Raw genomic sequence first — 135,163 nt, forward strand, 5'->3', positions numbered from 1 at the left:
AATAAACTCAGAACTATGATAAGTAAGGTCCCAGGGCAAGTGAGCCTAACGAGAAAAGGAGTGCAAGATGGGTGGGAGTATTTAAAAAACGAAATTTTAAAGGCACAGTTACAAACAATTCCAACAAGGAGAAAAGATAGAAGACAACAGAAGAAACCAATGTGGCTCCACAAAAAGCTTAGAGATGACCTGAAAACAAAAAAGGATACATATAGGAAGTGGAAGGAAGGCCAGGCTACAAAAGAAGAGTACAGACAAGTGGCGCAGAAGTGCCGAAATGGCGTCAGGAAGGCTAAAGCTGGAGCGTGTTCAGAGTGTTTCTTCCGCCACCCCTGACGCCTGGAACGCACTTCCAGAACATTTGAGAACTACAAGTTCAATCGCAGCTTTTAAAGCTCAGCTAAAAACTTTTCTTTTATCTAAAGCTTTTAAAACTTGATTTTGTTCTGACTTTTATACTGTTAGTTTTACTCTACCCTGTGCCTGTTTGGTGCATTCTCTTCCCCTTCTTATTGTTTTATTATGATTTTATTAGAATGTAAGCCTATGCGGCAAGGTTTTGCTATTTTATTGTTTTACTCTGTACAGCACCATGTACATTGATGGTGCTATATAAATAAATAATAATAATATTAATCAGGTTGATCAGGAGTCTGGAAACAAAGCCCTATGAAGAGAGACTGAAAGAACTGGGCATGTTTAGACTGGAGAAGAGAAGATTGAGGGGAGACATGATAGCACTCTTCAAATACTTAAAAGGTTGTCACACAGAGGAGGGCCAGGATCTCTTCTCGATCCTCCCAGAGTGCAGGACTTGGAATAATGGGCTCAAGTTAAAGGAAGCCAGATTCCGGCTGGACATCAGGAAAAACTTCCTGACTGTTAGAGCAGTACGACAATGGAATCAGTTACCTAGGGAGGTTGTGGGCTCTCCCACACTAGAGGCCTTCAAGAGGCAGCTGGACAACCATCTGTCAAGGATGCTTTAGGGTGTATTCCTGCATTGAGCAGGGGGTTGGACTCGATGGCCTTGTAGGCCCCTTCCAACTCTACTATTCTATGATTCTAATGAGCTGAGATTAGCGAGGGATGCTAAAACCAATAGAAAGGCCTTCTTGAGATACATGAGTAGTAAAAGACAGAGGAAAGAAATGGTGGTTCAACTGCTTAATGAGGTTGGCAAATTGATAACAGATGACAAAGAAAAGGCTGAAGTGCTCAATTCCTACTTTGGCTCAGTCTTCTCCCAAAAGCGGTTTTATGACCTCCCTGGAAAAAATGAAGCACAAGTTGAGGGGCAGGATTGCAGTTTGAGATTGATAATTAAATGGTCAAGGTACACCTACTTTCTTTGAATGAGTTCAAATCTCCAGGGCCCAATGAACTGCATCCTAGAGTAATGAAGGAGCTAGCGGAAGAGCTCTAAGGACCGCTGTCAATTATCTTTGCAAAATCATGGAAGACGGGTGAGGTGCCAGACGACCGGAGGAGCGCTAACGTCCCTATCTTCAAGAAGGGCAAAAAGGAACCTGGGAACTACAGACCAGTCAGTCTGACATCCATCCCTGGGAAAAGTTTGGAGCAGATCATAAAGTAGTCAATCTGTAAGCACCTTGAAAACAATGCAGTGATTAGAATCACAGAATCATAGAACAGCAGAGTTGGAAGGGGCCTGTAAGGCCATCAAGTCCAACCCCCTGCTCAATGCAGGAATCCACCCTAAAGCATCCCTGACAGATGGTTGTCCAGCTGCCTCTTGAAGGCCTCTAGTGTGGGAGACCCCGCAACCTCCCTAGGTAACTGATTCCATTGTTGTACTGCTCTAACAGTCAGGAAGTTTTTCCTGATGTCCAACCGGAATCTGGCTTCCTATAACTTGAGCCCGTTATTCCATGTGCTGCACTCTGGGAGGATCGAGAAGAGATCCTGGCCCTCCTCTGTTCTATGATTCTATGATACATGGTTCTGTACATAATAAACAATATAACAGCAACACCCTGCTATATAGACTTTCATTCTACATCTGTTGGTCTGGGGTGTCCTTGCTCCCCGGCCCCCATTTGTGCAGTCTCTGACAGCCCCAGTTTGACATGCATGGATATGTGCAGCTGTCTGCCATCTTGTGGGAGGGGGCTCCAGATGGGTTACTCCTCGGTGGGGTTTGGTCTAGCATTTTGGAAGAAAAAGTGAGAGGACTTGAGCGGCGAATGTCCACCCTCCAAAGAATAAGAGAAGTCGAGGAGTTCTTAGACAGAACGGTGGAACTGCAATAGCAACAAGAAGCACACGAGATTGAAGAGCAACAGCCAGCTGAAGCAGAAGTGGAGTATGCTGAGGGGAGGAAAGACAATGAAAAGGAAACTCTCTGGAAAAGAGTGACAGTTAGGAGCAGAACAACTAGAAGGCATTCTGCACCGGTGGAACCATTAGAGTTAAGCAACCGCTTTCAGCTTCTGGAGGATGAGTCTGGAGGACAGTTTGCAGAGGAAGAAGTACAGGAGACACCGTGCAACAATGAACAAGAGGCAGAAGGTAGGTCAACCAAGAAGAAGAGAAGAGTAGTCATTGTGGGAGACTCCCTGCTGCGTGGTATTGAAACCCAAGTATGTCGTGAAGACCCATGGACTCGCCAGGTGTGCTGTCTCCCTGGAGCACAGATTAGAGATGTGACTGAAGGGTTACCGAAACACATAAAGTCCACGGACACATACCCCTTTCTTCTCATCCATGTGGGAACAAATGATGTCGCCAAGCAGAGCTATGAAGAAATCATTTCAGACTATGAAGCTCTGGGAAGGAAACTGAAGAACTTTGGGGCCCAGGTAGTTTTCTCATCCATCCTCCCGGTTCTTGGAAGAGGATTAGAAAGGGAAAGAAAAATACTCCGGATGAACGACTGGCTACGAAGGTGGTGCCGACGTGAGAATTTTGGATTCTGGGACCACGGGCTACGCTACTTGGAACATGGACTGCTGGCAAGGGATAGGTTGCACCTCACAAGGGCTGGAAAGAATGAGTTCGGCCACAGCATGAAGAACTTGATCAGGAGGGCTTTAAACTGAATCTTACGGGGGCGGGAGACGTAAACCTCGACGCAACAATGGATGAAGGCCAAGGCACCACAGTACAGCTCCAATAGTGCCCCAAAATAGCGTCCGCAACAATGTAGGAACAAAGCCAGTCTATAAAACACATGGTCTTCGATGTCTATACACTAATGCCCAGAGCATGGGAAACAAACAGAATGAACTTGAACTCCTTTTACATGAAGGCAAATATGACTTGATAGGTATAACTGAAACTTGGTGGGATGACTCCCATGACTGGAATATAGCAATTGAAGAATATAACTTGTTCAAAAAGAACAGAAGAAATAGAAAGGGAGGTGGAGTTGCACTATATGTTAAAAATACCTATCCCTGCACAGAAATACAGGCGGATCAGACTGGGAGTCCCGTCGAGAGCGCCTGGATTAAAATAAATGGGGCAAGGAATAAAAAGAACATGATAATCGGAGTCTACTATCGACCACCCAATCAAGGAGAAGAAGAGGACGAAACTTTTGAGAAACAAATTGCCAGTGTTTCGAGGAAGTGTGATGTAGTAGTGATGGGGGACTTCAATCACCCTGATATCTGTTGGGAGACAAATACTGCCAAAAGCAGCCCTTCCAAGAAATTCCTGACATGTGTGGATGATAATTTTCTCTTACAGTAATTGGAGGAAGGAACTAGAGGATCGGCAATCCTTGACTTGATATTGACCAATAGGGATGACTTAGTGGATAAAGGGGCAGTTACGGGAACTCTGGGGGAAAGTGACCACGTCATACTGGAATTCTTGATTATGAAGGAGGCAAAAGTTGAGCGTAGCAATACACGTACTCTGGATTTTAGGAAAGCTGATTTTAATAAACTCAGAACTATGATAAGTAAGGTCCCGTGGCAAGTGAGCCTAATGAGAAAAGGAGTGCAGGATGGGTGGGAGTATCTAAAAAATGAAATTTTAAAGGCACAGTTACAAACAATTCCAACCAGGAGAAAAGATAGAAGACAACAGAGGAATCAATGTGGCTCCACAAAAAGCTTAGAAGTGACCTGAAAACAAAAAGGCATACATATAGGAAGTGGAAGGAAGGCCAGGCTACAAAAGAAGATTACAGACAGGTGGCGCAGAAGTGCCAAAATGGCGTCAGGAAGGCTAAAGCTGAGAATGAGCTGAGGTTAGCGAGGGATGCCAGAGGGTGACCCACTTCAAACCACCACAGGCTCTCACGTTGAGCAGAAGAAGCAGGCCTAACGCAGGAATCCACCCTAAAGCATCCCCGACAGATGCTTGTCCAGCTGCCTCTTGAAGGCCTCTAGTGTGGGAGAGCCCACAACCTCCCTAGGTAACTGGTTCCATTGTTGTACTGCTCTAACAGTCAGGAAGTTTTTCCTGATGTCCAGCTGGAATCTGGCTTCCTGGCTTCCCATTATTCCATGTCCTGCACTCTGGGATGATTGAGAAGAGATCCTGGCCCACCTCTGTGTGACAACCTTTTAAGTATTTGAAGAGTGCTCTCATGTCTCCCCTCAGTCTTCTCCAGACTAAACATGCCCAGTTCTTTCAGTCTCTCTTCATGGGGCTTTGGTTCCAGACCCCTGATCATCCTGGTTGCCCTCCTCTGATCACGCTCCAGCTTGTCTGCGTCCTTCTTGAAGTGTGATGCCCAGAACTGGACACAATACTTGAAATGTGGCCTAACCTCATTTGAATACAGGAGAATCAGCACCTCACACAATTTGGAAGCTATACTTATTTATTTATTTATTTATTTAAGGATTTCTATGCCGCCACTCAGCCAAAAAAGGCTCTCACGGCGGCTTACAAAAGTATTTCTTGATACTTCTATTAATGGAGCCCAAAATATCATTTGCCTCTTTTTGCAGTCACATCGCACTGTTGGCTCATGTTCAGCTTGTGATCTACAACAACTCCACGATCCTTCTCGCTTGTAGTATTGCTGAGCCAGCCAAGTAGCCTCCATCTTGTAACTGTTCACAGTACAGTTATTAATTATTTTATTTGTTTATTTCTTTTTCCTTTCCTTTCCTTTCTTTCTTTTGTCTTGTTTCCCCCCTCCTAAAAATGTATTAACCAAGTTTTCTGTAACAGCTGTTTAAACTCCAAATGTTAGGGGACTGTTCTATTTTCTGATATATATACATATATTCTCCCCAGGTTTGATGTTGTTCCTGGGTGTGCGAGCGGGCAGCTGCTTAAAGGCACCAATTGAAGCAGAGGAGGGAAAAGCATGTAATTCCCCCTCGCCCCCCACATTCCTCACTGCTCCACTCTTTCCCCTTTAAGGGCCCTGATTGGAGCAGTGGGGGTGGGAGGTGGGGAGTCTGCTTCCTCGACATTATAGAAAATGCCCCCTGATACCCAGGTTAGAACAAAATCCTGGATAAATCCGGGGAATTCCTGACAGTGGTTCACCCTGCCATCTTCATTGCCTAAGACTGTCCCTCTAGACAGTCTTAGGCAATGCTTCTGGACCTTGTGGTCCAGAGGCATTCATGGGAAAAGAGGACAGTCCCCCATCCCAAATGCCAATAAGAATTGTTATTTAACAGAAGTAGTAGGGCAGGTAGGGCCCCTTGGCTGGCAGCAAGAAAGGTCTCTGAGGGCACACTGGTGCTCACGTTGCCTCCCCTTTTATTGGGTCTCAGTAAATCCCTATTCATTCTCATCTCATCCTTAAAAGTGGCCCCATATTGCCTCTTGCCATAGATCTACATCTCATTGCCAGTTCATTCAGTAGCACCTAAAACACAATGCAGCTGCTCCCCCACAGATGAGGCGAGGCCACGGCAGGAAAGAAGGAGTGGCTGCTGCCCATGCAGCAGCCCTCACCTGTGAATTGCTCATTGCCTTGGAAACTACGCTGCATCCCTGACTGGGAGCAATTGAAGAGGCACAGTCAGCCAGCACAGTTAACCTCACTGTGGGGGACTTGCATCCAGAAGGTCTCTTACGGGGTGGAATCAACTCTAACCACTCTCATTGATGAAGGTTTTGTCTTAGCCTTGCAAAACTCAAGGTTCATCGAGCACAGGAAGATGGGCCTGAAATTTATACAGCTGCTTTATCCAAGTTGCAATCTGTGAGCAAGGAACCACAAGATGGCCACAGACCAGAGCTGTGGCCACTTGCCCAGTCAGGCACCTCTGGGAGCACCTGCTCTTGCTCATCAAAACCCGGGAGCAATGGAGAAATTAGGGCTTTGAGGTCTGCTGCAGGACTCACGGGACACAGACCAGCACTGAGATGTTAAGGAATGGATTTGGGTCCTGTTTCTGTGATTAATTCAAGAGTGCCTGCTACTTCTGGAAGGTGGCCCTTTTTCTTTGCTGGTATATCAGTGGCCTTAATGAAAAATTAAATGTTTGCAGCTCCCTGACCCAGTAAACCAGTTTGGAAAAGAAAAAGGGATGTTATCCCTACCGCTGCTTGCCAGCTGGTGAGCTTATCTGGGAAGTGGGGTGGGGGGAACATTAGGGTGGCATGGGGGGGGCAGTAGAGAGCATCTTGCCCAGGACCCCCTCAAATAAGGCACATAGGCGAGAAACCAACCCCCAGCGCAGAAGAAAGTAACAGGAAGCACCCATTGCTTGGACAGCAGGAGTCCTGGGAAGACAGCCACCCAGCCATAAAGATTAGGAAAGAGGAGCTTCACCTCCCCCCCCCCCCATGCTGTTGCATAGATTGAACACCCCCTTGCAATAAAATCTGATATTTGATTATGGGAGAAAACATAAAGTTACAGTATTATATATTTCCCTTCAAGGGTGAGGGCTGATTGAAGAAATGCCGTGGGGAAAAGACGAGCCCCACCCCTCTTCTTCAGTGGGTATGGGTGCCCAAAAAGCACCCAAAGCAACCCATAGCCCTGGCGTTGATTGCTGCCATGGGTGCTTTTTGGCAGGTCCCACACTCTCTTGCCTAGTGCCTCATGCTTGTGCGCCTTGGCCCGCCGGGGGTGCCTGCGAAAGTGAGGCCCTGGAGGTGACCCCTGCCTTCACTGCCCTTCCTTGTGGCTTTTAAACTGGGCTTCAAAGTGCACGAAGGAAGCGCTCCCTTCAGCCACAAGGTGGTGCTGGTGCACTGCGACAAGCAGAATGCTGCTCTTGGCTGGGCCAGCTGAAGAGTGCAGAGAACAAGCAGAGAACAAAGCGGTGGAGGTGGGCTGTCAGTCAAGCTCCCAAGCAAGTCCAGGATCAACTGGTGAAACCCACCCGTATTCTTAAGGAATAAAAGTAAGTAATATAGAATGTCCTTCTGAAGAGGTACAGAATGTGTTCTTCTCATCACTGTACAGCCACAGCCTCCCAACACACTCAGAATTAGGAAGCAGAGGTTACAAACAGTGGTGCATCTTCCACACAGCTTTACATTCAAGAAAAAAGAAGAAGAAATCTTTAGAAGCTCTCTGGGCGGTTCACAAAAATTAAAACCATGAAAAGCATAATAAAACAACCAACAATTTAAAAACACAAATACAAAATACAATATAAAAAGCACGACCAGGATAAAACCACACAGCAAAAATTGATATAGGTTAAAATATGAGATTAAAACAGCAGAGTTTAAATTTAAGTTAAATTAGGTGTTAAAATACTGAGAAAATAAAAGGGTCTTTAGCTGGCGGCGAAAGGAAAACAATGTAGGCGCCAAGCGAACCTCTCTGGGGAGCGTCACACTTCATTCTGTTGTTCTTCACATTCCACATTTTTCTCCTCCCTTCCTTCCAGAGATTCTTCCCCACGAAGTGTTCTTGCTCATCTTTTTCATGTTACTTACTTTTCTCAGCAAGCCCTCCACCCTCCTGCACAGCCGCAGAGTCAATCTGGACAAAGACGCACCAGGACTCCAAGGATAGGAGTCACTTTTTGGTCCCAAGAAAAACTACAATCACATCCCACCTGGTTCTCTTTGCTGCAAAGCCACTTGAATGGCAAATGTTGTTAACAGTAGTTGACACATTAAGAGCTCCATCACACCAGCGGTTTAACGCACTCTCGCCATCTCTGGTATCTGGTATTTCAGCGTGGGACTCGCATGACGTTGACCCTGTCCTGCACACATCTCACCTCTTTTCCTCCGTTTTACATATTATTTTGGCGTGGGGAAAGTCTAGATTATTTTCCACAAGCTGAAAAGCAGGCTAAGTCAAGGAGGATAAAGCCACCTTGAATAGCATGTTCTGAAGTGCAGGGAAGGAGAGGAAGAGAAGAGGCTGGCCTGGAGAGAGGCTATGACTGGGCAGTCTCTTCTGGGAAGCTCTCCTGTGCATCTCAGGTTGAAGATGGCGCCCACCCATGCTTTTGCATAGGTCCTACATTTCAGTGGGGCTTATGTAGGAGAACTTCCCCATGGCACGTGCGTTTTTAGATCGTTTAGCTGTAGACTTCATGCAGCACAATCCAATAACAAGTCTTTTCAGCATAGCACCTATCCCTGATCACATTCACTTCTTGTCTGCACCAGCTCTTCCGGTGATGAGGGACAGGATGTTCCAAGCATGTATGGACCCTGTTGAAATCCTGAAGCATGTTGTAACTTTTGTTGTTTGCTGCCAATTCCATTCAATCTCAGTTGTACATTCTCCATAGGCATCTCTACCACATGGCTGGAAAATAAGTTTTTATCATGATTAGTAAAAAGGCCCAAAACGGGCTTTTTTGAGAGGACCACAGTCCTCATCCAAATAGACCCATAGCATTATTTACATAATACTATGTAATTTCCCATGCATTCCATGTGTCTACTCTGTTGGTTTGTGTTTTAATATTACATGAAGTAACTTTTGTAATTTCAAGCCAATATCAGCCAAACTTAGCTGATCAGTTCTCAGCAGGCTTCTTTTGACAGAAATGCAATCCTCATCCGAATGGACCCATAGCATCATTTACATTGAAATTATTCATCATGGCCTCGTTTTCCATGCATTTCCATGGGTCTACTCTGAGTAGGACTCAGTTTGTGTTTCATTATGACATGAAGTAATTTTTCTAATTTCCACCAATATCAGCCAAACTTAGCTGTACAGTTCCCAGTGGGCCTCTCTACTGTCATGCCGGAAAATGTGTCTTTATCATAATTGGTGAAATGCCCAACACAGTCTTTTTTGAGAGAAATGAAATCCATGTCCCTCCTCATCCGAATAGACCCATAGCATCATTTATATTGAAATGATTCAATTTGGTCTGGTTTCCCATGCATTTCCATGGGTCTACCCTGATCTGTACAGCACCATGTACATCTCTGTACAGCACCATGTACATTGATGGTGCTATATAAATAAATAATAATAATAAGGAGTCAGCTTGTGTTTCATGATTACATGAAGTAACTTTTGTAATTTTTAGCCAATATGAACCAAATTTCAGTTCCCAAAGGCCAATCTTCTTTTCCCATGCATTTCCATAGGTGTACTCTGAGTAGGACTCGGGTTGTGTTTCATTGTGACATGATTTAACTTTTGTTGTTTGCTGCCAATTCCATTCAAGCTCAGTTGTACAGTTTCCTGTAGGCCTCTCTACTGTCCTGCCTGAAAAATAAGGTTTTTTATCATGACTTAAAACTGCCCAGAACTTAGGGTGACCATATGAAAAGGAGGACAGGGCTCCTGTATCTTTAACAGTTGTAGAGAAAAGGGAATTTCAGCAGGTGTCATTTGTATGCATGCAGCACCAGGTGAAATTCCCTCTTCATCACAACAGTTCAAGCTGCAGGAGCCCTGCCCTCTTTTGTATCTGGTCACTCTAGTATAGCTCCTGCAAATAAGCGTGTTACAACTGCACAAAACAGCTGTTTCATAGCATCATTTACATTGAAATTATTCATCATGGCCTGGTTTCCCATGCATTTCCATGGGTCTACCCTGAGTAGGACTCGGTTTGTGTTTCGGGCAGTTTTAATAGTCATGATAAAAACACTTATTTTCCATGGAGGATAGTAGAGTGGCCTCTATCGGGATGCGCACAGCTAAGTTTGGATGTGATTGGCTGCAAACTACAACTGTTACATTATGTCATAAGGAAAAACATGCCCAGTGGCAGGGAACTGTATGGGCAACCAGGCCGTGATGAATCCTTACAGTGTAACTGACGCTATGGGTCTACTCAGAGGAGGATCGACATTGCATTTTTCTCCAAACCATCCATTGCGTGCAGTTTTACCAGTCCTGATAAAAAGGCTTATTTGACATGCATATCGTAGAGATGCCTATGGAGCCCTGCATAGGTAAGTTTGAGTAGAATTGGCTGCAAAAGTTACACCATGTCATTATGAATGACATGCCAAAACCTACTTAGAGAAGACCCATGGAAATGAATGGGAAATTAGGCTGTGAATGTAAATGATGCTATGGGTCTACTTGGAGGAGGATGGACATGGATTGTGTTTTTTTCAAAAGCACTTTGGGAAATTTTAACAGTCATGACAATAACATTTATTTCCCAGATGTATGGTAGAGAGAGGGAGAGATTTATGGGCGAGTTCCATTTAGTGGCCCTGGGCAGAGGGAGGCATCCACACTCATCCATCTAGTTCCTTCGTTATGTGGTTCCCAGCGCGATGAAACCCTGGCTGACATCAGCAGCATTGAGGACAAGGAGTGGGACCTCCCCCCCCCCCCCCGCCCGATGCAGCCAGGTAGCCTGTCCTCTGTGGAAGGGCGATTGAAGCGGTGGAGGGATGGGAGCACCTTCCCCCAAGGGTTCGGGAATCCAGGGGCGGAAGGAGAACACTTCGGAGGGGATTTGGTTCACCCTTCCAATGCTGCAACTGGAGGCCACCCAGAGGAGCTGACTGAGCGTAGCTTCAGCACAGTACAAAAGGAGTCTGTCTTCACACAACAATTGGCCTACCTGTGGAACTCACTGCCACAAGACAGGATGGCCATTAGCTTTAAAATGGAATAAGGTGCATCCATGGTAGGAATGAGAGAGCCATCTTAACTGGGGAATCTCCGCCCCTCTCCATACCAAGCAGGTGTTGGGGAAAACCCAGGGGGTGGGGTAGCCGTGGGATGTTGTCTCTGCTCCTTCCTTGTGGGCTTCTCAGTTCTCAGAGGCAGCCAGAAGGCCACTGTAAAAAACAGAACACTGGACTAGATAGATCTCGGGTTCCATCCTGCCCGGCTCTTTGCTCTTTGCAAAAAAGGAGGAGCCTGGGAACTACAGACCAGTCAGTCTGACATCCATCCCTGGGAAAATTCTGGAGCAGATTATAAAGAAGTCAATCTGTAAGCACCTTGAAAACAATGCAGTGATTACTAGAAGCCAACATGGATTTGTCAGGAACAAATCCTGTCAGACTAATTTGATCTCATTTTTTGATCGGGTAGCCTCCCTTGTGGACCGTGGGAATGCTGTGGACGTAATATTCTTGACTTCAGCAAAGCTTTTGACAAAGTGCCCCATGATATTCTGATTAACAAACTAGCTGAAAGTGGGCTAGATGGAACAGCTATTAGGTGGATTCACAGTTGGCTACAGAATCGGACTCAAAGAGTGCTTATCAACGGTACCTTCTCAAACTGGGGGGAGGTAACGAGTGGGGTACCGCAGGGCTCAGTCCTGGGCTCAGTGCTCTTCAACATTTTTATTAATGATTTGGATGAGGAGGTGCAGGGAAAGCTTATCAGATTTGCAGATGACACAAAATTTGGTGGGATAACTAATACCCTGGAAGACAGAAACAAACTTCAAAGTAGGGCTGTGCACGGACACACACAACCCAATCCGCTTCTCTTCCAGATTTGCAACTTCCGGATTGGGTCCGTTCTGCTCTGCTCCGCCTATGGTCCGCTCCGCTTTGCTGCGGAGCTCCGGATCCGGATCGGAGCTCCGCTTTCCCCCCCCCCCCCATAGACTTGCATTGAAATCCAAAAACGCCTACAACTTTTTTTCTGTTAATGTTAGAAACCTCAAATTAGGCACCATGACAGCTGATCCATGTATACACATACATGCCAAGCCTCAAGCAAATCCAAGCATCCCCTGATTTTGGGGGGATTTTTGAAAATCTGACACCCCAGTATCTCAGGGATTTTTAAAGCTGCAGACAGCTCAATGGGCTTTCTTTATTTATGGCCTTTTCAAAGGAAATCCCAACATGCCATGAATTGGGGAGTAGATAAACCTAGTAAATATGAATCTTCTTCCACACTTGAAAAATTTATTTGGAACGTCAAAAAGTCTAAGTGAGCGCAGGAAGGACTTATCCCCTGAGTCAAAGCAAGACACACACAAACCATCCCTGCAAGGCGGGCACAGAGGAGGACAGGCAGCACTGGGAGCAAGCATGCCAGAGGCTTGTGGAGTTGAACCACAAAGCCCATCATGTAGTACAGCTCCCAGGCACCAGGCGGGCAGAGAGGCAGGCAGAGATATGCCACAGATCTATGGGGAAGTCAGTCCCAGCAGATACCCCAAAACAACAGCACCCAGGCCGAGGCAGGAAGGCAGGCATGGAACAGACATTTTTGGGGGCACAACGAAGTGAGCCAAGGATTGTTTCAAAGCCAGTAATGCAAACCATCCCTGTGAGGCAGGAACAGCACAGAGCGATGCCTTTTCTTTTGCATCCCATAACTAGGAGGCTAGGAGGATAAGAGTAAAGCTTTGTGATCCTCGCTTTAGAGTTGATTGACTGCATTGTGATCACAGCCATTATTAAACAACAACAAAATAATAACATTAGTAATAGCAGTACTAATTAATATTAATGGCAATAACAACAACAACAACAACGAGTTGAACCACAATGCAAGCCTGCCTGACTTCACTGAAAAGGAAAAGCCAGGAGAGCTTGGGCTATGGGGTGTATAAAATGTAATAAACAAAGTAATATAAAATAATATATAAATGTAATAAATAAAATAAATAAACAAAGGAGGGGTGGAATTAAAAGCAGCAGTATTGCTGAATAAACAACAAGAAGATTTTTTTAAAAAAGGCTATGTCTGTCTTTTACCAGTAAGAGGAAAGTGGGCGTGCCCAGGGGGAGGAGAACTGTGCCAATTTGACTGGCCCTAAGTACCAGTCTTTAAGAAGCTACCTGACACTTCAACTCATGACAGGCATAGCTTTCCATTGGTTAATCTTTGGAGGGTTCTGATGACCCTCCAAGGACAGGAGTGTGTGCACTGGGCACGTCCACATGCCCTAGGGGATCTCATCCCCTTGTACCACATCTATTCAGTTGTTCACCAAGGTTAGGGTGGGTAGCAATGCTGTGTTTCCTATCTGTTATTTATTTGCTTAGTATATGATTTCAGGTTGTGTTTGTGCGTTTGGTGGGGCTACTGTTTAAAAAAACACTGAGAAAAGTCCGTTCAGAGACTAAGAAAGAAAAGTTTCCCAGTATCCCAAGTTACTAAGTATCCCATTTTCCTTATTCCCCCCCTCCAACTTTGGGATTGGAGGATGCTTCATCAGGTGATCATGACTGGGACTTGAATCTGCCTCTCAGCACTTCAAAAAGGTACCTCTCCCGCTTTTTTTACCCTATTTTTAAAAAAAATATAGCAAGCAAACCGCAGCACGCAAAGTGCTGAAAATAGGCTCAAAATGACCCCCATCCACAACTATCTAAGCACAGCGAGTTTCAAATAGATAGCTTGAAAAACAAAAAAGTTATCCACTAATCTTTTCTGCAATGCAATCCTATGGGCAAAAAAATCCAAAATGGTGGGAGGAGTGCTTCGCGAAAAGAGGAGCGCTCCGTTTATGGTTGCTTCTCTTTGCCATGCTTCTCCAGCCCCCCGATCCGCTTCTCCTCCGCCTGTAGCAGAGGTGGATCACCCCGATCCGCTTCTGCTTCTCCGATCAGAGGAGAAGCGGATCACACCCCTACTTCAAAGTGATCTTGATAGGCTGGATTGCTGGGCTGAAAACAACAGAATGAAATTTAATAGGGATAAATGCCAAGTTCTACTTCTAGGGAATAGAAACCAAATGCACAGTTACAAGATGGGGGATACTTGGCTCAGCAATACTACAAATGAGAAGGATCTTGGAATTGTTGTAGATCACAAACTGAATATGAGCCAACAGTGCGATATGGCTGCAAGAAAGGCAAATACTATTTTGGGCTGCATTAATAGAAGTATAGCTTCCAAATCACACAAGGTACTGGTTTCCCTCTATTCGGCCCTGGTTAGGCCTCATCTAGAGTATTGCGTCCAGTTCTGGGCTCCACAATTCAAGAAGGACGCAGACAAGCTGGAGCGTGTTCAGAAGAGGGCAACCAGGATGATCAGAGGTCTAGAAACAAAGCCCTATGAAGAGAGACTGAAAGAACTGGGCATGTTTAGCCTGGAGAAGAGAAGATTGAGGGGAGACAGGATAGCACTCTTCAGATACTTGAAAGGTTGTCACACAGAGGAGGGCCAGGATCTCTTCTCGATCCTCCCAGAGTGCAGGACACGGAATAACGGGCTCAAGTTAAAGGAAACTAGATTCCGACTGGACATTAAGAAAAACTTCCTGATTATTAGAGCAGTATGACAATAGAATCAGTTACCTAGGGAGGTTGTGGGCTCTCCCACACTAGAGGCCTTCAAGAGGCAGCTGGATAACCATCTGTCAGGGATGCTTTAGGGTGGATTCCTGCATTGAGCAGGGGGTTGGACTCGATGGCCTTGTAGGCCCCTTCCAACTCTGCTATTCTATGATTCTAAAAAGGGGACACCCTGTCTCTTTTGAAACCAGCAAACCTTTTAACACCCCTCGTGGATGGAAGAGCAAACTACAGCCACCCTCAAATTAAAGTTGTCCATTATTAAACCAGCCAAAGTTATATTTGTCCAGCTGAAAGCAATAGCAGCATATCAGCTTAATCTTCCCCTGTGAGTGTAAGTCAGATAGTAGAAAGTTTAATTGTATGGAAGGTTTTAAACTGGAACACTTCAGGCTATTTATTTTCATTTGATTCAATATAGCATGTCAATTTCTTGACAAGGATGCATAGGAAACAGGCATTCTGACATTCTAAATTGCAAATTGCACAGAATGACTATATTTAAAATCATAATTTTCAGTCAGTTCCAATGTATGAATTTGGTTGATTTCGCCATTTTGGAAATTGGCGCTCCAAGGCTCTGAGTAGAAGGAGTAGCAAACAAGCAACAAACTCAATTAGAAACTGTCTCTGCAGATCTGGCCAGACGGGGCTATTTCCCAAAAGAGTTGGTTGCTGATTTGGTTCACTTGGAAGATGCCATTCTGGGCAATTTGTAGAATATGGACTGTGGCCTGGAATGGATATTAGAACGTGGTTTTGGTGAAATATTTAGAGCTTATTATATCAGGCTCACCTAGTAATGTGTGTCTGGTGAGTTTGGTAGACTTACAACATTTGGAAGCTGTCGTTCCGGCCATTTTGTGCAATATGGACTTTGGCCCGGAATGGGTATTGTAACGTGGTTTCAGTGCTATGTTTGGAGCTTATTATATCAGGCTCACCTAGTAATGTGTGAGTGGTGAGTTTGGTTGATATCACTCGTTCAGAAGTGGCTGTTCTGGCCATCCCATTCTGTTCCGGATGTTGTTTTGGGAGTTCTGGGGTTAATAGTGATATACACTGTCCCAAAAATACAGGAGACAACATAAAAGGCTTTTTAGCAAAACGGCTCTCTTCCCTGGTCCCGGACTTCCCAATTGCACCAGATGATTTGAAAGGATTGCATTGCTGCTAGCTTGTTTACTTATTCCTTTGACTTTGCTATGGTATTTTAAATTCTTATATTCTAGACTTAATTTTATTGTCTGTCTTTCATGGTCTTGTATTCAGCGGTTTTCATCATTGTGAACCGCCCAGAGAGCTTAGGCTCTCGGGCCTTATAGGAATGTGTGAGTGCTATGAAGCGTCCTCAGGATCAGCGAGACGAAATAATGACAAGCTACATCCCATGCGATGCAAGTGGACTTCCGCCCGTGCAAAGCCGAACCTGCTCCAGAGGGTGCGCCAGCCCTCTCTGGCAGACTTGGGGGGGGGTGTCCACGTGGGGGACCACCGGGGAAGAGGGAACCCACTCCACCACCGGTTTCCGTCCTGCTGGTGAATGGACAGCATTGGCCCCAATCCATAATGCTTTGTGGGCTGCCGCTTAGTTTCCCCCTGGGTTCGGGTCCTGTCGTGAAGCCCCACGTGCTCCAGGTGTCATGCTTTGGGGATGGGGGGGGGGGGGGCAGCGGCCTGCCAGGCGGGAGCAGACCAGGACGGGTCTTCATTGGCTCTTGACTAACCAGAGGGTCAAAGAGGAAGCAAGAGAGACCTGGGCTCTACTTTCTCTGTTCCTCCAGTGTACCTCTCAACTCTGGATTCCTGCAGACATGCTACAGTGGCTGGGGGCCGCTGCAGGGACACTTTAGCCGTGGGATCGTTCAGGGACATTATATGCACAGCCCCCACTGTGAACACAGCACTCTGGAAGAAGGCAAGGAACTGCAGCGGCCCTGAAAAAAGGAAAGGGATCATTTCAAAAGGCGTTCAAGGGCACTATTCTCCGTGCCTAGAAACACACATGCTCATGCACACCAGTAGGCCCCAAAGCCGCCTTTCAGTTTCACAATAATCAGATAGTCATGTACTTTGGTATGCATTTTTAATTTGTGAGTTTCTTTGAAATATATAATAGCTCAATATTTTATTATATATTTCGGAAGCAGTTTTTAAGAAATAAATGGATTTTTATCCATTTATGGTGGAGACACAGATAAATGATTGGCAGGGGAGGGTGTGCATATGCTTAACCCTTTCCCTGCTGATGGATCTTCTCATGTTAATCACCCCTCGGCTGCTTTCCCTCTGAAGTAGATGCTTCTTTTGCCTGTGGTGAGAAAAGCAGGTGGAGGGCTGTTTGCATGGAGAAAATGGCCCACAGGGAAGGGGCAGTTTCTTTAGAGGCCTTTTCCCGTCTGTAAATGGGGCATTCATGACAGCGGCCTACTTCATAGAGGCACCCAGTGAGCCTTCTGGAGATGAGACACTGCTGTTACCTGCCACAGGTCTTAGTGATGGGGCAGCTTCAAATATCCAGAGTTTAAAAAAGGGACAGGGAAGCCGGGCAGACATGCACAGGTTGGAGGAAATATCTGTCCTGCGTGTTTCAGTTCTGTAGTTAAAAGCATCTAAAGTCACTCTAGCATTTGCAAACCATACAAACTTTGTGTATAAAAGAAGATCTGGAAGGAGACAGTCGGTTTTGAAAGACTGAATTATCATAGAAGCATAGAAAAGTTGGAAGGAGCCTGTCAGGCCATCGAGTCCAACCCCCTGCTCAATGCAGGAATCCACCCTAAAGCACCCCTGACAGAGGGTTGTCCAGCTGCCTCTTGAAGGCCTCTAGGGTGGGAGAGCCCACCACGTCCCTAGGTCACTGGTTCCATTGCCGTAGTGCTCTAACAGGAAGTTTAGTTCTTGTAATCTAATAATGTTTAGAGAGGCAGCAATGCCTGTCTTTGAAGGACTTGTGAGCTATTGTCCACTTTTGGCTGCAAAATGGGGCCAGACCAGGCTTGAACAGGGCGGAGGCTCCAATAGCTGGAAGAGCCACGGAGGCTGCAATCCTGCACTCGCTTACAGGAGAGTAACTTCCATGGGACCCAATGAGGCTACTTATGAATCAAAATGAAGAGGATTGCATTGCATATGATTGAGTGGGTATTTAAAAATACAACTTTTATATTTGTAGATGTTTGAAAAACAAAATCTCACATTTGCCAGTGCTTTAATAGAGTAACTTACAATGAAGTTGTTATCTTTATTTGAAGTGCTCCCCAACATTGAAATATTTTTTGAGAAGAGATCCATTTCATACTATCAAAAGTTATAACTGGCGCAGTTCAGCAAATAATGGTTCATACATGATCCCATCTCAGGCTGGATACCTCCTTATGCAACAAAATATTGATATTTTTGAGTAACTAAATTCAAAATAGACACAATGGCATGTCCATCAATGCATGCAAGATTAGCCCAGGTCCTAAAAAATCCAATATAATAGATTGTATGTGAACCACAGGCTGGTTAGGGACACAAACACAGTGGTGCGGTGGGATGTGTGGAAGTGCAGGTGCTCCTTGTGACACTCCCTGTAGCCCCACCCCCAAAGAGAGTCCAAACATTCAGGCTGCTGCATTGATCCATGTCAACCAACCCAGTCTAGCAGTTTTCATCCTACCAGCAGCACATCTTTTATACAGGGATCCTCCTAGAATACTTTGCATGTTGCTGGGGAAATTCATTTCTCTCCAGCTACGGTGAGGGATGAAGCTAAGCTCAGAGGGAACAGGAGAGTCTAGGGGTGAAGGTGGCTGATCTCATCAGGGTCCCTGCTCATACAGAAGTGCCAGCACTGTGTCTCCATGAGCCCTGCCTCCACTGCGCTACTGCATAGGAACAGAAGAAGCTACCATCCATTGCCATCCACCTGGCCAGGATTATCAGCACGGACTGGCAGTGTGGCTCCAGGGTTGCAGGCGGGAGTTTTTCCAGCCCTACCTGGTGATGTCAGTGGTTGGAAGTCTATGGTTAAGAGAAAGGAATGACAACAGAAAGGGGGGACTTTATTAACCTCCGTCCATTCGTAACTACCTAATGCTCGGTTTGATATCTTTGTCCTCTGCTTCATCATCACTGTCATCCACTTGCTGGATTACCAAATCAGTAGAACCGTCCTCCACGATTTCCACATCGGATCTGTTGTCCTCACCATAATTCCAACTGGAATCCTTGTCCTCTTCAAGCGGGAATTCAGGCGGTGGCTCAGTGTCCAAATCGATGCGGATGCTGTCTATGCCAGCTTCGGAGAGACATTCGTTGCAAAGTCTGTAACGCCGTGTCCCTTCTTGGACCACCTGCCCTGTCATTTCAGTCACGTGACGCTTGCATTTCCTGCAGATGGGCTTGCAAGCTTGGTGAATCTGGGAAGGTGGAGAGGAAGGGAGATTGCTCAAAAGGAAAACAGCAAAGCCCATGTTTGTTTCCAGCTCCCTTCTCAATACTGAGACTTTAATGACTTTAAAATTCAACTCTGTTCATCTAGTTCAGCTCACCCATAGCATCAGAATGGGGCTCCCACCTTAAATTCCAACGAGTGTAAGTAGCAATACGATCACAGTCATTGTTTCACAGATCCTGCCTGCTCTTTTACAACTGAGGCTCTATGTACCCGTACTCTGCCTTGGATTTCCGGCCCAGTCGTCGTCTTCTGCAAATTGGGAGCAACTCGAGCACAGTGACATAGATGTGCAGAAAGAGCCTCCCCCAAACAACAGAGGGAGAATTGGGGTTGAAAGCTGTAAGGAAAGCATGGGACATACTAAAATGTTTTGCATGATCTAAGCCCCAAATTTAAAGTAGGTTGTGGGTGGGCGGATCAAAAGATCTTCATTTTATGAGCAGAATGTTCAGGCTTGACTATGAGGATGCAGAACTCAGGTCACAGGGCCACGTCTGGCCCTCCTGGGGTCCCATCCTAATCTCCTGGCCCGACCCCCTTTCCCCTGACTGGTGGCTTCCCAGCTTTCATACAGTTTTTCCCCCATTCTAAAAGCTTACAATGCCTTTAAGTTATTAATGTTCTGTTATTGGAAGTAAGAGATTTGAGCTAAAAGAGGTGGGGCCTTTAGGGCATTTTGGCCTTGCCCCTTTTGCCTTTGGCTACACTCGCCACTGGAATGCGAGTGTAGCTCCCAAAGCTCCCCTGAACAGAATTTAGCCCTCGGGGTGAAAGAGGTTCTGCAAGACTGCTTTACAGGAAGAGAATATGGGGAAAAATCAGTATGGTGGTAAATTATGGAGCCACTCCCAAGCTCCTGAACTGGAGATCAGAGTGCCCAAGCTGGCGAGAGGCTATTTTGACATGAACAGTGGCATCATGCCTCAGAGCAGGCCTATTTAGGACAGAGTTTGGGTGCAAGAAAGCAGCGAGCTCAACTAATATAATGCAACGGCACAGCGACGGTGCAGGGTTCTGAAAAGCACTTGTGGACTAATGCGTACTGATCATTTTCAGATATGGGAGCATGGGATATTGCACATGTGCACACATTCATAGCCAGTTGATGAATGTCACATAGTGACAGCCATATAACAGAAGAGGATATGAATACAGTTCATAAAGTCATTAAAAACTTATGGATAATGCACCTGCAAACATCTGATATGTCTATGCGTGGCATACATAATCCCACTTTTCACAACAGCTGATCACTTCTTCGTAAAAGCACTGGATGAAACCATATGTAGACTAATTTATCTATCATTATCCTTTTCAGATATGGACTAGATGAACTTTGGTCTAATCCAGCAGGGCGCCCATTTTCCTATGTTCTTAACAATTTCCACCACAAAGGATATATAGAAAATGCAGAATCCTAAACATTGGATTGTTTGGGCAAATACACTGAGGTATGCCAGACTGACCTGCCCAAAACTTGCCAGGCAGCAGGGTCCTGGTTGCATCTACCAGGTACAGATGTCCACAGTCCAGGTCTACTTGGATTGTATACATAAAACTGAGGTTAATGAACACAAGTTGTGTTTGACCTACTATGTTTCATACACATTGCTGCTCCCCCTGTCATTACTGCTGCTTCCTCTTCTCTGGGATGGCTGGGCTGGAGCCATCTGGATCCTTTGTCCCACTACACAGGTTGGATAAATATGGCTTTATACCAATTTGCAAGAGAACTTAGAATGGCTTTTGAAAAACTAGATGGGCAGGAGGGAGTAAGGACAAAGAATCGAGACCCGTAGGTTGGAGCTCATTTGATTGATTAGATTGTCAATGCCATTCTAAAACCATTTCTATGGCTTTGATGTTTGACTGATTGTTTCCTTAGGTTATTTCCCAACTAATACAAATCTGTACGATTATCTTCTATATGAAGATCACCTTATTTTCAGCCAATGTATATCAATGAACTAATTGATTTGTTTTGATTACAATCTTGTGTGGTCTTTGACATTGGTCAGGCTTTTGCTCTCTCCCACTGGGGTGTAAAGGTGCACATCTGGACTTGCATTAGATCACTGAATTAACAGGCCAAATACCTGGAGGCCACCAGGTTGGGGAATGCCACTAGAGCACAGGAAAAGCATTGGATTTCTCAGGCCCAAGGCAGGGGATACTGAATGAGCATCCAGGCCATGGGGACATTTCCCTGATCAAAAAGCCAAGCATAGATCACCACCATCTTATAGGGAACACCACCACATCATTGTCAACAGGGTGTTATAATGACTATGTTATCTGGAGATGGAGAAAATAAGACAAGGCCAATTCAGTGCATTCACTAAGAAATTAATGACCACAGAAAGTTGCAAGAAACTAACAATATTTGGCACCTCTGTGCCCAAGGGGTCAAGAAAAGGAAAACAGCTCACCAGAATGAAATCACAGCTCTTTTGGCTACTTCCTATTGACTGCCAGAAATCAGGTGAGAATCTCAGTTCCTTCCAGCATGAAGATCCGGCATGTTCTCCTTCGATGTCTGACTGAAGTCCTTCTAGTTTCCTTATTATATGTACAGTGTTTACAACATGTTGCTTCACACCCTTTCAAGGGTTTGCTCTTGCTATACCTTGTGAGAGTCTGCTATATTGCAGTCCCACATAACATATCAGCTTGGTATATTTCAAGTCGCCCAGAGACATATGGCATGGGCACATGTGTACAATATTACAAGCCTCACTATCTGAAGATGACTATGTATTAATGCACACGTGGTGGAAATCTGCTTTTATGAAAAAGCTATTAACTGTTACGAAAATTGGAACTATGCGGAGTGGCTAACAGACATATAGCAAATGTTTTTGCTTATAATGCGTAATAGGTCCAACAAATCTAAATACTAGATCCCACGTAATAGGTCCCACACTAGAGGCCTTCAAGAGGCAGCTGGACAAGCATCTGTCGGGGATGCTTTAGGGTGGATTCCTGCATTGAGCAGGGGGTTGGACTCGATGGCCTTGTAGGCCCCTTCCAACTCTGCTATTCTATGATTCTATGAAATATTTTGTCCACAGCCATCCTAGTGTTCTTAATGATTTTATGAACTGTGTTCATACCATCTAGTAACAAATGTAAGTCACTGTGGGTTCCATCATGCTGCAATATCACATATTCCAGAAATGGTCACTTTAGGGTGTGCATTTGGTGTGTGTTTTTATGAAAAAGTGCATGATTGTTATGAAAAGCTGAGCTATGCCATAATAATAATAATAATAATAATAATAATAATAATAATAATAATAATAATAATTTTATTTATTTCTTACCCGCCTCTCCCTTTGGATCGCCATTGCACTAATAGAACTCATACCCTTTGAAAACATTTTTATAGTTTATTATCCGTGTCATTCTACATACAGAAATTGTGCAGTTTTAAATTGCACAGATTAGTGAATCACTTACACCACAGTGGGATAAACTGAAAGGAAATCATCAGAAACTTTAATGCTTATTGATTTATAATGATGATATTGTCTGTGTGTTTACTAGGCATTTTACTTCTAGGTTTTTCTCCAATTGGGGATGATCTGACGTTAAGGCCCAGGATGAGGAACAGCTAAAGTTAATCACTTTGTTGTTCCACTTATTCCAGTGGGAAATATTTAAGCATGTGTTTAATGCTTCCACTATAATAAAAAGGATTTAAAAGTGCTTCATTGGGGCTGGATAATAACCATATTTTATTAACATTTATTATGTAGTTTCAATCCCATCCCCTGGGCTTTAGCGTTAACATTTTAGATGCATGAGAAATAGACTGTCTTAGGAAATTAAGTTGAAAACAAACCTGCTGCCAGGGTTGAGGAATTTCCCTGAAAATGGACTACTGCAAGACAGAACACATCGGTACATCCTAAGGTGTTACAAAGGCAGTACAGTTTAATAGTAAAACCTGTTTGTTTAAAAATACGTACCGTGCGGAAATGGCTGCTCAAGTGATCAAGCCTGCTGAACCTCTTCCCACAAGCTTCACACGGATACGGCCGTTCTCCCGTATGGCAGCGGAGGTGGCGCTTCAGGTCTGCTTTCCGTTTCACCACGTGGGTACAAAACGGGCACTTGAATCTCATTCTCGGCAGATCATCTGTGAGTATGAAGCAATCTTTTTAACATGCTGCCATAACTGTAACACTTCTAGCAACGTCAATAGAAAATAACTGACTATCAAGGCTGTGAACATTGCACTTCTTTTTAAAAAACAGTTTTGCAATCCATATAAATTATACAGAATAAGTAAATCTGCATGTATTTAATTTGCCTACTACTGCTGCCTCAAGTTACAGAGAACTATAATAAATTCTGCAAGATACTGAGGCTTGCCTGCACCCTGACCATAGGGAAACCTAGCCAGGAGAAGCACCCCCACCCCCACCCTACACACCTTAAAAACTGGATTCTGAAGCTTACACACTGTCAAGACCATCTGCAGCTATAGAGATATTAAGTGCAGAATCCTATGCATGTTTACACAGAAAAAAAGCCCTACAACTGCCAACTTTTTCCAGCCAGGGCTTTTTTCTTTCTAAACTTGCATAGGATTGCAATCTACTTTGTTTTGAAGGGGGCTGTTTCCTGAGTAAAACAGGGATTGATATCTGAATAGTGTAGCAAGAATTTTTAAAGCCATCTTCCCAGTCCTCAGGTATGTGCAGAAGATACGGGAGAAGGGCAAAAACTTGTTTCACCTCCTGCAGCATTTTGGAGAAGGCCAAAATAATCAGAGTCCTTCTCACAGCTTCCTCCTTTCAGGCATTGAGAAAGGGAGAAGAGACACACGTTGTTTCTACCTTAAAACATATTCCTGTACCCACTAGAATCATTCTCCTCAAGTGAGAAATTATGAACCGGGAGGTTCTATATCTTCTTGTTTAGTTCATCACTGCTAATAGGTGGTCATGGTTAAATAGTTAAAATAATCAACTTCTGGGCAGCAAAGAGTCAACAGCAGATTGAACTATACGCTAAACAAATGCCCTTACCATCAGCCCAGCTCCCCATGATGCCCAAGACTGAGGGCATGCTAGTGTACGGCTCGTCCGCTTTGGAAGATTTTGACTTGCCAGCAGAATGTGGGGAGTCGTGCTCTTGCTGCGACACAGCCAAGCCTCTGGGGATCGTGTCGGGTCCCTGGCCGTACTGGTAACCAGCATGGCCAGAATCCCCTTCAGAGTCAATCTGGACCTCCTCTTCCGACGGAGGAGCGTGGCTGGCAGGCTCAGAAGCTCGGTCTTCCAGTTTGCTTGATTTATAGTGTGGGATGTCGGGGGGCTGCGGCAGCCCTATGTGCCTGCTGGTCTTCTTCATGGACTCTGGCCTTTGGTCGTGCTTGGACAGCGGCTGGGCATTTCTTTGCGTGGCTGGGTAATAATTGAAATTGGCCCAGGAGTTTCCACTCACTATACATGTCCCTTGGTCTGGGCTTAAGTGCGAGTGGGGCGGGCTGCATTCCGCCCTCCATCCGGCGCCATACAGACACAAATGCTCCACCCCGTTCGAGTTGACTTCCTTGTCCGAGAGACTAAAATAGCGATCTTTCTCCTTCTCACTGATGTCCAGGGAAGATTTAATGAAGGTCTTGCAAACGCTAATCACGTCCGTCATCTGTAGATAGCTGGCGGCTGACATGACCTCAATCACATTCTGGCCAGTGAGAGAAAGTTTGCCTGAATACACAAAATCCAGAATCACGGAAAATGTTTCCGGAGAAAAGGCCTGGAAGGTGGCGGTCGTGGGCTGGCTGGGTTCCTTCGAGCACTGGGAAAGAAGCATTTTGAAGTAGCCGCTACTGGCAAAGAGCACATTGCGATGGGCTTTGAAGACCTTCCCCTCTACCAAAATGCTGCAGTCACAGAACAAGTCTTGCCTGCGCTGCTCATTTAACTGTTGCAGAAGATGGAACTGGTGGGAAGAAATCTCCATCCTAAGACTGCGTTGCGTCACTCTGCAAAAGAGAACAAATAATCTATTTTCTCCATACAAATCCTAATTGTGATTTTTTTTTTTAGGAACAACTTGTACAAAGGGTGTGGGTAAAGCCCTTGTGCACCCACAGATTGTCCAAGACAGGCTGCAATCTTCCATGAAAGTAAGGGCTGAATCATATGCGATGCAGATGACATGTGAATGGAGGGGCTCCACCGCTGAGCTGTGGGCCTTCCTCTAAAAACAACTTAAGGTTCCAGTCTTCATGGTTCTAAATAAAGGAGTGATTTAAATAAAAGCATAGCAACTCCGGCAATTACCCACCCAGCTCAGCCTTGTCTATACCAGCTTCCCCCACCTGCTGCCCCCCAAATGTTTGGGAGGGCAACTCCCAGCATGCCTAGCCACTGGCGATGCTCGCTCAGGCCAGTGGAGGTTGGTGGCTCTGAGGTCAGTTTCTTTAGAGTTCTGACTGGTTCCAACTGAAACTGCCCCATTGACACCGGAGTCCCCCTCCCCCGCTGCAACCTGTTGCCCTCCAGAAATATTGGACAGCTGGGAGATGTCGCCCAAGGCATCTGGAAGGCACCAGATTGGGAAAAGATGTCGCAGACACACATCTGACCACTTTAAGCCACGTAGCCATAAACTCAGAAGATTTAAATATGGAGGTGTTTGCAGCTGTGGAAAGAAGGAATTCCCATGTTGACCCCCTACACAAATCGTGAAGACTGCTAATGCACACATCTGAGTCACTGCTTGCCGGTTCACAAATCATTTGAAGCTGGCATTATTTGGGGAGCGTCTTCCCAGTGACAGCAAGTTCAACCCATGAGAGTGGAGCAAAAGCAGCTTTTTCCACACAACCAAAGTGTAACATGGAGGCTACTCACCTCCCTGTCACTTGGGCCCTAACTTCACAGCTTGCCTTCGAGTTTGGCACTTCACGGTTATGGCTGTTCGTCAGACAGTATTACCAACTCAGGCGTATTTAACCAGCCAATTTTTTTGTTGGTGGTTGCCTTTTTGGCTGCTACTTTTTATTTATTACATTTACACTCTGTCTTTTCTCCTAGGAGCTTAAAGTGTTGTGCAAAGTCTCTCCTCCTCTGAGCAACCCTGTGAGGTAAGTTAGGCTAATTGTTGGTAACGTAGGGCAAGGAGAGCAAGGTCACCTGGGAGCTTTGTGGCCGACTGTGGATTTGAACCCAAGGCTCCCTGGTCTCATGGCTCCAACTATGATCCTTTCTCACCCGTTTCCCGCATGATTCTGCAGCTGCACCGTGCCTAAATCCGGGCCCCTGGGAATGGCAACTGACTCGCCTTCCTAGCCTGAAGGCGAAGTGGGCATCTGGGCAATAGCGCTTGCTGACAGGCAAACACGTGGGGGGGGGGGCCCGAAGCGCGGCGGTGGCTAGTGCTGGTCGTGGGAATCCGCTCCCCCCTGCGACTCTCGACTGGGCGCTGACAAAGGAGGCGCCTGAGCTGTTCCCACGACCAACTCCGGCCCCAGCTTCGCAAGCAGCCCAAGGCAGCACGTCGAGCGGGCGCGCTGCTAGTTGCAGGGCTGCAGTCTTACGAGCCGCCTCACGCCCCCCAGCCGCCGCCGCCGCCGCCGCGAGTACTTGCCTGGCGAGTTGCTGCGCCGCCGCCCATCCATCCACCCACCCATCCTTCCCTCTCCGCCCAGCCCGGCCCAGCCGGGCTGGCCGCGCAGCAAAAGGTGCCCCGCGCACATTGGCAGAGGGCGCCGTCATATGCGCGGCCGCCGGCAGGCAGGGACGCCCGACGCCGCTGGAGGCGCGCCCGTCAAGCCAGCAGGACCAGTCCCGGCAGACCGGCAGGCTCGGCTGGGCGCGCACGCCGCCCCCGCCGGGCGCCTGGCGAGGGGGACAGCCCTGCGCGCGCGCGCGCGCCCCCGTCTTTCCTCGGGGGGCGCTGCGGCATTCCCAGCCCTGCTCTTCGCCGGGGCCTGGGCGCCGCCCCGCCCCGGTTCCGCGGGGCTCACCCCTGAAGCTGCCAGGCGTGCTCGCAGCGCCACACGCGGGCCCGGGACGCGCCCATCCCTCCCCACCAGCCCTTTGTTGCAGCCGAGCGCCGCGCCCGGGGCGGCGGCGGCAAATGGCGCCTGTCCGCCGGGCGCTGCCCGACTGGGGAGACGGCGGCGGCGGCGCGTGGCCCGGCGCCCTTCCTCCGTCAGCGGGAAAAGCAGCCGCTCTCCGGCCGGCCGCCCTGCTGCGGCCCGTCTCAGCCCGGAGGGCGCCCCGCACGGCCTGCTCCGCTGCTGCGAAGGCGCCGCGGACTTACCGCTCGGCGGAGGCGCGGGCGGGCTGCAGCTCCGGGCAGGCGGTCGGTCGGGCGAGGGCTCCGCGGCGGCAGAGCTGCCCAAGCACCGCTCGCTAGGGGCTGGCGGGGCGGGGCGCGGATCGTCGCTGGGCTCCGCGGCCCCAAAGCAGGCGAAAGCCCGACCGGGAGAGAAACAAAAGGTAGTTGCTGACGTGGGCGTTGGAGAGAGACGCCCGAGGGCTGGGGACACAATTAAAGGGGCAACGCACCGAGCGCGGCAGGAGCCAGGCGCGCACGTCGCGCTCCGCCTGGCCGCGCCCGACAGACCCACACCGCCCGCCCCTCCGCACCACCCCCGGGAGCCCCGGCAGGGGACCCGCCGGGCGCCCGCAGCCCCCTTCTGCCCGGCAGCGAGGCACCCGCCAGCCACCCACCCCCGGGCGTTGGTTCTCCTCGATGCCCTCTCCAAACGCAGGCAGGATGCCGCCTCCTTCGTCTCCTGGAGCAGGCGCTTCCTTTGGCCCCTCGAGCCTCCCTGCATGGCGCTCGCTTCACCCGCCGACTCTGTTCAGCACAAAGGGTTAATGGTTCCCTCTCAAGCCCCCCCCCCCCCGCCCCCGGCGCGCTCGTTTTGTTGCGCCCAGCAGCCTTGCCTGCCGCCTGCCTACATAGATGATCATGAAGATTTGTTCCAAGACCGGTCGCTGAGAATACTCGATTGGGGCTTACGCCAGAGCAAGGGACCTGCTTTTTTCCTAAGGAAGCCAATGCAAAAACGGGCCAAAGCTGGTGGTGGCTCTGGGCAAAAAAATCCAAGGAGACACACACACCTGGTAGAAAGGCAATAGTTAACCAAACACATGACAACGTGCTGCCCTTGAATAGTTAAGCCCTCTTTGGTTAACCAAGATGCTGTATATCAAGACTGTCCTTGAATGGTGCCCCTAAACCTGCCTCCTCATGCAGCCCAATGGTAGAGCCGGCCCTGGACCAGTTGCATGCACCTGGTGGCCTGAAGAGACCCAGATTTACAGCAGAGATATGCAAGTGCCTTAATGAGTGAAAACATTCCAGGCCAAAAAAACCCTGCAAGGCTCTTTGAAACTCATTTGCTTAACTCTTCAATCTATTTCAGCTCTGTCATAATAACCACTATTGTGTTTTTTTGTGAAGGGATTTGCCCGCAGCTAAAATACTGCAGCCACAGAATAAGTGCTGACTCCAATGACTGCAATGGCACCCAGACTCAGTTTACCTTGGCAGGGCAGACCCACAAGCCTCCATTTTAAACAAATGGTTCTAATCCAGCTCTAGTTGTGGGCAGCTAGCTGTGCATAGCAACTCCCACACATGCACACATATGTACTATAATCAAGGCTGCACATTCACATCCAGCCAGGTCACTGGTCTAGATGAGTATCACCAGGCCGACGCTGATCGACCAAGTCAGATGTGCAGCCCCAATGGCTATGCACAGCAAGCCTGTTATGAGGTCACATACTTAGGCCAAGGTTCAGCAACACAACCGAATCAGCCACACTAAAATGTAGTGTCTTACATTGGATTAGGGCACATTAATCCAGAGTTAGGTATGAAGACAAACAAGGTGTTGCATAGCTACTGATCGGTTCTTTGACCAGACAGAGATCCCCACCCTTAAGTGTAGCAACGCCGGAGAAACCCAAGTCTGATGGTATTCATTTTGACCAGAGACCATTTTCCTTTTGTTTAAATGCTGTCAACACCCAGCGTTTGAGTGCTCCTGGCCTCCTTAAAGATCTTGGCACCAATTGTTCCTGGCTTGTGGCAAGCTTGCCGTTCCTGGCTGCTCTTGTTGGCTTCTATCTCTCATTGCTGAAATCACTGCTAAGTAAACCATGGAACCTGGGGCTCTGCCAGAGACCTTTGCCAACCCTTTCCCTCGCGTTCCACGCTTGAGCAAGTAAAGACCTGAAATGTGGCATCCAAGAGCCTTGTCTAAAGCTTCTCCGATCACCACAGGAGTCTCTCTGCACCCTAGAATCAACCTGAGGGATGATCCAGTAGGTACCCCAATTTGCCTAGCCCCGAATTCGATAGCTCCCTAGGAACCGTAACTCAGCCCATTTAAGTCCAGGCCCATTACACAAGTTTGCTAAGCAGAGCGACCCTCAGCCTTGATACCGAGTTGCATGTTAAGTTAATCTCCCCATCTTTTAAGCTGGTACATGGAATGGTATAGCATCCACTTCAGCCGGTTGCCTGATGTGCTCAATATGCATAGAATTGCCCCTTGAGCTAATTATTCCCTACTGAAATTTGTATAAATTTGATGCTTACATGTGTACAGCAAGCTAGGTACTTCCCAAAGTGATCAGTGTGTACATTTTATGCTTGTGTAATAAACAAACAACCCCCCTTTGGCGCAGACGTGTGCGCACGCACAAACATCGTTGGGACAGATCTGCCAAGATATGTTGTTGCCAGCATTCAAAGGTCCCCATATACATTAGTATCCTGGAGCATGTATAAAAAATACAAGTGTCTGGAGAAGACACTTGTTAACAATGCTCTGCGAGGCAGGTTAGGGTTAGGGTGCACCCAGAGACATTCATAATTGACAGGAATTTGAACCTGAGTTCCCCCCAGTCCTAGTCCAGCACTGTACCACAGTGGCTCTGGGCAAATGTCCAACATCTGGTCCAAAGATAGGTGCCACGTGAAGAGAACACTATACTGGTATTTCCCCCTCCTTTTAAAACAAATGTTAACTGTGCACACAAAATAATCTACAGTTTATATAGTTGTCTATATAAGTACACACACAAGATCAAGCCATGATTTCACTGTTACCTTGATATTTATTTGCTTTGCTTTTCACATTTTCAGCTATAAAAGTACTAGACTACAACAATATAAACGTGTATGGTACATATACAAACATACAAGACTTGATAATGCACCACTGTAGAGACAAGATTACAAAAACACTTCATATATGTTCCCCCATTCCGGGGTGGGTGAGGAGAACAAAATGGCGGCTGTGTTGCTGGCCCTTGCAAGATTCTCAGCTTTGGTTTATTTCCAATCCTTCCACAGCCTGACAAGCATCCGGAGGATGCACTGGAAATTAGGCACCAAGGATGGCCCTTTAGCACTACTTTCCCTTTAGTGACCCACGGAAAGTGCCCTAGAGGACTTAAGTCTCTGGAGGTCTTACTGCTCAGTGACAGTTTTGCTTCCATATTTCCTTCCATTACTTGCATTGATCTTTTGTTCTAATATTTGCCTTTGAGGTAAGTGGGAAGGCAAAACTTCACATCTAAAAATTAATATGTTCAGAAGATAAAATAATTAGGTCATTTTTTTTCTTACAAAACTAATGTTTCTTGTACACTGACAGGGCTATATCAATAATGTTTGTCCACTGAAAACACATCCAAATTGTGATACTGGTTGCACTCTTACATCAGAAATTCGGACACCGTTCCTTGTTGCATGGGTCTCATTGATGTCAGAGGGCTGACCCAAAATAGGATGCAGTTGTTGCAGCTGACAAGGGGTGGTCGTGTGCAGCCCGTGAAAACACTAAGCTGAAAAGTAGCCAGTACCCTTTCAACTGTTTCCTGACAGTCGTTTGTATCTGCTTCTATTTAGTTTGTAGAGGTGGATTAAAACTTTTGTAATTAAAAGATTCACCCTCCCCATCATTATTTTATAATATAGGTCTATATTCTTAAATGAGACCAATCATAACATTTCATTTGTTAAAAAATAGCCTAATAGTATCCAGCTATAAAGTTATCAGTCATTGCAAACCAAATTAAGTATCTGAATTTCAAGCTGCAAACCTAAGTAAACTTAAAAGCAATTTCTACAAGAATCAATGAGATTTAGTTCTAAGCAAACATGTTTAGGGCCAGAGTGAGATTATAAGCAAGCAACCATTCTTCCAAATAGTACAATGTGCCTTTAATATCCCAAATGCATACTCAAGTGAAAAAGCAGGGAAATTAAATCAAGGGAAAAAAAGAGGCTGAGCCTCTTCATAATGGGTAATGCCAAGCTCAAGTTGCTTCTTGGTCTTTTAGAAATTGTAGGAGGTCAAACAAGTTAGAAATTAGTCTGTTTCCTTTTTAAGCACCGCTTGAATGTTTCTTAGAATTGCAGCACCATATTACCAAAACTTTGTTTAGACATTTATAATGGAGAGTTCCAAGGAAATGTCATACAACTAGGCAAGAATCACAGTATTTACAGATTGACAAGAACATCTTCCACAGACAAGCGAGTAAAGTGCATCCTTTTCATAATGAAGCACGAAGTGACAGACAAGAGCCACTTGACAGAAGAACCAAAAAAATATGAATTTTGGCAGTTTCAGAATGGGAATGAGATTGGAATCTCTCCCTTACCCCGACCCCCATGGCCTAAAAATATAAACAGATCCATTCTCTATTCACAAGATACATATGGAAACCTCCACGTCTAACATAACCCCCATCTCTTAAATATAGAAGGGCCTTGCATTTCCTCCTAGCTCTGTTAATACGCCTCAGTATCCCACTACGTAATGCGTGAAAACACAGGTCTCTGGGAAAATTTGTTTTAGTACACAAGCAAATGTCCCCACTGGATATTAATTACAACTCTTAAGTACTCATAGAAAAGTGACAAGCCATAGGAATGAGGACAGAGATGAGAATCCCAAATGCTCAAAGGGTTAGGATTACTAGTAATATTTTTACCAAAAATGTCAATGGACAAATCAATTCCTAAAGGTGCAAGGAATTTATGTTCATCTAAGAGCCCCCTAGCAAGCCTAAATTGCTTTGTAAACCCAGCTTACTTGGTTGTAAACCTGGCTCTTTGGAAAGCCATTGCTAACTTTCTGGGCTGGATCTTTCACATTTTTACTTGAGAGCAATTTTATGAATGATCCAATTACTGGAGAGATTTTTCAAATGGAAAATACACACACACCTCAACATGTTTTCTCAGTAACTATACAAGTCTCACCCATTAAGAAATACACTCCACAAAATGGTCACAGGACGTAGCATTTAAGAAGCTAGATTCTTTTAAGGAAAACAAGGGAGAGCTGATTATAAAATTTCACTTTTTTGCTACATAGTTACAATTTTTAAAAAATGATTATTGCTTCTTCTCTTTCCCTGTTTTCATCCTACATAATCTTGTGATGACATAAAAATGTTACATTTATACCATCATAATCCCTTCTACAGTACTGTTTTGTGAAAGCACATCAGAACTGACCACTTCATTTCAAAAAGGAGGAGGTGGGAAAACCTGGATGGTAAAGCAGTATAGAATCCACACATCTTCACCACCTTCTATAGAATGTGGTTGGCAAAATGTTTCCAGTGTATAACAGCAACCACATCACTAGACTGATCAGGGCTTTGGCGTGCCTAGAAACCTTTGTGTTTTTTGTTTTGTTTTGCTCTTTTCATGAACTCCTCTCTGTAATTTTATATTTATCCCTCTCATATTTCTCTTCATTTTGAGGGGCTTCCTGCTGTTGTCATTCATGCCTGTTCGCCTTGTGCTTAGAAATAAGAGCAGGTGTAATTTGCAGCTCCATGCAAGACAGGCAGGCTGGTTTTTGTTTGGTTTTGCTCTTTAAAGATTTTTCTACATGAGGTATTTATCGCGCGCTGGTCATTAGCTTCTCACAGTTGTTTATAGGTTCTTTAGACAATGTTGTGACCCTCTAATTTTGCTTCTGTGTTTAACTAGCACCCTCGTCGGGTTTTTAGAGCAAGGGAAATGTGGAATTTATTTGTAAAAGTGAAAGATGCCACTTTTTCACTTGTGCATTTGGCTATTCTGCTATACCACAGTGCGACCTATAGCTTATGTAGCAGAAAAGCAGAAAAGGAAACACTCCTCATCTAATGCTTGGATCTTAATTCTGTGACAAAACTGAAAGTGGATAGAGTGGGTTAACAGCCTCATGTAGAAAAGCTCTAAATGGCACATCTTCGTGAATTGTTTACATAATTGGGCATTAGAGACTATGTGCCAGAACTGGCTCCAGCTAGATCTGTAACCAAAGATCATAGCTTTCATTTTTATGAATGTATTAAGCCCCCTTTAAAGCCATCCAAGTTGGTGGTCATCACTACATCTTGTGGTATCGATTTCCACAGTTTCACTGTGAAGAAGTCCTCCTTTTGATCTGTCCTGAATCTCCCATCAATCAGCTTCATGTGATGACCCCCTTGGGTTCTAGAATTATGAGATAAGGAGAAAAAAATCTCCCCCTCTCCACACCATGCATAATTTTGTGCGCCTCTATCATGTCTCCTCTTACTTGCCTTTTTTTGAAGATAAATAATCCCAGCTATTGTAACCTTCCCCAGAGGGGAGTTGTTCCAGTCCCAACTCTACAATGCTCTTTTTTAGGTGCTGTGACTGAAACTGTCTACAGTATTCCAAGTGTGATTGCACCATAGATAATATAAAGACAGTATATTGGTAGTTTTTGATTCCTAATTATGCCCAAGTTGGAATCTGCCTTTTTCACAGCAGCTGCACCCTGAGTTGACATTTTAGTGTTATCTGAGGAAACAATTTATCTGCATCTTGACTGGATCCATTATTCACAAGATTCTTGAGGGTGATCAGAAGTGTCAAATTTTTACTCTTGTTAAATAAAGTGCACAGAAAAATATCAGAAAATTGAAGCCATTTCTTCATTGGTTTTGTATATGCCACTATTCCTTACTGGCTATATTTCTGTTGGTAGTGGAGCCTTCACCTTGCTCGTGTTGCTCAAGCCTTAGTCTACATTCCCAAGTTTGGAATGAAAGGTCAGGATATCCTAGTAGAAAGAAGAGGGCCGCAGCTCTATACAGAAGTTCAGATCCACACCTCTTCCAAAGGAGGTGGTGGTGTTGCCAGGGAAACCAACGAGAAAGGCAATGGGGAGGCTGCAATGGGGGAAGAGACATCCATGTCAAGTGAATGTGGAAGAGGACAGGCTGAAAATGGTACGCCCGGCCTCATGGCCAAAGGATAGCAGGAGGATGCAGAAGGTGCAGCCTCTGCTCACCCTGGACACAAAATTCCTGTTAATGTGTAGCGCACAGCACAAACAAGTTAAAAAGACATTTCAGGATTTTAATAGTCCAACTGTTCCTATCTTTTTTGAGAAAATGGAATATATTCATATTTAAAAAACACTTCACAACTCTGGATAAATACACAGTGTCCAGCTGTAAAATGACAATGGGGGGAAAGGGATTTACCTCTCCCCACCCAACTTCTGCCGCTACATAAGTGCTTCTCCTCGATGGAAGTCTTGCTTATCATCAGGATCAGGGTCAGCGTCATCATCTTCCGGCGGATCGTTTTCATCGCCGGATTCTACATAGATGGGCCAATCATTGTCTGGATCGCTCTTCTCCTGGCCTTCTGATGAAGGTTCCATCAGGCTGAGGTTAATGGGCATTGAATCCTCATGCGTAGTCGTGACACACGTACAGCTGTCGCACAGTCCAAAACGGCGTAAGCCTTGGGACAGGCTGCTTGTAAACGTTCTTCTGCAACCCTTGCAGATAATTGGCTTGTTTGACCGATGGACCTGGAATATGAAACAGAACAGGAGGGTCAGGGCTTGGCCAATCCCTTGGAGTTGTGGTCCCCAGACTGGAACAGGCATGTGGCCTACATACCCATGCATGCCAATGGAGGTCATATCAACAGACTGGGGGAGGACAGTGAAGGCTGGTAACTCTCATGTCAGTGTGCTGTGATTCCAAGCCCTCCCAACAAGATGTGAGAAAATAAAGAGGTCTGCTGTACAATGCACAAAACCTTTATTCAGTAAATAGACACCTCTTCCCTCCTGAAGGATGTGTGAATGCTAGGAGCTATCCTCTAAGCTTAATTAGCCCAATGAAGCAAGGCAGTTGCCTACCAACTTCATGGACAGTTTCCTGCCATGCTTGAAAGGCTTTTACTGGATGCCTCCTTCAGGGAGGGTCTTCAAGCTGCAACCTCTGCTGTGTGGCTAATATGTGGACTGCCTCCCACCTTCTCTCAACTCCTGCTTTACTCTGTGGCAGACTCTGGGATCTGTCAATTCTGATGCTCCCTTCCTCTCCCTTCAAAGACAGAGTTCCCAGGGTGGGGGAGAAGGGAGATAACGCTCTCTGAGCCCAGGCCTCCTGTCTGATAAGCTCCTGGAAAGGTTCCTCTTTGACTCCAAGAGAGTCTTGGGGCGCTTCCTGTCTTGGCCGGTCTTCCCTTCCTTCAGCCTCTGAGTCCGATTTGGAAACCACACCAGGGAGACCGGGCCTCATCCTGACACAGTGGAGCATTGAATCCGCTCAGAATTTCAGTGCAGAGCGCCTTGGAGAGCTCCCTGAGTTCTGACTGGTTCTGATTCAAGCCTGGAACAGATTCACCACATCAACTGACATCAGAATCACCAGCCTCCACTGGGGGGGGGGGGGGAGAGATTTGCCCTCCCTCCTGCACTTTTCATCCAGTTCACATAAAGTTCCCTGCCTTGGAATTATTATTCACCACAAGCAAATGACCATTTACAAGCATTTTTTAAAAAAACCAATGCTCGCTCAAGGCCACCTCTTCACAGTCCACCCGAGGGCCCAGCCTCCATTTTATCCTGCCTCTCGCAGATCTCTGACTTACACTCAAGGCATGACTGCGAAGGTGCTCCTGCCGTGTAAAGCGCTTGCCGCATATCTCGCAGGGATACGGTCTCTCGCCCGTGTGTGAGCGGATGTGCCGCTTCAGGATTCCTTTCTGCTTGGCTGTGTATGGGCAGAATGGACATTTGTGCAGCTTGATCGGCACGACGAGCACATCACCTTTGAAAACAAAATAATCTCAGAGCATGCAACCTGCTGCTTTTGAAGTGGGCTCAGGACGTTAAAATAATGGTAATTATAAACCTGCGTTCAGTTTGGGTATTGGTGGGAGGAAGAGAAGATAGTGGTGCCACTGGACTCTAGCCAAGTCAGACTCATTCTGCACATCACTAATGGTTGCGTTTGTTGCAGGGGTGGGAGGGCAGCTGGGGAATCCTCTCGGCAAATGATCTAGCACAACCTGAAGGCTGAGAAAATGCAATTTCCTTGCAACAGAATTGCTTTCCTTGAGGAAAGACATCTGAATCCCATAAGGTAACAGAGCACTAAAAATATGGCCTGGAAAAGTTCACAGAGGCCATCTCTGGGAAGGAAAAAGGCTAGTTCTGAGCCAAGCCCTGGCTGACGCATGCAGTAGCAGCAGCAGCAGCAGCATGAGGTGGTAGGAGGCACTGCTCTGCTTCAGGCTGAATGAGTGAGAATACCATTTCTGAATGCTACACGCACATGAAAGTCTCCCGCATGTAGAAAATGAAATATTGGGAAGAAAGATCCTAGCCCTGCCTGCTACTTGTTGCGGTAGTTTTCTGTTTGCAGGGAGTTGCATTCCAAAATGTGATTTCCCCCTGACACCCCCCACCCTGCCCCCCACACCTGCAGGCTAAATTGTTTCAGCCTGGTTTACTACTGCACCATTCTTCTAACTCATTCTGCTCCATGTGTAAGCCAAACTTTATCTGCAGAACTGACACCTAGACAATACCTGCTGCAGAATGAAATGGCAGAGTGGACTCTGAGAAGTGGACAACAGAGAAGCTGCCTTCTGCTGAGTCAGCCCCTTGGTCTGTCTTGCCCAGCATTTTTGACACTGACTGGCAGCAGCAGCTCTCCATGGTTTCAGGCAGGATTATTTCCGAGCTTTGAACCTGAGACCCTCTGCATACACAGCATGGGCTCCGTGGCTGAGCTACGGCCCACACCAGTTCAGTCTACAGCCTGGTGTGGGGGGAGAGAATCATATTTATGAACGTTACTCTCTGTAAATAGAAAACAACAGGCAGGACTAGAAGAACAGGTTGCTTACCTGTAACTGTGGTTCTTCGAGTGGTCATCTGTGCAGTCACGCATATGGGCTCTGCGCCTGCGCGGAGTCTGCCTCGGAAAGAACTTCTATAGCTAAGAATCTTGGCGGGAACCCCTCCCCCGCTGCTATGTGCGCATGTCTGAGGGGTTCCCGCCCAAACCCTCAGTTCGAATGAGACCCCCTTGCGGCCTCAGTACCGAGGGATACTGTTTTCAACTTGTCTGTATGAGATCCTTCGTACTTCCACCTAGAGGGGTAGGTGGGTGGGTTGTGTGACTGCACAGATGACCACTCGAAGAACCACAGTTACAGGTAAGCAACCTGTTCTTCTTCATCGTGGTCTCTGTGCATCACACATATGGGCAATTAGCGAGCTAAACTTACCGGAGGTGGGTAGGTGGTTCTTTTAGTTGCAGATGGATGATAGCACTGCCCTGCCGAAAGTGCAGTCCGCACGTGCTCTGATGTCCAACTTGTAATGTTTCACAAAGGTGGTTGGTCTTGCCCATGTCGCTGTTCTACAAATTTCTGGAATTGAAATCCCTCTTAGAAAAGCAGATGATGTCGCCATTGCTCTTGTTGAATGGCCTTTTACTGCTGTTGGAGGTTCCAATTTTGCCAATCTGTACGCTAGTTGAATTGTCTGTACTAGCCATGACGATAGTCTCTGTGCTGATACTGGCATGCCCTTTTTGCTTTGGCCATAGCATACAAAAAGGCGGTTTGACTTGCGGAATTGTTCTGTCCTCTCCTTGTAGAAGGCTAGGGAGCGCCTTACGTCAAGCACATGTAGTGTCTTTTCTAGTTGTGACTCTGGGGATGGAAAAAAGGTAGGTAACACTATGTCTTGGTTTAGGTGAAAAGTCGATACTACCTTTGGAAGGAAGTGAGTGTCTGGTTTAAGTACGACTTTGTCTCTGTGGAAGATGAGAAATGGTTCGTCTATGCGGAGTGCGCATAATTCACTGGCTCTTCTGGCTGATGTGATAGCTACTAAGAAAACTACCTTCCATGTTAGTAGCTGTAGGTTAGTTGTAGCAAGTGGTTCGAATGGTTTTTGTGTTAATTGGTGAGGTACCACCGAGAGGCTCCACGACGGGCATGGAGCTCGGATGGGTGGGATAAGATTTTGCAGGCCTTTTAGGAATTGCTTTACCCTGGGGTGTGAGAAAACGGTGTATCCTTCAATTTGATCATGGAATGCCGAAATGGCTGCTAAGTAGACCTTAACTGAAGCAAACTGCAACCCTCCTTCCTTTAAATGTATTAAAAAGGATAGGAGATGCTGAATTGAGCAGCTTGATGGGTTGAATCCTCTTTTTTCTGCAAATTGAGTAAAGGAATGCCACTTTCTATTGTATGATAATCGAGTTGATTGTTTTCTGGATGCGTTTAAGATGTCTTGAATCTTTCTTGTAGTATCGGCATCTACTGGGGAAATATCCTCCAAACTGTGAGGTGTAGCGATTCGATGTCTGGGTGCTGGATCTTGCCCTGGTTCTGGCTGAGTAGGTCTGATCTCACCGGGAGGTGATAGAAATTGTGCTGAGACCTGTGTAGAAGCGTTGTGAACCAGTTTTGTCTGGGCCACCACGGTGCTAATAGGATGCAATTTGTGTTGTCCTCTGCTATCTTGGCTAGGACTCTGGTGATTAATGGGACTGGGGGGGAAATGAAATATAGGTGGTAGGTCCAATTTTTCATGAAAGCGTCTCCCATTGACCTCCACCCTTTCCCCCCTCTGCTGCAGAATTTGTTGCAGACCTTGTTGCTCTGTGTGGCAAACAGGTCGATGTCCGGTTGACCCCAGATAGCTATGATGTCTGCTAGGATTGTGGGGTGTATTTCCCATTCGTGTGCCGTGCTTGTCTGTCTGCTCAGCCGGTCCGCTATATCATTGTCGTGACCTGGGATGTGTACCGCTGTTAGCGATATCTTGCGGCGTATACACCATTCCCATATTAATAGGGTTAGTTTCGTCAGTGGGAGTGATCTGGTTCCGCCTTGTTTGTTGATATAGTACATTACGGTTGTATTGTCGGATGCGACCTGTATGTGGTGACCTCGAAGGTTTGAGTCGAGTGCTCTCAATGTCTTTTGAACTGCCTTGAGTTCTAGAAGATTGATATGGGCTTTTCTCTCCCTGGCTGTCCATATTCCTTGAACTTTTAAGGGTCCACAGTGTCCTCCCCATCCTGATTTGGACGCGTCTGTCATTATGATCTTTGTTGGTGTGGAGATCCCGAAAGGAATTCCCTTCGATAGGTTTTGTTGACGGGTCCACCACTTGAGAGATCTCTTGACTCCGTGTGGCAGCTTTAGTTTGAGTGTCCTTGTGTCGTGCCACAGTTTTAGGATTCTTGTGAACCAGAGTTGAAGGCGTCTCATTTTTAGACGTGCGAATGGAATAATTAAGACTGTTGATGACATGAAACCTAACAGTCTTTGAAGGTCGTAGGCGTAAGTTTCTGTCTGCTGTAGAACTTCTTGCGTTAGAGTGATAATGTTCTCTGCTTTTTCTCTTGGCAGGAAGACTCGTCCAGATGGGGAGTGGAGTAGTGCTCCTATGAAGAGGATCGATCTCGTTGGATTTAGATTGGATTTTTCCTTGTTTATTTGGAGACCTAACTTGTGGAGCAGATGTGTCACTTGGTCTATGTCGTGGAATAGACTTTCTCTTGAGTGCCCAAACAGCAGCCAGTCATCCAGATATGGGTGTACGTGGATGCCTTGCTTTCTTAGATGCGCGCACACTACCGCCATTCATTTTGTAAAAACGCGTGGAGCGGATGAAAGTCCAAAAGGGAGGACTGTGAATTGAAATGCCTTTGTTCCAATTGCGAAACGAAGGAATTGCTGGCTGTGCTGGTGTATGTCGATGTGAAAATATGCATCTGTTAAGTCCACTGAGGCAAACCATGCATTCTTGGTTAGGAGAGGGAGGATTGAATTTAACGATATCATTCTGAATTTCTTTCTTGTCAAGAATAAATTTATGTCTCGGAGGTCCAAAATAGGACGAAGCGTTCTGTCATTTTTGGGGATGGTAAAATAGCGCGAGTAAAACCCTTGGTTTCTTTGTGCTTTTGGAACTGGTCTTATTGCCCCTTTTTGAAGCAAGGACTTGACTTCTGCTTTTAGGGTGAGGGAGGGGGGCGTTATCCTCACTGCACCTGTTGGAGGCATGGAGGTGAACTGCAGGCGATAGCCCTTTTCTACAATGGCTAATACCCAGCTGTCCGTGGTTATTTCCTTCCATGCATGTTTGTTTGCAGTGAGTCTGCCTCCAAAAGGTGTGGTGGTAAAGTCATAGAATCATAGAATCATAGAATAGCAGAGTTGGAAGGGGCCTACAAGGCCATCTAGTCCAACCCCCTGCTCAATGCAGGAATCCACCCTAAAGCATCCCTGACAGATGCTTGTCCAGCTGCCTCTTGAAGGCCTCTAGTGTGGGAGAGCCCACAACCTCCCTAGGTAGCTGATTCCATTGTCGCACTGCTCCAACAGTCAGGACGTTTTTCCTGATGTCCAGCCGGAATCTGGCTTCCTGTAACTTGAGCCCGTTATTCCGTGTCCTGCACTCTGGGAGGATCGAGAAGAGATCCTGGCCCTCCTCTGTGTGACAACCTTTTAAGTATTTGAAGACTGCTATCATGTCTCCCCTCAATCTTCTCTTCTCCAGGCTAAACATGCCCAGTTCTTTCAGTCTCTCTTCATAGGGCTTTGTTTCTAGACCTCTGATCATCCTGGTTGCCCTCTTCTGAACACGCTCCAGCTTGTCTGCATCCTTCTTGAATTGTGGAGCCCAGAACTGGACGCAATACTCTAGATGAGGCCTAACCAGGGCCGAATAGAGAGGAACCAGTACCTCACGTGATTTGGAAGCTATACTTCTATTAATGCAGCCCAAAATAGCATTTGCCTTTCTTGCAGCCATATCGCACTGTTGGCTCATATTCAGCTTGTGATCTACAACAATTCCAAGATCTTTCTCGTTTGTAGTATTGCTGAGCCAAGTGTCCCCCATCTTGTAACTGTGCATTTGGTTTCTAAATGTAGAACTTGGCATTTATCCCTATTAAATTTCATTCTGTTGTTTTCAGCCCAGCACTCCAGCCTATCAAGATCACTTTGAAGTTTGTTTCTGTCTTCCAGGGTATTAGCTATCCCACCCAATTTTGTGTCATCTGCAAATTTGATCAGCGTTCCCTGCACCTCCTCGTCCAAATCATTAATAAAAATGTTGAAGAGCACTGGGCCCAGGACTGAGCCCTGCGGCACCCCACTCGTTGCCTCTCCCCAGTTTGAGAAGGTTCCATTGATAAGTACTCTTTGAGTCCGATTCTGTAGCCAACTGTGGATCCACCTAATAGTTGTTCCATCTAGCCCACTTTTACCTAGTTTGTTAATCAGAATGTCATGTGGTACTTTGTCAAAAGCTTTGCTGAAGTCAAGATATATGACGTCCACAGCATTCCCACAGTCCACAAGGGAGGTTATCCTATCAAAAAATGAGATCAAATTAGTCTGACAGGATTTGTTCCTGACAAATCCATGTTGGCTTCTAGTAATCTGTTGGCTTCTAGTAAACCATCTGTCAGGGATGCTTTAGGGTGGATTCCTGCATTGAGCAGGGGGTTGGACTCGATGGCCTTGTAGGCCCCTTCCAACTCTGCTATTCTATGATTCTATGATTCTTAATCACTGCATTGATTTCAAGGTGTTTACAGATTGACTTCTTTATAATCTGCTCCAGAATTTTCCCAGGGATGGATGTCAGACTGACTGGTCTGTAGTTCCCAGGTTCCTCCTTTTTGCCCTTTTTGAAGATAGGGACAATGTTAGCCCTCCTCCAGTCATCCAGCACCTCACCCGTCTTCCATGATTTTGCAAAGATAATAGACAAAGGTTCTGAGAGTTCTTCCGCTAGCTCCTTCATTACTCTTGGATGCAGTTCATCGGGCCCTGGAGATTTGAACTCATTCAAGGAAATTAGGTGTTCTTTGACCATTTGTTTTTCAATCTCAAACTGCAATCCTGCCCCCTCAACTTCTGCTTCACTTTTTCCAGGGGGTCATAGACCCGCTTTTGGGAGAAGACCGAGGCAAAGTAGGAATTGAGCACTTCAGCCTTTTCTTTGTCATCTGTTATCAATTTGCCATCCTCATTAAGCAGTTGAACCACCATTTCTTTCCTCTGTCTTTTACTACTCACGTATCTGAAGAAAGCCTTTTTATTGCTTTTAGCATCCCTCGCTAATCTCAGCTCATTCACAGCTTTAGCCTTCCTGACGCCATTTCGGCACTTCTGCGCCACTTGTCTGTACTCTTCTTTTGTAGCCTGGCCTTCCTTCCACTTCCTATATGTATCCCTTTTTGTTTTCAGTTCATCAATAAGCTTTTTGTGGAGCCACATTGGTTTCCTCTGTTGTCTTCTATCTTTTCTCCTTGTTGGAATTGTTTGTAACTGTGCCTTTAAAATTTCATTTTTTAGATACTCCCACCCATCCTGCACTCCTTTTCTCTTTAGGCTCCCTTGCCACGGGGCCTTACTTATTATAGTTCTGAGTTTATTAAAATCAGCTTTCCTAAAATCCAGAGTACGTGTATGGCTACGCTCGACTTTTGTCTCCTTCATAATCAAGAATTCAAGTATGACGTGGTCACTTTCCCCCAGAGTTCCCGTAACTGCCACTTTATCCACTAAGTCATCCCTATTGGTCAATAACAAGTCAAGGATTGCCGACCCTCTAGTTCCTTCCACCACTTTCTGTAGGAGAAAGTTATCACCCATACATGTCAGGAATTTCTTGGAAGGGCCGCTTTTGGCAGTAATGGTCTCCCAACAGATATCAGGGTAATTGAAGTCCCCCATCACTACTACATCACACTTCCTTGAAACACTGGTAATTTGTTTCTCAAAAGTTTCGTCCTCGTCTTCTCCTTGATTGGGTGGTCAGTAGTAGACTCCGATTATCATATTCTTTTTATTCCTAGTCCTGTTGATCTGCGCTGTTGGTTGGCCGCGAGTCAAAGGCGCCGCTTGTCGCCATCAAATCTTTTACGTTGATAGCGCGGTCTTGTCTGTCCTGTGAAGTGGCGTCTATTTGGCTGTGTGGGCTGTTGCTGCTGCTGTTGCTGTTGCTGTGATCTGAAGTTTTGTCTGTTTGGCTGGTATCTGTTTTGCTGGAAAGACTGTTGTCGGTACCAATGTCTTGGTCTTGGTTGTTGTGGGAGCCCAATGCCCATCTTTCTTGCCGTGGTTTTGGCTGTTTGGACTGTGTCCATGGCTTCATCCGTGCTGGCGTTGAACAGACCTATGCCATCAAATGGAAGGTCCTCAATACGGGACCTCGACTCCTGTGATAGACCCGCTGATCGTAACCAAGCATGCCTCCTCAAGGCGATTGCTCCAACCATTGCCTTGGTACCGCAGTCTGTTTGGTGTCGAGCTGTCTGTATCTGCTGTCTAGCTAATTTGGTGGCCTCAGTCTGAAATACATGTGCCAGCTCCTTGTATTCGTTTGGTAAATGGTCACATAGTTTGCCCATCTTTTCCCAGAGGAAAAGCTGGTAGCGACTCATTGTCGCTTGGTAGTTTGAAATTTTTAAACTAAGCGCTCTGCGTCCCATTTGATCTAACTTGCGCCCTTCCCTGTCTACAGGTGCTGCGTGTATTCTTCGTGTGCGACTCTGGGTCGCTTCAACAATAATAGAATTTTGGGGTGGATGGGTGAATAGAAATTCCACATCCTTTTCTAGGACTCTGTACATGTTATTTAGGCGTTTTGAAATTGGTGCCATCGATGCTGGATTTTTCCATGTTTGTTGGATTGTTTGAAGCAGCGTTGGTGCGAAAGGAATTGACACTGGAGCTGTGTACTCGGTGTGGATGACATCAAACACCGGGTCCGTCAGTCTTTGGGCTTGCTGGTGTGTTTCCATGCCTAGGGATTCAGCCATCCTCTGCATGTGGTCTGCGAAATGGCCCAGGTCTTCTGATGGCAAGATTAGTTTATTGGGTCCTCGAGTTGTGCCCTGTGAGGCTGTCGATGCGCAAGACGTGGTGTCTGAACGGTAACCATCTGTATCTGAGCCTGTTGATGTTGGTTGATGTAGTCTTTGGGCTTCTGTACCTTCTTGAATGGCTGCAGGAGGTACAGGCTGCCAAGCTTGCGAATGAGTCACTCTGGGTGGGGGTGGAGGTCGATCTGGTGCCTGCCTCAGTGTCGAGGAGGCTCTGATTCTTGATGTCGATGTCTGTCGTGCGATCGCATGATCTTGCATCTGGCCGCCAGTAGATGTCGCTGTTGGTCTGCGCTCCCTGTGATAATTATGGTGATACTGGTCTCCTTGCCATTCCTTGTAATATTGTGAAGGTCTTAATGGGAGGTATTGTTGTTGCTGATCGTCCCATTCATATTCTGAAGCGTGAGGTCGGTCTCGATGGTAGGGATAGTGATAATCCTGTCCCTGAGGATACTGACTGGCCGAGGAGCGTATGGATTCTGGTGGGCTATGTTGTCCTGGCTGGATGTGTTCTGCAGACTGTAGTCTGGGGGTCCTCGGTGAGCCCCTGATAGACATACTTGGTTGTCTCCCGCTCTGCCCTTGCATGGGTGGGGAGTCTCTAATTTCCCCCTCTGATGTTGAGGGTCCGTTTATGGTGTCTCTTCTAGGTGTCGATGTCGACGCCGATGGTCGGGCTACGCCATCGACCCTAGGCGTCGATGCCGGTGAGGCTAATTGGGGTTGAGCTATTGACGCTAATGGTGGCGTCTTTGATGTCGGAGCTCCAGTATGCGTCTTTGTTCTCTTTTCCCCCTGCTCTCGCTGTCCGGAGCGTTTTCTCTTCCTCTTTTTGGTCTCAGTTGCCTTTGGCTGTTTTGTCTTTTTTGACGGTCTCTTAGCCAAGGCTGCTGTTTGCGCTCTCCCTGGGGTCGGAGGGTTAGTTAGTTGAACTATCCCTGACCTTGTTGGTGAGGTGGGAGATGGGCTTTGAAATGCCTCTCGCGCTAGAGCTGTAGTCGGAGTTGCCATACTTGGGGTCTCGACTGCTCTTAATGCCTTATTCCAGAGCTCTGCTCGGAGTTTGTCGGCACGATGCTTGCGCGTTTGTCTCGAAAACGCTTGGCAAGCTCCACAAGTTTCCACATTGTGGCTTTCTCCTAGGCAATTGAGGCACAAACTGTGTCCATCTGCGGTTGGGAGTTTGCTCCCGCAGCGTGTGCACTTCTTGAATGGGGCCCGGAGGGCCATGCGCCTGAAGGCGGTGATTAAGGATCGCAATTCTGAAGAGATGTTCTCTACTAATCCTTCTATTGTTATTATAAAGTTTTAAAACTTAGCTGTCTTCTCTTTCTATCTCTAAGGTAACACGAAGTTGTTCCCGACGATGCAGCCGCTATGGCGGTCGAATAAGAACTGAGGGTTTGGGCGGGAACCCCTCAGACATGCGCACATAGCAGTGGGGGAGGGGTTCCCGCCAAGATTCTTAGCTATAGAAGTTCTTTCCGAGGCAGACTCCGCGCAGGCGCAGAGCCCATATGTGTGATGCACAGAGACCACGATGAAGAACCTGATGTTCTCGCTTTCTGCTTGCAGGGAGATTCTTTCCCGCCTCCCTCTGCTCTACGTGTCACTCAGGTCTAAGTCTACAAATGTTTCCAGCCTTTTTACTATCTTGTCTACCTGCCAACACAGACTAATGCAAGTCACTTGTAGCACATCAAATTGCTTACAATTTTCAAGAATTTCTGAGGTTCTCTTGCTTGCCCAGGCAAGCGGCAGTTTCAAGCCTTCTACAAGTGCTGATTATTTCTACCCAAAGGCTACAGTCAAGCAACCCACTGCCTTTCAGAGGCCTTCCTGTGAGGTTTTGCATACACACACGCATCAGCATTAAAATGTTTTCTAATTTTAATGTTTTTAGTATGCATAACATTACGACTACTGAAGGCCTCATTTCTGAAAGCACCTGCATCTGCCTATAATCCAGCCGATTCGGTTATGGTTTGAGTATCTGAAATGAAATAGGAGCTCATCTGTAGAAGCAGGAGTTCAAGACAGTACAAAAATGCAAGAGGTACAGTCTGAGACAAGTTGTCAGGTATAGGTACAAGGCCGGCCTTGTACCTAGTGGGTAGGTTTATTAGGAAATGGTTTGAGAATGCCAGATGTCTCTGCAAGCTTCTCTCTCTAAGAAGTCTCCCATGGGAGTAGCTGGTTCGCTCCTTTGTCTCGGCCTTGCTGGTTCTCTGGGAACTTCAGAGTGTTTTGGAAAAGGTGGGGGCCGCTCTTCGAAGTGGGTTGTAACATCCCGCCCTCTTGGCACGTGGGCATAGTTTACAGGTCAGAGGACCTGTCTGTCAAGTGGCTTTGATTAGGCCTTAAATGCTGGTGCAAAGTTGAAAAAGCTCGGCTAGGTTTCCTCTCTCGCCTAATCTCCCTCCTGCTTTGGATTCCATCTCCGCTTTGGACTTTGAAAGCACTCTGCACATGGACGCTTTGCTATTTGGACTTTGGATATCTAAGAAAAGTAGTGAGGCTTTTCATAGACTTGGACTTGCATATGCTGTGGATTCTGTGTTCGTGCCCAGACTCAGGTGACAAGGAGTTCCCGGTCCTTAGCAGAAGGATGGGACTCCTGGGCCTGAGGCTTAATCTTTCCTGAAGTTGTGCTAACAGGGTCAGCTCAGTAGTGGTAGGCTGAGATTGACAAGTGTGTGACAGATCTCTCTGCCCAGCTCTGGTGGTTCAGAGCAGCCTTTCCTGGGACTTTGTTTTAGGAGATTGGCCATGTTCCTTTGAGGTGCCAGCATACGTGGTGTCTGGAGAAGCTCAAAGTGGTTAGTGGCATACCCTATTTACCCACCCCCCTCTGAGTGTTTGCCTTAAGGATTGTTTTAGAAAAAAGAGCCTAAAGCTTTCTAACCATCGTTCAGCTTTAAGCATGTTTTGGACACTCTGTAACCATTAAGCTTGTCTACCGTGCGATTTCCTCAATAAAGAAGTCTCACTGATGTGAGTGTCTCATGTCAGCTTGCCAACATGTGTGAATGCCAGAGGGAACAAGCATGAACACGACACAAGTCTCTGAAGAAGATATAGCATAGTGGCTAAGAAAGTAAGCTCTAGATCAAGAAATCCCTGGTTTGAAACTTGCCTCTGCTGTAAGCTCTCTAGGCGACCTTAGACAAGCCACCTTCTCTCCAGTATGGGGCAGGGCGGGAGGCAGGAAGTTAATAATAGTGACTTGCCTTTTAAGGTTGTTGTAAGGATTACAGACAGGTAATGCACATGAAGGGCTTTGGACATTTGAAAGCTTTTGACACATATTATTATCAAACACCATTACAGTGCCATGCGTTAAGCTTCTTCTCTATCACACATGCAGCCAGCCCAGTTGGTAAAGATCAAATCCCAAACCAGTATCAACATGAATACTTGTTCAAACCTACCTAATTCACATAACATTTTAACCCTCTTCCTTTTCCAACATATTTGCTCTCCTTCTGGTAATTAAAACAATTGCAGTCCATTTGGGAAAAATACAAAAGTAGGGCAAGAATTTTTTACTAAGACTAACCAAACTGTCACAAAGCCATGAGCAAGATTTTAAGAGCTGCAGAACTCCCTAGGCTAGCTCATAAATAGGTATATAGATGCTGTCTTCAAACGGATACTTATTTGGATAAATGGTCCACTGTGGTTGAGCCCTATGTATAATTGCTAGAAAGTTCTATTTTCATATAAATGCAGTTCATATGTATTTATTGCTATGAATATATAGAAATTTATGTATGTCAATTTTAAAAACTCAAAAAGAAAAAAAGACAAGATCAGCACTAAAACAGGTCACAAATCCTTTACAAAAGCATGTACTGCATTTTATTTCACTCGGTAAAATTCAGCACAATTTCATGTTGAATCCAATAAAACTAATGTTTAAAAAGCACTATAATAATAATAATTAAAAAAAAAAACAGATTCAGACTTTGAGACAGGAAATAAGCCATGTTCTGAGTTTGCTTCCATGAGATGGCAATTTAACATTGGGTGCCAACTATTTCAGTGGCTGTGGATCCATTTCTGCAGCATATCTCTCTCTCTTGTTCATCAGGGCCTGCTTGCTACAGAGAAACAAACAGCAAACCCAGGTTTAGCTCACACTGAGCAGACTTCCTAAGGGTTTCAATAAAATTGAAAATAAATGTTCATTGATAGTCCTTTCTAGGAAAACCCAAATTATCTCCCTGATGATTATAAAAAAGTCTTTTCACACAACAACTGAGTGGCCTGCATTAGCATTTTTAAAGATAAATGTCCCACCGCCTGTCTGAAATGACATCACTGATGAATTTGAATGCCCATTTAAATCCAAGACTAATCATGACATAAAATATTTTAAGTCAGTTTTATCTTACGGAGTCATCCTTCTTTCCACCTTTATTATAAGTATCCTCAACAATTTGGAGAGGGGGGTGGATAATGCTTTCAGACACCTTTCCCAAGGCTGAATATCCCCAAATTAAGGCCACTTTCTTTTGAAATCCAGATATTTTGGCTTTTATAATGACAATATCTTGTATACTAAACAAGAATGAGAACAAGTGTGCATATTGTACAGAAAACTATCTGTTGTGGTAGAGAAATAATATCAAGTTTCAAGAGCTCTCCTCTCACCTGTATCCTCTCCATACCAGTCACTGTGAATATCCATCATGGAACTCATGGGCACTCCTGCATCTTCTGGCCTACCCTCAAAGCCACGGACAAAGTGATGGACCACATCATCCTTCCTCTGGGTTGCGCTGTTGCGGAGCAAGGCTTCTAGGAACTGCTTCATGTGGTAGTTGTTGCATGCAAGATCCATAGCCTGGCCACTGTGAAGTCCCTCCTCTATCTGTTCAATCGTCAAAGGAGTTGGGTATTGCTGCAGCCGCTCACCAACTTCTACTTCCACTTCATCTGCATCAAATTCTACTTTGGGTTCTATCACTTTGGGCAGTGAAGAATTTGTGTTGTCTGGACAGTCACTGCCTACAGGGTCCCTCAACACAAGCTCACCGGAGTGGCAGCTGCTACATTCCCCACAGGGAGGGTCGCGCTGACAATCCGGAATCCTTTCTTTCTCTTGGAGAGACGAAACTGATGCTGAGCACTGACTCTTTGCGCCATATGATGTGCCCTCTCTAGCAGAATTGGAGCTCCCACTGTCAGCCTGATAAAAGGCCGCTTCTCGCTCTATTTTCCTGCAGATATCCAGCGACGACCGAATGTACGTCTTGCAGAAGTTGACAACATCGGTCATCTGCAGATAACTAGCTGCAGACATGACCTCAATCACGTTTTCCCCACAAAGATCCAGCTTACCTGAATAAAGGAAGTCCAGGATAATTGAGAAGGCCTCTGAAGTAACAATGTCCAAGGATGCAGTGCTGTGCCGGCCGCTGTCTTGGATGTAGTGGATCAATAAAGCTCGGAAGTAGCCACTGTTGGCAAAAAGAATGTTCTTGTGGGCTTTGAAAATCCTCCCTTCCACAATGATACTACAGTCGCAAAAGAAGTCCCTTTTCCGTTGCTCGTTGAGCTCTCCCAAGAGTTTGGTGTAGTAAGATTGCATCTCCATTGCTCCTGCAGCAAGGAACTACTGCTTGACTCTGCAAGGAAAAGCAGGAAGATATCATCAGAGCAGAAGTACCTTCCTGTTGTGTACACAGATAGAAGCCCTCCCATCTGCAGTGCACACAGAACTGAACTTTGAGAACCTGACTATATCAGGACCAGAGAAATATTCCAGCACAGATGAATGAACCTTGAAAGAAAGAAAGAAAATACCCAGAACCTGAACATCCCATTTACAACGGACTGTAATAGACACATCACTTCAACCAAAAGCTGAGTACTTTTCAGGAGTGAACTTTTACTTAAGGTGTATCACAAAAGAGAGGTTCTACCATTATAAGCCTCAAAATCCTATTGCTTATTAAAATGACACCTGTTTAGCTAATAATGTGATATTAGGCATCCATGATCTACCCAATGAGGACTACAGTTGTGCAAAATGTCAAAGTGATCTAGTAATAATTGCCAGAGATACAGCAAGTTTGAGAGACTTCCGGTGAGGTGCTATGGCGGATTGAATGCGGAAATACAAAGCGGCTTGAAACGGATGGGGGGGGGGGGCTTCCCCCAACCGAAGAAACCATCCTAAATCAAAGGAAAAGGTCAGGAGATAACCAGAATTTACCTCTTATGCCAATCTGTGTAGCTATTATGATGGGGCGAAGGTCCTGTCATCAAGGCAACAGGGGGAGGCTCGGGGTTTTGGATAAACAACTCTCACAGCTGCTTTGAAATTCTTGGAAGTCTTTACAAGAAATTAGATCCATCAGCACTCATTTCTAAGAACAATTTATTGGCTAATGACTACAACATAGATGTTCACTACAGCAAAAACAAAACTTCTTACGTCAGTTTTGGGAGTAACGCCTCTTTCTGGAATACAAAGAATAAGGGGGAATATAGAAGCGATTGGAAGGAATCACAGATTTGATAACTTTGGGCAAAAAGATATATAATTTTGAAGAAAAAGGTTTGTTAAGTGGTGTATTTTTTATTTTATTTTTTTGATGAAAGTGTGTCTGAAAGAAAATTACTAGGTAAAACCAGCCAGCCATGGGAAAAGTTAATTTTTCTTTCCTTTTCTCTCTGCCTGGAACTTAACAAGTACCATAACAACTGATAAGCAAAGAACTGGATTGCAGCCATGGTTACCATGGGGATGTGAAGGAATGGAAAAATACCTAATACCAGGAATACAAAGGAACTTAGAAAAGGCTCATTAGCCACTTCCACAGGAAATATGGCTGCTTTTGACCAGATGCAGAAGGTGCTAGACCAGTTAAGTAATAAAATGGATGACCTTGGAAATAAGATGGAATCTTTCAGGGGGAAATGGATATAAATTTTTTGGAAACATATGAGGAGATAAAAAAAAAGGATAATTCCATAAAACAAATAGCTACAGAGGTCGACGTTGTTACTGATAAGGTAGAAATTTTGGAAAATAAAACTGCAGTTATGTATATAGCACTGGAGAGGGAGTTAGAAAATTTGGCTTTAATGGAATTAAGGGAGAAGGAATACTGCTTGAGATTCAGGGCTATTCCAGAATCAGAGGGAGATATTAGAGAAGAAATTATCAAAAGATTGGCAGCATTGCTGGATCTTGAAGAGGATTATTTAGTGACTGAAATTGATAGGGTTTATAGAATAAACTCTACATACACCAGGATGAAGGGTGTGGCAAGAGATGTAGTGGTGCAGTTTGTTAGAAAGAAGACAAGAGACCAGATTCTCCAACAACATTATTCTACCAAAATGAAAATGAAAGACAAAGAGATAATTATTTTGAAGGAGATACCCAACAGAATATTATGTAAGAGAAAGGACTACACATTTTTGACTGCAATTTTAAAACAAAAAAAAGATTGTTTTTTTATGGGACATCCCAGAAGGTGTGATTTTTATCTTGAAAGACCAGAGTTTCAAGTTGAATTCAGTGGGGGGCGGAGCTTGGCGGCCATGGAGCTGGTAAGAGTTTCTTGAAGTTCTAACCGGCCACGCCGGAAAAGTCAATTATCTCTTTTATAAGGGCATAAATCACAAAGGAATATGATGGAAAAGGACTATGAATACTAACTGTCGGTGTTGTTAATATTTGTGAAACTTGAAATGATATAAGGAGTGGGGAAATCGACGTAGTTACAGCTGGCAAAGCAGCGTTTCGGAGTGAGAGTGAGTTTGTTATGATTAGAAGCTCTTACAGCGAACGCTGACTTGATTTATGGTGAATTTCACTCCTTATGGGAGAAGAAAGAGTTGTTTCACCGGGAACTACAGAGAGATAAAAATAGCCCGGTGGCGAAGGAGAGACGGTGTTGATTAATCCGGGACATTAAGAAAGAGATTTGTAAGGAGTGGGGAAGTTTAAAGCAGCATTTGGAGTGGAGAGTAAGACTAAAAATCAACTGTTTGCTACTGTTGTCTCTACCAGCAAATGTTGACTTGATTTATGGTGAATCTCACTCCTTACTGAAGAAGAAAGAGTTGTTAATTACCGGGACTTACAGAGATAAAAGCAGCCCGGGCAAAGAAGGAGAGATTGCTATGATCAATCCGGGACATTAAGAAAGAGATTTATGCCCTATGTCGAACATTAAAAAAAAACAAAAAACAGAATTTGCAAAAGTTACCTGGTCAAGGAAAAGACCTTGAGAAGTTGGCTTCGGAAGAAGTTCAGGGAGAGACGGAGATAGCGGCGGCAGACCCTAAAATGGCGGAAGGTGGCAAGGCACCAGTTGACAAGGAGCCAGCCACCATGGCTGAAATCAAAAGCTTCATAGTAGAAAATAATGAAAATATTTCAAATATTTTTTGAAATATTTTCAAAAAAATCAATCAACAGGCTGAGAGATAAGGTAAACGAATGGCAGTGTTGGCTGATAAGATTGCTCAGAATGTTAAGATCATAAAAAATTTGGAGGCAGGAGCAAATCTGCTGCAGAAAAGACAGGATGTTTTTGAAAAAAGCTCTAATGTCCAATTCCAGGACCATGAATTAAGGCTGATACAATTAGAAGATTACAATCGTCGTTCATCAATTTGTATTAAACATCTGATTCAAGCACCAGAAGAAGATTTGAGAGACATAATTCTGCAATGGTGCAAAGATATGATGCCTGATTTGGAAATAGAGGATTGTGATTTGGATAGAATTCATAGAGTGGGGGGGGACAAAACTACAAGGGAGCCACTAGAGACATTTTGGTAAAATTTGGCAATTACTACAAGAAAGAGCAAGTTATGAAGAAATTGAGACCCATGGCCCTGCTACAATATAAAGGCAAAACAGTGCAAATTTACAACGATCTTTGTCAGCATACACTTAATTGGAGACGTAGTGTTAAGCTGATAACGGAAATATTAGTGAAAAAAGCAATAAAATACGCTTGGGGTTATCCTGTATTCTTAAGATTTACATATGGTGAAAGGCAGCACAGAGTAACCTCTTTGGATCAGGGCAAGGAGCTGCTGAAGAGCTTGGATCTGTATGATGATACTAGTTTGACTGAAACAGGCGGGGAGGGAAGTGAGGCTGGGGCATCTGGGATGTAATAGAATTGATAAATGCATTATGAGATAATTGTAGATAGAATTGTTAAAATATAGAGACCTTGCCAGCCAGGCGAAGCACTGCCTCCCCCCCTCCCCCTTAAAGTAGATGGCCGGAGTGATAGACTTACGGGGATTTGGGGGGGGGGGGAAGGAATGGGTTGGAGTAAGGGATTTGAGGTTTTTTTTATGGTGTTTGTGTTTTTATGTATGTGAATTTGAGTTACAGAGCACAAGGGATCGGAAGAGATACCAAAAGGGTGACTATGGATAAAAAAATAAAAGTATCAACACTCAATGTTAAAGGTTTGGGGGCAGTCATGAAAAGGAGGAGAATTGAACAAATGTTAAATAAAGAAGGATCTGACATTATTATGTTGCAAGAAACACATCAGGGGTTCGAGAGTGCAAATCAGATAAGGACAAAGTGGTCAGTTTATTATGAAAAGTCATTGGGGACTTCAAAAAAAATGGAGTGGCTACTTTGATTTTTTTAAAAAGTGGATTTATATTAGAAACTATAAAGAAGGATGATAGTGGTAGATACCTTATGATAAAAGGCCAAATTGAAGGAAAAGTATATACTCTAGTTAATGTTTATGCCCCAAATGAGAGACATAGAGAGTTTTTTATAAAATTATTTAAAGAAATAGAAGAATTTAAAGAGGGGTATGTTATCTTAGCTGGGGACTTTAATATGGTTATGGATAATAGATGGGACAGGTCAAACCCCACTAATGTTGAAAAGAGAAATAATATTACTATAATGAATAAATTAGTAAAAGAAAATGATTATGTGGATTGTTGGCGTTTACTTAATGGGGCAAAGTCTGGGTTCTCATATTATTCCCCAGTTCATCATACATACTCTAGAATAGACTATATATTTGTCTCGAAAGAGTTTGCAACTAAGGTTTGTAAAATGGAAATGGGGGTAATAAAGGTAACAGATCACACATTGTTAAGTTTAGAGTTTACAGTTAAGAAGAATTACAAAGAAGCGTATAGGTGGAAAATGAATACAAAAATATTGAAATATAATAAAGTGGTAGAAAAAATTCAAAGGGAATTGTCAGAGTCCTGGGAAATTAATGAAAAGGGAGGAACGGAAGGGTCGGTGGTTTGGGACACCATGAAGGCTGTAGCAAGAGGAATTTGTATTAGAGAAATGTGTAATTTAAAAAGAAAACAGTATGCAGAGCAGGAGAAGTTAGAGAAAGAGATTAGGAGTTTGGAGGAAGAATATTGGCAGGGTAAAAATAAATATAAATTAATAGAAATACAAGCTAAGAAAAAGGAGTTAGAGAATATAAATATAGAACAGGTTCAGAAAAACATAATTTATATGAAAACGGAGTATTTTGAAAACAGTAATAGAAATTCTAGATTGCTTGCCAGACTCACACAAAAGGAAAAAGCGAGAAATGGGATAGGAGCATTGAAGGATAAACAAGGGAATTATTGTCATACAATGAAGGATAAAATAAAAAAAAATTCAGGAATTTTATCAAGAACTATATAAGGGAAAAGATATCCAAAAAAAGAAGTTGGAGTATTACATAGAAAGGTATATAAAGAAGAGAATAAAAATAGAACATAAAGAGCTAATGGAGAAGGTAATAACTCAAAGAGAAGTTGAAGAAGTAATAGATAATTTGAAAGTGGATAAATCACCGGGAGCAGATGGTCTAGGATCAGAATATTATAAGGTCTTCATAGGGAACTGAAATTATTGAAACTTTATAACGCTATATTGCAAGGAGAGAAGATACCAGAATCATGGGAACATTCATTGATAATATTAATTCCAAAACCAGATAAAGATTTGACTGTCCCTGATTCATATAGACCTATTTCACTAATATATCAAGATGCTAAATATTTTTCATCTATTTTGGCAAAACGGTTAAATAAATTTATATCGGAATATATAGGAGAAGACCAATGTGGATTTGTGGCGGGTAGACAGATGCACAATTTAGTGGGAAGAGTTTTAAATGCAATACATGAAATAAAAAAATCTAAGATTAAGGCAGGAATTTTGGCACTGGATATCTTTAAGGCTTTTGATTGTGTGAGCTGGCAGGCACTAAAGATTATTTTAGATAAAATGGGATTTGGAAATGAATTTAAAATGATAATAGAACAGTTATATTCCCAAAATACAGCCGTAGTGGTGGTAAACGACGGACTCACCGATAAGATACGACTAGCCAGAGGCACAAGACAAGGATGTCCGCTCTCACCGGTCCTGTTTGTAATGGTTATGGAAGTACTGGCGAATGCATTAAGAGATGATGGAGAGATAGAAGGAATTGGTGTTGTAAAAAAAATAAAATTGAATATGTTTGCGGATAATACCCTATTAACTATCAAGAATCCAATATAGAATTAAACAACAATTGAGAGAATTTGAAGAAGCTACTGGATTAAGAATAAACTGGTCCAAATCAGAGATGATTTTGTTTAATTATACTAAAAAGGAAGAAAAGGAATGGGAATGGAAGGGAATAGAAATGAGAGTTAAGGAACAGATTAGTTATTTGGGAATCAAAATTACAAAAAAAATAGATAATTTAGAGAAGGAAAATTTAATTAAGTTAAAAAAAGAGGTTTTAGTAAAATTGGAAAAATATAAAAGATTAAATTTATCCTGGTTTGGAAGAATAGCATTAATAAAAATGAAGATTTTAGCAAAGATTAATTTTGTGTTTAGGATGTTACCAATAAAAATTTCAGAATTAGAGATAAAAAGTTGGCAAAATATTATAAACAATTACTGTAATGGAGATAAGAAAGCAAGGGTAAATAAGAATAATTGGTATTTAAGTCAAAAGAAGGGTGGAATGGGTCTCCCAAATATAAAATTATATTACGTAGCAAACAGATTAAGGCATATTGTAGAAGCAATTATAGGAGTAGGAGATTTAGATTGGATGGAGGATAAAACCACAAGTAATGTAGAGATGAGATTGGAAAATGTTTTTTTTAGGGAAGGAGGGAGAAAATGGGTTGAAAGTATAGGTAATCCGCTCCTGAGGTCTCACTGGGAAACCTGGAGTAAATTTAAAGGGGAGCTGCTTCCGAGCAGCTCCCCTTTGTCACCGGTAATAATGTTAAAGAATTTCCCAGAGGAACTGAAGGGCAGATTAAGTAAAATATTAATAGAGAAAAATAAAATGAAGTTAAAGAATTGGTTGAGAGAAATAAAAACAAGAGAAGATATGGAAGAGGTTTTAAAAGAGAAAAAATTAACTTGGTTAGATTATAGGCAATTAGAACAGTGGAATAAAAAGTGGATTAGAGAAAATAGAGATTGTAGAGAAATGACGAAGTTTGAGGAATTAATAGTTAAAAGGGGAAAATGTAAGGAAAAAAATAAGGGAGGAAGTTCAGTATTAAAAGGGTTAATGAGTGAAATATATAAAATATTGCTGGAGAAAGGGCTGGTGGATAGCTCAGGAAAATTGGTATGGGAGACAGACTTGAAGGTACAAATAGGACGACAGAGCTGGGAGGGACTCTGGAAACAAAGAGTGTTGAGAAGTATGTCAGTGAGAATAAAAGAAAACTATTTTAAAATTTTGTGGAGGTGGTACCTAACCCCAATTAGATTGAATAAGATTAATAGTCAGCATTCAGCAAACTGTTGGAGAGGTTGTGGGGAAAAAGGAACGTATTTACACATGTGGTGGGAATGCAAATATGTACAAAGATTATGGAAGATGGTGTTTTTGGAAATTGAAGAAATAGTGGGACTGAAGATAGAACAAACACCAAAAATTGCATTACTGTCACTATTTGAAGATTTAAAATGTGGGAAAGAAATTAAAGAATTGATATCGAGTTTGCTGACTGCAGCACGATTGATGGTAGCTAGGAACTGGAAGATTCAAGGGGAATACACTATTGAAGAATGGTATAAAGAAGTTTGGAATATAGCTATTAATGATAAATTGACTTGTAATATCAAGTGGAGGAAAGGTATAACTAAAATAAATGAGTGTGAAGGAATTTGGAAACAGTTCCTAATATTTGTGTTTTCTAAGGGAAGTGGGAAACCGCCAGCAGAAGAATGAGATTTTGGAATCAGGAATAGATCCCGAGGTGGGGGGTGCACTTATATGTTAAGAATGATTATGATTATGTTATGGTATGATATTTTATAGTTACTATCTACTCAATATATATGTATTCAACATTTACTCAACATGTATGTAGTATGTTGTTGTTGTTGTTTTCTTTTATTGTAATGATGTATGTTTAATTAATGTGGAAAAGCAATAAAAAAACAAGTTGAATTCAGTACAAAAAGCGAGAGACTTTGTGGTAAAATTCAGAAAGGATTTGGATTAGATGTAACGGGGAGAAAAAGATACTTTTGGTGCCACGGGTAGGGACTGAGTGGTGTTTAACCTAATTTTTTAAATATCAATCAGAATATGGATTACAAATACTTAACATGGAATATTAATGGAGTGAATACACCCCAAAAGAGAAAAAATATATTTCACTATTTGAGAAAACTAAAACAAGATATTATTTGCCTACAAGAAACTCATATTAGGAAAAAAGATATAAAATACCTGATTAACAAAAATCTGGGTGAAGAATTTATTTCAGCAAATACAAAAAAGAAAAATTGAGTTGTCTTGTATATTAAATCATATTTGAAGCCGGAATTAGTATTGTCTGATGAACAAGGCCGATTTGTAGGAGTAAAAATCAACTTAAATGGAGTTACAACTATGGTGTTGGGAGTTTATGCTGCTAATGACTTTAAAGCTGAATTTTATAAAAGGTTAATGGAAAGTATAACAGCTGGTGTTATGACAGCTGGTGTTTGATGGGAGACTGGAATGGAGTGATTTTACCTCAAATGGATAGAACCTCGGGGGGAAATAGTAGAAGCAATCAAGGCAAACTCCCAATAAGTTTTTTTGATTTGATGGAGAATCTGGGACTGGTGGATGCATGGAGGGGGGGGGGGGAAGCAACTCAAAGGAATATACTTATTTCTCGGAGAGGCATAAATCTTTTCCAAGAATAGATATGATTTTGGCAACTAGAGCATTTGTCACAAGGGTGTATAAAATAGAGATTTTACTGAAGTCTTTTTCAATTCATAATCCTTTACTTACGGTCTACAAAAGAAAAGTAAATACTTTCAGATAGAGTTTAAATTAAGCTTTACTACAGAATGAATCTATCATGGAAGACTGTAAAAGGAAATTACAAGAATTTTTTGAGATGAACCTAAATAAGGATACAAATCTGAAAATGGTTTGGGACGCAAGTAAAGACTTTATTAGAGGATACTGTATGAAACAAAACAATCAGCTTAAGAGAAAAATGCAAGAAAAACCACAAAATACTCTGAAAAAGATTTTTCTAAAAGAGAAGAACTAAAGAAGTCTCCTGGAAAGACAACTACTCTCCAACAAATTAAAATATTACAACAATTATCTATGTTAACAGTGACAAATAGAAACAAAGTTAAATAACGTGAAACAAAGGAATTTTGAATTTGCAAGTAAACCAGAAAGATGGTTGGCGTATAAATTGTGAAAAGAAAGAGAAAAGAAAATGATAGTTAAAATACAAGAGGGTGACACTGAACTAATATAGTATGGCGATACAAAGAATTTTTCATCAATACTATACAAATTTATATAAAAGACATGTTTTATCAGAAAGAATGGATGAATATATTGAAAAACAAAAATTACCTAAAATTACGGAGGAACAGAAACAGATTATCAATGGACCTATAACATCAAGAGAAATGGTAGAGGCAATAAGAAAAATTAAACCAGGGAAAACACTGGGACCAGATGGGCTTTCAGGTTCTTATTATAAGAATTTTGAGAAGGAGCTTTTACAAACTTTACAAAATATAATGAACTCTATCCTGAATAATCGGACTATACTTGAGACATGGAAGACGGCATATATAACTCTAAAACCTAAAGAGGGACAGGATTTGACTTTGACAAAAAATTATAGACCAATATCATTACTGAATAATGATTACAAGTTGTTTACAATGATATTGGCGGAAAGACTTTAAAAATTTCTGCAAGAAATTATTCATGAGGATCAAAGTGGCTTTTTACCTAAAAGACAGATGAGAGACAATGTTTGAAAAACACCCAGAAAAGCAAGCTGCAGTGATTTTCCTGGATGCAGAGAAGGCATTCGATAATCTTAATTGGAATTTCTTATTTAAGATCTTGGAGGAAATGAGTTTGGGAGTAAATTTTATAAAAAGGGTTAAATCAATTTATACCTCACAAAATGCACAAATAATTATTAATGGAGATCTGTCAAAACAATGTGAAATACAAAGAGGAACAAGACAAGGCCTGCCCATTGTCACCTTTGTTGTTTATTCTGGTGTTGGGAGTATTGAACAGAGTTATAAGGCAAGATGAAAGAATTGGAGGAGTAAAGATCAAAAAAGAGTCATACAAGTAGAGAGCCTTTGCAGATGACTTAGTATTTACCTTGGAAGACCCTTTAAAGGGAATTGAAATTTTGATGAACAAATTGAAGGAATTCGGCGCAGTAGCAGGTTTTAGGGTGAATAAACAGAAGACAAAGATGTTAACAAAAAATATGAAATCCCAAGAGCAAATAACACTGACAGAAAAAACAGGTTTTAAGATAGAAAAGAGAGTAAAATACTTGGGTATTACCCTAATAAATATGAATTGTATGCTGTTTCATAACTATGTTAAGGTGTGGAATGAAATTAAAAATGATTTACCGTATTTCTTCAATTCGAAGTCACACTTTTTTCCCATATAAACATTTCTAAAAACAGGGTGCATCTTAGAATTGCTGGTGTGATTATTATTCTTAGAATCAAAGCTTTTTTTCTGTTGACGGTACTGAAATTAGTGTGCATCTTACAATTGATGGTGTCTTACAATTGAAGAAATACGGTAGTAAGGTGGCATATGGATAAGGTTCAACTGTCACTTTTGGGGAGAATTGCTCCAATTAAGATAATGTTTTTACCAAGAATGCTGTTCTTGGTAAAACAGTTCAAACATTATTTAGGGTTTTTTGCCCCATGAAAGCTTACAGCAGCAGCTGCTGGCAAAGCTTTGCTCCATTTCTCTTTGAAAGTAGAATGCTGCCAGTACTCCATTATTTTAAGAGGCATTCCAGTGTTCCTGTCAGCATTCTGACTGTGAGGGAGGGGTTGCAGCAAACTGAGACAAGAGTGAGGTCATTCTGAAGGCCGAGAGAGACATTCTCAACACTTCATAGAGGGGATAGGAGGGGAAAGGGTATTGCTGGAATCCGGGGCAGGCCTTTCCAGAACCAACCCTTTCTGAACATACAGGGACGTATCTATACATTTGTACACATCTAGTCAGTTAATGACTTGTGTTAGAGTGTGTTTTTAGTTTATATTTTTGTTTTTTCAGAGCACTAATAATAACTTTCCTTTTTAAAAACTTGGGAAATGCAATGATTAAAATACCTGCTTGCTTAAGACCAGAGTTAAAGCTATCTCACGTTGGCTCAAGCCCCACAAAGTCAGGAAACCAGAAGCTAAAGACGATGATGCCTTAACACATGTACAATCAGCTACACTATTGTGCAATGTCACGCTGGCACAATTGTTAAAATACACTAGTGCAATTCTACAGTGGCAGATCTACACTTCCAGGTAACTCCACCAGGAGAGCAGCCAAACAGGGCAGAGACGTGGTTGTGACAGGGAATGGGCCTACATCAAACCCTAAATTCTCTTGAACCCTGACCCCACTGCTGGTGCTGGCATAACATTCTGCTGACTTCAGAACTCAACAGAGGGATGTCATTGATTTTGGGGAGTGCAGCTCCTCAAACTCAGCCCCCTCCCCCAAATATTCAACCCAATAGGCCAGGTGTGTGGAATCTCAGCACTGGGGTCCCAATCTGGCCTTCTGGGGTTGCCCTTATGGCCATGCCCTCTTCCCATGGCCCCACCTCTCCCCCCACCACCAATCGTTTGGTGATTTTCTAGCTTTTGTGCAGTTTTTTCTCCATTCTAAAAGCCTCTCCTAATGCTTAATTACTGGCAGGAGCTAAACTTTGAGCTAAACTATGCTGGTGTTATTTGTGGGGGGGGGGAACCCTTTTGCCCTGCACCCCCTGCAAGGTGGCCCCCAAGAGCTTCTCCATGATTGAAATCTTCCCTTCTGCTGAAAGAGGTTCCAAACCTTGGCAATAGGTGGAAGCTTATTCAAGTGAGAAAGAAAGCAATGTTTTCTTACCCCCAGTTGACTTCCCTGGGAAGCCACGGTCATTATACAAGCAAAGAGAGTTTCTCCCTCCTGGGGAGATTAGAAAAGAGTTCCTTTTCTTGATCCCAGGGTGGACAAAAGTAGCGTCAACTGACCAAAAGCCAAAGGTGAGTAGGTGGAACAGGTGAGAATCCTATAGCAGGGGCTCCAGTGCAGAAGGTCCCCAGGGTGCATCCTGCAAGGTGAGAAGCATAAAGTGGGGGAGCAAGTCCCAGTTCCTCTTTGCTAGCCCCTGCACTGCCCATGGCCACTCAGACCACCCCCAGCCATTGTACTCGGAGGAGAAAGGCCAGCAGCATTCTAAACAGATGCCAGAAGACTCCAAGGGAATATGAAGGAAGCAATAAAGGGCTGTGCCAATGCAGAGGAAAGAAAGGTAAGTAAGGGGGAAATGGGGTGAAAAGCAGAGCAGCCAGGAGGAGAGGACTGAAGTTAGAAACCAAACCAAACCATACCATGCTGTAGCTGTGAACGGAGAAATGGCAGCAAGAAAACCCTATAGAGCAGCCATCAAGGGGAGCAAGCAGCCATGAGGAGAGAGAAACGGGGTTGCTAATTGGACAGGAATTGTTTGGGGGCAGATACTGGGTTTGGGGGAAATTGTTTTGTGGGTGATCATTGATTTAGAACAAACAACATTTAGAGAAATTTAAGTGAACAACATTAAGAGAAATCAATTGGCTTACTTTCTATGAAATGGGTGTTTTGTTGGAGCAGAAAATCATGGGTTCAAAGTGCTGGTTCTGTTTTTTTGGGCTCAGACCTAACCTCTGCATTATACTGAGGTTCCTTCAGCCTCACTAGTATTTCTTCTGTGAATGTGCAGTTTCTTGCAGCAGTAAGTTTTGTGATTGGCCACACCTCTAAGGCACCCATTTTGTAACAGCGCCCATGAAACTTTCTTCACAGCCCAAACGGGCCCTTGGGTTGAAAAAGACTGAGAGCTCTGTTAAGGACGTCTGCCAATAATCCTTGGTCAGATCCAGGGTTTTAAGTTACTTGGCATGGCTAACTATTCTAATTAATTATCTATTCAGAGCACAGAATCAGCGTCAAACTCAGAAACAGCATTGATATGCTGGAAATCAATACAGAAACAGATGCTTCCATTATCTTTGGGCACTAGCACTGGTTAGCTGCCCCAAGGGCTGCAGGACTCCTCAATAACCCCTAACTTAAGTGTGGTGCAAGGTTCCCTTTTAATGGTCTTAGCCAAACATTGGTGCCAAGGGTGAGATGAAATTCGAACTGCTTTATTTGGCAATGTGTCTATATTGTTGCTGATCAATTTTGTATGCTTGGTAATGCAGAAAAGTTGTCTGCAAAAAGTCTGTCTGGAACCCTTACCTGTCATTCCTGGGCCAGGTTAACTGAATGTTCAACCTCAATTGCTCCTCTGGGGCCTCCAGGCAGGTCTCTGGTCCAGAGGAATAATCTTCCTTCTCCTCAGCATACAATGCTTCCCTTTCCCGCCATTGCTTTAGGAGATTCACATGATCAATTTTGACAAGTTTTCCTTTTATCCGTTAGTCACATCTTGTAATCCATGAGACCAGCCCACCTCAGCACCTTGTGGGGCCTTTGCCAATGAGTGACCAATTTAGAGTTGAACAACAGCGGAAGCAAGAGGACCCTCTGTCCAGGCTGGAACTCATGGGAGCATAAGGAGAGATCTTAGTACCTTTTCTGTTACTGGCATGCATGGGACAAATTTCCTTAGGTGAACAGCAACAATGGCATCGATTGTGGTTGTTGTCACTCCAACATATACTCAGAGATGAACAGGGCTACAAAAGTCTTCCTCCCAGCTCTCTTATGATTTGGGGTTGCTGGCCCCAAATAAACTCAAAAAGCAAAAGGCTTGTAGAAGCCTGCAGGACTTTGCAAACTGCAGCTAGTACAGAAGTCACTGGCGGAGTTGCATAGTGACAAACTTCTTTAACACATTTCAGGACCTGAGTAAATCTTTCCACCAACCCATCTGTTTGTGACTGGGATACAGAATGTCTCAGTTGCTTTATTTTTAGTAATACAAAAGTTTACTCACTGAATTGGTTCCTTGGTCTGCAAGAACTTCTTCTGGAAATCCTAGCTGGGAATAAAACCCTGGCAATTCTTGGCTAGGGTGGTGACATTCATTCTCACCAGAATGTGGGTATGTCCTTGGGCTGGCCTTCCTATTCTATCTGAACCCCTTGTGCAAATGGGGATCCAACTATATGGAGCAGCCCCAGGGGCCTTCCTGGTGTCCCTTTCCCTGTGTCTTCTGACACATGGGGCAGGAAGCATAGTATCATGGGGTCTGCACTTGGCCGTCAGGCTAGTATAACCATCTAAGTAGGCTATCTCTCTTCATAGGGCTTTGTTTCCAGACCCCTGATCATCCTGGTTGCCCACCTCTGGAGCGTGTTCAGAGGAGGGCAACCAGGATGATCAGGGGTCTGGAAACAAAGCCCTATGAAGAGAGACTGAAAGAACTGGGCATGTTTAGCCTGGAGAAGAGAAGATTGAGGGGAGACATGATAGCACTCTTCAAATACTTAAAAGGTTGTCACACAGAGGAGGGCCAGGATCTCTTCTCGATCCTCCCAGAGTGCAGGACACGGAATAACGGGCTCAAGTTAAAGGAAGCCAGATTCCAGCTGGACATCAGGAAAAACTTCCTGACTGTTAGAGCAGTACGACAATGGAATCAGTTGCCTGGTGAGGTTGTGGGCTCTCCCACACTAGAGGCATTCAAGAGGCAGCTGAAGAACCATCTGTCAGGGATGCTTTAGGGTGGATTCCTGCATTGAGCAGGGGGTTGGACTTGATGGCCTTGTAGGCCCCTTCCAACTCTGTGATTCTATGATTCTATGATTGTATCTATCCCAGGTCCTTTCACAGGCCAAATGCCCAGAACCTGGGACATAATGGGTAGAGGTGAGGGGAGTACCAACTGCTGTATTCTTTCCTCCTGAGCTGCAGCTGGGGGCAGCCTGACTAACAGACCATCTCTTAACACAACATGTGGACCTTGGCTTGGGGAGAGGCAATGCTGAGTTTTCAGGTTGGGTCTGGGCCAAGGTATGAACCAATGTATCATTTTACTAGAAAGTGCTGACCTTGCCCCAGCCAATGCATCAGGGAGAGACATCTGCCTCGAGGGCTGAGATTAAGAATATACCTGTAGTCCTTTATACTTGCTAGGTTAATTAAGCAAAACTCAGCCAATCTCTTCCCCAAACCATCCCCTCGACTTTCCTTTGTACATTTTTTTGCCCAAATGATAGCATGGGGCTTTACATCCCCCTAGGCAAGACTTCCAACTGTAGAGATGATGTAATTACAACCAATTGTTGTAATCATAAAAATATGACAGTCCTTAAAAATCATAAAAATATGACAGTCCATAAAAACATGACATAATCATAAAAATACGACAGTCCATAAAAATATGACAGTTATAATCATAAAAATATGACAGCTAAACAGTCCTTCCCAAAGATGCTCGGCCCTTCTAGCCAAAATGCTCCACAGGTTGGGCGGATCCCAACTAAATGCCACTAATCTTGTGGTGACTCAAGTAGCCTGCCTTTCAGTGGAGGCTGGTGGCTCTGATGTCAGTGGGGTGGGGAATCTGTTCCGGGTTTTAGTGAACACTCTAAAGGTGCTATCCAAGGTGCTACGTACCTTGGGTAGCTCCTTTAAAACTCTGACTGGTTCTGACTGAAATCTGGAGCGGATTTACTGCCCCACTGACATCAGAGCCACCAACCTCCACTACTGTCTCTGTACTGGGACTATATTGCTTTTCCCATATATTAGTTCTTAAAATCTCTGAGTGAAATTGGGAAATATATTTAAAGGACAGGTGAAGAATCTAGGCTTCTTAACAGGAGACCCAACTGTCAGGATTTCAGAATACTTCCAGAGAAAAAGAAAGCAGGAACTTCATAAGAATCCCACTTTTCCCTCTGCCGTCCTCCTGCGAGAATCCAGAACTAATGCAAGGTGACCCTATTGAGCAGAGGGCATTAGGACCCAAGTAGAATCCCTTCTCCCTCTCAGCCATGTGGTTTGCAGAGCATAACCCTCCAGGGGGGAAGCCAGCCAGTCCTAGGAACAAAGAATTTTCAGCACAGCCAGCAGGGAAAACACACACACACACACACACACACACACACTCTATATATACATATATTATAAATACGTGTGTGTGTGTGTGTGTGTGTGTGTGTGTGCGTGCACCCACCCATCAAAAACTAGAGCATCCAGGTGGCTCATCTTTTTCTCTTCTCCAATCCTTACATGATTTTCTCAAATTCTGAGCCACCTTTTTCACCGCATCCCCTCATTCTCTTCATCTCTCCTTACTTCATCTGTTCCATCAGTCTCACTTCCCACTTTCCTTTTATTTTATTTATTTACTTTTTTGCCAAACTATTCCACTTAAAACCTATTTTGTCTGCTTTTCTTTTTGCAAAATGGAGGGGGAAAGTCCTTCTCACATTAGTTAAGAATACACGGCAGAACTGGCTCTTCAATAGCCAACACAATACAGTGGGGAGGCTTCTTTCTTTGTTCTTTTCCATACAAAAGCAACCGCAGTTGTACCATTACGCCCATTTTGGGGGCAACACAACTGAGGCACATAGGAATAAATTCCTTTTTAAGGCCATAGCAGAGTTTTATTCCACAAAACACTGTATTATTATTGTGATAGTACACATATCATTGTTCTCTCTTAAGTTTGAATGCATGCAGGATAAACTACACCTGGTTTAAATTGGGAACTTTGTTGGTGAGAATGCAGCCCTGATAATCCAGTGTATCAAATACCTCAAACTTGCTAATATTTCACCCCCTCATTGTGATGAGAAAACAGCAGGATGGGACTCCTTCACAAAAATACAAATCTGTCCACAGACAGGAGACAAAAACATAATGATAAACATACATCTTACAGTTAAAAAGCAAGAGCTCAGCAGAGGTAAAACAAGAGTACCCCTAAGCCTGTGCAGAGTGCATTTCCTTTACCAACAAGTAACACCAAGCTGCTCACTTATCTATATATTAATACAGAGTATGATTTTTTCTTCACTCCATTTCAGTTCCTAAATATTACCCAATTGTATTTGAATAACTCCTTTAGAGTTCTGCCCGAAACCCGGAGCGGATTCACTGCCCCATTCACTTCAGAGCCACCACCCTGTGTCCTACCCTGCTGCTGCTCCCCAGCAAATGGTCTTGAGATAAGTGACATCTGGAAGGTCCATGTAGCTGCCAATACCTACATTTGCAGAAAAAACAATCGCACCCCTGAAAATAAATTCAAACTTCGGAATTGTTAATGTTTACAATAATATATATCCCTGAGCTGAATGGGTATGCAATACATAATTGCATCCATTCGCTATTGAAAAACTGTCCTGGGTACTCAGGACTGCATACATCCAGGATGGAGAATCTCAGGCCCAGGGCCAAATCCAGCTCACTTGGGGTACCAATTTGGCCCTTCAGAGTTCTGCAGGTGGGGTTGGAGGCCTTTTTCCTGCTAAGAACCATGTTACCTCAGTCAAAATCTGTCTGTGAGTCCCCCCCCCACAATTTCCAGCAGTGGGTGGGGCCAAAGCCAAAAGTAGGTGGAGCTACAGAAGAGACTCTTAATTTTGTCCAGTTGCAAGGGGAGGGGGGGAGGAAGATATTTGCATCCAGGCATTTTCCTTCCCAAATGTGCGTGAGTCATTGGCAGCAATCAATAATTACAGTTGGAGTAAATAATACTGGTGACCTGGATTGGGGCCAATGAAGGGGTGTGGCCTTGGAAGTCCCTGGAGGTCTGGAATGGGATGGCCTGGAGGTGCGCATTTGGCCCACAGAGCAGAGGTTCTGCGGTTCTTTTTCTTTTGAAAAAAGTGTTCAAAACTGAACAACATTCTTGCTTATTGTGCCAGTCTGTCCCTAACAGTTTTAATACAAATTTAATACGAAGTTGTGAAATCTCAAAAGTGGGTAAAACAGCTGATTAACAAAGTTACTAAATTGTAAGTTATGCACACGTTCTCGCAAAATGTTTCTTGAGGGATACAGCTAGTTTGTGTTAGAGGCACATTTTCATTCTTGAAATTAAGTGATGGAGAATTCCCTCCCTGGACATCATATAATCACAGAACAACTCCCCCAGTTTGAGGGAGGGCTTTTACCATGTAAAAGTAGGTCCGTCCCTTTTCCCCTTCCAGTGATTTGAATTGTTCCACTGCCACTAAGTAATAGGGCCAGTGCCCCTGCACTAGTGCAGAGTGCCTTTCTCCATAATCCGCCTAAACATATCTGGGCTGAGGAGTAGGGTCTTCCAGCTTGTAACATGCATGATTGCTTCAAAGACTCCAACGCTGGCACCTCTCCTTTGAGGCACGAAGTCCCACAGCCTCGCACAACCACTGCCTTAAGGGTCTTTCAACGCTCAGCTCAGACATCAGCTTCCAATGCCAGTGCAAATCCTTAGAACACAGAACATAATAGCCAAAGGCTTCTTGAGCAGGTGCAGAGTGCATTTCCCCAAGGAACTGCAGGGACAAGGGTGGATGATGCAATTTCCAGAGAAAATTGGCCCCAGCACCTTTCTAACAGACAACTTTTTTCTTTTCTTTTTTTAAAGCTAAACCCTGCCTCGGGTGCCAATTAACAGCACCTTTCTCTGCACACACACAAAGGTTTTATCCCCATGCCATGAAAGCTTTGGCTTACTACTGAGTGTAGATCAAGCTGAAATATTAAAGGTGCAGGAGCAAGTCAGGCGAGGGCGGTTTGGTCAGTTGGCAACCTTGCCAGTGCTGCCCAATCTCTCCGCCCCACCCCACCCCCGTCACCTTAACAGGCTTAATGGGTGGGGGGAGGGAGAGCAGAGCATAGCGGCTGATCCCACCCTGCTCTAGCAGCCTCCAGAGGCGCGAGGGCAGAGAGGCAGACCCGCCCCGGCCCTGGCTGGCAGTGCACCCCGCTGCCCTTGCATGCCCACGCCCGGCGAGCACAGCCTTGGCCCTTGTTCTCCATACCAAGGCGCCGCATCCACCACCCCTCTCCCCTTGCTCACCTTTTAACCGGTCCCTTGCCTTGCACGCCTCTACCTAGCCTGACACACACACACGCTTCACAGGAGCCGCCCAACTACCCCGGCTGGCGGCAGCCACCAATCCCAGCCTCAGCCACGACCAAAAGAGGAGGTGGGCCCATTCCAGCATGTTCAGATGCGCCTGAGAGTGTTCCCCCCTCCCACAGAGCATGCGCTGTTCCCACTGCCTGCTGGGAGTTGTAGTTTCCTCAGCTTAACCTGGAGGGAGGGGGAGTAGTCAGTGTGAAGTCAGACGCCTATCACAACACGTGCCCAAAAGGAGAGGCAATGATTTTGTGCGTGATTGTCATGACCCATGCTAGTCTATGATTTTGTGATTCTAATCACTGCATTGTTTTCAAGGTGCTTACAGATTGACTACTTTATGATCTGCTCCAAAATTTTCCCAGGGATGGATGTCAGACTGACTAGTCTGTAGTTCCCAGGTTCCTCCTTTTTGCCCTTTTTGACGATAGGGACAATGTTAGCCCTCCTCCAGTCGTCCGGCACCTCACCCGTCTTCCGTGATTTTGCAAAGATAATAGACAAAGGTTCTGAGAGTTCTTCCGCTAGCTCCTTCATTACTTTAGGATGCAGTTCATCGGGCCCTGGAGATTTGAACTCATTCAAGGAAATTAGATGTTCTTTGACCATTTTTTAAAATCAATCTCAAACTGCAATCCTGCCCCCTCAACTTCTGCTTCACTTTTTCTGCTTTTGGGAGAAGACTGAGGCAAAGTAGGAATTGAGCACTTCAGCCTTTTCTTTGTCATCTGTTATCAATTTGCCATCCTCATTAAGCAGTTGAACCACCATTTCTTTCCTCTGTCCTTTACTACTCACGTATCTGAAGAAAGCCTTTTTATTGCTTTTAGCTCATTCACAGCTTTAGCCTTCCTGACGTCATTTCGGCACTTCTGTGCCACCTGTCTGTACTCTTCTTTTGTAGCCTTGCCTTCCTTCCACTTCCTATATATATCCTTTTTTGTTTTCAGGTCATCTCTAAGCTTTTTGTGGAGCCACATTGGTTTCCTCTGTTGTCTTCTATCTTTTCTCCTTATTGGAATTGTTTGTAACTGTGCTTTTAACATTTCCTTTTTTAAATACCCCCACCCAGGTTGGCGCCTGCCTGACCTCCAGAGGCAGGGAATTCCACAGGTGAGGCGCCACCACGCTGAAGGCTCTTCCCCTGGTGGATTCCAATCGGAGGATGGATCTATGTGGAACCACCAGGAGCAGGCCCTCGGATGACCTCAGTGACCTGGCAGGTTGGTAAGGGAGAAGGCGCTCTCTCAGGTATCCTGGTCCCAAGTTGTTTAGAGCTTTGTACACAAGTACAAGAACCCTAAACCTGGCCCGGTAGCGAATAGGCAGCCAGTGCAGTTCCTTCAGCAGAGGAGTTACATGCTGGAAAGAGGCAACTCCAGACAACAGCCGAGCTGCAGTATTCTGCACTAGCTCCAGCTTCCGGAGCAGCTTCAAGGGCAGCCCCACATAGAGCGAATTGCAGTAATCCAATCTTGAGGTTACCAATGCCTGTACCACCATGGCCAAGCTATCCCTGTCCAGGAGTGGCCGTAGTTGGCGAACCAACTGAAGATGGTAAAAGGCACTCAGTTGGCACATCCCACAGTGCCTTAAGGGCTAATTCACCCACAGTGGCCTGTCATGATGCGTGAACTGGCCCAGTGACCAGCACAAAGTCACCCAGCATGCTTCATGGCCAAGTAGGATCCCTAGTCCTAACCGAAGTTTCAACCCCAGCTTTCCTGGTAGCATGGCCCCTGAAGCACGCCAAAAGAAAGAATGCATTCTGAGACCTTAACAGTGCAATCCTCTCTATGTCTACTCATAAGTAAGGCCCATCAAGTTCAATGGGGCTTACTAAGTAACTGGATATAGAATTGCAGCCTAGGAAAACAATGTGTGTTGGAAGAATATTAAGTGTAGTCTATTACAATATACTGTCCTTGGGCGGGTTTGCCCTGGGGTGGCTTCGCAGTAGCAGCATGTCATCTACATGATGCAGCCGCCATTGCGAAGCCATCCAGGGTCAAACCTTGGAAACTCTGGTCCAAAAAAGTCGGGCACTTATCCCAACTTTTTTGGCAGTGGAGTCCATGCCGCCCCTGATTGGTCACCATGGGTGGCCCCACGCCTCTAGAAAAGTTTAAAAATAAACGGGGGGGGGGAGGAGAGGAATGGGGCTGTTCCTCCCCCTTTTTTAAATTTTATAATCTCTATCTGCAGACCTCCGCAGATACATATAATAAAAATAAATGGGGGTGGGTGGGGAGGAATGGGCAGCTAGAGGGAGGATACGTGGGTGGCTCACCCAGTCCCTCTTGCATCCTCCTCTGGCTGCCTTGCTCCTTCCCCCCATTTTTATTTGTAATTATATGTATCTGCAGAGCTCCACAGATAGAGATTATAAAATTTTAAAAAGGGGGGAGGATCGACCCCGTTCCTTTCCTTCCCACACCTGGTTTTTTGTGTGTGTGTTTTTTTACTTTTTCAGAGTACTTTTTCAACTCCAGCCTTGGATTCGTCAAGCCCAGCACGTCGCATGATGTGTTCTGCATACAAGTTGAATAGGTAAGGTGAGAGTATACAGCCCTGCCGTACTCCTTTCCCAATCTTAAACCAGTCCGTTGTTCCGTGGTCTGTTCTTACTGTTGCTACTTGTTCGTTATACAGATTCCTCTGGTCTTTGGCATGTGTTAAATTTTCACCTATGACTACCTTAGCAAAGCCCGTCTAATGGCTTGTGCTATTTCTAGAGAAGGATGCATATTCCTGGTTCTCTCTTCCTTTCTCATCTCTCTAGCCCTGCTCCAGAGGGAATTTCCAGAGGAAATACACTTGGCTGATAAAATAGCTGATGAATTCACACCATCTGCTTTGAATCAGCGGCTGTCTGAGCGGCAGCTTCACGTGAGTTGGTGGGTCCAATTATTCTAGCATGCAAGTACATTGGCTCCATGTACAAGAAACAGTGCTTAATACAGCCCTCTGCTCCGCCCCCCGAATTTACTAGCGATTGCATCCTCCCTCCAAGTTGAAGCTGCAGGAGATGGGCCTGCAGAGCACGCATGCCAGGGATTGTGGCTGTGAGGATGCTGCACCCTGAGCTCTCCTCCTCCTCCTCCGCCTTACATCCAGGTGTAGCCATCTGTGCTTTTTATCTCGCCAGGTATCTTGATAACAAAACCATTTTATTTCACTGTATTCTTTAGCAGAGCCTCTTTGTTCCAAGCTGCGCCGTCTCAAAGCACATACCTCTGCCCGCCCCGCCCAATGTAGAGTCTTTCTGGGGCAGCAGCCAAGGAACACGGCGGACCCAGGTGGGATCCAAGGGGCAGGATACACAGGGGGGCTTCTCAGCCCTCCGTTCCAGCTGCCACCTTTGGCCATTGTTTTTCAGCCAGCCTCGCTGAACGGATTATGCAGCCAACGCTCACATAATAATGACAACAAGAGCGACGCTGAGTTATCGTAGTGCTTTCGCCGCCCTTCCGACTGAGCCGAAGAGAAGCATAGAGGTTTAAATTTTTAAAAAAGGCAAGGCCTCCACTTCCGGCTTTCGTTCGAATGCCTGCCGGGTGAAAGACAGGCAGGAAGAGAATAACAAAAACATAGACACGCTAAAAATAAGCTTTTCTACCTTGATTTGCAAAAATAGGGAAGCCGCTCTACAAACAACTCTATTGTGCCCTATAAGCCTATATATTGGCTGCGTTCAATAGGAAACCGGAAGTCTCTATGGTTACAGTGAGGCTGTGATCTAGCCCCTTGAGGGACAGTGGGGAAACCACCGGAAGTGGTGGCGGATATCGCCTCTACGGGGCGGGGCTCATGAAGGGGGTCAAAGGTCAGTAAATATTGGTGACATCAGACGGCCAAGATGGCGGAAGGGTGAGCACAACACGGAGCGCTGGGGGCGGTGCTATTGCGAGATGCGGGCGGTGGGGCTGAGGCGAGGCGAGGCGAGGCGGCAGGGGCTGGAGCCCGAGCCCGAGCCCGAGCCCCCGCTTCGCCTCGGGGTTTATGAACCAGCCAGGCAGGAACGAGTTTCCCTGAGCAAGCGAAGAGCGCCTTTTCCTCGTCGTTGGCAGATAGCCCCCTCCCCTTCTTGAATCCTGGTACTCTTGTTATTAAAATGAACCTCTGGCTTCGGTGAGGAAACAGCCACATAGAATGCGGGCTTCTCGGGGACGGGGGAGGCTCCTGGGGAAGGGGCAGATCGCGCGGGTGAGAGGGAAGGTTGTGGAATTGTGAAGGGGAGAGGGAGCCCAAAATATTAGAGAGGAGAGCCAGATCGTATTGTTTGGGGCTGGGTCAGAGAGCTGGGTCTTTGGGGAGGAGATCGGGCATTAGGGGCTGAGGGTTCCGAATGGTTAAGATGGTGCATATCTGGAGGAAATCGGGGAAGAGGGCCCTAAAAAGCTGTATTACAGCCCCTCAAATTGTGTTTTGAGATGTTTGTTTGGGACTTTGGTTCAGACTTTTTGGCAGCCTTAAGTGACTCATAGTGTTGGTGTCCGACACACCTCACAAACTCACAAGCAAGACCAATTATTATCAATCACTGAGTGCTTTCTCAATGTGCCCATTTTACAGATCGTGGGGGACACAGACTGAAATATAGCAGCTTGCTGCCCAGTGTAATGGAATGATTTGAACCCAAGTTTCCTTGGCCAAACCCTGGTGTGCTCCTGGACTATTTGTAAATCCTTAGTATACAGGAAAGCAATAAATAAACAGGAAGAATCTAGGAAGGCTTTGGTTTAAGAAATACTATGTATGGGGATGGGGGAGTAGGAATCCATTTAACCCACATTGTTTTGCTGTTACCCAAGCTAAATTACCTAAGTTAAATATGGGGCACAGGCATCTCTAATTGTCTTGTATGCCTCTGAGGCTTTGTGCTATTAGAAATCAGACTGGTTCTTTTGTTCTTAGGCGTTGTTTTGTTTTGTTGGCAAATGTATTGTAAATTGAACAGGAGGTTGGGTTTATAGATTAGTTTTTTAGCATCACTCACAGTAAATATTTTGGTACAGCCTGGCTGTGCTTAACTCATGTTATGACATGTAGGCAATGCTGTCATCTTCCTAATGGATATTTGTGTTCTCAACAAATCCTTGCACATTGTAGCCATGTAGCTTTTCAATTTTGTAATTACGGCATAGCCCATTTCTAAGTATATTTACTCAGAAACAAGTCCCCATTGAATTCAGTGAATTTACTCTCTTGTAAATCAATATAGAATTGTTGCCTTAGTCACAGTAACTTACGTTCACAGCAAAACAACCTTAGATTCGACTCATTCAGTGCTTGCTAAATGCAACCCCAAAACCAAAAGGAAAGCTACATAGAGTTCTGCTAAGTTATTGAAGTAGTTTCTATCTTGTTTTAAATGGTTATTTGGGAAGAGAATTGAGAGAAGGGCAAGCGAGAGGAAGGGGATTAAAACAGCAAAAAATCTTGAGAGAAAGAAGGTCCCTGTACTGTAATGGTGCCTGTAGATGTAACACAAGTTCTGAAAAATGTGGTCCTGGTGCCTAGGAATTTAATTTATTCTGCTATCCCTGACAGAAGGAGATGTAAGGACATAGATGTAATTATGATTCCAAGACCTTCCTGCATTTGCTGTTGAAAAAGGAGTCCTGGGATTGAAGTAGGGAAAAGATTCTGTTAATGTTTTACAGGAGAAAAGGTGGTTGTTGTCAGGCTTGCTGCATACCTTGTCGATTTTTCCTGTATAATATTGCCAGGATTCGATCATTTTTGTCTGTCTCTTCTGCCAAGACGCTTGTTCATGCACTGGTTATTTCACGGTTGGACTACTGCAACCTTCTTCTCTCTGGCCTTCCTTCTTCTCACATCAGTCCGTTGGTTTCTGTTCACCACTCTGCCGCTAAGATCATCTTCTTGGCTCGCCGCTCTGACCATGTTACTCCACTTCTGAAATCTCTTCATTGGCTTCCAATTCACTTCAGAATCCAATATAAACTTCTCCTGTTGACCTACAAAGCTTTTCACGGTCTAGCTCCTTCCTATCTCTCCTCTCTCATCTCACACTATTGCCCCGCTTGTGCCCTTCGCTCCTCTGATGCCATGTTTCTCGCCTGCCCAAGGGCCTCTACTTCCCTTGCTCGGCTCCGTCAATTTTCTTCTGCTGCCCCTTACGCCTGGAACGCTTTTCCAGAACATTTGAGAACTACAAGTTCAATCGCAGCTTTTAAAGCTCAACTAAAAACTTTTCTTTTTCCTAAAGCTTTTAAAACTTGATGTTGTGCAGACTTTATACTGTTAGTTTTACCCTACCCTGTGCCTGCTTACCCTACCCTGTGCCTGTTTGCCTTCTCTTCCCCTCCTTATTGTTTCATTATGATTTTATTAGAATGTAAGCCTATGCGGCAGGGTCTTGCTATTTACTGTTTTACTCTGTACAGCACCATGTACATTGATGGTGCTATATAAATAAATAATAATAATAATAATAATAATACCTGGATGTTCATAAGGAATTCCTTGGCTCTAGTTTATAATGCAAAATTCCCACTTTCAGCTTCATATGTTTGTCCTGTAACAGGGAAGATGGAGGCTGGTGGAGGAGCTGGCTTCAGCAAAGCCTTCAAACCGTCAAAGAGAAGGTGGGTAGATCTGCTTCTTATCAAGTCGTAAGCTAGACTAGGTGGGGAACTTCTTTCACTCTGAAGGCCAGCTTCAGTTTCAGGGAAGCTCTCAAGCTGCATTCCAGTGGTGGATGAGGCCAAAAATACGCAAAAAAAGCCCAAACCCCAGCATGTTGTAGCTTATAGCTCTTATTACAATTAAAATTGTAAATCATTGTGTCACACTAACAGTGTAATCATGTGTGTGTTTACTTGGAAGTAATTCCCACTGTGTCCAGCAAGGCTTAATAAATGCTTTGGATTGTGGCATAAAGTTGCTACCCTCACTACTCATGAAGTCTTAATGGTCAGATGGTCTTATCTGCAATTTACTACCTGCATAATAATTTATGGCAAGTGTGTGCTGAGAGTCAATGGGATAATAGCTAACAGTTAAATTCAAATTTGAAGTGTTTGTACAGAATTAATAGTCGTTATTAAAAGCTCCCTGTGTCAGTCAAGTACAGTTGGAAAATGTGCCCAGAATTCCCTCCTTTTGCAGTTCAAGCTTTTAAACTTTTAAACAGGCAGTACAAATTTCATCCTTTGGAGAGGGAGCATGGCCATGCATGCCAGCTCTGTCCCTGACATCCTGGTATGTGCTAGCTCCATCCAGACCTTCCTCTATTTAGTGGGAAAGTCTGGAGGGGGATTCTAAGCACATTCAGCCAGAAACATGAAGAACCCTGCTTCAAACTTCCCTGCTCAATGGTGATAGGTTGGGGGTTGATCCAATGGAGACGCTGGGGACGGGGTGTCTTGAAAATTTGTAACCCTTCTATCATTCCCATTTCACAGCTATGTTTCTTAGTTCTATCACTGGAGTTAAATTACATCACCATACATATTTAAAAGACATTGCTGGAGACGCAAATGTGCTCTTGGCATCATTTGTGAATATGCCCCAAAAGCACATGCTGAAACTTTCAGAGGATCAAGAGCCATCAGATGCTCGTCTGGTTGTAGGATGTAAGCATTCTGTTGCGTCCTTTTGATGGCTGCAGCTTCAGATCCATTAGAGGTTTCTGGTTCCAGTATTGTCTGTTCCCCCACCTCAGACTAACACTCATCTGAGATACCACAGTATGCAACAGTAACCATGAGTATATTCTCCTCTCACTCTGCTGCAGTCCACAGAGGCCTTGGAATTCATGAAACGTGACCTGACAGAGTTCACCCAGGTGGTCCAGCATGACACAGCCTGCACCATCGCTGTCACCGCTAGTGTGGTCAAGGAGAAGCTGGCTGTGAGTAGGCATTGAGAGCTAAAATGGAGGGGGACTGGAGTGGGATGGAAAGTATAGGTGCTGGGGTGGGATGGAAAGTATAGGAGCTTGCAGGTTTTCATTTATTTTTTACCATAATGTTTCCCCTTCCCAATAAATATTTTCAATCTCAGTTTCACTTTGGTGTACCAAGCCCACAGCATGGTAGATTTCCTAGGATGTTGCCAGTTCTGCTTCTTCTGGCATATATTTTTTTCCCTTTGGGTCTTTCGTTGTTTTTGTGAAGGCTGAGAGTTCTTCAGGTGCAACAGAGAAAGTGAGGAAAGGGCTCTCCAACTTCCTGGGCGTCATCTCAGACACATTTGCACCTTCGCCAGATAAGACCATTGACTGTGATGTCATAACGCTGATGGCGACCCCTTCTGGGACCACAGAGTTGTATGACAGCGCCAAGGTACTTCCACAGCCCTCCTGTTCTGTCTCCCCACCCCAAAACCTTTGCTGCTGCCCTTGCGGTGAACTTATCATGCTCATCTGCTTCTCACTGTCCCTTTCTTCCAGGCACGGCTATATAGCCTTCAGTCTGACCCAGCCACCTATTGCAATGAACCTGATGGTAAGTTGAGGGCTGACTGGATGTGAGAAAGCTGGGGCAGAGGAATTAGGCCCTTCTGGGAAGCAGGGAAGCTGTCTATGGTGCGACATGGCTGCAAAAAAAAACAAATGCTATTTTGGGCTGCATTAATAGAAGTATAGCTTCCAAATCGCGTGATGTACTGGTTCCCCTCTATTCGGCCCTGGTTAGGCCTCATCTTGAGTACTGCGTCCAGTTCTGGGCTCCACAATTGAAGAAGGATGCAGACAAGCTGGAGTGTGTTCAGAGGAGGGCATTGAGGATGATCAGGGGGTCTGGCAACAAAGCCCTATGTGGAGAGACTGAAAGAACTGGGCATGTTTAGCCTGGAGAAGAGAAGGTGGAGGGGAGACATGAGAGCACTCTTCAAATACTTGAAAGGTTGTCACACAGAGGAGGGCCAGGCTCTCTTCTCGATCCTCCCAGAGTGCAGGACACGGAATAATGGGCTCAAGTTACAGGAAGCCAGATTCCAGCCGGACATCAGGAAAAACTTCCTGACTGTTAGAGCAGTACGACAATGGAACCAGTTACCTAGGGAGGTTGTGGGCTCTCCCACACTAGAGGCCTTCAAGAGGCAGCTGGATAGCCATCTGTCAGGAATGCTTTAGGGTGGATTCCTGCACTGAGCGGGGGGTTGGACTCGATGGCCTTGTAGGCCCCTTCCAACTCTGCTATTCTATGATACCTCTTGGGGACTGCAGGCAACATGCTATTTGCTGTCACAAAGCAAAATGGGGTGGGGTGGCTTAATTTTTGAAATGGGTATCTTGCCACAAGTGAAATTAATCTCCTGGCTTTTGGGACGGCATTGGAAAGGTTTAAACCAGAGGGGCAACAGATAGGGATTTGTGGTGCAGTGGGAAGAGTGTTACATTGGGCATCATCACTATTTATTTGTATGTATTATATTTTATTTAGTGTTGTTCCCCGCCTCGATCTAGAGGGAGAGGCGGGTAATTAATAATAATAATAATAATAATAATAATAAACGTTTCCATGCAGAAGAAAGCTTAAGTTGTTAACATCATACAGAGTACAATAGTATTAAATAAAATATCAAAAGACAACGATATGAACAATTACCTAACAATAAAAGTACCACAATAAATCTCTAAGCAAACTTTCCGTTTGGAACTGAAATATCAAACCAGTTAATAAATACAAAATTCATAAATATATTGAACAAAGGGAATAATGAAATTCAACTCCTATTTTAACCAAAAATATGCACTCTTATACTTCATTCCAGTTGTTAATCTAATAACCTGTTTGGACATCCCTTTAAAAGAGACAAATCCCACCCTCCCTGCCCTCTGGAACCAGCAGGAAAAAACTGGGCACAGTTAATATAGGAAGGGTGCAATCTTATTAGATTCATCCTGGGTACTCAGAAGCCTCCAAACCCGGAGGCTGCCAAGTTTCCATTGCAGGGCAGGAAGAGAGCAATGGCTTCACGCTCAAGCTGCCCTGCATTTCTGCTGGACAGCCGATTTTGCCCATCTAGCAGCTACATCTCAGAGGGGGAGGGAAGGCGGTTGGGGTGGCGATAGAAAATGGCATAAGGCAGCTGTCCTGGTCTCCCCTCTCCTGAGAATGATCCATTTCCTCACCTCTGCGCTCCGTTTTGTGAGCATGGAGAGGCAGCCAGCGCAGTTCTTTTCATGCCGACTACAAGGGGCAGGGGAGTGCAGTTTCCTGTTTCCGAGCCATTCTATGGCCCTTTTCTTAGATGCTGCCTAGTTGGACATAGGGTTGCTCTCTAATTGTACAAAGTACAAAGAATCGCCATACCCTGAGACCGTCTCATGTCAAATCTGCCCTCTTGCTGCAGGTTCATACAGAGGGAGAAAAAGGGCAAGCAGGCAGCACTCTTCTCATGGCAAACACAGCAGGGAGGGGCGTCATAGTCCAGCCCAGAACATGCTCAGGACGGTTGCTTTTATACTCTTTTTATTTGTAACACAACAGTAAGAACCACCACCACCACCACCAGTGGATTCATATCATAAAGCATAGTACTATACAAGGATTCGTTTTCCTTTGTATGAGGCAAGGACGGGATAAAAAGAACGCAAAGGGTGGGGGGGGGGAAGATACAGCACTTCCGTTTCAGGTATATACGTGAATGTAAGCATTCCATGTAGCTAAATGAGCGTGCATATGACTTTGAGATACACTCACATGTAGCAAGAGCGGTAAGAACTTCAGTCGATCGCATGGTATGTGGTGGGTCTTTTTCCTTCCAAGCTTCTTGCCCAAGTCTCTTTGCAACTGAAAGGGCTCTCAGTATCCACTGTCACTAGCATGCTCAGAAGGTGCTAATGAAGCTTCTTCCAGGTTAGAAAGAAGTATGGCTGGGGCACACTGGGAGGTGCAGGTCTTTCTTTCTTTTTTATGTCTGAGCTCGTATAGGATTGTGCCTTTAATTGGAAAACTGTGAGAGGGTTGTAAAGCAGTTGCCTCACATGCGCTAGCCTCTTTCTCCTACCCTGCTGCTGCTTCTTTCTCTCTGGCACATGCACGCACCTCTGGGGAGTATATTGCAGGGCTCTCCAGGCTTCCTCTCCCAGCCCTTTCGAGCCTGGGAGAGGGAACCAGGATCATCCCGCACTCCATGTTCCAGTCATTGCTGGCTGCATGCACCTGCTGCTCTTTCAGGACAGACAAGACAGTGCATAGCCTGTCGCTGTTCCAGGGCCAGGATGATGTCAGGGTTGCAGGTGTGTGGGAGGAAACAGTGGGAGCTTGAGCCAAAGAACAGGGCAACCCAACAACTGGATCGTTCCCTTCTGCGGAATATCTTAATGCAGGGCAGCGACTGTGTGGGAAGACTCCTGCTTGCTAAACCTGTTCCCGGCCGCTGGAGCTGGGAGGCTAAGCCTGGAGGCGGTGTGTGAGTGGGGCGGAATTTATGGATGTGAGGGCGGCCTGGGCGGAGCTAATCAAATGACTGTCCTCTCCTCGTACCTTCCTGCTTCACCACCCCCACCCCCTTGGATTAGAGTAACGTCCATAAGGCCGCCTTGAGGCCCAGTATTGGGCAAAAGGCGGGATACAAATAAATATAATAATAATAATAATAATAATAATAATAATAATAATAATAGGAAAAGTTAAAGAATTTTATGAGTTTCTTTTGTCTCCCTCTCATAATATTAGAATTCAGGGTAATCCTGAAAGGGGCAACTAAAATGATGAAGGGGCTGGAGCATCTCCCCTGTGAGGGAAGGTTACAACAGCTAGGATTGTTTAGCTTGGAAAAATGGAGGCCAAGGGGAGACGTGATAGAGATGTACAACATATTTATTTATTTATTTAGAATATTTATGTACCGCTCCCCATTGAAAAATTTCGGAACGGTGTACAAGATAAAATGAAAATAAAAACAGAATAAAACAGTTAAAACAAAATTTAAAAGAAGCAAAAACAGAAATCCAAGGCTTCATGTTAAAGAAAGGAATAAAGATGTTTTCAGGAGGCGCCGAAAGGAGTACAAGGTTGGCGCCTGCCTGACCTCCAGAGGCAGGGAGTTCCACAGGAGGGGCGCCCCCACGCTGAAGGCTCTTCCCCTGGTGGATTCCAATGGGAGGATGGATCTGGGTGGAACCACCAGGAGCAGGCCCTCGGATGACCTCAGTGACCGGGCAGGTTGGTAAGGGAGAAGGCGCTCTCTCAGGTATCCTGGTCCCAAGTTGTTTAGGGCTTATGCATGGTATGGAAAATGTGGATAGGGAGACATTCCTGCCCCCCTCTTAGACCAGAACTCAAAGAAGTCATCCCATGAAGCTGATTGGTGGAAGATTCAAGACAGATAATAGGAAGCACTTTTTCACACAACACACAGTTAAACTATGGAATTCAATACCACAAGATGTCGCGATGACCACCAATTTGGATGGCTTTAAAAGGGGGTTGGATAAATTCAAGGAAGAGAAGGCTATCAATGGCTTCTAGTCCTGATGGCTATGTGCAACTTCCAGTATCAGAAGCAGTAAGCCTGTATACACCAGTTTCTGGGGAACATGGGTGGCAGGCTACTGTTGCACTCCTGTCCTGCTTGTGATTCCTGGTCGACGGCTGGTTGGCCACTGTGTGAGCAGAGTGTTAGGTTAGATGGACCTTTGGTCTGATCCGGCAGGGCTCTTCTTATGTTCTTCTGTAATTAGATTTACAGTAGATGCAGGAGAGGCAAAAGGAATTTGCTATTGTGAAGGCCCCCTATTCAGAGTCACTTGACAGACAGGTCCTCTGACCTGTAAACCATGCCAAGAGGGCAGGATGTTGCAACCCACTTTGAAGCGTGTCTCCCACCTTTTCCAAAACACTGTGAAGTTCCCAGAGAACCAGCAGCTTCAAGGCTGAAGCAAAGGAGTGAACCAGCTACTCCATGGGAAGTGCTTGCAGGGAACATCTGACATTCTCAAAGCATTTCTTAATAAATCTAACTACTAAGTACAAGGCCTATACCTGACAGTATCCATTGGTCATTTGTACCAAGTCTGCTGTAGTTCAGTGGTCTTATTTCCCTCCCCCCTGCAGGACCCACTGAGCTCTTTGAGACCTGGCTTTCACGCTTCAACCTAGAGGAGAAGAAAGGGGAGGTTTCAGAGCTGCTGGTCAACAGCCCTTCCATCCGCTCCCTCTACTCCAAGATGGTAAGATGGCGCAGCAGTTCCTCGATCCCCAGAATCGTGTTCTCAAATCAGTTACTTGCACATTATCCATGGGAAGATGCTGTTCTCTCTTCAGAAATAGAAGGCAGGACTGCTCACTTAATGTGCAGATTGAAACGGACTCCACTGCTAGCCCTGTGTAATGTTTTTGCCAACAGGAATCCAGCAGCAGATCTAGAGGTTTCTGCTCTTAGAGTTGTTGGAGCAGGTGATACTGGAGAAATCATCTTTGACAGGGCAGGGGAGGAGCAGGGCTGCACGCACTCCCTTCACATGCTCACTACATAAGGGGCATCCTAGGCCAGTTAGGATCTCTCTTCAGGTGTGGAAGCTCTGCACACAAACCTCTGTACGTATGTAGGAGCCCCTTCATATGGCTGGCAGGGTGTGTGGCCAGTGCATGCATCAATAGGGCTGGAGCAATAAAGCAACACTTGAATGTTGAGTGAACCTCTGAGGGGGGAGGTCATGTGTGCCCCCCCTAATGTGATCCTGCTTTGAGACAAGCTGAGCCCCCCACGGCCCCCTGCTCATTCTGCTGTTTCCTTTCCATGACCCCAGGTGCCGGTGGCTGTGTCCCACTCCGAGTTCTGGCAACGCTACTTCTATAAAGTCCATCATCTGGAGCAGGTAAGTCTGCAGAGGCCTTATGAGGGTGAGAATGATGTGCGGGTGGATTTGCTCCACAGGAAGGATGCAGTAGGAGGGTGTGACAGAAACATCACAAAGCTGTTTGAAGGAGGGTACAGCAGCTCCTTTGCCAGACTCGTCTTCGCAGTCACCTTTCCAGCGTCAGGCACCAAGTTCTACGGAGCATGCCTATGGGCCTGTGCGTCTTTCTTGCACGCATACCAATCACTGCTTCATCTTGGAACCCATTTCATTGGCTGAGCTGTCAAGCCCTCCTCTCTCGGCTTCTGAACGTCATCACTGCGGCTGAGTGTCTCTCACTCAGCATTCACTGGCACAGCAGGATGGTGGCCCTGGAAAGGGAGTGGTCCCAGGCCATCTGAAAGAGGTGGCAGTGAGACCACTCCTGAAGAAAACTTCCCTGGACCAGGAAAATTTTAGTAACTACAAGTGTTCCATTCCTGGGCAAGGTCCTTGAGCGGGGTGGTTGTGGGGCAGCTCCAGACACTCTTGGATGACACTGATAATCTGGATCCATTTCAGTTGGGTTTCAGGCCTGGTTTTGGCATGGAAACAGCCTTGGTCACCCTGCATGATGACCTCTGTCGGGAGAAAGACATGGAGAGTGTGACTCTCTTTATTTATTTATTTACGTTTCTATACCACCCAATAGCCGGAGCGCTCTGGGCGGTTCACAAAAATTAAAAACATTCAAAGTATAAAACAACAGTATAAAACCATAATATAAAATACAATATAAAAGCTCAACCAGATAAAAACAGCAGCAATGCAAAATTACAAATTTGATTCTCCTTGATCTCTCAGCAGCTTTTGATACCATCAACTATGCTATCCTTCTGGGACGACTGGCTGAGTTGAGAGTAGGAGGCACTGCATTGCAGTGGTTCCGCTCCTACTTGGCTGGTCGGCTCCAGAAGGTGGTGCTTGGGGAACACTGCTTGGCTCCGTGGATTCTCCAGTATGGGGTTCCGCAGGGGTCAGTCTTGTCCCCCATGCTGGTCAACATCTACATGAAACCGTTGAGTGCGCTCATCCAGAGTTTTGGAGCGCATTGTCATCAGTACACTGATGACACGCAGCTCTACTTCTTCTCATCTTCATCAGGTGAGGGTGTGGATATGCTGAACCGGTGCCTGGCTGTGACAGTTGCCTGGATAAAGGCTAATAAACTGAAACAATCCAGACAAGACTGAGATGCTGTTAGTGAGTGGTTCTTCTGTGGGTGTTCAACCTGTTCTGGATGGGGTTGCACTCCCTCTGAAGGAGCAGGTTCGTAGCTTGAGGGTTCTAGAACCATCGCTGTCCCTTGAGGCTCAGGTGGCCTCAGTGGCACAGAGTACCTTCTGCCAGCTTCGGTTGGTGGCCCAGCTACGCCCCTATCTGGACAGGGATAACCTGGCTTCAGTTGTCTACGCACTGGTAACCTCCAAGTTAGATTACTGCAATGCGCTCTACGTAGGGCTGCCTTTGAAGACGGTTTGGAAGCTGCAGCTTGTGCAAAATGCAGTGGCCAGATTGATAACCAGAACCAGAAGGTTTGAACATATAAGACCATTTCTGGCCCGCCTGCATTGGCTGCCTATACATTTCCAAGCCCAATTCAGGGTGTTGTTTTTAACCTTTAAAGCCTTACACGTCCTGGGACCATAATACCTGACGGAATGCCTCTCCCGACATGAACCTGCCCATACACTATGCTCAACATCTAAGGTCCTCTTCCGGGTGCCTACTCTGAGGGATGCTCAGAGGATGGCAACAAGGGAGAGGGCCTTTTCAGTGGTGGCCCCCCAATTATGGAATGATCTCCCTGACGAGGCTCACCTTGATCCAACATTGTTATCTTTTCAGCGCCAGCATAAGAGTTTTCTCTCCTCCAAGGCAGTTAACAACATGTGCTGAGTTTGTTTGTTTCTAACTGACCCCAGAACAGCTGTTTTTATAAGGATACTGTTTTTATGCTTTTTATGTTTTTAAACTTTGTGTATATTTTTTTAATGTTTACTATTTTTAACTTTTGGAAACCGCCCAGAGAGCTTCAGCTATGGGGCAGTATATAAATGCAATAAATAAATAAAGGTAGTGGGCTTCAGGAAGCCTCGTAGGCTTTTCCTGACCTCTTTGGGCGTTCTGTGTCAGACTACAGGGGTTGTGCTATGTTGTAAATGGGATGAAACAGCTGGAAGAATCAAGCTTGCTAGAGACGTGTCAGGTGGCTCCAAAATCAGGCTACAACATGGAGCTTAATTAAGAAGTGTGTTAAGAGCTTGGGCTAGGGGTCATTTGGCAGCCTGCAGGGCATTGCCTGGCCCTGGCAGCATGTCTTGAGCCAAGACTCTGTTGACCAAAGAGCTTGCCTGTCAGGCCCATGAGCAAAGAACCCCACCGGATCACCCTGCAGACCAGGACTCAGGCCTGCCACTGGGGCTGCCACAGAGCTGGCTCTATTCAGAGGCTCAGGCCAGAGCTTTCCATGGCATCTTCCAAGAGATCAAGGTGGTACCTGGGTGTTTGTTGTCTTTCCTTCCGAGACAGAAAAATGTTTCAGAACCAAAATGTATTTGCACAGTGGAAGGAGTGTGGTTTCCTGTCTGTCTTGGCCTGTTGCCCTCGTTTTCCCTTCTCTCCCTTCCTGGAGTCCTCCTTGTTCTATGGTTCCTGGTGATTCATCTTGAATCCTGCCTCAACTGTGGCTCTGCCCCACTCCTGGTCATGCCCCTAGGCCATAGCCCTATAGGTGTTTCCTCTATTCCCTTTATTTGCTATCTGGTTTCTCAGTGGCAACTGCCAGGGAGCCCCCTGATCTAGGAGAATCAGCCCTTGGGTCTCATGCCAAGAACACCCACGGCGAAAGGCTTGCTAGGAAGCCGTGTGCTCTCTCCCCAGTCTGCAGAGGAGCCATTGAGAGCAGCATCTGATGGCCAAGTGAATTCCTTTGTTTACTCCAGGAGGAGGTCCGGAGGGAGGCTCTGAAGCAGCGGGCAGAGCAAAGTGTTCACTCCGAGGAGCCAGGCTGGGAAGAGGAAGAAGGTCAGTGAAGCACAACCACTTCCATCGAGTGGCAAGTCACTGGAGTGGCCTCCTGGTCCTTTCATTTGAGCTCTTCTGTGGTTTACACTCCACTTATTTCTTGAAAAGATCTATGCCCCACCTTTCTACTAGTGGTCCTCAAGGCAGGTTCCATACCAGATGTAGACCAGTCGAAGATTAAACACAAAAGAAAAACTAAATGCAACAGCAGAAGGGTATCTGCCTTGAGAACAGATGACATTGACCCTGCTCAGATGACACGCTAAGCCACGGTGTTTAAGCATTTTGAGCTAAACATGATAGCTTAGCGTGTTATATGAATCATGACTTAGCGTGTCGTATGAACCATTCTTAACCATGGTGGCTATATAACCACAGTTTAAATACACTCACCAGTCATTTGCTGAAAAAGGCTTGGTGGCCCAGCGGTGGCTTAGCGTGTTATCTGAACAGGCGCAATCATGAGCAGTGTAGGGACAGTACCTTGCCAGAATCTTGGGGAATAGAAAATGAATATAAGGCCTCCAGGCCAGCACGGTTGGGGAGAGCCTCTTGCCGTTGGTATGCCATGATAAAGCTCTTGTCCTCAGTAGCCACCTGTGTGATGTTTGAAATTGGAAGTTCCCGGCCTGGGGAGAAACTGGAAGCCAGTGGGTCTTGACTGGGACGACTGTTGCCATGTCAGCAGATGCACACGCGCACACACCATTCTAGATCAGCGCAAGACTGGAGGGTGCAGGATAGAGAAGCCCTTGTTCTTGTAGAAAAACAATTGGAGTAATTAGTATTCAGATACATGCAAAGAAAATGTCCTGCTCTCTTTTCCCTTCCAGCGTCAAAGGGCAAAAGGAGAACATTTTTTCTCAAAACATTTTGTTTAGTGTGTGTACGTTTTTACTTGCTTGATTTTTATTTTTACTGCTTATGAATGTCCTTAGTGAACCCCCTTCTGCCTCTCCTGCCACAGAGGAATTTCTTGGGTCATCGCCCCCCCACATTCATGTCCATTTGCAGACCTCTCAAGAGGTGAAGCCAGCTTCCCCCATTTCCGCAGCTGCAGCTACTCCGGCCCTGGAGGCATCCGTGGAAAGCTGGGCTGTGCTGAGCCCCACCCCGGCGGAGGCAAGCCCCTCTGAAAGTAGCGAGAGCGTCTCCTTGGTGACTCAGATTGCAAACTTCCCCGCCCTCCCTGCAGCACCCGTACAGACTGGAGCCTGGCTTTCTGGAGCAGGGGACTTCTCCCGGAGGCTGCAGGAAGCGAGCACAGAAGAGCAGGCCTTATTGCCAAAGCCAGCGGAGCCTGCACAGCCTCGCCCAGCTCCTCCACAGGCAAAGTCTCCTCCAGAGCAGCCAAACGAGCAAGTGGAGAGCAAGCCAGCAAGCAGGATAGAGACTCTGCGAGAGGACGGGCCGATGGATCTGCGGCTCTTTGAGCTCAACTCAGACAGTGGGAAGTCAACGCCCTCCAACAACGGGAAGAAAGGTGGGTAGCCTGGAAGTTGCAGGCTGGGCGCCACCCTGACTTCTCTAAGTGTGCCCATGCCAAACATTCCCTGTGTGATCATTCCGTTTGCAAACCAGTGTGGGGTAGTGGCTAAAGGGTTGGATTGGGAGGCGGGAGTTCCGGGTTCTAGTCCCCACTCGGCCATGGAAGCTCACTGAGTGACTTAGGGCCAGACTCACTGACTCTCAGCCCAGCCTAGCTCACAAGAGGTGTGGTGGTGGTGGTGAGGATAGAAATGGAGAAGAGGATTACGTCTGCCGCCTTGAGTTCCTTGGAGGAAAAAAGGTGGGATATAAATGCAATCAGTCAATCAAGACCCTCTTAACTCGTGATAACTCTGGAAAACTACCCATTCCACTTGCATGTAGGCTAGTTGTGAACCTGTGGCATTCGCAAAGCCCTCTATGTATTTGTGTCTTGTGTTTTAGTATTTCTAAGGCTCAGTGGCTCTTCCTGCACAGTCCATGGTAGAGCCTCAAAAGCCTTCAGAAAGGAACGGCTGTGTTTTTGTTCCTTGTTGTTTCAGGCTCGAGCACAGATATTAGTGAGGACTGGGAAAAGGACTTTGACCTGGACATGACTGAAGAAGAAGTGCAGCTGGCGCTCTCCAAGGTGGATGTCTCTGGGGACGTGAGTACATTTCATCTTGGCTGAAGAAGGGCCTCCCTTGGTTTCTTGTGTCGGTGGTGGTGAACACTTTTTAAAATAAAGACAGTCAGTGTCTTGTAATCTTTTCTTGCTTGATCAGTGTTGTTCCCATTTTAGCGAGATGGGACTAAAGCTGAGAGTGCCACCATTGCCCAGAGCCACCAAATAACCCTCTCATTGGGTCGTGTGAACTTACTGTATTTCTTCGATTCTTAGACACACTTTTTCCCCCATATAAACATCTCTAAAAACGGGGTGCGTCTTAGAATCGCGGGTGCGTTTATTATTTCTTAGAATCAAAGCTTTTTTTCTGTTGGTGGTACTGAAATTAGTGTGCGTCTTACCATCAATGGCATCTTAGAATCGAAGAAATACGGTACATCCTAGTGTTGCCTGTTGACTTAGGCCTCAGCCCACTGTGCTCAAAGGGGCGGTCTCCCAGGATTGATTGATTGAATAGCTGAAGCTGTCTGGGCAGTTTACGAAAATTAAAACCATGGAAACCATTCAAAATATAAAACAAACAGTATAAAAACATAATATAAAATACAATGTAAAAACAGCTTTAAGAGGGTTTTCCGAAGAAACATTGAGGTTTCTTTTTCTCTTGCCCACATATTTATGATGCTGTGGTCACATGACTGTTCTCAAGTACATAAGAAAATCTGCCTCCTGTTTCATCGCGGAAGAATGCTTTTGTGCTCCGCCAAAAATGGCAACCCGGAGCTGATAATGTTCCCCTTTAAAACCACATAGATTCAGAGTTCTATGAAAAGGTGCATCTATCCAATTATCCAAATTACTTAACCAAATTTCTCTTTCTTTCATTATGTTGGGGGGATGGGGGAGAACTGGAGGAGGGATTAATTCAGTTTGCATCTTTATGCGAACTTAAGAAATCAATGCTACCTGAGCCTGTGTATGAACCAGGACATAGTTGAATATTGACGTTTGCACTTTTCTGAAATTTGCGATCAGTTCCTAAATCAAAACAGTGCATACAAATGTACATAGTATAAAAAAACTGTGCACAAAAGTGTTCGATCCAAGGGGAATTGCCTGGAAAAAAGGCATATCATTTGAAAAATGCATATGAAATGCATACATTTTGAGAAATGTGCTTGAAAATATGTAGGAATTTATCGTGGTAATGAAGATAATATCTTAGCAGTAAGAAGCCTTACAACATGGACTTCTTAAATACACTTTTCTCGTTGGCCCAATTAACCAATAGTCTCTTCATCATGTACTCCTCGTACCGCACGTAGGCCAGGGAAGAATCTGCTTCATACTGGACTTCTCCTGGCAGAGACAATCTGGCCAAGGACATCTTTTTAACTCTTTAGAGTCCTTTTCCTTCTGTGGGTAAAAACCTAACCCCAACACCCTTTCATTTTTAACTACAGAAAAAATACAATTTACATTTCATTACATTTCACCTGTAAGAAATCAACTTTACATGTTTACAACAATCCCAACATTGTAATCTTTCTCTGTGTTTTACATTTCCCAGAGACTTATTTATATGTAAGCTTTTCTTTTCTTCTTCTTCCAAGCACTGTTGAAAAAATTGGTGCTTTGGGGCGTTGAACTACTTTGCAATCTTCCAACTTGCAATCTTTCAGCAATTTTAAAACTTTCTGCTTCTGGCTTTTTTAGGTAATTTCCATTGGAAACTTTTTCTACCTCTACACCAAGGTAGCACCTAACTTCCCCCAGAGACTTCAGTTTCAACTTTTCCTGCAGCTTTGGGCTGAGTTTTCTTGAATGTGGTCTTGGGAACTCCCTGCCACCAGTAGACGAACCACTAGCACCACAATCATGTACTCTTTTGCTGGCCCCTTTGCATACAGACACGTGTATTTGAAAACACCCCCTTTCAGTTTTCGCTGCCTGAAAACACTTTTCTTGCTCTTGTTCAGACAATTTCAACACACCACTGTAACTCTCGGGTTCAGACTTTACATAACGCACACTGAATTCATCTGAAAACTTTAAAGGTGGAATTCCTTTGTTTTCCCTCTGTGAACGGCGAGGTACACTGGGAATTTCTTCCTCCCTTTCATTTCCCTCCTCCCTTCTGCTTTTGGGAGTGGAAACACTTTTCTCAGAGATGTGAGGGCTCTGAGAAGTTAACCCCTGAGTTACTGTTTTTTCTTGGTTGTTCACGGTTTCTAACAGAACGTGGGAACCTTGAATCCTGTCCCAACCTGCCTCCTGAAAAGTAGCAGACCTAGAAACAACCACCTTCCCATGACTTAGGGAAAAACGCCAAGACTTGGATTGCATGCCAGTGTAACCCACAAAACGTAATTTCACAGACTTGGCTTCACCTTTGGACCTTTTGGACTTTGGGATATGCACGTATGCCCAAGACCCCCATGTTCTCAAGTGAGATAAATCTGGCTTTGAACCAAAAAGTAAACAGTAAGGCGAACTGCCTGTAACCCTGCTCCAGGTTCTATTACACAGATAGTTTGCAGTTAAAAATGCTTCTCCCCACAAATCTTGCTCAGCGTTTGCATCAGCCATGAGAGAATCTTTCTTCATTTGAAGTACTCCAATTCTTCTCTCAACTGACCCATTTTGAAAAGGAGTTTGAGGATCTATCAACCTGTGCGTGATTCCTGTTTTCTTGAACCATTTACAGAACTCTCGTGAAAGAAACTCACCCCCACGGTCCGACTGCACCGAAACAATAGGCTTGTTAAAAAACTTTTCTGCCCAAGTTTTCCAATCCTTAAATGTTTCAAAAGCTTCTGATTTTCGCTTCAGTAAATAACACCAACTGAAGCGTGTGTAATCATCCAGAATTACAAGCACGTAACTGGATCCCCCTTGTGTAGGCGTGAATGGCTCTACCAAGTCGATAAACACCAATTCAAAAGGCTTTTGTGACACCCTGTCACTTTTTCTGCAGATGTTCTGCACCCGGGATTTGGTCTGATGACAGATTGAACAATCCAAAAATTTTTTACAGTTTTGCAAGCTTAACCCTGTACACACTTGAGGCATGTGACTTAACACTTTAAAGCTTGCATGACCTAAACTCCTGTGCAACTCATGAACACAATTTTTATGGTCTGGCACGTTACCAGTTTGTGCCACCCTTTCTTTACCTGCACCCATGTAGAACAGTCCATTTTTAACATGTCCCAGTGCCACTTTTTGTCCATCCTTAATCACTTGGCACTCATCCTTCTGAAACGTAACAACGTATCCTTCAGACGTTAGAGCACTGACAGAAAGGAGACAAAAATCTAAATCTGGAACATACAGAACCTGTTCACACTCCTTCTGCAGACATGGAACGTAACCACAGCCAATTCCTTCCACACTCGACGTTCGTCCATCTGCAAGCGTGACTGACTTCACCTTGCTTGGTTCCAACTTCCGAAATGCCTCTGGATTATTAGAAATTGTTCTGGACGACGCAGAATCAATCAGCCAAACCTCTTGGGCCTCGTTACACCTCACTGTGGCTGAGACAAATGCATTCGAGCATTCCTTCACTTCTTCTCGAGCCTGTGTAACTCCTTTCTTCTTTTTACAGAAACGTTTGATATGCCCCGGCTGCTTACAAAGGAAACACTTTTTCACAGCAACAGCGACTCTCACCACTCCGTCGCCTTGGAAACTCTTATCTTTCTGCATTCTTTCTCCGCTGCCAAGGGCTGACTGCTTAACCCTTTCCTGGCAGTTTTCCTCCTTCCTGGAAAGACGCCGTTTCTCTTCTTGGAGCAAACGACCCGTCAAATAATGAAGAGTGAGTTCATCAGTCTTCATACTTTCCAGACTGGTTGTCAGAACGTCCCAGCTTTGAGGCAATGACCCCAAAATCAGGTAGCACTTATGCTCTTCCGTAAAAACGATTCCAACCTCCTGCAACTGGACAAATAGAGATCTCACCTGTTGGAGATGATTTGCCAAACTTCCAGCCTCCTCCAACTTTAAACGGTACAGCTCTCTGGTGAGGCTCAGCCGTGTGCTTGCCGACGCACGCACATAAATCTGTCTCAGCGCATTCCAGCTGTCTCTTGCCGTCTCATCTCTGGTGATATGGACAATTTGCGAGTCCTCCATACTCAAGACAATGTTTGCTTTGGCCCTTTCATTCTGCTCTTCCCACACTTGTGCTTCTTGAGCAGTCTGACCAGCCGGCCTCGGGACACTCACGACGTTCCAACATCTGTCCCGCTTCAAAAACATTTCCATCTTGAATGACCACGTCAAGTAATTTCTCTCATTCAGCCGTTCCACCGGAATACTGGATGCCACCTGAACCTGGGCCATCCTCACCGGCTGGGCTGGAGCGCGGCTCACACTGGATACAGACCCGTCTGAGCTCGATGAACTGCCTGAGCTAGACTCCGTCTTTCCCTCCAGCGTTCCTTTGCTCTCAAGCTTTCCAGCAACCAAAAATTATGCCTTCCAGATCCCTGGGCCCATAACCTATCGTGGTAATGAAGATAATATCTTAGCAGTAAGAAGCCTTACAACATGGACTTCTTAAATACACTTTTCTCCTTGGCCCAATTAACCAATAGTCTCTTCATCATGTACTTCTCGTACCGCACGTAGGCCAGGGAAGAATCTGCTTCATACTGGACTTCTCCTGGCAGAGACAATCTGGCCAAGGACATCTTTTTAACTCTTTAGAGTCCTTTTCCTTCTGTGGGTAAAAACCTAACCCCAACATGCAAACTGATGCAGGAATGGGACAGAGCGAACTGTACTTTGGGAAAGCAAGCAAAATTGAGCTCTAGAGATTTGTCCATTGCTGGCCTCAACTCAATTTAAAAAACAAACCAAGCAGGGAGGGAAACCATGAACACCCTTGGGTGCCCATTTGTAAGAGTGCTCTCAGGCATTGGCTGCGGGCAATATTGTCCTTGCCCTGGTGGAGAGAGATGGGTTGTGAGGCACAAAACCCCACGACACAGGAAGAGAAGGTCCTTCCTCAAGACAGCTACCAAGAAATGTGTGTGTGTATGCTTGAGGCCGCTTGATTCTGCCCTTATTTTGAGGTTTCCTATCTAAATCTACTACTAGATAGGGGTTTGTAAGCTTTGGATCAATTCAGTTAGCAGAAGAAGAAACTGAAGCTTCAAGTTGCTTTGCCAAGCAGGGCAAAATATGAGTGATGAGCTTGAACATTTAGTTAAGAGTTCCCTAGCTTGTCTTGGGGAGCTGTTCAGCACCAGGACAATAAACTGTTCTGACTTGTATAGTGGGAAATGAAAGATCATCTTTATGTCTTCTAACAATGAGTTGTTCCTTTTTCACAATTATATTGTAACTTCTTTTGCCTTTTTCAAATAGGCTTGCGTACCAAACTTTTGGTGGCAGCAAATTTATTTAAATTCAGTTGAGTGGTTAATAGGCTGATAGTCAAGTTTTTTAAAAAAACGTCCTTCAATATTTCAAAGCAGATGCCGTCGACATGGGGCCCCGTGAATATTCTGGAGGAGGGGAAGGGAGAGGCTGTTGAAGCTGAATGACTGAGGATCACGCTAGAGCCTTGGATGGGAAACCATATCGTAGAAGTAGGGTGTGAATGATGTATTTTCCCCCACATGCATCTGGACTCAGGCTTTAATAATGACGTGAACGTCTGTGAATTGAATTGGCTGACAAATGATAGACCGGCACAGCTGACTGTGGGAATGCTCGGGGTTGTAGGACTTTTGCCTGTTTAAACATGCCGAGGGTTGGCTGCTGTGGGTCCAGCCCCCTCCCTCCTGCTGCTCCTGCCTAAAGCTCTGGCCTTCTTGCCTTCTCTCTTTGCTCCTGCAGGTGGAGGATGAAGAATGGGAGGACTGGGAATAGCAAGGGCCGCTGCTTCCCCTGCAGTTACATCCTGGGCTCTTTCCCTGCCTCCATCTGCACCATCCAATGTGAATTAAACCACAGAGCCATTGGTTCCTTTTCCCTGTGTTCCGGGCTGGCTGCATCTCATCTCTGCTGAAATCCCGTCGGGGACCTTGGACCACGACCCATGCTCGGATCCTGATGGTGCCTGACACTGCACAGGGGTGCTGGAGAGACATGTGTGGAGGGGAGGGGGCACAGTGCCAGAGGCAGCTTCCCAGTAGGGCCCCCGGACTAATAATTCTCTAGGCGCTGCCCCAGTGTGGATTTGTTTTCCTTATTCTTTTTCTTTTATTACTTTTGGCTTGAGGTGGATGTCAGTTGATAGTGGCTTTGGATAGGGGTGGGGGATGTTGTCCCTGGTTTATCTAGACCCTAGACAGTAGCTAGGATTGTTCTTCCTGTCCCTCTCCAGGCTGGCAGCTTCCCAGCTAGGCCTCCTCCTATGTGGCTGTTTCCTGAAACCCAGAAAGCTTTTAGGAATTTGCAGGGGGCAAATCCCTTGTTGCTTAGCACCACAAACTCCAGTCCTAGAAGGAGAACCTCTCTAGCATGGCATTTGGCTGCTGTTACTGTTCCCCCATGATTGGAGCCCAGCCTCCCAGGACCTTGAACAGCCTCCCGCCCACTCATCCTACCTAAACTGCCCCACCACTGCTGTCCTGGGACTTGAAGCACTTTTGAAACATAGAATTCTTGTGCTGAATCCTTTCTCGGGGGCATGTAACCCCAGTGGGAGCATCGCCTGCACAAGTTCAAATTAAATGGATGGGAGGTGTGCAGGAGATGTTCCTGCTGGGTTGTGCCAGTAATCTTCAGAGAGGCCTCTTGGCTGGGTGTCGGTAGCAGTTGCCTTGGGGCTGCTGCGCTACAGCACAAGTCCAGTGCTGCTGTCGGCTCCCTTACTAGTCTTGGTACTCCTTGAAGGATCAGCATTTGCCAAAGCCTCGTGCTCCTCAACATCCCCCTTCATGTGGATGCTGTCTGTTTTAGGCATTTGTCTCTGGAAGCTCTTCCTCCTTGCGACAGGTCTTGCCTTTTCTCCAGCCTTGCCAAGAGCGGTCAGGTTAACTGTTCACATCTGGTTAAAACTGCCTCAGAAGTCTGGTGGGCCTATATCAAGCGTCATCCCTTTCTGTGGGGGAAGAGTGCATTCCCCCCCTCCCCGGCTTCTGAATTGCCACAGGTTTGGTCCAATCCACACATCGCAGTTGAGCCAAAGAGGCTAGAACTACATGAACATCCCTGGCCTCAGAACCGATGAGCCATATTGATGCGTTTCAAAAATGGCTCCAGAATGGAGATGATATTCTCCTTGGGACTCCGTCCACCCAGACGTTCTCCTGCTCAAACCCATTGAAGTGAATGGCACCAGTGCACGGAACTGCAGCATCTCCCTGATCCCTGTAGCTATGGAAGGAAACACACTAGTGATACAAGGTTGCTTTTCCTGGGATGGGGGCAGTTCACACCACAGCCTGTGATTGAGGCTTCATGTGGCCCGAAGGATCTGGGTAGCAGGAGCAGCTCCAGCCGGGCTGCTACAGCCACTTACAGACAGCTGGCTTCCTGCCTTCTCAGTGTTCCTGCTCATTCATTCATGTGGCCCGGCTGAAGTGCCAGAGAGGCTACTTTTCTCATTCCTTTCCTGCTGCAAGAAGCGACCATGCACTCCCGGAGCGAGAAGCGAGCGCATAGCACTCTGCAATGGCTCGAAGGAAGCTCTCCATGGGTGGCTGTAGTAGCTGTCAGAAACAGAGACTTGTTCATAGGCTCCTGTATTAACCAGCCCCCCAAATACTAATCCCCACTTTGGGAAAGGTGATGTAGGAATCAGCCCTCAAAGTGGATTCCTTTAAGGGAAGCTCCCAGGTTCCCAAGCAGTTTGGACCACAGCGTGCTGAACAGGGTTCCTTCATGGCTGAGTCCTTGGTCCATACGACTCCTGGCTCCTGGAATGGTGATCGTAGAGCACGTGCTCTGCCTGCAGCCGCTCCCAGGTTTGGTCCCTGCCATCTCCAGGTGAACGGATGGGTAGCAGGGGGTCTGGGACCCTGCGCCTGGGACCCTGATGAGCTTCTGCCGGGCAAGAGCGGGCCAAATTCTGGAGTAGACGGACAATTAGTCTGACCTGGTAGAAGTCTGAAACTGGCCACTGGGGGAGGGCGCATGCAGTGTGCGCAAGTGGCCCGTGCGGCTGGCAGAGCTGGCGTGCTTGCAAAATGAAGGGCAGGCCTGCATCTTGGAAGTATGAGCTCTGCCGTTGGGCTGAGTTAGCTGCTGTTTGGATGTGTCTTAATGATCTATGGGAGCACCTGGCTAGGCCACAAAACTGACTGGGTCAGGCAGGTACAAAGATTACGCAGTGAGTGAGATCCTGGGACATCCCCCCGCCCGCTTGGAGGCCAGGCCTAAGCGGTCCTGCGGAACGTCTTGGTGTTGAGGGCAGAAACTTCTATAGGCCCGTCTGTACCAGGCCTCGGAAGCAGAGCTTTGTGATGCACCATCTCCCGAGTGAACCGTCTGGGGGCTGCAGCTCAGCTTGCTTCTAGATGTGTGTGGTGATGGGGCGGAGCAGGGTAGTGGAGGGCCACATTCTGTTCCAAGGAGGTGTTTCCTGAGGAAGGGACTGGAGAAAGCATCGGGGCTCTGATTTCATCATAAATCTCCTTAGTTAATTTTTTTCTTCTCTTGGTTGTGCAATATTTTCTCATTTTTAAATTATACTGAATCTCCCTGGACTGTTTTCTAGCTGGGGTGAACAAGTGACTCTAACAGCTGTTAGTTTTGTAATTATGACTTTTCCTGAACCTTTTACAGACTTGCCATTAACAGCAATTAAAGGAGTTCTACAGAAACATCCTGCTCGTGTTGGTCTCTTGACTTTTTTCACCCACCAGAGCCTGTCGAGGAACTATGCTTAGTAGCCCTAGTTTTGAAGCTGGTTCTCTGTTACCTTCCTTCAGAGACTCCACCGACATACTGCTGTCTTAGAGGGGATAGTGGGTGAGGCTGACTGCATATATTATTTATTTATTATTTATTTATTACATTTATATCCCACCTTTTTTCCTCCAAGGAACCCAAAGTGGCTTACATAATCCTCCTCTCGATTTTATTCTCACAACAACAACCCTGTGAGGTAGGTTGGGCTGAGAGTCTGTGACTGGCCCAAAGTCACCCAGTGAGTTTCCATGGCCAAGGGAGGGACTAGAACCCAGATCTCCTGACTCCCAGTCCAACACCTTAGCCACTACACCACACTGGCTCTCTCTTGCATTGCCAAGGTATGGGTGAGTCAGTCCCCTCTTCTGGAGGATTTGGTGGGTGGGGTGGTTGAAAGCTTTGTTTCACCCAGCTAGGAAGGGAGGAGGTGGTGGTGGCCATGGGGACCCACCTGGCTGCTCTAGGCATTGACTAGAAGGACAGGAAGAGAGCTTTCTCCAGCTGCGGCATGTAAAAGTTTCTACTTGAGGTCTCAACGAATGAGGAAGGAAGGGAGAGCAGCTCATACGTGGGAACATGTGATTCTCAGCCATTGCTTGTCTGCTGGCTATAATGGATCTGGGCTCTAGGGTGACTCTGTCCCATGAATTGCATAGATCTGCACCTTCCCTGCTAGTAGAGATGACAGAAACTCATGAGATGGAGCTGTCAGCTAGGAAGATCAGGGCCGTCACTTGAGGGAGCCTCTTTTTCCTGCCCGAGGCCTCATTTCAGCCTCGGGCATCTCCAGTCAAAAGGTTTCTAGCTTGCAGGGCTGGGGCAGACCGTTGCTTGAGAGCCCAAAAACTTCAGATAGATGGTCCTGGCCTAGACAGGCCATCAGTCTGACTTGGTGTAAGGGAGATGCTTATGACCCTAATTTTTGTGAACTGCCCAGAGAGCTTCAGCTATTGGGTGATATAAAAATGTAATAAAATAAAATAAATGCCCCTGATTGGAAACCTAAGGGAAGACAAACCTCCAGTGTTAACACCTATTACATTCTGGGAAGGATAGACCAGAAACTGAGCATAACGTTAAAATATATGTGAGCATTTTGGAAACAGCCAGTCCCCTTTTATTTGGGGAGAGTTTTGACATGGTCCTCTTCTCAGAAGTTTGCTAGCCATGGGTGCCAACTCACTTCTTCGATGGAGGGTCTCAGGATCATGTCCGGTTCCAACAGGCTTTTGAGGAGGTCCTGGCATTCCTCAGAAATCCCCAAGTGGCCCGGAATGGAGACTCCTTTCTGCTGGTGGCAGAGCATCTTGGGGATGTCCGTGTCGTCAAAGGGCAGGTTTGCGCAGAGCATGACGTAGAGAACCACGCCCATGCTCCAAATGTCACCTTTCCTGCTGTCGTGGGGCACGCCCTGCAGCACCTCAGGCGCGGCGTAGGCTGTGCTGCCGCAGAATGTCTGGCTCAGCTCCTTCCGGTTCTTGGGGAGCAGCTTGGCAAATCCAAAGTCGGTCAGTTTCAGGTTGAAGCCCTGCAGGAGGGCGTTCTCGCACTTCAGGTCCCGGTGCGCCACGCCACAGCTGTGGCAGTAGCGGATTGCCTCCACCAGCTGGTGGAAGAGCGCTTTGGCCCGGCTCTCAGGCAAGGGCCCCCTTTGCAGGACACAGTCGAAGACGTCGCCGTCCTCTGCCAGCTCCATCACCAGGTAGATCTTCCCATCTGTTGATTCCAGCATCTCAAACACCCGGATGATGTTCTTGTGGTCCAAGCGTTTGACAATCTGGAGTTCCCTAGGCAGGAATCTCTCAATAAACTCTGAGACAGGAAACAACAGAGTTGGTCAAGACGTAGAAAGGATTGGTAAAATCAGCTGGGTAGAGAAAGTTACATGCCTGGCACACGTAATCATGCTTTCTTCCAAAGAAAGGATGAGTTTTCTCTGAAGACCTTGGATGGTATTGGGAAAATTCATGCTGCTTTAAGTAGAGCCAACTAGCTCTAGTCACAGCTTTCTCTAGCACAGCCATCCCCAACCTGATGACTTTCAGATGTTTTGGACTTCAGCTCCCATCAGCCCTTGCCAGCATGGCCAATAATCACAAATGCTGGGAGGAGATGGAATCCAAAACACCTGGAGGGCACTAGATTGGGAAAGGCTGTGCTAGTACAGTGGGGAAGGAAGATCATGCCTTCTGTTGTGTCTGTGGTTCTCCCAGAATTCTAAAGGGATAAATGTACCAGGTACTAGCATAGCAATGTTCAGTTTGAGGCCATTGTGTGTGCCATGAATTGTCGGCAGTCCTACACCCTGCTGCACATAATGGCTGCTGATGCGCAACTCTTATCGATATGGTGAAGAAAGGAGGCACGTGGGTCTGTGTTCCTAAAATGCAAAGGAAAATAGCCAAATCCCAGTTGAGATTGCTGGCTGTCGTCAACCCAGGAGCACTGCAACTAAGGGCACAATCCTATGCCCAATCAGACAGAAAAAAGGCCTACAACTCACGACATGCTGGGAATTCTAGGACTTTTTTCTGTCTAAATGAGCATAGGATTGTACCCTAAGAGATTTTTCTACTTAGTGAATCTAACTACCCACTGAAATTAACCACCATGCACTTACAAAGACTATCAAACGTGCATTTTATAAATTTGGGCTGGAATGTCTAGTTGGATAATTGGTTAGATCAATTTAAAATGTGCTCCTGATTAATTGGGCAGTTTTTTTTTTAAAAAAATAGTGTTTTTAATAGAGGGGCATGAATTGTATTGCATGAAATGAAGAGGTATTCTCTCTCACAAGACACATAGGAAGTAATGCCTCTTCTAAAATTATATTTGCTGTGACGTGTTCATCCTCAAAAAACCCAGAAATTCTGGTTCTTGCTGTAGAAATATTTTAGCCATATGCACATTTTATTGATATTGGATTAAAATTTCTTCAGCAGGTCTGCTACAGGTAAGTCACTGTTTCAAGCAAAGGGCTTAGCTTGTGAGGCATAGAAAATTAATTGCAACCAATAGTCTTAATATGTTATTGAGTATTTGTATTTATATTTTTGCAACAGAGGGAGCAAACCTGTGACCTCTAGACATTGTCTGAGGGGGCGTAGAATGCTGAGGGTTCCTCTGAACTGGGAGGCAGTGCTCTGGCCCTCACAGCTGGCCTGGAAAGAACCACACCAGCTGCTCTCTGAGGTTGGGAAGCCAGTGTTCCAGTGGGCAGGGAGGAGAAGAGAGGCCAGGCCAGGAGTTCTCCCAAGTGCCTGCTAGCCTCCTTCCCTCCCACTCTGAAGCGCCATTGCTAAAAAGCCCATCTGGCAAAATATGCAGGATGGGAAGACAGGGAGATTGCCTCTACCGATCCTCCTGCCCTCTATTGGATGATTGGAAGCCTGCATTTGAGGGGTTTGATCATCAAGGGTGCAATCCTATGCATGTTTAGAACGAAAAAAAGTCCTAGCTGAGGAATGCTGGGAGACAGAGGACTTTAAATAAATAAAATAAACATACAATGATTGCACCCTAAATCTCAAATATATTTCAGAGAGGTTCTTTGAACCAGGCTAACAGTCTTATCACCAACACTAGAACTGGGGAGAGCAACCTCATCCTAAGCAGCAGGAGAGTTGCATTAGGAGCCATGGCCACTCTGGTGTTTGGCTAAAGGGGTCCCTTAAACATCCATAAGACTGGGCCAGCTGCCCATTCCTGGCAGAGCCGGCCCTCGGCATGTCTGGGATAGATGAGCTGAAGGGGCAGGACCCAAATAGTTAACTGCAGCCCCACTATGGCATCTCATATATTATTTATTTCACATTCCATCCTCCAATATAACTTTTTCCAGGATGGGCTTAAACAATAAGACCCACATACAACTATGGGAGTAGCCCCTAAAAGATAAAATAGCAGATTTAAAAAGAGGGGTGCTTCCAGATGCAGGACTCCTAGGGCTACACCTTGGAAAGCCAGGTGCGGCAGCATTGTCTTTTCCCCCCATTATGGATTTTCTGGGAAAAGAAAAAAGATGGATGGAAAATGCAGGAGAGTTATCAGTGTAAGGCAACCATGTCTGGACCGCCTGAAAAACTCTGTTTATGGTGCGGTAAGGCCTAAAAGCTTGGCAAAAAGAAAAGGTATTTGTTTGCCTGGTGTGTAAAAGACATCTGCGTGGGTGGCAATTGAGTCACCTTGAGTGGCAGTTGAGTGGGTGGCAGCTGAGTCACCAATGAAGATGACCACAGGTAGCAGGAGACGTGCCTTCAGGCACCAGCAGCTAAGCTGGCCTCCCCCAACTTGCCGCCCCCCCAGACGTATTGGACTATATCTCGCAGCACCTCAGCCAGCTCACCCAATGATTGATCTGGCGGGGAATGATGGAAATTGCAGTCCATCACATCTGGAGGGCACCAGGTTGGGGAAAGCTATCTTAAGCTAGGTAGGGCACTAAAGTGAAGCGCCAGCACTTGAAATTCTGCTTGGCAACAGACTGGGAGCCATTGACATTCTCTAAGTGCTGGTGATATACGTTTCCTGACACCTGGCCCCAGTTAGCAGTCTCAGAGTTTGGAACAAAATGGCCCCATTCAGAAGGCAGCTTTAACCACAGCGAATAAGACTTTTTGCCTTCATCACTGTGGTTAAAGCCATGGTTTAAGGTGTCTTCTGAACAGGGCCAATGTAATTTTCAAGAACTCATCAAAGGCAAACCCTCTCCTGCCATGCAACACATTGCAATAGTCTATAATCTGGATGGTACCAGACCATGGATCACCACAGGTCATTGTTGGCCATTTTAACATTGCTGCTACTCATGAGCCACTCATATAAAAGCAATTCCCACTGAGCTAGGTCAGTGTATTAAGGGCCCTTGAATTTCCAAACAGTGGATCATGTTGCCCCTGGTTGTTCTAGGGTTCTTTGTTCTATACTTCATTGCTCCTGGTGAAATGGCTGCAGAAGGGACAACTCCTGCAAAGTAATAAGCACTTTGATATACGGTGTGGTACATTCTTCCTAACCTGGTGTCCTCCAGTTGTTTTGGACTTCAGCTTCCATCAGCCCCAGCTAACATGGCCAATGGTTGAGAAAGCTGGGAGTGGTAGTCCAAAACATCTGGAGGGCATCAGATTGGGGAAGGCTGAACAAGTAGAATCCAGTTAACTCATCTGCAGAGGCAATCCACCCTCTGTTTAGAGGAGGGGCAATTTTCTTGCCTCACGAGTATCTACATTTGCCCAAGAAACTTATCCATTGCAATGGCAGAATTTATCCTGAAAAACTGGTTCCTGAAAACATGCATTGAACATTCTTTCCTAGATTGGTGTGTGATTGTGCTGAGCGTCCTCTGCCTTACCCTTAACACTTGCCTCCAGTCCTTACCTTCTGGTCCTCCCATTTTGTCTATAATTTTCACGGCCACTTTTCGTTGGTGTTTTTTCGAAAAAGCTTCTTTGACCTTTGAATATGTCCCTTCTCCAATGGTTTTCCCCATCTGGTAACCATGGGAGAGAAGAAACTCCTCCATTGTGTTTTTAACGTGCACATCTGTCATTCTCAGGACATCATGTCATCACAAAGTCTATACATTGCCGTCCTTTTCCTCCCTGACCAGGGTCTGCATGGGGTGCAGCCCAGGATGCTAGATCATTTTTCCTGCGCAGACAAGGTCCTTTGATGAGGGGTGAAACTAAGGTTGGACATCTTGAAACTTTGAGCCTCCATTGTGATGCAACCTTGTGTTACCTGAGGACCACATGGTTGTGTTACCTGAGGATGGTGGCTTTGCACCAATGGCAGGAGGGCAGACAGTACTCCCCAGGAGGGCAAGTATGGCTCCAGTCCTCAGCTAGCTGCAGTGCCCTCCAGGGGGGTGATGGGTTAACCTGCCAAGAGGCCTGCAGCTGTTGGGCCTTGGGTAAGAGATTATCATAGGTCCATACTATAGTGTAGGTAGGCCTACTAGTTATTAGGGTTGGACATGGATGGTTAAGTTAGGTGGTTTTCCCCACCATGGAAGTCTGCTGGTTTGAGGCGACTTGGCAGGGTTTGGGTCTAGCTTCGTCAGGCAAGCCTGAAGAGTAAGTATTCCAAATCCCTCAGCCCCTTCCTTATTTCGTGAGATAATTCCTTCTGGAGTTAAACCTGTGGGAGATGCTAGGGGTAGGAGTAGTCTCTCCCCAAAACCAACAACAACCCACCTGTAATTGTATTTTCTTGTTTTGTCATGTTATAAGCTGCCTTGTGAGGGCAGAATGCTCTTGAAAGGTGGGTTAAAAAATTTCAAATAGAGTGGATCACTAAACTGTTCTAAGATGTGCAACTGGAATAGTCAGCAGAGAGATCCAATGTGGCATGGTGGCTAGAGGGCTGGGTTTAGGGTCTGAACTTCAGACAAGGTGAAATCCAGCTTCAGACCCCTGTTCATCTATGATGCTCAGAGAATGGTGTGGACGCGCCGCCCACCTTTTATTGTGAGCTACCACACAGGTTTGCTGTACGCTCCCTAGAGCTAGGATGGGGCTATAAATCAATCCACAGTAGAAACCATGGTGTTTGCCTCAGCCATGGGCTTTTGTTTTTTTCAGGGTTACCAAGGAAACAGTAATTAACCAGAACCAAGGTTTGCTTACAGGGAGACAGTTTTACTGGAATAAATTACAGCACATCAGACGTATCCCAGTACAGGTTGACCAGACTTCGAAAGCTCCTGCACAGAACCGTTCTGCCAGTCTGGACCCTCACTCCCGGGGCAAAAAAGCAATTATAGCATAACTGAATTTGGCACTGCTGCCAAGTTAAGCAAGTGATTGATTACTAGGTTTACTAACAAGGTATACATTCTCAGCATAGAAAAGCATTAGTAATAATGAGCACTACTGATAGTGCAGCACTTCTTGGCACAGGTAATCTCACTAATTGCGGTTCCATGGGTGTTATGGCCATAGCTTTTTGACTGAACCACTTTGGAATGTAAGCTTGTTAGTATGCTCCATGAGAACCATGCTTTGACCTATCTTCCCATGGACAGAGGGATGTTGCAGACTAGTACAGAAAAATAACAATTTGCTAGCTTAAAAGCAGCAATTCACCCATAAACCTTTGCGGGTAGCCATGGTTTTACAGGCCTGTAGGCCATACACATGGCTAGGATTGCACATGGCTCCTCTGATTTCAACTGATGCAGGCTTCCAAATCTCAACTCCCCTTAGCCAGCATGGCCGATATAGTCAGGAATGCTGGGAACTGTAGTTCAAAACAACTGGAGGGCACCAAGGTGGGGAAGGCTGGTCTGATGGATCAGGTTTCAAGAGTGACAGGGCACATTTTCAAAAGAGATGAATGCAAGAACTCTTATGAAGGGTTGGGCTTGTAGGCCATCCAACTCAACATGGTGTCTTCCAAAGGGCCAGTCGGAAGCATCCGTGTGATTCAGAAGCAAGGCATGATGGGGCATATCCATCCACTGTTGCACTTGTTAGACCCCAGGGATCTATTATCTGTGGACAAAGAGGATAGTCTTCCATCTATCATGGCTAGTAGATACTCAAAGTATGTTTTTGGGGTATTTAACCTCCAATCCCTTTAAAAAGCCTTAATGTTCGTTTTGTTGCTGTATCTGTATTAATTTCACAAGCTGGGCGAAGTATAGGCTGGCCTTTGAAAACACTACATCATTCATGATTTTTATAAACCCAAGTCCTCCCTCTGTCACTGCCTTTTGTTAGCTAAAAAGGCCCCAGCAATGGAAGCCTATCTATATATGCAAGATTATCATCAGTTCTTAAACTTTAAGACAAAGGAGCAATGAAGAATTAATAATTTTGTTTTATGGCCTTTTGTTTATTGGCTGGTCTATTGACTTTAACTGGGAGCTAAAGGTGTTAAACATCTTAACTGAGTTCGGACAGTTGTGTTGGGGGAAGAACCCACCGTGGGTCCGCCCTGCACCTCACCGTCATTTGCATCAATCTCCGTGGTGCAGCACAAGTTTGTGTGTCGTCCCAACACAGCATGCAGTGCAGCAGTTGTGGCTTCATAACCCACAACTTACAGTAGGGCATTGTGGAATTGGTACAAAGCCACCCCTCTGCTCTGTGCATTGGATTTGGGAATAATGCAAATGGCAGCGGTGCACATGGTACACGCCGGGGCAGGAAGAGAAGCCAGAATCGCTTCTTTCCCCAGTGTGATTTCTGAACCCTTCCCTTTAACTCAAGACCTGAAGGACGGAGATGACCAAACTTGGCATCACACTAACATGCCATTTAAGCGTTTCTCACAAGAAATCTCCGAGCCCCTTGCGTTACAGTTAGAAATGCAGAAATGGAAGCAGACCTGATTCATCATAGCCTGATTAATTTTTGTGAACCGCCCAGAGAGCTTCAGCTATTGGGTGGTATAGAAATGCAATAAATACATAAATAACCGCTCTGTTTTGCACATTCACCTGAACCCATCCTTTAGGGGAGGCCTGAGGTTTATTTTCCTAAACAATCACACAATGCTTAAGTCTGCAACTTCTGCTTGTCATCTTTAAAGCCCTGTGCATTAAAGACAATCCCCACCAGGCTTTAATAATAGTAATAATAATAAATTTATTTCTCACCCGCCTCTCCATTTGGATTGAGGTGGGGAACAACAATAAGTATAAAATACATAAAACTGAATTAAAAACGTAGTACACATTATTGAAAACATCCTAAAATTCTACTGGATAGGCCTGCCGGAATAGATCAGTCTTTATAGCTTTGTAGCATTGGAACTTTGTTGTCCACAATGACCAGCACTCCACATTCCCAGAGAAGCAGGGGGGATTTGTTGTGGGGAAAATGCTACGTATGAATAAGCAAGTCTTACCTGTGTCTGTTATAAGGCATCGGTGTTTGTCTAGGAAAATTTGTCCTTCTTGCTGATCAAACACTCTTATGGGGACAAAATGTAAGTCCTTGTTGGTTTAGGCATAAGTGAGTGTGTTCTCTTGTTCTCTTGAGTGTGTTCTCTTGTGTTTGCACACCAGTCAAATCTGGGTGCCTGTTGAGGCTCTAATTGTGGAAATTCAGGAAGCATCCCTGTATGGGAGGGGTGAGGAAGGTGCCAAAAGCAGCCATGGCACTTCCATAAAGGGAGAGGCAACACTGGAATTCCTTTTCAAGTGACTCAACAGGGTGAGCTGGGTTGACTTGGCAGGAGGTCCCCGACTGAGCTTCCCCAGTCCTAAGCAGAGAGAAGGCCAGGGATCATTGTGATGCAAGCACAGCCCTTCCAGGTCACAATGCAGCAGAGTCGCTGCCTCCCTCTGGGCGTCTGCCCAGACTGCCCTTTGCAATAGGCTCTTCAAGCTGCCCGGTTGACTCTAGGGAGACTCCTCCGTCTTCGATAGGTAAGGCTGGACCTGAAGGGCAGGAAGCAAGAAGCCCCAAAGGAGGAAGAAAGGTCCTGCCTGGGATGCCGTGTGCCTGACATCTCATGGTGGGGTGGGCGTGGGCGTGGGCGTGGGCCCCTCCAGGGTTCAGCCCTGTTTTGAGGCCTGGTGGGAGGAACTTGTCTCCCTTCCAGAAAAAGGCCCTTCTGCTACATTTCTGTGTTAGGATGCTGTTAAAGGCATATGGCCAGCTAATAATAATGATTACATGTTACAGCCATACTGGAATGAGAAGGGCATCTTCCAGATTGGTGGGGGAGAGTGGGGAGGACTTCCTGGAAGCTGAAGCCTGGTTGACTTGAGTGTAGTCCCACCGAGGGCTGGTTCACATGTGGTCTGAAATGTTGAGTGTTTGATGGTGTGCATATGCACGGGGTCCACTTCCCACTATGTGCACACTTTATAGCTGCATTTCCAACCATGTGCACTGGACTTTCTCTCCCTCCCTCCCCCACTCATTAATCTATGTATTTTATTCCCTAAAAGGAATAAAATACAAAAATCTCCAGCCAACTTCCCCAGTGGAGGCAATCCCTAGAAACAGGCATTTGTGCAGTAGGGTTAATGAGCAGCTCAGGGTGGTGGCCAACAGAAGCTGCACTGTCAGAAATTTCTTTGGCCAATTTCTGGTGCTCCTGCTGCCGTCCATCTGGCTGCCATTTTGCTTTCTCTTTTTATTCTACTGCAGCCTTCCCAACTTCAAGCCCTCCAGATATTTGGGGCCATAACTCCCATCAACCCGAAGGTCATGGATGCTGGGATCTATAATCCAACATAGCTGGTGGTCACCAAGTTGGGAAAGTTGACCCAGTGGCCGAGGCCTTCTGTCCCTTGCTGGCTCAGCCGCTCACTGATGCCCACCCCGTGTTCTGTGCTAGAGCACGACTTCTATTGGGGCTGCTACCGTGGGTCTGGTGCAGGGGCTCCACGGGGGACAGGACGGCTCTGGCCCACTCAACCTTCTCCTCTTCATCAGACAGGTCTGGGGCTCGGACATGAGCTCCCAAGAGACCCCACAAGCTCGGAGATTTCCAATAGAGGCAGGAGATTCTCCCAGCCTGGCAACTGCCCCCGAGACACAGGAGCCCGTTGTCCCTGAGCATCCTGCAACCAGGTAAGGGACGGTTTCGTAGCGGGACAAATGGAACAAGAGCGGTGCCCCCCCTCTCTTTCTGCAGAGGTGTCCAGCTTTCCCCAACCTAGTGCCCTCTCGATGGGTTGGACGACGACTCCCAGCACTCCCAGCCAGCATGTGCCTGGGAATGAGTCGTCGTCCAGCCCATCGGGAGGGCGCTAGGTTGGGGAAAGGCTGAGGTAGTGACTGCCTCCTTTCCCTTTACGCTGAGTAAGGGAGCGTGGGGGAAGCCACCTTTGGGATGCCCCAGGAGACAGGCGGCATTATGTGCTGCTCTCCACCCACCCACTTCCCTTTCAAGCATCCTGCAGCAGTAGGAGCAAATCCAGCAGCAAACCAGGGCACGCGGGCAGCGGAGGGAGCTGGCGCTTGGAAAGCACAGGAGAGGGTGCGGCGGGACGTCAGCAGGCATGAATGCAAAAGAAATAGAAGCAGTTGAGGTTAAGAAATGGTTGCGTGGAGGAGGGGAAGGTATTATTTCACGTATTTTTCAGGAAGGGGAAAAATAATGCTAGTGATATATGTCTAAGGAAAGTGTGGTGCTTATACCTGTAATGAATAGCTTCACATTTTGTGTGTAGCATTATAATTTTAGTGGCTTATTGCATCAGGCATTGGCACTACTCTGGCTGAGTCTGTGCTCTATCGATCATCCAGGGTAGTGAGAAATATGTTGAAGCAGTAGAGGCTGGTGGCTCCGATGTCAGTGGGGTGGTAAATCCGCTCTGGGTTTTAGGCAGGAACAGTCAGAACCCTAAAAGACCATGGATAAAGTTCTGATTGAAACCGGAGCAGATACTCACCGCCCCACTGACATCAGAGCTACCAGCCTCCACTGTTCCTGAGGTATATAGTGTGGTACTCCAAGGACTAGCAGAGGCTGCCTTTTCTCTTGGGTGCCTTCCATGTGTTTACTGGGATGTGTTAGAACCGTTCCTGAAGGGTTTGTGCCTTTGCACACGTCAGCCTTCCCCAACCTGGTGAAGTTGTGTTGGACTCCAGATGTGTTGGACTGAGGGGGAGGCTGAGAGTTGTCCAATACCCCTGGAAGGCACCAGGTTGGGGAAGGCTGGACTATGTGCTGGTTGTGGATGATGGGAGTTTGAATACAACACCTGCAGGGTACCAGCTTGGGAAAGGCTAGTTTAATAATAATTTGGGCAGAAACTAATTTATGCCCAAAATGGAACCTGGGGTTTTTTTAGTCTGAAATTATGGGACATTCTGCTTTGCAGAATGTGTGTAAAGGCACAGATCCTCTCTCTATAAGCCTATATACATTAGTTGCTGGGAAACATGGGTGAGAGAGTGCTGTTGCACCCATGTCCTGCTTGTGGGTCCCTGGTCGTCAACCGGTTGGCCACTGTGAACAGAGTGCTGGATTAGATGGCCCCTTGGTCTGATCCAGCATCAGGGCTCTTCTTAGGTTCTTATGTTCTCTCTCTCACCTCTATCTTCTGGGCAGGCAGCTGCGAAGATGTCCAGGCTGCCACTGCCTGACTTTGCCCAACGTCCCCATTGACGTCTACATTGCCATGGGTGGGAGCCACAGGCCACGAACCACCTGAAGGCTCCCCTTGGTCAGGCTCGAATGCTGAGGCCCCGGCGGCTGTCCCAGGAAACACACTGACAGCTGTACAACAGCAAAGCAAGCCACACAGAACAGTGACGCACATTTTAATAAAAGGACACCTTAAAAAGTTTCTGTGGCTGTCCTTCCTGAGTTCTAATTCAGTTCTCTCCATGGCTGCCCCCTCCCACAACACACTCAAGGGAGTGGGATCAGAGCAGTGGTCCAGAACAGATGTGGGAAGCCTCAGGCTGTAATTTGAGCTCCGTTTTCAGCCCTGGCACATGTAAGTAAGAAAAGAAAGCGGCCATGAGTGTGTACAAGGCCTTTCCCTCACGGCTGAGTAACCATAGCAAGATCCCACAACTCAGTACCCATCCTGTGCCTCTTAGGATTTGGAAGGAGACCTTCCGGGTCAGAGAGCCTTGTTCCCACGGACGCTCAAGCACCTCTCTCGAGCAATGAATGTAGGGTGACCATATTCTGGAAAACAAAAAGGAGGACAACGTGGCCGCCTCCAAGGGGGGGGGGGTGCCCACTGACATGCTAAGCCCCCAAGGGGGCGTGCCCACCCAAACATGGCCTTGGTCACAGGTCTGATTTCACAGCACACAATTAAGACCAACCTGTTCTACATAACATCTTAATGTTAAAATCACTGGGATAAAGAACAAGTGGGACATTCAATGTATCTGAAATTAACTTTACTCATTCCTACTTTTGTAGCTTTTGGTGTACTTTGAAGCTTTTGCTCTTCTCTGTGTGATATAGTCTCCCCTTCCCTCAAATATCTTTTCTCACTGCAAGTCCTTCACTGGTTCACCATATTCTCTCCTTTCCTAGCATTTAACACTCTTTCCCTATCACCTGTCTCATATCCATACTGACAGATTCAGCATACTGCAACCACTGAACAAATGAAGTAGTTGACAAGTACAGAAAAATCTAGTACAACAAACACATAACTAAGGATTCAGAAAGAGTATAAACTATTCCCATGCAAACATTAGCCATGGAACAAAATGGACTAAAGGCTAGCATCTCTTAGCTTGTTTCAACTTCAACCTGACATAACAGTCAAAAACAACCAAGAAAAACACACCTACCTCATTGACATAGCAATACCAAACCATGTACATTGATGGTGCTATATAAATAAATAATAATAATAATAAACGACAAAAATGTTGCAGAAAAGGAAGAGGACAAGAGAGAAAATTATACACCACTGGCTATGGAAGTTAAAGAACTATGGCAACAGGAAAAAGTTACAATTATTCCATTAGTCACTTCAGTCACCAGCATCACATTATTATTATTATTATTATTATTATTATTACTACTACTACTACTACTACAACAGAAAACCTTGAGAAATTAGGCCTACCAAAATACATGCACGCCAACATCCAGAAAGCAGTCATACTTAAAACATGTTCAATAGACAGGAAATTTCTGAATCAGTAGAATAGGATGTGGACAAGGTGCTTGGACAGGTCATAGAACAGCAGAGTTGGAAGGGGCCTACAAGGCCATCGAGTCCAACCCCCTGCTCAATGCAGGAATCCACCCTAAAGCATCCCTGACAGATGGTTGTCCAGCTGCCTCTTGAAGGCCTCTAGTGTGGGAGAGCCCACCACCTCACCAGGCAACTGATTCCATTGTCGTACTGCTCTAACAGTCGGGAAGTTTTTCCTGATGTCCAGCTGGAATCTGGCTTCCTTTAACTTGAGCCCGTTATTCCGTGTCCTGCACTCTGGGAGGATCGAGAAGAGATCCTGGCCCTCCTCTGTGTGACAACCTTTTAAGTATTTGAAGAGTGCTATCATGTCTCCCCTCAATCTTCTCTTCTCCAGGCTAAACATGCCCAGTTCTTTCAGTCTCTCTTCATAGGGCTTTGTTTCCAGACCCCTGATCATCCTGGTTGCCCTCCTCTGAACACACTCCAGCTTGTCTGCATCCTTCTTGAATTGTGGAGCCCAGAACTGGACGCAATACTCTAGATGAGGCCTAACCAGGGCCGAATAGAGAGGAACCAGTACCTCACGTGATTTGGAAGCTATACTTCTATTAATGCAGCCCAAAATAGCATTTGCCTTTCTTGCAGCCATATCGCATTGTTGGCTCATATTCAGCTTGTGATCTACAACAATTCCAAGATCGTTCTCGTTTTTAGTATTGCTGAGCCAAGTATCCCCCATCTTGTAACTGTGCCTTTGGTTTCTATTTCCTAAATGTAGAAAATGTAGGTCCACGTGACCACCTCTGTACTGGATCCCTGCCCCTCTTGGCTAATAAAAGCTATCAGGGATGAAACAGCCAGCTGGGCCAAGGAGGTGATTCATGCCTCTCTACGAGATGGAGTGGTCCTAGACCGTCTGAAAGAGGCGGTAGTGAGACCACTCCTGAAGAAAACTTCCATGGACCGGGAAAATCTTAGTAATTACAGGCCGATGGCAAATGTTCCATTCCTGGGCAAGGTCCTTGAGCGGGTGGTTGCGGGCCAGCTCCAGACACTCTTGGATGAGACTGATTATCTGGATCCATTTCAGTCGGGCTTCAGGCCTGGTCGCCCTGTATGATGACCTATGTTGGGAGAAAGACAGGAGAGGGAGTGTGACTGTTGATTCTCCTTGACTTCTCAGTGGCTTTCGATACCATTGACCATGGTATCCTTCTGGGACGACTCACTGAGCTAGGAGTGGGAGGTACTAGTTCCGCTCTTATTTGGTGGGTAGGTTACAGAAGATGGTGCTTGGGGAACATTACTTGGCCCCGTGGACTCTCAAGTATGGGGTCCCGCAGGGGTCGGTTTTGTCCCCCATGTTGTTTAACATTTACATGAAGCTGCTGGGGGCGGTCATCCGGAGCTTTGGAGTGTGCTGTCATCAGTATGCTGACGACACGCAGCTCTATTTCTCCTTTTCATCTTCAGCAGGAGAGGCTGTGGATGTGTTGAATCGGTGCCTGGCTGCGACAATGGACTGGATGAGGGTTAATAAACTGAGACTCAATCCAGACAAGACTGAGATGCTGTTAGTAGGTGATTCTGCTGACAAGATGGGGGGTGTTCTACCGGTTCTGGATGGGATTGCACTCACCCTGTTCGTAGCTTGGGGGTTCTTTTAGATCCATCATTGTCACTTGAGGCTCAGGTGACCTCAGTGGCACGGAGTGCCTTCTACAAACTCCGGTTGGTGGCCCAGCTACGCCCCTATCTGGACAGGGATAACTTAGCTTCAGTTGTCTATGCTCTGGTAACCTCCAAGTAAGATTACTGCAATGTACTCTACGTAGGGCTGCCTTTGAAGACGGTTCGGAAGCTGCAGCTCGTGCAAAATGCAGCGGTCAGATTGATTTCAGGAACCAGAAGGTCGACCATATAACACCTGCTCTGGTCCGCTTGCACTGGCTGCCTGTATGTTTCCGAGCCCTTTATGTTTCACAGGGCCTTTTCGGTGGTGGCCCCCAGACGATGGAATGATCTCCCTGACGAGGCTCGCCTGGCACCAATGCTGCTATCTTCCTGGCGCCAGATTAAGACTTTCCTCTTTGCCCAGGCATATGGCGGCACATCTTAATCACCCACATGTTTAGGTTTTTTAAATGGTTTTTAATGCTTTATGTGTGTATGTTCTGTGTTTTAGAATTTTTAATTTTGTATACTTGTTTTTATCTTAATTTTAGAATTTCTGTAAACCGCCCAGAGAGCCCTGGCTATGGGAGCGGTATATAAGTGCAATAAATAAATAAGAATCAGTAGATGACAGCATGACTTGGCAAAGCCCATCATGTTCATCTAGAAAACCACCACAAGCAAGAAAAGAGAGATAATAATAATAATAATAATAATAATAATAATAATAATAATAATGGCAACCCTGTTAATTTTTTAAAAGGATGGACAATTAGCAATTTTTACAAAACATACATCATGCCAATTATATCAAACAAATTGGAGAGGAAGGTCTATGGGTCAAAATGCATTATTTAATAGGAATATCACCTCCAAATCATCCCCTCAACTCACACACAGAAAACTACAGCCCCGCCCCACACTGCAAACATGCACACGCATCCATTCATAGTCAAACAACCAGGCATCCCATTCAGACATCAGTGCACTCACACACTGCTAGCACACATGTGTGTGCACACACACAAACACGTTCAGGATCCAAAACGCACGAACACATCCATTCACTCAAACACCCTATTCACCCATACGCTCTTTCTCTCTCTCACACACCTCAGTCTTACCTCCTACTTGCTTCTCCTCCTCCTCCTGCTTGCTGCTTCTTTCTTCTCCTCCTTGGCTGGTGATTGCTCCAACCCAGGAGGAGAGGGCTAGATCAGCACTGGGGGGCGGGGGGTAGGGAGTATTAGAAATAACTCTCTTCCTATATGTAACTCTGTTAGGAGTTATATGTGACATACAGAAAGATAGCAGCAAAGGAATATACTTGACCAGAGGATGTTAGAAAAAGAAAGCTATGTTAGCCAAAGTGAAGCCATTTTAGAAAGGAAGTAGAATTGCAGGCATTTCACAGCAAGCGAGAAGTCACGTCTATCCATAGGTGTCAGCTTGTTTCCCCCTTTATCTAACAAAAATAGTTACTTCTAGCTCCGGGCTGGAAGGTCATTGTTGATGTAGAACAAAGGAACAGTGTTGGTTGTTATAAGACGAAAAGAATACAGAGCAACATAACTGTTATGCTAAACTTTATGTTCTGATTGGCTAACACTGTTACTGGGCAAAGCCCAGACACTAACTATATAAAGGTACTTAACTTTCCTTTTCTTTGTCTGACCACTCGCCTTTTAGAGCTCAGATCTTGATTTAAATCAATAAAGCACTTTTTGAACCCTCTGTCATTGTGAAAGTAAGAGTCGTGCTTTGGGGCTAATTAGATCTCGCCCCTGGGCAAAAGAACCTTTGTCTAACAAGGAGATAGATAAATAGATAGATAGATAGATTTAAAAGTGTTTCTTTATATTGAGTTTGAAGAAAGTAGTAACAACAAATATTATGAGAGACAACAGAAACACAATCTGTCCTTTCCTTAATACAAACACACAACAACACAGAGAAGAGCAGTTAACTGCCTTTTTCAACTGCAACGGAACACAGCAGAAACCCCCCCCCCCCCCCACACACACACTTTATACTGTTAGAATGTCTAGAATCAGACTATGCTTAATGTAATATTTCGAACAGGGAGGCATTGTGGTCAATCATAATAGCAGCCCCTCCCCTGAGCTGATCAGAGCACTGCTGTTGTCCTCTGATGCTCTCAGGCAAACTTGCAGGGACCCACAATAGCTCACTTTGCCAAAGGTTTGGAGCCAGCCCTGTCAAGAGGCCTTACTCCCGAGAGTTTGCAGAGGGCTGCAGTCTGAAGTGCTTGGGCGACGCGCTGGCCATTGTGTCCTCTTCTGAGCGTGACCGGTGGGATGAGAGGCCCGGTGTATCCAGGTCATTCATTCATTTAAACATTTCGTGGGGCGTGGCCAGGAAGGCTGCAATGAATCACACCTCTGTCCAGGGGTGCTGAAATAAACCTTTATAAACTTCTGCAAGCAAATTTTAAAATATGTAAGCAACTCTAATCTGTACTAAAAAAAAAAGACAGGAGAATGTTGGGGGGGCTCTGATGTGAGTTAAAACAGATCTTTTCTCCCTTCACCATCGCTTGAAACACGCTCGGCGAGAAAAAGTAAACAACACCGACGAGTGCCCTGGGAGATCCCTGATAACACTGCTAAAGGTAATAAATCATTCTGAACTTTGCGGGGGAATGCACAGGAATCCTATTAAGAAGGAAACCAGAAGAAGTACTGAATTTTTTAAAACAATAAAAAGTTATAGCGGGGGAGTTCTAAAAATAGCTATGGAGAAGGGAATGCGTGAAGCAAATGAAACAAACATGGCCGCCGCCGCTTCCGCTGCCCTCACAGAGTCCTGCCACGGAGGCAGAGTCCGGCCAGCAGGGGGCCTGGGACTTAAAGGCAGAATCTGAGAAACAGCTGGCATCCATCCAGGGCCGGTGCTGCCATAGAGGCAGCTCAGGCGGCAGCCTAGAGCGCCAAGCAAAGGAGGGCGCCGAACGGCACCCCCCGAAGCTGCTCTCCTAGAGCGGGTTCCGGGTGCACTGTTCCGAAGCCACCGCCCCGGCTGCTCCCCAACCCAACATCCTGGATTTGAAGCCAGCACCTGGCTGGAAACTGCTCCTGGCTTCGAAGCCAGGACGCTGGGGTTGGGGGGGCGGAGCGGCGGCTTCAGAACAGCGCACTTCCGGGCGCGCTGTACTGAAGCCTCCACCCCAACCCCAGCGTCCTGGCTCCGAAGCCAGGAGCGGGTGCTGGCTTCAAAGCTGGGGCGGGGGCGTCTTCAGTTCAGCATGCCTACCTAGGGCGCAAAACAGTCTGGCTCCGGCCCCGCATCCATCACAGCTGTGCTGCGAAACACCGTTAAGGAGACGTTAGCTCCCTTTCAAACAGAGCTTAAAGAAGTGAAAGCATAGGTTGGTGAGGTATCAGAAACTGCCTTAAATGCAATGAATTTAGGGATAGCTCACTCTAAGGCTATCAAAAAACTTCAGAGAGAAAATGCAGAATTAAAAGACATGATTTTTTGATTCTTTTTAAATTTTGTTTTAACTGTTTTATTCTGTTTTTATTTTCATTTTGCCTTGTACGCCGCTCCGAAATTTTTCAATGGGGAGCGGTATATAAATATTCTAAATAAATAAATAAATAGAGCAAACCAAGAATCAAGATCATGGATTTAATCTGCGCCTGAGAAATTTTCCAGAACAGGTGGGAAAAGATGATATAAAAAGTTTTCTTGTCTCCTGGTTTAAATCTAGATTTGGAATTTATTGTAAATTATCTTGAGCGGGCTCACCAAGTAACAAGGATTAGGCCTAAAGAGGGGGCTCTTCCCAGAGGCATTATAATACATTTTGCACACTATATCAAAAAAGAGCAAATATGGCAACTATGTTCCTTGGGAAAGATAACATATAAAGATCAAGATATAATGGTGATGCAAGATCTCTCTCCAATAACTCTGAATAAGAGTAGAATCCTCTGTCCTTACTGCAACTCCAAGAGGCTGGCATCACATACAGGTGGGGCTTTCCCTTCAAACTGATAGTTACAAGGGACACTGGAGTGCTTACAGCTCGAAATGTGGAAGAAGCTGCACGCCTGCTATCTATCTTGGGAGTACCAACATTGAAGAAACGCCTGAAACATCTGACGATGCTGGTGGAAAAGACTGTGCCCCCCCACCCCCACGGAAGGAGGAGAGAGTGCAACCCAAGACCTTGGCAGACAGCGCAAGCAACAGCATGAAACCCTGAAACCTGTTGTACCATCAACCTCAGGGAGAGCCTTACGATTAACAACCATGAGGAAAATAAAGATGAAGACAGACCAGCTGAGCTTCTGAGCGCTGGAAGGATTCCTACACATTCCTTCACTATTGGAACCTCTATAATATGAATCAAGAATATATCTCCTGTGATGTATCTACTCATTTTTTCATATATATATATTCTTTTTTGAGAGCTTGCAGATGAATAACCTCATATAATATTAATAATTTTTCAGCGAGAGGGCAGATCTAAGTAATCTTGAGTATGTGGTTTATTAGGTTTTTTTACTTGATACACTACAACTGTTCAACTGGCGCCCAGAGTTTTCGAGCGACAGAGGGGCGGGAACAGGTAGATCTAATACCACAAGCTGTAAATTTTTCCTTTCTACAGCTACCATGTTGGGCTCAGGGTGGGGGACGGGTGAGAAGGGGTTGTTTTGGTTGTGGTGGATCTTTTTTCTGTTGGGGGGAATAATTTGAAACACGAATTATTTTGAACTGACTACTTCATTTATATACTTGTTATAAGAATTGTGTTAACAATGTCCCATATTGTAACGTTAGAGAATTTTAGGTTTAAAAACCCAACTGGATATAAACATGACTAATTTACAGTTCGTCAACATTTGAGGGTTGGGTGATGTGATCAAAATACGGAGAGTTTCGGATGATGGTTGTGTTCATAAGCCCTCCATTGTTTTCTTACAAGAAACATTTAAAGCAGGAGACACGGTAAAAACTGTTACCGCATCCATATTTTGGTTCTCAATATGTTGCGATTGGGACTAATTATGGAAGAGTAGCAGCTCGAGGATGTTGACAAGGTTCTTGGATGAGTTCGTGCAACCTCCTCTGTATTGGATCATTGCCCCTCTTGGCTAATTAAAGCTAGCAGGAATGGAATAGCCGGCTGGGCCAAGGAAGTGATTAATAACGGTCCCAGGCCGTCTGAAAGTGGCAGTGGTGAGACTACCCCTGAAGAAAGCTTCCTTGGACCCAGAAAATCTTAATAACTACAGTCCGGTGGCAAGTGTTCCATTCCTGGGCAAGGTTGTGGGCCAGCTCCAGACACTCTTGGATGAGACTGATTATCTGGATCCATTTCAGTCAGGTTTCAGGCCTGGTTTTGGCACGGAAACAGCCTTGGTCACCCTGTATGATGACCTATGTCGGGAGAAAGACAGGGGGAGTGTGACTCTGTTGATTCTCCTTGACCTCTCAGCAGCTTTCGACACCATTGACCATGGTATCCTTCTGGAGCGTCTGGCTGAGTTGGGAGTGGGAGGCACTGTATTGCAGTGGTTCCGCTCGTACCTGGTTGGTTGGCTCCAGAATATGGTATTGGTGAAACATTGCTCAGCTCCGTGGATTCTCCAGTATGGGGTTCTGCAGGGGTCAGTTTTGTCCCCCATGCTGTTTAACATTTACATGAAACCGTTGGGTGCAGTCATTAGGAGTTTTGGAGTGTGTTATCATCAGTATGCTGATGACACGCAGCTCTATTTCTCCTTTTCATCTTCATCAGGTGAGGCTGTGGATGTGCTGAACTGGTGCCTGGCTGTGACAATTGCCTGGATGAGGGCTAATAAACTGAAACTCAATCCAGACAAGACTGAGATGCTGTTAGTGGGTGGTTCCTCTGACCGGATGGAGGTGTTCAACCTGTTCTGGATGGGGTTGCACTCCCCCTGAAGGAGCAGGTTCGTAGCTTGGGTGTTTCCCTAGAACCATTTCTGTCACTTGAGGCCCAGATGGCACGGAGTACCTTCTACCAGCTTTGGTTGGTGGCCCAGCTACGTCCCTATCTGGACAGGGATTACCTGGCTTCAGTAGTCTATGCTCTGGTAACTTCCAAATTAGATTACTGCAATGCACTCTACGTGGGGCTGTCTTTGAAGATGGTTCAGAAGCTGCAGCTTGTGCAATATCCAGTGGCCAGATAACTGGAACCGGAGGGTTTGAGTATATAAGACCCACTCTGGCCCATTTGCATTGGCTGCCTGTATGTTTCCAAGACCAATTCAGGGTGCTGGTTTTAACCTATAAAGCCTTACACGGCTTGGGGCCACAATACCTGGCGGAATGCCTCTCCCACCATGAACCTACTTGTACACTACACTCAACATCTAAGGTCCTCCTCCGGGTGCCTACCCTGAGGGAAGCTCAGAGAATGGCAACCAGGGAGAAGGCCTTTTCAGTGGTGGCCCCTCAATTATGGAATGATCTCCCTGACGAGGCTCGCCTGGTGTCAACATTGTTATCTTTTCGGTGCCAGGTCAACACTTTTCTCTTCTCCCAAGCATTTAACAGCATATGCTGAGTTTTTTTAACTGACCCCAGAATAGTTGTTTTTAAATGGATATTGTCTGTTTTGTTTGTATTTTATGCTTTTTATGGTTTTAAATTTTCTATATATATTTTTTAATGTTCACTGTTTTTAACTTTTGTAAACCGCCCAGAGAGCTTCGGCTGTGGGGCGGTATATAAATGTTATAAAAAGTAATAATAAAGCAAAGCATATGAATTTGCAGGTAGACAAGATAAAAAGGGACCCAGAGGGAAGATATTTATTTCTGGCGGGAAAGCTTGATGGCCAACTTATCACATTAGCCTCAACATATGCACCTAAACTACATCAATATTCTTTTTTTGGGTAAAGTGTTTAAAAAGCTGTCTCAATTTGCAATTGGGGAGCTAGTTGTTAGCAGGAGATTTGAATGTGGTGTGCAATCTAGACCTGGATACAAAACCTGGTTCTCAATCAGATAAATTTAGAAGGGGGAAGACTCTGGCTCCTCTGTTGAAATGCTTTCATTTGACTGATTCTTGGAGACACTTGAACCCAGGGCTAAGAGACTTCTCATATTTTTCTCCCAGGTTTTATTCATTTTCCAGGCTAGATTATATTTTGGTGTCCCTGTTGTGGATCTCCAATCTCATTTCATTGAATATTCTTCCCAGAGTAGTTGCAGTGATCATACTGCAATTGAAACAGGCCTGTCATTAAACTCTCAAAGCCCACATCACCCAATACGGCATTTAGATAGTAACCTTTTAACCAGCCAATTTCCCACTTTAATAAGAAGGCCATTGAAGAATATTTTAAGTTAAATGATTTGCTGGATATGGCACCAAAGATAATTTGGGATGCCATGAAAGCTACAACTTGTGGGGTCTGTATTGCTGAAAGTGTAAAAATAAAGAAACGTACAGACCCAATTAAGCGAGATTTATAAAAAGATATAACAGCTTTGGAATGTGAACAAACGATCTACAAAAGTACTTAGGGATTTGGAGGCAAAAAGAAAAGAATTGGAAAGTATAGACACTACAGGCATTGCTAAATCCCTTTTATATTTAAAACAAACAAAAAAACTCCTCTGGTAATAAACATTCCAGAATGTTGGCTAATGCACTTAGAAAGAGACAAATAAAATCTAAAGTTCACTCTATAAGTAGGAATGCTCCTCCTTTTTGGGAACCGCCCAGAGAGCTCCGGCTATTGGGCGGTATAGAAATGTAATAAATAAATAAATAAATAAATAAATAAATAAATAAAATGATGGTACCCTATTGTTTGACCAACTAGAAATTAATTCTTTATTTGTAGAATTTTATGCACAGCTTTATCACACAACTTCTTCAGGGGCAGAATTTATAGAAAAATATTTGAGAAGTAAAATTACCCCCAGTTAATGAAAATCAACAAAATTGCTGAATGGAGACATACTGTTGGAGGAGGTTGAGCAAGCCATTAAACATTTGAAACATAATAAAGCCCCTGGTCCGGATGGATTCCTTTTACAAAATTTTTAAAGAAACATTGACTCCTAAACTTACTCAGCTTTTCTCAAAAATTTGGCATAGTGAGGACCCCCCACCCCCCACCAGATAGTTGGAAAACATCTAGGATAATAGTAATATCCTGGAAAACTCTACCGACCAATTATATTATTATTATTATTATTATTATTATTATTATTATTATTATTATTATTATTATTATATTTCTTACCCACCTCTCCCTTTGGATTGAGGCGGGGAACAACATTAGAACAGGAATCAATACATCTTAAAAATTCATGATTTTACATTGATCTGGATAGGCCTGCCGGAAAAGGCTAGTCTTTAAAGCTGCCTTAAAATCACACAGAGAGTTAATTTTATGAATCTCCTCTGGCAGGCCATTCCACAATCTGGGGGCAACAGAAGAAAAGTCCTCTGGGAAACTGATGTCAGCCTAGTTTTAGCTGACAAGTAAGTTCACCCCAGAGACCTGAGTGTGCGGGGCAGACTATATGGGAGAAGGCGATCCCGCAGGTAGCCTGGACCCAAACCATTTAGGGCTTTAAAGGTAATGACCAACACTTTGTACTTTGCCCGGAAACTAATTGGCAGCCAGTGGAGTGATTTTAATGTTGGGTTAATATGCTCACCCCTAGATGTACTGTTGACCAACCTGGCTGCCATAGTTTGAACTGGTTGAAGTTTCCGAACTAAGTACAATGGTAGCCCTATGTAGAGCGCATTGCAGAAGTCAAGCCTTGAGGTTATTATCAGGGCGTGCACTACTGTCTTTAGGTCTTCTGACTCTAAGAAGGGGTGCAGCTGGCATATCAGCCGAAGCTGATAGTAGGCACTCCATCTGGGCTGTCATTTGGAGCGATGGATCCAGGAGCACCCCCAAACTGCAAACACAGTCTTTCAGGGGGAGTGTAGCCCCATCCAGAACTTGCTGACACACCTCCAAACCTAGGTCAGAGCCCCTGACAGCAAGCACCTCTGTTTTGTCTGGATTCAGCTTCAGTTTGTTTTTCCTCATCCAGCCCATTACCGCCTCCAAGCATTCATTCAGAGGAGACACACTATCCTTAGCTGATGCTGTTATTGAAGGCATAGAGAAATATATTTGGGTGTCATCAGAATACTGATAGCACCCCGCCCCATGCCTCCGGATGATCTCTCCAGAGGTTTCATGTAGATGTTAAACAGCACTGGGGATAGGATGGCACCTTGTGGTACGCCATACAACAGCTCCTTTTTTGAGGAGCAACTATCGCCAAGCATCACCATCTGGAATCTACCTGAGAGGTAGGACTGGAACCACTGGAGCACAGTGCCCCCGATTCCCAAACCCCTCAGGCGTTCCAGAAGGATACCATGGTCGATGGTATCGAAAACCACTGAAAGGTCCAAAAGTACCAGCAGGGACACACTCCCCCTGTCAATACTCTTGTGGAGATCATCCACTTCTCAACCTGTGGGTCGGGACCCCTTTGGGGGTCGAATGACCCTTTCACAGGGGTCGCCTAAGACCATCGGAAAACACATATTTCCGATGGTTTAGGAAACTGTATTGACTAAACTATGTCATGTATCATCTTTTGTATTATTAAAGCTATTGTTATGTATTATTTTCATTAGCAAACCATCCCATGACAATGGATCGTGTAGAGAAGAACGAAAATAATTTTATTGTTGGGGGTCACCACAACATGAGGAACTGTATTAAAGGGTCGCGGCATTAGGAAGGTTGAGAACCACTGCACTAAGGCGACCATAGCTGTCTCAACTCCGTATCCTGCCCTAAAGCCAGTTTGAAATGGGTCTAGAAAATCTGTATCATCCAAGACTGCTTGGAGTTGGAAGGCAACTGCCCTTGCCCAAAAATGGAAGATTTTATACCAGTCTGAAATTATTAAGGTCCAGGAGATCCAGGGAGGGCTTTTTTAGAAGCGGCCGTACCACTGCTTCTTTTAAACATGGTGGAAAACTCCCCTCCCTGAGATGATGTTTGCCCTGTCCTGGACGGGGTTGCACTCTCCCTAAAGGATCGGGTCCGTAGTTTGGGGGTGCTCTTCGATCCAGAACTGTCACTTGAGGCACAGGTGAACTCAGTGGCAAAGAGCACCTTTTATCAGCTTAGGCTGATATACCAACTGCGCCCTTATCTGGACAGTGATAGCCTAGCTACAGTGATCCATGCTCTGATAACCTCTCGTTTGGATTACTGCAATGCGTTATACGTGGGGCTGCCTTTGAAAACGGTCCGGAAGCTTCAGCTGGTACAAAACAGGGCAGCCCGTTTACTAACAGGGACTGGCTGGCGAGATCACATTACGCCAGTCCTTTTCCAGCTTCATTGGCTGCCAGTCCAGGTCCGGGCCCGATTCAAAGTGCTGGTATTAACATTTAAAGCCCTAAACGGCTTGGGGCCAGGTTATCTGAAGGAACGCCTCCTCCCATATGTACCTACCCGGACCTTAAGATCATCTACAGGGGGGGGGCGGAGCTTGGCAGCCTGAGCGATGGCGGGTTTCTTCTGAGGCTCTGAACGGCGCTTGCCGGAAAAGGCAATTATCTCTCTTCTAATGGGCATAAATCTTTGAGCAACTGACAGAAAATGATTATAAAACCAACAGGAGCTGGGAAAGTGGAGAGATTTGAACAAGGGAGGTGAGATGAGCTATGATTAATGCAATGTCTGTCTAAACGGCAACTCTATCAAAAGTGAAAGTAAAGTAAACGCTGACTGACGCAGTTTAAAAAGAAGGAATTTACGCTTGCTGGACATTGATTTGTGTTATAACCTTTCATCTTTATCTCACATGGGAACGATTGAAATGCTGGCTTTCTAAGGTGGAAGTGGTTGATTGGATTTATTGGCGTGGCGAGAAGGGGGGTGAAGGGGCGAAAAAAGCTGCATTTGGCATTCGGTGAGGGAGATGTGGGATGCTGAGAGACTGTGAATGATTAAATCTGATCCCCTCTAGTGAATGCTGTTGTGAACTGGATATTTCCCCCCTCCTCGTGAAGAAGGAGCTGTGAGTGCTATATAATAGAGAAGCCAGCATAAGTTGCTAAGGAAGAGAGTTGGACTCTAAGATTTATGCCCTACCCAGAAGGGACCCATGCCCAACGTTAAAAAAAAAAAAAGATCAAAAGTTGGGAAAAGCTTAATATACAAAAAAAGAAACCTTCAAATCATAATTTGGCTTACCTCTCCTTTCTGGAAAGTACAGCCCCTGGAGTTGAACAGGAAGAGGAAGATATAGACCCAGTCTCTTTGGATACAATACCAAATAAAGAAAAAAACATGGCTGAAGGGGGAAAAGAAAGTGGTAGTAACCCTCCCTCTTTAATGGAAATCAAGGCTATTATAGCAGAAAATAACATTATTATTTTTAAAAAAATGGATCAGCATATGAGTGAATTCAGAAAACAAATGCGTACTATTGCGGATAAAGCGATGGAAAATTCGGATAAGATCAAAGAGATAGAGGCTAAAGCGGATCTGGACCAGAAGAAACAAGAGGCTTTCGAAAAATCAATTAATATACAATTTAAAGAATGGGAATTGCGTTTGATTGCCTTGGAAGATGAATCTCGTAGATCTTCGCTTCGAATAAAGCAGCTGAAGGAGACGCAAGGAGAAGATCTTAGAGAAATTATCGTGAACTGGTTCAAGGAGCTGATGCCTGACATACCAATAGATGGATCGGATCTGGACCGAGTCCACCGTGTGGGGGGGCAAAACTACAAAGGGACTAGAGACGTATTGGTGAAATTTGGTAACTATTACAAAAAAGAGCAAATTATGAAAGAATTGAGATCTAAGGTTCAGATACAGTGTAAAGGCAGACCAGTGCAAATTTACAATGATCTTTCTCAATGCACATTAAATTGGAGACGTAGTCTTAAACCAATAACGGAAACATTAATGAAGAATAAAATTCCTTATGCATGGGGTTACCCGGTTTTTTTAAGATTTACATATGGGAGGAGGGAACACAGAGTAACCTCATTGGATCAAGGTAAAGATTTGCTGAAGAGGCTGGGTCTGGATGGGGAAGCAGATGGGGCTGGAGTGGGTGGGGGAGGGAATGAGGCTGGGACATCTGGAGAGTAAGAGAATGGTTAATTATGTTTGGAGATAATTGCAAATAAAAATGTTAATATAGAAACCTGCCGGCCAGGCACAGCACTGCCTCCCCCCTCCCCCTTTAAAGTAGATGGCTGGAGTACTAGACTCACGGGGATATGGGGGGGATTAGAGTGGGGGGGTGGGGAGGGGGGGAAGGTAAGGGAGGAGGGATTGGGGTAGGAGGGTGGGGGTTTTATGTATGGAGTTTGTGTTTTTATGTAAGCAAGTTTGAATTGCTGAGCACAAGGGATCGGAAGAGATTTCAAAAGGGTGATTATGGATAAAAAGATAAAGGTATCAACACTCAATGTTAAAGGTTTAGGGGCAGTCGTGAAAAGGAAGAGAATAGAACAAATGCTTAATAAAGAGGGATCAGATATTATAATGATCCAAGAGACACACCAAGGCTCCGAGAATTCGAATATGATAAAATTAAAGTGGTTAGCCTATTATGAAAAGTCATTAGGGACATCAAAAAAAAATGGAGTGGCCACTTTGATTTCAAAAAAAAGTGGGTTTACATTAGAAGAGGTAAAAAAGGATGATAAGGGTAGATATCTTATGTTAAAAGGTAAAATTGAGGGAAAGGTCTATACTTTGATTAATGTTTATGCCCCAAATGAGAGGCATAGAGAGTTTTTTATAAAGTTGTTTAAAGAAATAGAAGAATTTAAGGAGGGGTATGCTATATTAGCTGGGGATTTTAATATGGTTATGGATAATAAAAGGGACAGGTCAAATCCCACTAATGCTGAAAAGAGGAACAATATGACTATATTGAATAAGTTAGTAAAAGAAAATGATTATTTAGATTCGTGGCGTTTACTTAACGGGAATAGGCCTGGATTTTCATACTTTTCCCCAGTTCATCATACATACTCCAGGATAGATCATATATTTGTTTCAAAAGACTTTGCAACGAGGATTTGTAAAATGGAAATGGGGGTAATAAAAGTAACTGATCATGCCTTGTTAAGTTTAGAATTTACAGTTAAGAAAGATTATAAAGAGGCATATAGATGGAAGTTGAACACAAAGATATTGAAATACAATAAAATAGTAGATAAAATTCGGAAGGAACTGTCGGAGTCATGGGAAATTAATGAAAAAGGAGGAACAGCTGGGTCAGTCATTTGGGACACCATGAAGGCTGTAGCAAGAGGAATCTGTATTAGAGAAACATGTAGTTTAAAAAGACAACAACGTGCAGAACAGGAAAAGTTAGAGATAGAAATTAAAAACTTGGAGGAAAGATATTGGCGAAGTAAAGATAAATATAAATTAGTGGAAATACAAGCTAAGAAGAAACAATTAGAAAACTTAAATATAGAAGAGATTCAAAAGAATTTAATGTATATGAAAAGGGAATATTTTGAAAATAGTGATAAGAACTCGAGGTTGCTTGCCAAGCTCACACAAAAAGAAAAAGGGAGGAATGGGATAGAAACGTTGAAAGATAGCCGAGGGAATTATTGTCATGCAATGAAAGCTAAAATAAAAATTTTTCAGGAATTTTATCAGGAATTGTACAAGGGTAAAGAAATTCAACAAGAAAAGGTGGAGGAGTATATTGGAAGGTTTATAAAGAAGGAAATAAAATCAGAATATAAGGAGTTAATGGAGTCAGTAATAACTCAAAGAGAAGTTGAAGAGGTTATTGATAAGTTAAAAGTGGGTAAATCACCAGGAGCAGATGGTTTGGGTCCAGAATATTATAAGGTCTTCAAAGATTGTTTAGTTCCAAAATTAATGGAACTTTATAATAGGATATTATTAGGAGAGAAGATACCTGAATCATGGGAACATTCAGTGATAATTCTGATCCCAAAACCAGATAAAGATTTGACTAATCCCGATTCTTATAGACCTATTTCTTTAATAAATCAGGATGCTAAAATTTTTACATCTATTATGGCCAAACGACTAAATAAATTTTTGGCAGAATATATAGGAGCAGATCAATGTGGGTTTGTGGTAGGAAGACATATGCATAATTTAGTGGGTAGAGTTTTAAATGTAATAAATGTAATAAAAAAAGCAAATATTAAGGCAGGTATTATGGCATTAGATATTTTTAAAGCTTTTGATTGTGTGAGCTGGCAGGCACTAAAGAGTATTATAGATAAATTGGGATTTGGAAATAAATTTAAAAATGTAATAGAACAGCTATATTCCCAAAATACGGCGGTAGTGGTGGTAAATGACGGACTTACTGAAAAGATACGACTAGCCAGAGGAACAAGACAAGGATGTCCGCTCTCGCCGGTCCTTTTTGTAATGGTTATGGAAGTTTTGGCGAAGGCACTAAGGGAGGATAAAGAATTAGAAGGAATTGGAGAGGTAAGGGAAATAAAGCTAAACATGTTTGCGGATGATACTTTATTGACCATTAAGAATCCATTAAGAAAATTAGAAAGAATTAAATATCAGTTGAGGGAATTTGAGGAAATTACAGGGTTAAAAATAAATTGGTCTAAATCAGAGATGATGTTGTTTAACTATACTAAGAAGGAAGAAAAGGATTGGGAATTTAAGGGAATGGAATTGAAAGTTAAGAATGAGATTAAATATTTGGGAATTAAAATTACAAAAAATCTAGAGAATCTAGAAAGGGAAAATTTAACGAGGTTAAAGAAGGAGGTACTAGAGAAATTGGAGAAATATAAAAGATTAAATTTATCTTGGTTTGGGAGAATAGCTTTGATAAAAATGAAGATATTAGCTAAAATTAATTTTGTATTTAGGATGCTACCTATAAAAATATCAGAAACCGAGATAAAAAGTTGGCAAAATATTATTAATAAATATTGTAATGGAGAAAAGAGAGCAAGAGTGAATAAAAATAATTGGTACCTAAGCCAAAAAAAGGGGGGAATGGGTCTCCCAAACATAAAATTATACTACATAGCAAATAGATTAAGACATGTTGTAGAAGCAATTATGGGAGTAGGAGATTTATATTGGATGGAAGAAAAAATCATAAGTAAGGTAGAGATGAATCTGGAGAATGTTTTTTTTAAAGATGGAGGAAGAAAGTGGGTTGGAAGTATAGATAATCCACTCCTGAGGACTCAATGGGAAATTTGGAGTAAATTTAAAGGGAAGCTGCTTCCGAGCAACTCTCCCTTAGCACCGATAATAATGTTAAAGAATTTCCCAGAGGATCTAAAGGGCAGATTATGTAAAATATTAAAAGAGAAAAATAAAATAAAATTAAAGGATTGGGTAAGAGATATTAAAACAAGAGAGGATATGGAAAATTTGTTAAAGGAGACGAAGCTATCTTGGTTAGAATATGGTCAATTAGAACAATGGAATAAAAAGTGGATTAAAGATAATAGAATGTGCAGAAAGATGACGAGGTTTGAAGAATTAGTAGTAAGTAAGGAGAAAGGAAAAGGAGGTAGTATAGTTTCAAAAGGATTAATGAGTGAAATATATAAAATATTGTTAGAGAAGGAGTTTAGAGAGAATACAGAGAAAATGATTTGGGAATCAGATTTGAAGATACAAATAGGGCGACAGAGCTGGGAGGGACTATGGAAACAAAGAGTGTTGAGAAGTTTATCAGTAAGAATAAAGGAGAATTATTTTAAAATTTTATGGAGGTGGTACCTAACCCCGGTTAGATTGAATAAGATAAGTGATCAACATTCAGCAAATTGTTGGAGAGGATGTGGGGAAAAAGGAACCTATTTACATATGTGGTGGCAATGCAAATATGTACAAAGATTATGGAAGATGGTGTTCTCAGAAATTGAAGAAATAGTGGGAATGAAAATAGAACAAACACCAAAAATAGCATTGCTGTCACTATTTGAAGATATAAAGTGTGGAAAAGGAACTATAGAGCTGATATCGAGTTTGTTGGTTGCAGCACGATTGATGATAGCTAGGAACTGGAAGATCCAAGGGGAATATTCTATTGAGGAATGGTATAAAGTAGTATGGGACATAGCCATTAATGATAAACTGACATGCAATATTAAGTGGAGAAAAGGCGTAACTAAAATAAATGAGTTCGAAGGAATCTGGAAACAGTTCCTAGTGTTCGTGTTTACTAAGGGAAGTGGGAAACCACCAGCAGAAGAAATGATTAGATTTTGGACTCAAGAATGATCCCGAGGTGGGGGGTGCACTTTTATGTTAAGAATGAAGATGTTGTAGTGTGATAAGGCATATGTAATAGTTTTTGATATTTGTACTCAACAATTATTCAATATGTATGCTACCATGTTGGGCTCAGGGTGGGGGACGGGTGAGAAGGGGTTGTTTTGGTTGTGGTGGATCTTTTTTCTGTTGGGGGGAATAATTTGAAACACGAATTATTTTGAACTGACTACTTCATTTATATACTTGTTATAAGAATTGTGTTAACAATGTCCCATATTGTAACGTTAGAGAATTTTAGGTTTAAAAACCCAACTGGATATAAACATGACTAATTTACAGTTCGTCAACATTTGAGGGTTGGGTGATGTGATCAAAATACGGAGAGTTTCGGATGATGGTTGTGTTCATAAGCCCTCCATTGTTTTCTTACAAGAAACATTTAAAGCAGGAGACACGGTAAAAACTGTTACCGCATCCATATTTTGGTTCTCAATATGTTGCGATTGGGACTAATTATGGAAGAGTAGCAGCTCGAGGATGTTGACAAGGTTCTTGGATGAGTTCGTGCAACCTCCTCTGTATTGGATCATCTACAGGGGCCCTTCTCCGTGAGCCCCTGCCAAAGGAGGTGAGGCAGGTGGCTACTAGGAGGAGGGCTTTCTCCGCTGTGGCACCCCGGTTGTGGAACGAGCTCCCCAGAGAGGTCCGCCTGGCGCCTACACTGTACTCCTTTCGTCGCCAGCTGAAGACCTTTTTATTCACTCAGTATTTTAACACTTAATTTTAACTTAAATTTAAATTATACTGTTTTAACTCTGTATTTTAACCTTATATCAATTTTGCTGCGTGGTTTTATCCTGGTTGTGCTTTTTATATTGTATTTTGTATTTGTATTTTTAACTTGTTGGTTGTTTTATGATGGTTTTAATTTTTGTGAACCGCCCAGAGAGCTTTGGCTATTGGGCGGTATAAAAATGTAATAAATAAATAAATAAATAAATAAATAAGATGCATTAATGATATGTTGTAGTTGTAGTCTAACCATCTCCTCCCTGGGCGACCAGCCAAGGACAGGGATCGAGAGGACAAGTTGTCTTCCTTACTCGTCCAAGCAGCTTGTCCATATCATCAGTACACACCAACTGAAACTGATCCAGTGTAATCCTACTCATGGAGTTGCTGGACACTTCAGCTTCTGTTATAACGACGGCATCTAAATTGGCTCTTATCCGAGAGATTTTGTCTGTGAAATGATCGTTAAATGCATCACAGCGAACTACCGAAGGCCCTCACCACCCTAAACAGTTCTGCTGGACGTGAATTACTCAATTACATTACTCAATCAGGATCAAAAACTTTTCTCATCTATTCTAGTCCAACGACTGAATAAGGTGATCAGACTGGATTTATTCCTCAAAGACATATATCCAACCCAATAAGGTGGGTTCTAAATATTATTTATGATGCAACTAAAACAGGTCATTCATTGTCATTAATATCACTTGATATATTCAAGGCCTTTGATTGCCTGGTATGGCAATATTTATTAAGAGTCCTAAACTACTATCAACTGGGAACTAAATTTGTATCTGCAATTCCTAAACTATATGATGCTAATACTGCAACAGTATGAACTAATGTAGATTCTCCACCTATGGGTCTGGAAGGGGGAACAAAACAAGGCTGCCCCTTCTCACCTTTGCTTTTTGCGCTTTGTTTGGAACCATTGGCTAATATAACACGTGGTCAACACCCAGGCATTGTTGGATACAGAAGATGGGGGAGGGGGGAGAGCACGTGATAAATATGTATGCGGATGACATAATTTTGCTGGGAGAAAATTCCTAGAAAAATTAACAAATTATTTAAAATAAACTATGGCCCCCTTATTAAAAATATCATTGATTTGAAGAAGTGGAATAAATTGAATTTGTCAATTCTAGGGAGAATTGCAGCTATACAAATGTCTTTAATTCCAAGGTTTTTATTCTTATTTCAGGTTCTTCCCATTCTCCTACAGTCAAAAATATTGAAGTCTTGGCAAAATCAAATTAACACATTCATTTTTCAAGCAAAAGTGCCCTGCCTGGCTTTAAAATTATATTATAAAAAATTAGGTAATGGAGGCTGGGGACTTCCAAATCTTGCATTATATTATGAAGCCTTCCAGTTACGACAGCTTCATTTTATTATTATGAAGGCAAATAAAAAATGGATATGTTTGAAAGAAGAAATGTTGAATAAAGGCCTCCTATGGGCATTACCTTTTCAATCTATAAAAACAAAGGAATTAGACAATATTCAAAAAACAAATACACCAAGACTATCTTTACAATTTGGAAAAAGTGGCAGGCTAAGCTGTCCCCAGTGTGGCCTCCCCTTACCCCATTACAATCATATCCGGATAAGTTAAATGCAACTATTGTTACTAAAGTTTCTGAATGGGAAAATAAGGGATATTTTCTACTGAAGGATTTCTATGCCCAGGATAAACCCAAAACAATAGAACAATTTAGCGTTGATAGAGATGTAGGCCTGGGATGGCTACAAGAAGCTCAATTATCCCATCTCCTTAGGGACACTAACACAAAGATACACGCACTCAGCATTTGAACGAGCACTGTTAATAGTAGGGGAAGGAGGGAAGGGAATAGTATCTTTAGTGTATGCTATTTATTTATTTATTTATTACACTTATATACCGCTCCCATAGACAGGGCTCTCTGGGCGGTTTACAGAAATTCTAAAATTGAGGTAAAAACAAGTATACAAAATTTAAAACTCTAAAACACAGTACATACACACATAAAGCATTAAAAACCGATTAAAAACTAAACATGTGGGTAATTAGGATGTGCCGGCTTATGCCTGGGCAAAGAGGAAAGTCTTAACCTGGCGCCGGAAAGATAGTAGCGTTGGTGGCAGGCGAGCCTCATCAGGGAGATCATTCCACAGTCTGGGGGCCACCAATGAAAAGGCCCTATCCCTCGTTGCCACACTCCGAGCCTCTCGGAGTAGGCACCCGGAGGAGGACCTTAGATGTTGAACGTAGTGACCGGGTATATTCACGTTGGGAGAGGCGTTCCATCAGGTATTGTGGTCCCAAGCCATGTAAGGCTTTATAGGTCAAAACCAGCACCTTGAATTGGGCTCGGAAACATACAGGCAGCCAGTGCAAGTGGACCAGAGAGGTGTTATATGGTCAAACCTTCTGGTTCCCGAAATCAATCTGGCCGCTGCATTTTGCACGAGCTGCAGCTTCCGAACCGTCTTCAAAGGCAACCCTACGTAGAGCACATTGCAGTAATCTTATTTGGAGGTTACCAGAGCATGGACAACTGAAGCCAGGTTATTCCTGTCCAGATAGGGGCGTAGCTGGGCCACCAACCGGAGTTTGCAGAAGGCACTCCATGCCACTGAGGTCACCTGAGCCTCAAGTGACAATGATGGGTCTAAAAGAACCCCCAAGCTACGAACCTGCTCCTTCAGGGTGAGTGCAATCCCATCCAGAACCGGTAGAACACCCCCCATCCTGTCAGCGGAATCACCTACTAACAGCATCTCAGTCTTGTCTGGATTGAGTCTCAGTTTATTAACCCTCATCCAGTCCACTGTCGCAGCCAGGCACCGATTCAACACATCCACAGCCTCTCCTGCTGAAGATGAAAAGGAGAAATAGAGCTGTGTGTCATCAGCATACTGATGACAGCACACTCCAAAGCTCCGGATGACCGCCCCCAGCGGCTTCATGTAAATGTTAAACAGCATGGGTTACAAAACCGACCCCTGCGGGACCCCATACTTGAGAGTCCACGGGGCCAAGTAATGTTCCCCAAGCACCACCTTCTGTAACCGACCCACCAAGTAAGAGCGGAACCACTGCAGAGCAGTACCTCCCACTCCCAGCTCAGCGAGTCGTCCCAGAAGGATACCATGGTCAATGGTATCGAAAGCCGCTGAGAGGTCAAGGAGAATCAACAGAGTCACACTCCCTCTCCTGTCTCCATCTGGGCATCTATATTAATAGATGCCCAGATGGGCACAATGGAGGGCCTGAGGAAAGTGTGGGAAGGAGATTTTGAAAGAAAAATAGAGGAAGCCAGATGGAACAAATTATGGAACAGACCATTTAGTTCAATATCAGCTTCTGTTCGAGAAACTTCTTTGAAAACACTGCATAGATGGTATCGAACACCAGTACAACTAGTGCACGTCACTAAAACTTGTAGTCCCCTCTGTTGTAGAGGCTGCCAAGCTAAAAGGCACATACTTTCATTTATGGTGGTCTTGTTCATACATACAGGGATTCTGGAGATCAGTACATAGAGAATTAATGGTTATTACTAGAAAAACAATTGTATATAATCCAGAATTATTTTTATTAACAATAGATAAAGGACTTAATACTGGATTGAAATGTAAAGACTTAATAACATTTCTGTTGTTGGCTGCTCGTCAATCATCGCGCAGCAGTGGAAAAAATTGGACAATTTGAATTTATCTGCATGGTATCGAAATATATGGTCTGTGGCAATATCAGCAACTCATGACTTGCTTCAAATTCAAGGGAAATCAGAATTAACATCGTTATTCTGTCATATGAGAGAGATTCGTTCAATGTGCATCACATCCGAATGTACAATCTATGCCTGCTTCAGCTCTGAATATATGGACATTGTAACAAATGAAGGAATCCAGCACATTTATGATTTGAGGTTTTCTTTCTTTTCTTCTCTTTTCCTTTTTTGTCTCCTTCCTTTGTATGTATTTTCTCTCTCTATTTTGATTAAGCTTCCTTCCCCTAGAAGTTGTATCAATCAACTTTTATTTTTTCATTTTTGTATATTATACATATTCACATAACTGTTGGTTTGATATTGTTAGAGGATTGTTTGTATTCATTCCTTATTTTTTTATCACTCTAAATAAAAATTAAAAAAAAAAACAATGTAAACATTCCAATACTACCTTTCATAGAACAGCCCAAGACAGAGTCTGAAAAAGAAGGTGTAAGCATAATAAGACAAAACAATGAAATACAGTTATGATGCGGGGCAAGTTAAAAACAAACACGGTACCAACCACCGGAATTCAGCGTTAGCAGCAGCAGCAGCGGCCAACAATGTCGCCACCTGCGCAAGTCCAACGCGAAGCTCATTGCAATGCGCACAGAGGGGGCCGGCACAGAGAAGGCCGGGTCATGGTTGTCGCCAAATGCTGCTCTCCAAACTGTGGCCTCCGCAGCGGGTCAAGTGATCTGGCCGCCATGAAGACACACACCGTCCAGCTTCACGTGTCTGACAAGACCTGCAGAGACTCAGGCCACCAGACACGCGTGACCTTCTTAAAGGCCCCATTGCTGTTGCTGCAACCGGCTGACTAGGCATATTTATTTATTATATTTATTTGTATCCCGCCTTTTGCCCAATACTGGGCCTCAAGGCGGTATTACAAAGTTTAAAACGTACATTTTAAAACATAGGAAAAGAAATGTTTTTTTTTAAAAAAGGAGTTTAAAATACACAACAAAATTATAAGCCAGTAGGGCAGCCTTCCTCAACCTTACATAGTAGAATGTAAGCCTATGCGGCAGGGTCTTGCTATTTACTGTTTTACGCTGTACAGCACCATGTACATTGATGGTGCTATATAAATAAATAAATAAATAATAATAATAATACTCCGGTCAAGGAAGCTCGTAGCCTTGGCTTTATATTCGACTCCTCGCTCTCCTTTATTCCTCATATTGAGGCAGTAGCTAAATCTTGTCGATTTTTCCTGTTTAATATTGCCAGGATTCGATCATTTTTGTCTGTCTCTTCTGCCAAGACGCTTGTTCATGCACTGGTTATTTCACGGTTGGATTACTGCAACCTTCTTCTCTCTGGCCTTCCTTCTTCTCACATCAGTCCGTTGGTTTCTGTTCACCACTCTGCCACAAAGATCATCTTCTTGGCTCGCCGCTCCGACCATGTTACTCCGCTTCTGAAATCTCTTCATTGGCTTCCAATTCACTTCAGAATCCAATATAAACTTCTCCTGTTAACCTTCAAAGCTTTTCATGGTCTAGCTCCTTCCTATCTCTCCTCTCTCATCTCACACTATTGCCCCGCTCGTGCTCTTCGCTCCTCTGATGCCATGTTTCTCGCCTGCCCAAGGGCCTCTACTTCCCTTGCTCGGCTTCGTCCATTTTCTTCTGCTGCCCCTTACGCCTGGAACGCTCTTCCAGAACATTTGAGAACTACAAGTTCAACCGCAGCTTTTAAAGCTCAACTAAAAACTTTTCTTTTTCCTAAAGCTTTTAAAACTTGATGTTGTGCAGACTTCTACTGTTACTTTCTACTGTTAGTTTTACCCTACCCTGTGCCTGCTTACCCTACCCTGTACCTGTTTGCATTCTCTTCCCCTCCTTATTGTTTTACTATGATTTTATTAGATTGTAAGCCTATGCGGCAGGGTCTTGCTATTTACTGTTTTACTCTGTACAGCACCATGTACATTGATGGTGCTATATAAATAAATAATAATAACCTGGGGCGCTCCAGATGTGTTGGACTACAACTCCCAGAATGCCCCAGCTGGCTGGGGCATTCTGGCAGATGCAGTCCAACACATCTGGAGCGCCCCAGGTTGAGGAAGGCTGCAGTAGGGGGAGAAAACAAACAAATAAGGGGACAGGCCCTCCCCGCCTTGGTGTCGCCCCCTTCGAGGTGACCCCGCTGGCTGCCACCCGCCCCCAAAGGAGCCTGCCTCTGAAGCTCCCAGTCCCAAGAAGCTGTTTTGCAGCTGGGGGCGAGATGGCTCTGTGCTGGGAGCCCGGGTCTGCTAGGAGGCAGCTGGAAGGTTCCGCAGGCGAGGCAAACCCCCAAGGCAGAACGACAGCAGCAGCCGCTGACTGGCCCCTTGCTTTGCAGGCTTCCTCTCCTGGCTGGATCAGGCGGCTTCCCCGGGGTGGGTCGGTGGGTTTCCTTT

At 44.9% G+C, this 135,163-nt stretch overlaps 4 protein-coding genes across 6 annotated transcripts; 1 reads left to right on the plus strand and 3 right to left on the minus strand.

Annotated features, from left to right (window-relative positions):
* Window positions 1-17,773: 17,773 nt before the first annotated feature.
* On the minus strand, window positions 17,774-27,321 carry ZBTB8A (zinc finger and BTB domain containing 8A). The gene is made up of 4 exons (XM_063140250.1): window positions 27,305-27,321; window positions 24,055-25,016; window positions 22,990-23,159; window positions 17,774-18,980 (listed from the first exon to the last, which is right to left on the minus strand). Exons 2-4 carry the CDS (start codon window positions 24,992-24,994, stop codon window positions 18,648-18,650), a joined length of 1,443 nt encoding a protein of 480 aa, XP_062996320.1. The 5' UTR covers window positions 24,995-25,016; window positions 27,305-27,321; the 3' UTR covers window positions 17,774-18,647.
* A 7,054-nt stretch (window positions 27,322-34,375) lies between these two features.
* ZBTB8B (zinc finger and BTB domain containing 8B) lies at window positions 34,376-63,408 on the minus strand. The gene is made up of 4 exons (XM_063139733.1): window positions 63,036-63,408; window positions 48,892-49,868; window positions 35,945-36,123; window positions 34,376-34,871 (listed from the first exon to the last, which is right to left on the minus strand). The coding sequence occupies exons 2-4, from the start codon at window positions 49,835-49,837 to the stop codon at window positions 34,560-34,562; spliced, it is 1,437 nt and encodes a 478-aa protein (XP_062995803.1). The 5' UTR covers window positions 49,838-49,868; window positions 63,036-63,408; the 3' UTR covers window positions 34,376-34,559.
* Window positions 63,409-72,671: 9,263 nt separating this feature from the next.
* On the plus strand, window positions 72,672-96,558 carry BSDC1 (BSD domain containing 1). Of its 3 annotated transcripts, none has more exons than XM_063140435.1 (11): window positions 72,672-72,696; window positions 75,380-75,440; window positions 76,592-76,708; window positions 76,974-77,141; window positions 77,249-77,303; window positions 81,864-81,979; window positions 82,559-82,627; window positions 85,594-85,675; window positions 86,643-87,158; window positions 87,706-87,809; window positions 93,624-96,558. In XM_063140435.1, the coding sequence occupies exons 1-11, from the start codon at window positions 72,686-72,688 to the stop codon at window positions 93,654-93,656; spliced, it is 1,332 nt and encodes a 443-aa protein (XP_062996505.1). In that variant the 5' UTR covers window positions 72,672-72,685; the 3' UTR covers window positions 93,657-96,558. The 3 variants fall into 3 exon arrangements, with proteins under 3 accessions (XP_062996505.1, XP_062996503.1, XP_062996504.1); XM_063140433.1 differs by having other exon boundaries at window positions 72,675-72,696; window positions 75,356-75,440; XM_063140434.1 differs by lacking the exon at window positions 72,672-72,696 and adding an exon at window positions 72,926-72,957.
* Window positions 96,559-97,677: 1,119 nt separating this feature from the next.
* TSSK3 (testis specific serine kinase 3) lies at window positions 97,678-102,316 on the minus strand. The gene is made up of 2 exons (XM_063139888.1): window positions 102,024-102,316; window positions 97,678-98,456 (listed from the first exon to the last, which is right to left on the minus strand). Exons 1-2 carry the CDS (start codon window positions 102,193-102,195, stop codon window positions 97,795-97,797), a joined length of 834 nt encoding a protein of 277 aa, XP_062995958.1. The 5' UTR covers window positions 102,196-102,316; the 3' UTR covers window positions 97,678-97,794.
* Window positions 102,317-135,163: the final 32,847 nt, after the last annotated feature.

Source organism: Elgaria multicarinata, chromosome 13, assembly GCF_023053635.1.
Source record: "Elgaria multicarinata webbii isolate HBS135686 ecotype San Diego chromosome 13, rElgMul1.1.pri, whole genome shotgun sequence".
NCBI lineage: Eukaryota > Metazoa > Chordata > Lepidosauria > Squamata > Anguidae > Elgaria > Elgaria multicarinata.

Bases quoted from the DNA above. Each gene is read 5' to 3' on its own strand.
- TSSK3 (XM_063139888.1), bottom strand. From the start codon at position 102,195: ATGACAGATGTGCACGTTAAAAACACAATGGAGGAGTTTCTTCTCTCC. The intron at 98,457-102,023 runs GTAAGGACTGGA...TTCCTGTCTCAG, and splicing joins CAAAATGGGAGGACCAGAAG to AGTTTATTGAGAGATTCCTG.
- ZBTB8A (XM_063140250.1), bottom strand. From the start codon at position 24,994: ATGGAGATTTCTTCCCACCAGTTCCATCTTCTGCAACAGTTAAATGAG. The intron at 23,160-24,054 runs GTAAGGGCATTT...TCATACTCACAG, and splicing joins CATGGGGAGCTGGGCTGATG to ATGATCTGCCGAGAATGAGA. The intron at 18,981-22,989 runs GTACGTATTTTT...CCACCTTCCCAG, and splicing joins TGAGCAGCCATTTCCGCACG to ATTCACCAAGCTTGCAAGCC.
- ZBTB8B (XM_063139733.1), bottom strand. From the start codon at position 49,837: ATGGAGATGCAATCTTACTACACCAAACTCTTGGGAGAGCTCAACGAG. The intron at 36,124-48,891 runs GTGAGAGGAGAG...TTGTTTTCAAAG, and splicing joins CTGGTATGGAGAGGATACAG to GTGATGTGCTCGTCGTGCCG. The intron at 34,872-35,944 runs GTAAGTCAGAGA...TTCATATTCCAG, and splicing joins TTCGCAGTCATGCCTTGAGT to GTCCATCGGTCAAACAAGCC.
- BSDC1 (XM_063140433.1), top strand. The intron at 85,676-86,642 runs GTCAGTGAAGCA...CTCCTGCCACAG, and splicing joins AGGCTGGGAAGAGGAAGAAG to AGGAATTTCTTGGGTCATCG. The intron at 87,159-87,705 runs GTGGGTAGCCTG...TTGTTGTTTCAG, and splicing joins CTCCAACAACGGGAAGAAAG to GCTCGAGCACAGATATTAGT.